The 103,092-nt window shown below is 44.7% G+C and overlaps 3 protein-coding genes, 2 non-coding genes and 1 pseudogene across 9 annotated transcripts; 1 reads left to right on the top strand and 5 right to left on the bottom strand.

Annotated features, from left to right (window-relative positions):
- Positions 1 to 24,623: 24,623 nt before the first annotated feature.
- RPSA (ribosomal protein SA) lies at positions 24,624 to 33,239 on the bottom strand. Its single transcript, XM_073333101.1, has 7 exons — positions 33,133 to 33,239; positions 30,199 to 30,367; positions 28,709 to 28,827; positions 26,853 to 27,098; positions 25,680 to 25,808; positions 25,280 to 25,472; positions 24,624 to 24,766 (listed from the first exon to the last, which is right to left on the bottom strand). The coding sequence occupies exons 2-7, from the start codon at positions 30,329 to 30,331 to the stop codon at positions 24,672 to 24,674; spliced, it is 915 nt and encodes a 304-aa protein (XP_073189202.1). The 5' UTR covers positions 30,332 to 30,367; positions 33,133 to 33,239; the 3' UTR covers positions 24,624 to 24,671.
- Positions 26,495 to 26,654, bottom strand: LOC140907989 (small nucleolar RNA SNORA62/SNORA6 family). Its single transcript, XR_012157700.1, has one exon. It is a non-coding gene; the product is annotated as a small nucleolar RNA SNORA62/SNORA6 family (small nucleolar RNA).
- Positions 28,906 to 29,065, bottom strand: LOC140907990 (small nucleolar RNA SNORA62/SNORA6 family). Its single transcript, XR_012157701.1, has one exon. It is a non-coding gene; the product is annotated as a small nucleolar RNA SNORA62/SNORA6 family (small nucleolar RNA).
- A 5,589-nt stretch (positions 33,240 to 38,828) lies between the features above and the next one.
- On the bottom strand, positions 38,829 to 53,479 carry SLC25A38 (solute carrier family 25 member 38). Of its 5 annotated transcripts, none has more exons than XM_073333096.1 (8): positions 53,232 to 53,479; positions 52,389 to 52,465; positions 49,130 to 49,251; positions 48,360 to 48,444; positions 47,562 to 47,741; positions 46,483 to 46,651; positions 45,541 to 45,707; positions 38,829 to 40,044 (listed from the first exon to the last, which is right to left on the bottom strand). In XM_073333096.1, the coding sequence occupies exons 2-8, from the start codon at positions 52,455 to 52,457 to the stop codon at positions 39,922 to 39,924; spliced, it is 915 nt and encodes a 304-aa protein (XP_073189197.1). In that variant the 5' UTR covers positions 52,458 to 52,465; positions 53,232 to 53,479; the 3' UTR covers positions 38,829 to 39,921. The 5 variants fall into 5 exon arrangements, with proteins under 5 accessions (XP_073189197.1, XP_073189196.1, XP_073189200.1 ...); XM_073333095.1 differs by having other exon boundaries at positions 53,086 to 53,476; XM_073333099.1 differs by lacking the exons at positions 52,389 to 52,465; positions 53,232 to 53,479 and adding an exon at positions 50,898 to 50,956.
- Positions 53,480 to 64,771: 11,292 nt separating this feature from the next.
- Positions 64,772 to 91,802, top strand: CASP14 (caspase 14). Its single transcript, XM_073333094.1, has 7 exons — positions 64,772 to 65,143; positions 67,761 to 67,858; positions 72,350 to 72,505; positions 77,872 to 78,100; positions 84,592 to 84,720; positions 88,661 to 88,770; positions 91,584 to 91,802. Exons 1-7 carry the CDS (start codon positions 64,900 to 64,902, stop codon positions 91,689 to 91,691), a joined length of 1,074 nt encoding a protein of 357 aa, XP_073189195.1. The 5' UTR covers positions 64,772 to 64,899; the 3' UTR covers positions 91,692 to 91,802.
- A 3,511-nt stretch (positions 91,803 to 95,313) lies between these two features.
- On the bottom strand, positions 95,314 to 97,134 carry LOC140906155 (C-C chemokine receptor type 8-like; annotated as a pseudogene).
- Positions 97,135 to 103,092: the final 5,958 nt, after the last annotated feature.

Genomic DNA, 103,092 nt, shown 5'->3' with positions numbered 1-103,092 from the left:
ACAGACAGGTGTCCCTTTGAAAATCAGCTTTGTCCTCATACCTTTCACACAGTTGTCCTTTTACTTCCTTGAAATGTGAGTGGCCACTCTAGTTCATCTGGGAAACAAGCATTTTCTGCAGTGCAACCCCCACCCCACCCCGAGGTTTGGTAGTTCAGCAGACTGATTAAAGGAAGGCTGGAGGCAGGGGACAAGGAGGAGAAAATATCAACAAATTCTGATGTTTGTTTTCCCAAAGTCCTTTCTGAATTCAGCATTGTGAGCTGTTGGCAAAAGTGAACACGCAAAACTCAAATGCTGAAGGTTTTCCTAATTGGTTGGAAAAGTGAGATGCACTGGGAGCTATCTGGTCACACACCACTGAGCATTTTTTCTGCTTAGAGTGAGCTTCAGGGGAGGCTTGGGATGGATTTGATTTTTCAACAAATACCAGGGCAGGGGGAGGAAATCAGTGCTGGATTCTTAGTCAAGCATTTATTGCCATTACTAAGAATATAAAAATGGGGACTAATCCAAACTCTGCAGAAGGATCTAATTATTTGTTGTTTAACCTCCAAGTGGCATTTGCATAAATGGCAAATAGATTTAAAAATAAATTTTTTGTTCAATAAACGTCGGTTATTTTTAAAAGGGGCTTTCCAAATGGCGAGATAAAATAAATGGCCCATCTTAGAATCAGATTACCAGACTGCTTGTGTTTGCTGCAATCATTGAACAGCTAATGCATCCAGTACAGCCTGAAGGCTCTGTGCTAGCTAAAGATATTGATCAATTAGTGATGGGCAAACCTCAAAAGATTAATTAGTTAATGTGAATCAGGTGCTTTGAAAATGATTAAAAGCTTTGTAACTGCTCTGTTTTTGTTAAAAGGGTTAGCGGCCTGACTCAGGTAAGCACTCAGACATTGGGATGGTTATTCAAACCTTAGCTGAAGTGCTCTAACCACTCAGGTCTGCAGAATTGGGCTGAACACTCAGGAGTTCAAGCATTCTCTTAATACTTCCTACTTCCAGCACTCGGAGAGAAGTGCTGGGGGAAGGAATTTGCCTGAACCTTAAGAAATGGGAGGCGGGGGAGAAGAGGGAGTCTTTCCATTTACTTCAGTGGGCTTTAAATCAAGTCCCTGGTGTCCATGCCACTTCCTTTCCTTATCAAGATTTCCCCGTGGTGAGCTAGCTGGCCACAAAAACTTTGAGCTTGAGACTAGCCTGGTTTAGCTGAATCTACACGGGGTTGAACATGCCATCATTCTATAAAGCAACATGCTGCTTTTCGGTGGGAGAGAGAGATGGGCTGCATTGCTGATTAAAAGAAAAGTGTATTTCTGCCTGGGTCAGAAACTGCCCCAATAAAAAGGAACTCGCTGCTGGCAGTGTAAGAGGAATATCAGAAGGAGAGGAGGAGTAAATAAATGTACGAGCGAGAGAGAGAATATATGAGGACATGCACAAGAGAGACTCCAATATTGCTGGCACAGTATTTGTTGGTTCCCGTGACTGATTTATTGACGACAATAAATCAAGTGGAGCCCCATGCTCTGCTACCATGATGCAGGTCAAACTTAGACCTTCACAGTCAACTTCACTGAATTTCTAGAGTATGTCCCTTCAGAGCAACTCTATTCCTTCTGAGCAGTGACTGGCATGAGAGAGTGGTCAATGGGTAGTTGAAATGGTGCTTGAAAGAGTGCTAGCATCCCTTCCTTTGATTCATGCTGCATTCCTCTGGCAGAGCATCCTGCAATGCTGGCTGGTCTCTGGACTGAAAGCTTAAGGGAATTCTCTCTAACTATGTCCACTTTTTTTGTCCCTTGTTTATATGCTGCAGGAGCTTGGCCTCTGGCAGGTGTTACCCCGTTTTCATCTATATGCCCTGACTCGTTATTCCACATTTGTCTATATTTAACATTCACTATTTCTTAGTCAAAAGGCAGAGCCCATGTGACTCAAGTCTTTCTAGATCACACTCTAACCTCTGCTATTCAGCCTTCTCCAATAATGTGGTCTGAAATATTTAATTTAAATTAAACAGATGTACTGTAAATAAAACATGTCAACCCAACCCTGTGCCCTATAATGCCCTGCTAATATCTGTAGGGTTTTGTTTTTTTTCCCAGATTTCCCACCCCCATCAGTTCTCAGTCGCGTGAACCACTTTCTTCCTACTCTTCTTTCTGCCAATTAGAAAAGATGAAATGATGGTGAAGGTTTCCTCTAAAATCTTGGAGCTGTCCAGTGTGTGAAGTCACATTATGTATCACATGTAGCCAAGATTCTCCATAAGATGATATGCCACATTTAGCCAAAAAAATGGATTGCATTAGGTCTCATGCAGAGAGGTTATTGTAGGTAGCATGATCCAACTCCACCAAAATAAGAGATTGGGTCCAGTATACGGAGTAAACTGCTTCTTTTGAGGAGCTGACCTAGCACCTGAACAATGATCTCACAAATTTCAGAAACTTCTGGAAATAATATTTTATGTGAGCAGACAAACACAAATTGGGTAAGTAAATGTTCAGTCAGAGAAGAAGAAAAAGGAAAAGAAAAGTTACTCTTCTTTCTTTAGCTCATTTAAACTCTCTCCCTCAATCCCTTCTTAGACTCAAATGTGTTTAATTTCATACACATGTAACCCTTCTGCCAGTCAGAGTTGGCAGCAACAAGGGCCAGGTTCAGTATCTAGGGGTTCCATTCCAATAACACAATACAAAACTGGCTCAAGCCCCCACCCAGTGACCTGGGACAAATATATACCACCCCCGCTGGGCGCCTCTAAGAGGCAATACTTCCCCTCTTGCAAGCACAGAGTCTGAGAGTAGCAAGTTCCCCCCCCATCATAACAAAAGGCCAAGTGCAGTTCCACTGTCCTTGATTCACATAATCAGGATAATAACAGTTTATTCTTCCTGCCCCAATAACAAAGAAACTGGGGCTCCTACAGCCCCTAAAGTGACCACCTAGGTGAGGTGGGTGTGCCTATGCAAATGAGATCAGCCCCTGAAGTTCTTTTCTACAACCCACCACAATTCATCACCAGATGTCAGGGTAGAGCTCATCCTGACTCTGCTTACACACACATCTAGATCTTTATTTATGAAAGTGTGAGTGTGAGTGTGAGCGACTGACTCTCTATGGATAGTGATTCCATGCTTGAATAATAAGAATATAGCTGTAAGACTATATTATCGGCCACCTGACCAGAATGTTGATAGTGACTATGAAATGCTCAGGGAGATTAGAGAGGCTATAAAAATAAAACACTCAGTAATAATGGGGGATTTCAACTATCCCTATACTGACTAGGTACATGTCACCTCAGGACAGGATGGAGAGATAACGTTTCTAGACACCATTAATGACCGCTTCTTGGAGCGGCTAGTCCTGGAACCCACAAGAGAGGCAATTCTTGATTTAGTGGAGCACAGGATCTGGTCCAAGAGTTGAATATAGCTGAACTGCTTGGTAATAGTGACCATAACATAATACAATTTAACATCCCTATGGGGGGTGGGAGGGGTAACAACACCACAGCAGCCCACCACAGTAGCATTTAACTTCAGAAGGGGGAACTACACAAAAAATGAGGAAGTTAGCTAAACAGAAATTAAAAGGTACAGTGCCAAAAGTGAAATCCCTGTGAGTATCCAATGGTTAAGGGACTGGATACCACAGGGGGAAGCCTTGGCAGTTGGAGCACGCCTCTCGCTAGCGTTGCCTGTGGCTGGGAGTGTCAGGGAGCCGACCCCTGGTAGGTACAGACAAGACTATCACACACTGAGCACAGGTGGTAGCTTGGTGCCTCACAACACTGGGAGGGGTCACAGAGGCCAAAAACAAACAAAGTTAGTGGACATTTCTATAAACTTTGACCTTAATCATCTTTTGCAGGGCTGTAACCAGAGCAAGGTGCACAGGGCAGAAAAAAAAAATGCCCCCCCTTTTCCTCCCCCCAATTTCTTCTGCCTTCCATTCAACACAGAAATTTTTAAACTATGTGGTGCACCTCACCTAGAGGGGCACAACCCACAGTTTGAAAACTGTGCCCTCCTACCAGGAGCCAGCAGATTGGAACCTGATGGGAGCTGCCCAGCCCTCTTGGGCCCCTGGCTCTCTGTACTGCGGGAGCTGAGGTGCTGGCTAGCTGCCCGGCAGCCCTCCCTGCCCTGCTTCCCGAACCAGGCCGCCTCTCCATGGTCAGGAGCTCCTCAGGCAGGGTGGGCGGCACAGCTCTGGACTGCGCCCCTGACGCGCTCTTGCCTCTTCCCTGAAGGAGCCCGTCACCAACTGGTGAGGCTCCCTGGAGCTGGCCCCTGCCTGCAGAGGCTGGCTGCCATGAAATACTCCCCAAGGCGCTCACTCTCCGCTGCCCTGGTGCTCATGGCTCTGCTGCTGCTCCACAAGTGCCTCAGGGAAAAGGCAAGAGCACGTCAGGGTCGCAGCTCAGAGCTGTGCCACCCACCCTGCCTCAGGGGTGCCCTGCTATGCAAAGGTGGCCTGGCTCAGGGAGCAAGGCAGGGAGGGAGGACAGTCGGGCAGCCAGCCAGCACCCCAGTTCCCACAGTGCAGAGAGTCAGGTGCCTGAGTGGGCCGAGCAGCACCCACCAGCTTTGGATCCCCTGGCTCCTGGCAAGAGGCAATTGTTTTCAAACTGTGGGGAGTGGCCTAAAGCGTCTGTGCTTAATGGAGACAGAAATCTCTTCATTACATTCAAGGGGCCCTAGAGAATTATTTTTCTGTTTTTATATAACAGTTTATAATTTTCTTGTATACAAGCTGTAACCCTAGATGCTTTACAGCGTTAAATACAAGCCAGTAGATGAGAGACCTCAGAAATTACGGAAAGTAGAGGTGTCATGATGACAAAAGCCTTAAGGCTGAGGGCCTGTGGGGAAATTAAAAAGGAACAGTTGAACGATGGTGTTAGCAAAGGGAAAACTGATTATGGATGACAGGAAGGCAAGAGATTTAGGTATTAAAAAACTACAGGTTAAAAAGGTAATCACTGAGAATGAAGAAACAGTCACTTTTCATCTAGTCAAGCAGCAGCAAATGTGACCTAGCTGCTTGCAAACTCTCTTCAGTATGTGTTTGTAAGGGTCTGGTACAATGAGACCTCAATCCCTGTTTGGGGTCTTATGCACTATTATAATATGAATTATTATTAAAAATGAAATACTTTCCCTGGGAAATGAGTGGTAAGCATAGCAAGCTGGAATTCAATGCATGGCTGAAAGTCAATTTTAGGGCTTGAGAGAGAGATTACTGGAAAGACTTGGACTGGGCCTGTCTTAGTTATATTTTTGGGGATGGGGATAGAGGGAGTTGGAAGCTTACTAGGAAATAGCTGCAGGATACAAGAGTTACAAACCAGGACAACTTTTGGAGGCTTGAAGCAGCCCCAGAAGGAGTAACGGCTAGAGCAGGTTTTTCAAAGGAGCTAGGTATCAACGGAACAGTGCTCAAAGAAGATGCCAATGCTAAATTAGATCTCTTCAGGCAGATAGCAGGGGTGGGTGGAAAGCAGCTGAGCTAAAAAGGAAAAGGATATAGATTTGGCTAGACAGCTCCACCATATGGCCTGTCTCTAGGTTGGTGAAAAATTACCAAGCACCAAAGATCAGGTATGCTGAAAGTGCAACAATGTAAGTGATAGTTAGACCTTAATTAAAATGCAGTAGGGCTGAGTAGGCTATTAGCACATTCTATTGGGGAATGACTGCTTCTGAAGCATCCTAAATAGGCATGTTTTCCCCACAAAGCAATGCTGTTTAGTAATACCTTTACACAAACACGTCATTGTTCTAATTAAGGAGCGCTTCACAGATATGATGTTATTTTTATGGTATGTGTAGTAAATAATTCACCAAGTAGATGTTTATGATCTTCAGTATATGAAGGGCTATATAACTGATTCATAAAGCATATACTAGGGGCCATAAACATCCAATCAGAGAGCAACTGCTTTTATAATAAAACATTTTATACAGTAAATGGAGCACATTGTGTATGAAGTTTGGGTATATCAATGTAAATGCTACCTGAATATAAAAGGGAAAGGAGATTGCACTAATACAGCAATACAGACACAGACATGGTGTAGCTCTTGGGATGTTGATATTAAGATATTGGACAGAAAAAAATACACTGATCATATTGCTCAAACATGTCTTTTTTGGGGGTGGGGGAGCAGAGTTCTCAAAAAGGAGAATGGAAATTTTACTTCTGAGGGCTACAAAAGAGGGTATTGCAGTAAAAGGTGCTACACCAAAACATGTTTGCATTTTTGCTAAATTGTATCTTTTATAGACAGTGCACCCTAAGATGATTCACGCAGTTAAATAATGCAGGTATGTAATAATAAATAAATACGTAGATCTTATATTTTGTTTTTCATTAATAAATCTCAAAGCACTTCACGATCTTTAATGTATTTATCCTTTAATGTATTAGTGTTGGTCAGGAAATGTATCGGTTTTCTGATGAAAGATAGCAGAAATTTTTCAACAACACTTAACACCCCCCCAAACCTGATTTCCTACCAGTTCTAATAAAATATATGGTCTTCCCACAATTAATGCATGTATGTACCACTGCCCTCTACTGGTCATGACATGTTAGAACTTCTCACCTATGGCAATCATGTTACCCTCATCAACAGCTGTTATACTCTAAGCCCTGGTCTACACTAGGACTTTAGGTCGAATTTAGCAGCGTTAAATCGATTTAAACCTGCACCCGTCCACACAGTGAAGCCCTTTATTTCGACTTAAAGGGCTCTTAAAATCGATTTCCTTACTCCACCCCTGACAAGTGGATTAGCGCTTAAATCGACGTTCCCAGCTCGAATTTGGGGTACTGTGGACACAATTCGATGTTATTGGCCTCCGGGAGCTATCCCAGAGTGCTCCATTCTGACCGCTCTGGACAGCACTCTCAACTCAGATGCACTGGCCAGGTAGACAGGAAAAGAACCGCGAACTTTTGAATCTCATTTCCTGTTTGGCCAGCGTGGCAAGCTGCAGGTGACCATGCAGAGCTCATCAGCACAGGTGACCATGATGGAGTCCCAGAATCGCAAAAGAGCTCCAGCATGGACCGAACGGGAGGTACGGGATCTGATCGCTGTTTGGGGAGAGGAATCCGTGCTATCAGAACTCCGTTCCAGTTTTCGAAATGCCAAAACCTTTGTGAAAATCTCCCAGGGCATGAAGGACAGAGGCCATAACAGGGACCCGAAGCAGTGCCGCGTGAAACTGAAGGAGCTGAGGCAAGCCTACCAGAAAACCAGAGAGGCGAACAGCCGCTCTGGGTCAGAGCCCCAAACATGCCGCTTCTATGATGAGCTGCATGCCATTTTAGGGGGTTCAGCCACCACTACCCCAGCCGTGTTGTTTGACTCCTTCAATGGAGATGGAGGCAATACGGAAGCAGGTTTTGGGGACGAAGAAGATGAGGAGGAGGAGGAGGTTGTAGATAGCTCACAGCAAGCAAGCGGAGAAACCGGTTTTCCCGACAGCCAGGAACTGTTTCTCACCCTAGACCTGGAGCCAGTACCCCCCGAACCCACCCAAGGCTGCCTCCTGGACCCAGCAGGCGGAGAAGGGACCTCTGGTGAGTGTACCTTTTAAAATGCTATACATGGTTTAAAAGCAAGCATGTGAAAGGATTACTTTGCCCTGGCATTTGCGGTTCTCCTAGATGTAGTCCTAAAGCCTTTGCAAAAGGTTTCTGGGGAGGGCAGCCTTATTTCGTCCTTCATGGTAGGACACTTTTATCACTCCAGGCCAGTAACACATACTCGGGAATCACTGTAGAACAAAGCATTGCAGTGTATGTTTGCTGGCATTCAACCAAAATCCGTTCTTTCTCTCTCTGTGTTATCCTCAGGAGAGTGAGATATAATTCATGGTCACCTGGTTGAAATAGGGTGCTTTTCTTCAGGGACACTCAGTATAGCCCATTCCTGCTGTGTTGTTTGCCTGTGGCTGAACAGAAATGTTCCCCGCTGTTAGCCACGGGGAGGAGGGAGGGTTGAGGGTGTAGTCACGCGGTGGGAGGAGGCAAAATGCGACCTTGTAACGAAAGCACATGTGCTATGTATGTAATGTTAACAGCAAGGTTCACCCTGAAAGAGTGTAGCGACTGTTTTATAAAATGTGTCTTTTTAAATACCGCTGTCCCTTTTTTTTTCTCCACCAACTGCATGTGTTTCAATGATCACAGGATCTTCTCCTTCCCAGAGGCTAGTGAAGCTTAGAAAGAAAAAAAAACGCACTCGAGATGAAATGTTCTCCGAGCTAATGCTGTCCTCCCACACTGACAGAGCACAGACGAATGCGTGGAGGCAAATAATGTCAGAGTGCAGGAAAGCACAAAATGACCGGGAGGAGAGGTGGAGGGCTGAAGAGAGTAAGTGGCGGGCTGAAGACAGGGCTGAAGCTCAAATGTGGCGGCAGCGTGATGAGAGGAGGCAGGATTCAATGCTGAGGCTGCTGCAGGACCAAACCAGAATGCTCCAGTGTATGGTTGAGCTGCAGCAAAGGCAGCTGGAGCACAGACTGCCACTGCTGCCCCTCTGTAACCAACCGCCCTCCTCCCCAAGTTCCATAGCCTCCACACCCAGACGCCCAAGAACGCGGTGGGGGGGCCTCCAGCCAACCAGCCACTCCACAACAGAGGATTGCCCAAAAAAAAGAAGGCTGTCATTCAATAAATTTTAAAGTTGTAAACTTTTAAAGTGCTGTGCTTAAAGTGCTGTGTGGCATTTTCCTTCCCTCCTCCACCACCCCTCCTGGGATACCTTGGTAGTCATCTCCCTATTTGTGTGATGAATGAATAACGAATGCATGACTGTGAAGCAGCAATGACTTTATTGCCTCTGCAAGCGGTGATTAAAGGGAGGAGGGGAGGGTGGTTAGCTTACAGGGAAGTAGAGTGAACCAAGGGGCGGGGGGTTTCATCAAGGAGAAACAAACAGAACTTTCACACTGTAGCCTGGCCAGTCATGAAACTGGTTTTCAAAGCTTCTCTGATGCGTACCGCGCCCTCCTGAGCTCTTCTAACCGCCCTGGTGTCTGGCTGCGCGTAACCAGCAGCCAGGCGATTTGCCTCAATCTCCCACCCCGCCATAAACGTCTCCCCCTTACTCTCACAGATATTGTGGAGCACACAGCAAGCAGTAATAACAGTGGGAATATTGGTTTCGCTGAGGTCTAAGCGAGTCAGTAAACTGCGCCAGCGCGCCTTTAAACGTCCAAATGCACATTCTACCACCATTCTGCACTTGCTCAGCCTGTAGTTGAACAGCTCCTGACCACTGTCCAGGCTGCCTGTGTACGGCTTCATGAGCCATGGCATTAAGGGGTAGGCTGGGTCCCCAAGGATACATATAGGCATTTCAACATCCCCAACAGTTATTTTCTGGTCTGGGAAGAAAGTTCCTTCCTGCAGCTTTTGAAACAGACCAGAGTTCCTGAAGATGCGAGCGTCATGCACCTTTCCCGGCCATCCCACGTTGATGTTGGTGAAACGTCCCTTGTGATCCACCAGAGCTTGCAGCACTATCGAAAAGTACCCCTTGCGGTTTATGTACTCGCCGGCTTGGTGCTCTGGTGCCAAGATAGGGATATGGGTTCCGTCTATAGCCCCACCACAGTTAGGGAATCCCATTGCAGCAAAGCCATCCACTATGACCTGCACATTTCCCAGGGTCACTACCCTTGATATCAGCAGATCTTTGATTGCGTGAGCTACTTGCATCACAGCAGCCCCCACAGTAGATTTGCCCACTCCAAATTGATTCCCAACTGACCGGTAGCTGTCTGGCGTTGCAAGCTTCCACAGGGCTATTGCCACTCGCTTCTCAACTGTGAGGGCTGCTCTCATCCTGGTATTCATGCGCTTCAGGGCAGGGGAAAGCAAGTCACAAAGTTCCATGAAAGTGCCCTTACGCATGCGAAAGTTTCGCAGCCACTGGGAATCGTCCCAGACCTGCAACACTATGCGGTCCCACCAGTCTGTGCTTGTTTCCCGAGCCCAGAATCGGCGTTCCACAGCATGAACCTGCCCCATTAGCACCATGATGCATGCATTGGCAGGGCCCATGCCTTGAGAGAAATCTGTGTCCATGTCCTGATCACTCACGGGACCGCGCTGACGTCGCCTCCTCGCACGGTATCGCGTTGCCATGTTCTGGTGCTGCATATACTGCTGGATAATGCGTGTGGTGGTTGATGTGCTCCTAATTGCCAAAATGAGCTCAGCGGCCTCCATGCTTGCCTTGGTATGGCGTCCGCACAGAAAGAAGGCGCGGAACGATTGTCTGCCGTTGCTCTGACGGAGGGAGGGGCGACTGACGACACGGCTTACAGGGTTGGCTTCAGGGAGCTAAAATCAACAAAGGGTGTGCCTGTACATCAAGGAGTATTTCAGGCAGGACTGCACGGAGGGTTCCAACAAGAAATGGTGCACCAAAGTTAACGTTGTTATTGGAACAAGGAGGTTAGCCTGGCCTCTGATTGATACATGGCTAGATTAACCTCGCTGCGCCTTCTCTGTGACTGACTGCAGTGTGATCTAGACAGGGGAGGAGGAAAATGAGTCCAAAACAAATCTGGTCTATTTCTTGTTCTGACCCACTCCATCGATCCTTTACATCTTTGGCTGGCAGCAGACAAAAAAGGCGCGAAATGATTGTCTGCCCTTGCTTTCACGGGGGGAGGGAGGGTGGGAACGGGGTCCTGACGATATGTACCCAGAACCACCCGCGACAATGTTTTAGCCCCATCAGGCATTGGGATATCAACCCAGAATTCCAATGGGCAGCGGAGACTGCGGGAACTGTGGGATAGCTACCCACAGTGCAACGCTCCAGAAGTCGACGCTTGCCTCGGTACTGTGGAAGCGCTCCGCCGAGTTAATGCACTTAATGCACTTAGAGCATTTTCTGTGGGGACACACACACTCGAATATATAAAACCGATTTCAAAAAACCCGACTTCTATAAATTCGACCTAATTTCGTAGTGTAGACATACCCTAATACTGCAGCACACAGTACCCTTGCAAAAAGAAAAAAGAAAAAAGAAAAAAGTTTAGGCCGGAGAGAGGAAATCTGAAAGTAAATGAGGGGCCGTGAAGGTACAGGAAAGCTGTACCTTCTGATGGCAAGATATGCATCTATAAATTAGGATACATCTTTTAATGCAGCCTTGAAATACTGTCGTGATTTTCTGAGAGGAACTGCAGGTGCTCAACACCTTGAAAAAATCATCCCACAAATCTAGTCACCAACCTTTTCTAGGATTGATAATAATAATGAAAAACCTAACATACCACTTACCCAAGGGGATGGGAGGGGGTGATATTTCTCACCTGGGCAGATAGACAAGTAGAATTTTTTCTAAACTGATTTAGCATTAGATCCTTTCTGCCAGTCACTAGTGGCCATATAGGTGGAAGATCAGGAGACAAGGGTAATTTTGTAAAAGAGAAGAAGACAAAATTCTATCTTTGGGGCATTAGCTGTCTCTTACTTCAAGTGCATATAAGGAGCCTAGCACAAGGGGTCTCTGATCTTGGCTGGAGCCTGTGGGTGCTACCATAATGCAAATAATCAAGAATAATAAATAAATAAATGAACCAAATTGTTTGAGGATGAATCTTACACAATATAACCCAAATACATTTCAGGACAAGAAATGAGCAGAATCCTGAAAACAAGAACAGTTTGAAGAAGAAGAAAAAATAGAAAGATCTCTCAGTAGTGTCTTGAGGGCACCAAGTCCAAGTCTCAGAACAACAAAGTGGAGTGTTTTTAATAAACCAGTGTGCACTATTGTGCTGATGCAGAGAGCATGGGATGAGAATGAGCTACTGGCATTTCACAATAGACTGAGGCTATTATAATCATTCTTTCTCCTCCTAGGATGATTAGCATTCAGAGATGGGACACACACATCATAGTATACAGCACTATGGAAGTTTGCTTCAACTGTTGAACATAAACAATGTATGTTAATGGTGTTTCACAACAGTACTTATCAGTGAAAGGTTAGCTGTTAGCCATGTCTTGACAATAGCACCATAGCACTGTTTGCAGTGCCTTATAGATTGCAGTTGACTTCTAGCTGGCAGGCAGATCTGAATAAAGCTCCAGATACTGAAGCTTTAGACCAGCATCTTGGCAGAATGCCAGTGTTTGGGACCACGTGTATTTGCCTTGGTGTTGTTCAAACCTCATAGATTATACATATAATTCAATCAAATGAGTTCAGAAGCACCGCCATTTCCATTGAACAATGCTCATGAGGAGGCTCATCTGACCGCTTATTTTAGGAAAATTTAGAAATGGTGCACAGGATTTCCAGGTGGACCATATACAGTACTACATGTTAAACGTGACAGTTTATCTGATAAAAAAATAATGCAAAGTAGTAAGAGCTGAAATTCAAGACCCATTGGGCCAAATCCCAGTCCTTACTCAAGCAAAATCCCTATTGATTTAATAAGACTCCATTTACAGATTGGGAAACAAAAGCAGAGGTTAAGCAGCTTTCCCAGGACCACCGAGCAAGCCTGACACAGAGCTTGGAATGATTTTGCAGCACTCCCATCACCAGCTCATACTTTAACCACTACTAGACAATTGTGTACTTACAATAGCCACACAAAGCATTTCAGTAAATCCCCCCCCCCCCAAGTTATGTTAATCAATGGATTTAACTGGTTACACCTTTACTAGTGGAAAGTCACAGGTACCCCAGTATCACCTCATGGGGGTAGAGTAATGGAGAAAGAATACAAAGCTTTGTTCAAATAAATGAATGATGGGAAGGCTGGGGGAGACCGTGCCCTTCTGAATAGATCGTATAAACCCTATTGCCATATTTTAGTGCTGGCTCAGTGCAGCTGCTTCTCCTCTTTGGAGAGAATGCTGTTATGCTTTTGGGAAGGAGTTAGAGATGAATTACAGGGAATCCTCCACAGAGTGCCGGAGAAAATGCTTTACCATAAGCAGGGGATCTTACAGGCTGCTTGGGAGCTGACTGCTAGTCTCCATTTCCTTCCACTGCATACTATATAAGGGCCTGATCCTGAAACACTTATATGGGTAGAACCAGTGGAGTCCATGGGATTGCCTGCATAAGTAAAGACTTGGAGGATCAGTGCCTGTAGCAGAGTGCAGTGATGGAAAGCTGTTAAAGGGCACTCATGCTCAGTGCTTCTGTGTGCTGCCTTAATCCTATTGAGATGCTGAGCATAGCAAAGAGGGCAAAACAAATGTTCCACTCCTTTCTGGGGAAGCCACACATTAACTAGGACTGGATTTAAAATATCAGAAATTTATATCTCCCCATGCCATTCACACCTTTTACAGTATTTACTAGTATCCAGAAAGACCTATTGAAGATTTTCTCTTCCATCACAGAACCAAAATTTAAAGGTAAGCCAAACAATGCCCCTTCTGGGGTGGAACACAGCAGTTGCATACCACCACGAAGTACCATTACAATGCACTTTAGACCAGAAAAAGAAAGCCACACCAAACTGGAACTGCAGGGGAATTTCAGGTAGGCAGAATAAAGTTACCCAAGCTCAAATTTTGCCTGGACAGAACTCACAACTCTAACAAAAAGTACCACAGCATCTTTAAAGCATACATAGGCCCTCCAATTTTACCTTTCTCCCTAAAAACACTCTTCTCCAGCATCGCACTATGCTGGGATGTTCACAGCAGGTACTCTTCCTTCTGAATCAGTGCAGAACTAAGCCACAAGCACAGCTTCCTACGGCAAATGGATATTGCTTCAATATCTAGCTTCCAAATATAGACCCAGCCTGACCCAGTGCTGCCTCTACTCCTCTTAGTCACGGCCCATTTACTAAATGTGTTCAGAATCAGTGTCTTCCATGGGTTAATTGTAGCTGGAATAGAGCCAGCCCTAAGACATCTGTCTTCACAAACCATCTACAGATAGCACAATAATACCTATTTCCAAAGGCATTTGGGCCTCACTCTTAGAACTGAAAATAAGATGTGTACAAATGCAGCCTTACATATTTAAAGTAATGAGTCCCGTCCCCCGTCCCGTCCCCACTACATTAAAGAGGCTGCCAAGGACAAGAAAGGGCTTATCCTGTATTTCTAATGAGAGCTGGCAGGCAGGGCTATTCACCAGCTACCTGAGTTATCAGCCTGAAGCTCAACACATCTCTAAGGAGACAGTTTACTGTACTCAGGAGGAACAAAAACTGTTTGCATGTTGCATGGCTCCCTTCTAGGCTGCAGGCAGGGCCACACAAAGGCTATGGAGGCACCCCCCCGCAAAAAAAATTATCACTGAAGGGAGGCCAAGCAAGGGGTGTGTGTTAGAAAGCAAGCTCTCCCCATGGTGGTAGCTCATGTCCTGGGAGGGTAAGGGGCTGTGGAGCTGGGCCTGGCTCCAGGAGTTGCAACCTGGAATGTGGGGGTCACAGCACCAATCACTCAAATCAATCAAATTTGGCCTGGCTGGTGACGGAGGGGCTACTGGGCCAAACCTGAGTAGAGTTGCAATCCTGCACACTGGATCCCCCTGCCACAAACTCATATTTGGCCTGGCTACCTGCAGTCACAATAAAGGAGTGTTCAGGCCAAACCAGGTGCTGCGACTCCTTTGTGCCATCTTATAACACCATTCAGTTTGGGGGCCCTCTCAAATGGCAGGTCTTGGACAAACTGCCCTTTTGCCACCATTCCATCTGTGTGGCCCTTGCCCCTTATGATCATTCCAGGTACTTCTGCTTAGCTAGAGATCTTGCTCAGATAGTCTGAGTTCACACACTGTAAGAACGTCCTCCAGGTGCTGAAATCAGGAGAGAGCTGGGCACATATATGGAGCTGTTGACAATTAGCACATAGGAGCTGTTGAGAGCAAAGAATCTGAGCCCATCCAGGGTCTGTAAAGAACCTGGGCGTAAGGAGAACTTTTTTAAAGCAACGTTTTAAAGCCCTGGATTCCTGACTTCTATGTTTGGGGGACCTCACTGGTGTGGTAGGTTTTCCTTCTCCTGTAGGAGCAGTGTCTGGCATACAGAATGAGTGAGGGCAAGTAAATCCGCTCCCTAGAGTCTGGAGCGCTGCAGCAGGAAGGCCTGCTGCAGGACCCTGTAGGAAGAGAAATAGAGAGAATAGAAGGAAACAAATGGAAAGGAGGAGAAAGAGTACCAGAGAATTGATTTTTTCAAAGAAGAATAGTCTTGGACCCATTCCTCAAATACACTCCCCTCGCAATACTGAAGAAAATATATAGCTCTTATATGGCTTTTCATCAGTAGATTTCAAAGGGTTTCACAAAGTCAGCCAGCATCATTATCCCTAATTTACAGATGGGTAAATTGAGGGACAGAAAGGTGAATGGCTTGCCCACAGCAGGCCCATAGAAGCTCTGGGAATAGAACCTAGGTCTCGCTAACTCCCAGTCCAGGGCTTGCCCTGCGAAGCCTCCACAGGTATGGCACTGTCTGCCAAACACAGCATTTCGGCCTTCACCTGGCAGTGGCAATTTAGAAAGCTTTGATGAAGGCTCTATGCTGAGCACCAGCTTTTACTGACAGGAGACCTTGTGTGAAAACTGACAAACAAACTTCTTTGTTTTACAATGTGCTTTCTGGCTGGTGACACATGGGCAACCTGATCCCCAAATCCTGCTGTGATGAAAAGACTTTTTGTCCCTTTAACGTTTTTTGTGAAAAGAGCTCCATACATCAAGGACTCCCTGCTTTTACCAGCTCCAGGGAACCCATGAGACTGATTTCAGAGGTAAATCAGATCACATTTACATTTTTAATGTGTCAGTTATAGGCAAGTACTTAAACATGGCACTTTTCCATCATGTCTCAGGAGTCACTAAGCCTTAACTAATGATGATAATAAAACAGTCTTCAGGAAGGTACCATACCCTTTAAAATCTGAATGGTTCCTAAGCAGAGGTATAGCATTGCAGAGAGTGGGGAGGGAATTGAGTATTAGGCTATATTAAGGAGACTACAATGCAGAAAATACATCATAAATCATTCTGCATCTTAAACACCAAGTTCATTTTTAATCACCATCTCTCAGAAAGACAGAGCAGGGTAGGAAAGGAGCAGAAAAGGGCAACAGAACCAATCTGAGATATTTGGGAGAGTAGGAGAGTCCAGATAAGGAGAGACTAACAGCCCATGGAATTAGTTGGTTTAGAAGAGAGCAAGAGGAGCTATAAGAGGCATTGTCATAGTCAGTTCCCTGCAATTACCACTACTGGTCTCTAGATTTTTCCCTGTGTCCCAGGGTGACTACAGTACCTTTAGGGAACAGGTGCCCTTCTGTCCAAAGCAGGGACTTCACCCTCCCCCTGGAGTCAGAGATTTGCTTTCCTTCGCTGTGGAACGACCCCCAATCATTAGCCCCAGAAACAATCCCTAAACCAAGGCTATCTTCAACAAAGTAGCATTCTTGTCCCAAACTAGCACTAGTTTATAGCGCTGTGTTACACATACACATGAAGAACCCTTCCTAATTTATCTGCAGTACCAGGATTTCTCCTGGATAGTATTCAGCCCTATTGAGGGAGATAAAAGTAAATGCTATAAAGAAGGCCAATCAACTATTCCTCAAATATAACAAGAAACACCTGAAATTTTAAAATAAATTATAAATTAAAATGAATACAAAGCCCTGCTACTTACCTATCACCGCTGTAGGAGTTGTGCTGTCTGCTACCACCAGATTCTAAGGTGCAACAGGTTTCAGAGTAGCAGCCGTGTTAGTCTGTATTCACAAAAAGAAAAGGAGGACTTGTGGCACCTTAGAGACTAACCAATTTATTTGAGCATAAGCTTTCACGAGCTACAGCTCACTTCATCCAAGTGAGCTGTAGCTCGTGAAAGCTTATGCTCAAATAAATTGGTTAGTCTCTAAGGTGCCACAAGTCCTCCTTTTCTTAAGGTGCAACAGTCATCCAGAGAGCTAACCCTCCCCACATATTGCAGCCTCACAGGGACTGAAGCCCAGTGCACCCACTTCATAGAACTGTAGCTCCGCTGCAAATTCTCACAATTATATTGTGAATTTCATTATATTTGATTTTTTTTCTTAAAGGCTCAGCTCAGGCTCATGTGATTAGGTAAGAAAAAAAGTGTGTAACCTTGATGGTTGCAGAGAAAAGCTTAACAATATGACTTGACCTGAAGGCTCAAAAAAAAAAAAAAATACCCACAAGACTAATAAACTGGATCCAAAATGGATTCTATTTTTAAAATATCTCATGATTTTTGAGGCCCTATTCCTGGTTTTTGAACACTTGGGATTGTCAATATTGGTTGCTGGAGATGCCAGACCCCCAAAATGAGCTGGTGCCGCATATTTGACTACCTACAATGTCCAAACAAGGAATCTTTAGCTCACCTAGTTTTGCTAACAAGCTAGAGAATCACCACTCCCTGTAGCTATATTAGGATAGCAAGCTAGTACATCTGTTCTGGGGCGACCAGAAGCCAAGTTAGATGGAGAAAAGGAGATTTCTGGAGCCAGAAAAACATTCCACTTCTAGCTGCCAGCTCTCTTCCAAATGGAGAGAAAAGCCACACCCAAGAGAGTGGCTGAAGAGCTACACCCTCAGTCTATAGCCCTTGGAGAGATGTAAATGGCTGTACCCAAACACACAGGGAGAAAAAAAGGCTTTAAAGGAGCCTGCAGGGAGGACTAACTGCACTGTGAATGAAGGCTGTTTACTTGTAGATGGTAGGGCCTAAATGAAAGCTTAACTGCAGACTGTGGTCACCTGAGTTTTGGGGGGGAAAACCAGAAAGCAGTAAACAAAAGAAGATTTGGGTAGCTGTGAGAAGGAAAAGATGCTGCTCCTTTATTCTGCCCCAATGAAGCCACCTCCCTCTTTCCCGTGAAATCCCCTCCCCTTCCAGAACAAAAAGTCAGGACCAGTTACAGCAATATGTGTCTATTCTTTTCTTCTCTTATTTCCCAAGTATTTCACTCCCTCCCTTCTCTTTCATTCACAATCAGTCGTTTTCCTCTCTCCTTTCCGTCCGTTACGGTGGAAAGGAGCCTAAAGGGCCTGTGTCCTGAGTGGACTGAGGCCTGACAAGCAGGCCAAAGAGGAGCCTACCATCATGACTAATGCTCTCCCTTAATTTACAAAGGGAACAATGATCTCCTTCCCCTCCGTTGATATAAAGCAGAGGAGTGACACCTCTGGGGGCAGTCAGCAGGATGAGATTTTTAACTATAAGGCTTGGTAAGTACTGCACTAGGTTAATAAGGTTTGTGGAATCCCCATGATTGGAGGTTTTTAAGAATAGGTTAGATAAATACCTGTCAGGGATGATCTAGGGCACTGGTTCTGAACCAGGGGTCCAGGGCCCCTTGAGGGGGCTGTGAGCAGCTTTCAGAGGGTCCATCAAGCAGGGCCAGCATCAGACTCACTGGGGCCCAGGGCAGAAAGCCAAAGCCCCAGTGCATGAGGCTGAAGCCTGAACAGCTTAGCTTCATGGGGCCTCAGGAAATTGCCCTGCTTGCTACCCCCTAACACTGGCCCTGGCTTTTATATGCAGAAAATCAGTCATTGTGACACAGGTAGGCAATGGAGGTTTTATAGCATCCTGGGAGGGTGGCTCAGAAAGAAAAAGGTTGAGAACTCCTGATCTAGGGGTCCTGTCTCAGCATTGGGGAATGGACTAGATCAGGGGTGGCCAACCTGAGCCTGAGAAGGAGCCAGAATTTACCAATGTACATTGCCAAAGACCCACAGTAATATGTCAGCAGCCCCCCACATCCGCTCCCCTGCCCCACTGATGATCACCTCCTGATCAGCTGTTTTGTGGCATGCAGGAGGCTCTGAGGGGGAAAAGTAAGGGCACTGCAGGCTCAGAGGAGGTGGCGGTGTGGGGGCAGGGCCTGTGGCAGAGCCAGGGGTTGAGCAGTGAGCACCCCCCAGCACATTGGAAAGTTGGCACCTGTAGCTCCAGCCCCGGAGTCGGTAGCTATACAAAGAGCCGCATATTAACTTCTGAAGAGCCGCATGTGACTCCAGAGCCACAGGTTGGCCACTCCTGGACTAGATGACTTCTCAAGCTCCCTCTCAGCCCTACATTTCTATGATTCAGTAAGAGCCACAGTCAACATCTAAAAACTCCTGTTTTTTTTGTAACACGAGCAGGGCAAGCTGAGGGAAGTATAAGCTTCTCAAGGAGGGAAGTTTTTCTGATCACCCAAGGCAAAAGAGAACAAAGGAGGGTAGACAGTAGGACTGGGAGAGGGAAAACCAAAAAAAAAAGAGCAGTGATTGTGCTGGGGAAGCTGGGACTAGGAAGTATAGGGAAGAAGCTACATAAAAGGGGAAAAAACCTGAGTCAACAAGAAAAAGTATTTGTTTTCAAATAGGCCCCAAAGCAACAATCTTCGAAGAACCAGAGTAGAGTAAACAACAGAGCCTGAAATGCAAGGCAGACAAATGGTGCCAATCAATCCAGGTAGCAAACCGCTGTGCTCAACCTGATGGAAATGGCACCAGAGACCTTCTGCTTCAAGCATTTTCCACCTCAGCTTGTGAGTACTATGGCTACAAGGAACCTGAGAACTGAATCTGGGAATACTTGAAACAAAGCTGCCATGCTAAAGATTTCCATGGAGAGGAACATTTATGAGTTTCTACCCAATTTTTATCATCAACCCTTTGTGGGTTCCACTTTCTCCCGAGATTAGAGAGAACCAACGGTGGCTTAAATTAGGAATGGAAGTGTCAAAGGCTCTCTTCAAATTATAAGGCCAATGACCACCCATGTGTCCTCTATAACGGAAATAAAACAATGTAAATTTTACAGCAGAACACTGAGAAAGTTTAATATTCAAAATGTGTCTAGCCAGAGTAACATCTGCAGTTAAATTACAGTATCACTGAGATGCCCCTTATCAGGATGAGGGTTCTACTGGGAGATGGTACCATTTAAATTTGATAAAGATGCAGAGCTGGATGTAATCTACTTACTGATGGCACTTTATGCCATATTCTCACCAGCTCTCCCAATGGTTTCAGAGATGTTAAGATGGGGAGAGGACTGAACCTTGTGAAGTGAGAGTGTTTGAGGTGGAGAAACTGTTGCCCAAAGCAACTCTCGATTTTCAGTGAAAGAAAAGACCTGAAATATTTCAGGGTGTTTCCTTTCAATCTCTTAGAGGTAAAATGGGATTATATGAAAGTCAATAGTATAAAATGTGACACAAATCCATTAGGATGATTACTGACTGATATACTCTAGCCTGCAGACAGGTCAGCTGCCAGATCAAGTGCTGTCTATACCATGTTCTAGCCCTGACTGAAAGAGACCAGAAGGCTGACAAGCTGGGACTGAAGCCTGTCTTTCCAGCTTCCCAAGTAACTTGCTTAGCTAGCAGTTATACGCTAGGTACTAATGATTGTTTCTTCAGTACTGCTTGGAGAATGGCAAGTTTTAGGATGGGTGATAGTCTCTTGGAGGATGGGAGTCTTATCAGGCCCTTATTGAACCCAGAGACGGATTTACCATGAAACAAACACTGTGGTGGCATGGAGCCCCCCAGTAACAGGGCCCCCCAAAATGCAGGACAAATCTCATCTGACAACCTGCCCCAAGTCCCACCTGGCTGCACAGCAAGGCTCAGGCAGGCAGGCAATGCCGGGTTTAAAATGGCTCCAGTGGCTCCATGGAGTCAGGCCCATGCTGAGAAGGGGCCCGGGCCTGCTCCGCTTGCACTGCTCCCCAAGACCCCCCTGCCCACCACTTGCTCCTCTTGGCCTGCCTGCCGGCTAGCCGAGGACCCCTCTCTGCACGCTGGCCTCACCCCCTGCTCCTCTCAGCCTCCTGGCTGGACCCCAGTGCACCTCCGGCTCCAGGCAGTATCTGCTTCCCACCATCTGTGAGGCCCTGCCTGTCTCCCTGGAGCTGAGCCACCTGGGACTGGTGCAGAAGCCTGGCCAGTCTCAGCCAGGTGTGAGGGGAGACAGTGCAGAGGGCTTAGCTGGGGCCCTCCAGGCAAGTGCATCTTGAGGGAGCCCAGCCAAGGCAGGCCCTGGCCTGGCTGATTGCACCATTCCTGAGGGGCTGGAGCGATTCCCAGCCCTGGGACCAGCCCTGGCTGCGCTGCTGGCTCAGCCCAGCAACAACAGTTGCCTCCCAGCAAGGCTGGTGAGTGTGGCCAAGTACCTCACTTTATTTTCCTTTGCTTCCTTTTACTTATAATATAGAAGGATGAAGGGGGAGAAAATGAAAAGCAGAGGGTGGGTGTCTCCACTGCTGCCTGCAAGCACCACCCCCACAGAGATAAGAGGATGTTCTTTTTCTTGGCTGGGTCCTGGGTCAAAAAGGAAGCTGCATACAGGGCCCCACTAACTCAATCTACCACTGACTGAACCAGTGGAATCCCACTCTCTTCCCCTCAGGTACTGCTTTGTCAAGCACTTGTTTTTCAGTGTTGCACTGCTAGACTCTGAAGCAGCCTAGATGCAACAGCACCACCTACTGGGCTTGCACAAATCAGGGGAAATTATCCAGCTCTGGGGTTCCCAAATTGTGGGTAGTCCACAGGCACAACTATGTTCTCCAGTCAAATCTAACTCCAACTGACTCATGTAATCCCAGTAAGCTATATAAGTAACTTTTGAGCTGTATATGGTGGAGTATAGATTTTTTTTTAAATGCAATGTCACATTTAATTCTCACAAGTACAATGGTGCATTTCACTTTGAATAACCTAGAGCAACACACTGTCCACCATTTACAACAGTATAAAATGACCAGCAGTATTTCAATCTGACATGGATATATTTATTTTTCAAAAAATAAAAGGAGGCACTGGTGGAGAAGATATTTATTGGATCAGATGAGTACCTGTTGCCTCAGGGTTATTTTTATTTACAATATTTGATTTTATAATTAGTAGAAAATAGTGGGGAGTCTTTACTTACATAGCCCACATTCAGATTTTACACTAAAAAATTGAAAAGTATTCAAACTTGAATGATTACTTTAAAATCAATGAATATTGATTAACATGGTGTTTATTTTATACATTGTACATTAATATATGGTGTGCTCCCTCTGAATACATTTTGCTCTCAACTTTAATTTAAGAAAAAGTAGTTTTAGCAGAACCATTTTGTTTCAAAGATCTTGAATTTCTTTGAGTGAATAGTGGTAGGGATTTCTATTACAACCATTTACATTAAAATGAAAAGGAAATGTACATTGTTTAGTTTATATGTAATATTTTTCCTGCAGTGAAGGGCCTCTGGCAAAGTAGTAAGAGTCCTGATCTAGCTGATGAGGGAAACAAAAACCCTCCCAAGCAGCGAAGATTTGAACATGCACCTTCCCCAATCAAGTTTAAGAGTTCAACTGTGTATACGTAAAACTTCAACAGAAGTTAAAAAACTACCTCATCCCTACCTTATATTAAGTGTTACATCCCAACATTATCAAAACTTTATCATCAGGTGAGGGATTTATAGCAGAGGACATGTGGCGAGCTTCACGGTCCACAGAGAAAGGGACAAATTCTCAGCGTCAACCCAGGTTTGATTTACCACAACGGCAATGGAGCCGTCTGAACTGGTTTCATACCAGACATTGTGCTGTAAAATGCCACCAATTCTGCTAGAGACAGTCCATTATGTCAATGTGGGGAGCCACAAACCATGATCATATTGTTGAGGACTGCAAAATGACAACTTCCTGGAGGTCTTCATACCTTGAACTTTGTTGATAACAACACTGGTGCTTGGCTTACAGAATTGCATACATCAAATCATGCACTGTAACCTCACAAGCCTGGTGGCTCTAGGGCATAAGCCACTCTAAACATCAAAGACTCATTGGTTTATCAGAGCACCTAAAATCATCAGCAGCACAGCTCCATATAAACAGTCTTATATCCACTAGACAAGGACTATGCATAGACTTGTCTGCGCTCACCCGTGTGTCTTATAAAATGGTTAAATTTGAAATTAAAAGGCTGGTAGGGTCACCTGCTTCATAGTTGATTTCTAGCCCCTTCAGATTCACTTATAGTACTTAAACATTCAAAACATCCCTCATTCCCACCACCCCCACTCCAACAAAATTAGGCTTAAGATAGGATACACAGCTTGGATCAATGCCCACACAAATATAATCTGAAATGGTGGGAAACAAGCAATCTGAATAATGGTAAAATGTGAGAAAACTGAATGCTACTTAAGTTAAAAACTGCACTTGTTTCAGAAGCATCTCTCACTGCTGGGCATGTAGATATATAACAAAGGGGCACAAGGTCTTCCCAGTTTTTGTGTTAGATACAATTTTCAGTTCTCCTTAGCATCAGGCCTTAAATATCTAACTCCCAGCACAATTTTAATATGCAATTGATGATATTCATGTATGCATTCAAGAAGTGGTCTGAGGTGGTAGTTTGTGCAGCATGCATGGACATATCCCCTTTACTGCTATCATCCATTATTTGAAATTTTTAAGGAGTTACACCTATATGATAGGAGACAAATGCACACTGGCTTCTTTTTATATTGCTTCAGTTTTCCATCTGTCTGGGTTTCAACAGCCCCCATCCTACCAGCCATGGAGTTTAGAATCTATGGCCAGTTAAATGTGAATATAGGCTTTTAGTACTGACAGTCAGTGAACTTCTGTCTTTACTCCTTCTTAGTCTGTTTCTAGATTATTTTTGACTCACTCAACCTAGTTTACTGCCACTATTAACTCCTGGCTCACCAGCCCTGTAAATTGCCTCTTGAAATTATTCAACTTGGCAGGAAATGGCTTCTCTATATTGCTTGTTTTACAGATCCAGTGTACAGATTGGTCACTTACACCAGCCTGAAGGAAAATCAAATCAATGCCCAAATGTACATTTACTTGTTGGCTAGTATTTTATCATAGCTGTAATGGAACCAAGCTAATTAAGGTGACTGAACTTCTCCTTTGTCCTTCTGAAGTATTCTGACTTCTCTATTTCCTTCCACAGTTGCATTTTTTGCCTATGTATAACAAGCTACCGGTTTTGAGACTTCCCATACTGTGGGTCTCTGCTTCATGATAGTCTAGACTCTAGAGAGAGATCAGAAAGGAAAACTTGAGCTGACAGTTGCTGGGGATCTTAACAAAGGGGCCTGGAAGCAAGTCTTTACTCTTCCCCAAACTGTTGTCTTGGAAGGTCTGAAGACCCTTAATATGACCTTAGGAGTGGATTGGGGCTACTGCTTTCTACGGAGTTCTTCTGTCCCTCTTTCCCTTTGGGAAAAAGTGGTCTCACGGGTTGGCTTCTCTTGCCATAAAGGATTTGGGAGTGCTTAAGGCCTCAAGATTTCTTTATACTACCTGGCTTTCCCTGGAGTGGCTCCTATTGTGCTCTGTGAAGCATTTGTGTCTGAAAAAGCACAAAAGACGACTTTACAAAGTGAAAATTATAGGTTATATCTTGGGCATCCCAAATCTTGGCAAGTGCCCCATCTCAAGTTTGCCTATGTCTAAAGAAACTAACTGGAAAGTAACAAATTGAGATTTCAGAAAACACCAACATAAATATACCAGAAAGGAGGACCAGAAATGCAAGGTGTAAGAAACAGATCTTTTATTTACTTCTTTCACTGTACTTGTACGGAAGTTAAGACCATTCAGTGGCAGTCCCAACCCACTCAGTGGCCTGTGCTGTGGGAGCTGCAGACCAGTCTTCAGTGGCAGGCTGGGCACTCCAATCCTCTGAAATAACAAAGTGACTATCAGGAACTTCTACAGCAATTGTACTCATTCTGTGCACCTATTATTAACAAGTTTCACATGCATATCTAATCATGCATTTGAATAGGCAAGAACACTTATGGAAACAAAAGTGTGGTTGACTGTTCATGTATCCCATTGGAAAACAATTGTGATCACTAAAAAGCACTGATCCAAAGGTTTAGGCTCTTAAGACAGGGAAATCTATACAAATTTCCCAGATGAATATATAAAATACTTCCCAATACTCAGCCATGCTAGCCAGAGGACATCTGCAGGAAATGTTTAGCAAATACTATGGAACTGCACCCAAACCTAATGAAAATCTGAGGAAATTCACTCAATGCATACGAACACTAGTCAGAGCTCTATGTACATCTCCAAAGTTTCATACAGTTGACTATCACCAACTCAGATCTTTAAAAAAAATCCCCCACATAAGAAATTCTATATCTGCCATCAACTCTTCCTTCAAATATTTCTCAAAAAACTCACCAGTTGGGAATGGTTGGATAGGCACAGATGGTACCTGCACCCCCTCAGACCAATCTGCAACCTCAGGCTGAGGAGCAGGAGCAGCAGCAGCAGCCGCAGCAGCGGTGAATTCAGGTGCTGGGGCTGTCCATTCACCCTGGAACTCCTCCTTGGTAACTGCCTTCTCAGCTGCAGCCTGCTCCTCCTTTTCAATCTACCAGACACAAGATTGTGAGAATCTCAGAGGGAGGGAGTACATTCCTATATTCGTTAACTTGCACTGATTGAAGACCATTTAAAATTGAGGTTTTAACTATTTTAGTGATTGTATTACAGATGAAACTGCCCTCAAGTGACCTGCAAGGTTGTTTCCATACCCTCCCCTACATGCACACTCCCAACCCAATCCAGAAGTTTTTACCTCCTCAGGATCTCTGTAGAAGTAGAGGTCAGGCATAACCTCCCATGGGTGTTCACGGGAGATGGTGCCACGCATACGCAGGACCTCACGGGCAAGCATCCACCACATCAGACCCACTGAATGGGCCCCCTGAAACACAAACTGGTGTCTAACCTTTGGTTCAAAACCAGTCCTTTAAAAAAAAAGATATACGTAGCTGAAATCTATAAAGGAAGAGCACAAAATGGACATACCAAGTCCAAACTGCTTAAAAGCACAAGCTCTTGGAACTGACGAATGCTTATTTTTCCCTCAAACCCTTCCTGAGGGTCCTTCACAAAGCAAGATAAAGGCAACTCTTTTGGGCACTGCTCACTTTTCAGATCAACAGTGAAAAGACCACATGAATGTAGAAACAAACAGTTGTACTATTTATGGCAGACATTAGTATGGATCAATCACTAACACCTGGGTAGACTGTACATGGCTCAGTGAGAGTCATCCTCTTGGCTTATGAGGGTCAGACCCCACAGACACCCCAAAAACATCAAGATTTTAAGAACAGACATGAGTAGTATGTTTATGGGGTAACTGAACTGACATAGCTAAGAAAGCCTGACCAAACAGACATAAGTTACAGCATATTCTGAATATGTTCAAGTTTTGACTTAGATATGAACAAATTTCAGAGGTAAGGGTCTAAACATCCTAGGCTCCTGCTCCCTTCAGTCTCACCATTGGGGTAGTTCCAGAGGGAGTGCAGATGTTTCCAGAGCAATTTCTTCATCAGCTGGAAGACTGATCTTGGTGCTTCACTTTTATCTCTCACATTTAAGAAATGTCGCAAGAATCACTATCAAACTCCACTCATTGGACTGCAAAGGCCCTTGTGGCGTTAGCGAAAAATCCTGCTGAGGTTACTGTAGCACACGTCCTACACTTGAGAGTTCATTGGCCAGAAACTGACCTCAGCTCCAAGCTCTAACAGTGTGCAGTTCAATCCCTCCTTCACACCATCTTCCCCACCCCGCCCCATGCCAAAGGCTTTAACTGGTTTTTTTCCAAATTAGATATGCCACTACTTTCTAGCCCTTCTCTGCAGATAGGGTTTTGAAAGAGTGCATACTAAGGTTTCCATACCATGGATCTAGAGTGAGTGCCAAAGGGAAAAGCACTGAATACTAGAGCAATTACCTTATTATTGCATGGGATAGCAATATCCACATAGCGCAGCGGGGAGTCTGTGTTGCAAAGAGCAATGGTTGGGATGTTAACGTAAGATGCCTCAGTCAATGGCTGATGATCAGCCCGGGGATCTGTAACCACCAAAAGGCGTGGCTCACGGAAGGCAGCCTGGATCTGATTTGTGAAGGTACCAGGGGTGAAACGTCCAGCAATTGGTGTAGAGCCAGTGGCAGCAGCAAACTTCAGAACAGCACGCTACCAGGGGAGTAAAAACAAAACCAGGATTACACAGCTGGATTGACAATCTCTGTCGTGGCACTGTGGCAACCAAAGAGGATATGTATTTTTGAATGACACTCTTTCGATCTTAATTTCCACTGTCTGAGTGAACTCCTCTGGCAACTCAGCTCTGGCATGAAACAGAATGGAATTGTATTCAGTTATTCCCAGTTCTGCAAGACTGAAATGAAGGAGTAAAACTTTATCTGTCAGTGAAATAAGCAGCCAGCTCAGGACTCTGGAAAACAAGGGACCACTTCCTAATCCTAACCATATGTGACTCCCCAGAGGTCTTTTCTCTTAAATGTCACTAAATCTAGCTTTACCATTTACCTTGCCTCTGTATTTACACTGATCCTCTTGTAACAAATACCAGGTGAGGGTGAAGGGTGTAAGGAAACAGAAGACAGACAAAGAGCAAGATATTTCTCCCCAAATTTCTATACAGTATTTCAACTTCCCATATCTGGCTGCAGCAAAACTTTAATCACAGGTTTAAAAACTCAGTTAAATTTACCTGTGACAATGTCTCAGGAATATATGACCAAGTCTAATTTACTGAAAAATTCTTTAAGCCTATCAGATTTCTCAACTAAACTGGCACATGGCAGGGATTGCCATCAAACTCCAGTCACGGAAAGACCGTGTTCTGGTGTTAGCAAAGATCCTGACATGCTGCTTCACTGCAGCACACTTTTGGCACTTGGTGCTGACTCTAGTTTCTTGCCAGTGACCTCTCAAGTTTTAACAGGATGCAGTTGAAGTATACAACAAAATCCATTCATAAGCACAAGAGCATCAGGTTATATCTGGTAGACCTATACAATACCTACTTATCATGGCACTATGAATTTGAACCCACTTTGGTCCATCTCTACCAATGCAGAGAGGCAAAAGCTAACAGTGGCTAGGCTAGACTTAATTTGAAGGGTAAATTCCCTGCTGTATCACATATGGCAGCATCTCTAGATTTGGAGAATGAAAGTAGGTCTTATAAAGAGTTTATTACTAAAATGAAATGTGACAGCACTGCAACGCAGGAAACCCAGAGATACCACCTCATTCAGCAACAACCCCTACCAACATGCAATGTTAACGGATTCCCAAGGGACTTTGGAAAAGTGACAGCAGCAATACTGGGCCTCCAAAAAGGATGTATAATGCAGGAGCTGGTTTTTCCCCAAGATTACAAGAAGTGAAGAAAGAAATGTGCATAATTAGAATGCATGAGAACCCATCTAAAACAAGTGATTTAGTCACTAATCTGTCATTACCTTAATTACTGTCACCTAGCCCTCACATCCAAGACACTTGCTCTAAAAGACCAGACCAACACACTATGAACTATTCAACTTGTATCTGCAAAATATACAGATTTGAAGCTTCTGTGTATGTGTGAAATTTGCTGGAAATGGACACTCACACATTCTTCCCAAGCCCCAAATGCTAAGAGTCTGTGTCCAAAATAAGCATTAGATTTCGGGTCGCCTGCTTCCCATTTACTGAGCCTCGCAGCCCTGCATGCAACATATGTTCCGTGAGCACAACTCTACAAAAGCAGGCCTTATGCCCTGTAAATAACATACCTGTCCAGTATTCCTGGAAGAGATGACGCTCACATCAGCTGGGTTTTCAATGGCAACGATGGCACGGGCTGCCAATAGGAGCTTCTCCCAAGTCCTCTTCAGATTGATGATGTAAATACCTAGTGTTAACATCAGCATCCACAATAACCAACAAGTATAAGCTCTCATTGGAGCTGCACTTTTGTGTAACTAGATTGGCATGTGGCAGCGATTACTATCAAACCCCAGTCACAGAGGGAACACCTCTCCTGGTGTTAGCGAATATCCTGCCATGCAACTCACTATAGCACACCTCCGACACTCAAGAGGTCATTGGTCAGAATCTGGCCTAATCTCTGAGCTTCAACAGCGTGCAGTTCAGACTTATAATGAGGAAAAACAAAACAATGGACCACCACATATGCACAAAACAATTTTGTTATTCAAACCCAGAGCTGTAGAAATTTTCTGAATTTCAGTTCGGTCATTGATTTAACATTTGACAAAAAGCATTTTTGGATCAATATTATAGCTGGGGGAAAAACTGACAATAAAAGCCTCAAAGTTTTGATTTTCAAAAACCAGTTACAAATTTAAAAATCCTGCACAACACTTTCCCCCCTATTTTTGGCCAGCTCTATTCAAGCCATTCCTGCTCGTTTGACACATCATTGTGTAGAGAGATAATACAGTAAGGAAAAAAGATACAAACCAATAGCATTTACTAAGTGATTTGAAAGACAAAAAACTACACTTGGGTCTTTATTTGCCCCTTTTTTGAGGTATAGGTGGAGGCCTGGAATTGAGACATCATACCTACCTAAATCGTGAAAGCTGAACTTAGAAGGGACATGATATGAAGTCAGACTGTTTTTGTTGGCATCTATTTAACTCCAGTATTAATGAGTATTTTGGCTAAAGGACACCTTTGTTGAACATCCCTAAGACCTTCCAGGTATCTTCCAGCATAATCCGGTTAGACTAGACTATTTCTAAGGTAAAACCATAAGCAGGAAATAAAGGTTTGTGAAAGTTTATGTGCATCATAAGCCAGAAAAGGTACAAACCCAAGTTTTAAAATATGCTTTCAGTCATATATACATATCAGTGAGGAGGCTGTAGGTCAGGGGTGCGCAAACTTTTTGGCCCAAGGGCCACATTGGGGTATGGAAATTGTATGGTGGGCCATGAATGCTCACAAAATTGGGGTGGGGTGGGGCCAGAAATGAGGAGTTCAGGGTGTGGGAGGGGGCTCCAGGCTGGGACCAATGGATTCAGGGGGGGATCAGGGATGGGGCAGGCCGGATGTGGCCGTAGTATGCCCACCCCTGCTCCAGGTACTCAATGTTGCACAAGAAGAAATAGAACCCAGCTGCTCTGCCGAGTTGATTCTTCAAGGATAAAACTTAGCTGTGAATGGGTGACATTCTTATGTAACCCTGTTAATCATCATTACCAGTTGCTGCTACTAAACATCCATTGTAAATCCTAAAGCACTGCCAAGTACATACCATCACTTTTCCTTTTGTAGATATACTGTTCCATCTGAAAGTCTAGATTGGTGCCTCCCAAGTGGGTTCCTGCAGCAAGGAATTTGAGGACATCCTCCTCCTTCATCTGCAGGACATCGAGACCTCCGGACATTGTGAAAGTTCCCCTTTTAAAGTAACGGCAGGGAACCTGGAACAACAAATCAGTTCACTCCACCACAAACTTACACAGAAGTAACAGAACATTGGGGAATCCTAGTCACCGGAGGTTTTTAAAGTTTGTACAAACAAGTAAAGGATGGTCTAGATCAGCATATCTCGCATGCAGCCATCATGGGCTTTTCTTGCAGCCACAGCCCCCACCCCCCGGGGAGGGTGTGCATGACAACAGCCCCTCCCCCAGGCCCACCACCAGGAGTTGGGCCCTGCCTCCCTGGAGCCAGCCAGAGTCCCCCACCTTCCCAAGTGCAATGGGGCTCAGCCCAGGGGTGTCAGGCAGCAAGCTCCAACCATGGGGTTGCAGGCTTTGGCTGCATCCCCCTGCCAAAGGGCTGTAGCACCAACCCCACGCCCACCTCCCCAGCCAAGGCTTAATTTGTTCCCCAGCTTACCAGGGCTGAGTAAGTCTGCTGTGAAAAGTGATCTGTATGTTTGTTAATCACTTCTCACTGCCTCCCACCTAGCTATCACCTCTGCTGCTAAGAAAAAATGATTTCACAGCAGTAGACTTACTAGCTAACAAGTCGAAAAAGTAGGGCTGTCGATTAATCGGACTGTTAAACAATAGAATACCAATTGAAATGTATTAAATATTTTGGATGTTATTCTACATTTTCATATATTGTATTCTGTGCTGTAAGTGTATATTTTTCATTAAACTTCAGAGCCTATAAGTCCACTGAGTCTTAATTCTTGTTCAGCCAATTGCTAAGACAAACTAGTTTGTTTACATTTACAGGAGATAATGCTGCCCGCTTATTTACAATGTCACCAGAAAGTGAGAACAGGCATTTGCAGCACACATTTGTAGCTGGCATTGCAAGGTATTTACCTGCCAGGTATGCTAAACATTCATATGCTCCTTCATGTTTAGACCACCATTCCAGGGGACATGCTCATTAATGCATTTTTAAAAAAAATTAAATGTGTGACTGAACGCTTTGGGGGAGAATTCTATGTCCTCTGCTGTTTTACCTGCATTCTATCATATATTTCATGTTCTAGCAGTCTCAGATGATGACCCAGCATATGCTGTTCATTTCAAGAACACTCACTGCAGATCTGACAAAATGCAAAGATACTTCCAAAGTAGCTACAGCACTCGACCTAAGGTTTAAGAATCTGAAGTGCCTTCCAAAATCTGAGAGGGAGCATGCTTTCAGAAGTCTGAAAAGAGCAACACTCCAATGTGGAAACGACAGAACCCAAACCACCAAAAAAACCCAACCTTCTACTGGTGGCACCTGACACAGATGATGAAAAAGAACATTCATCAGTCCACTATGCTTAAGATCCTTATCGAGCAGAACCTGTCATCAGCACGGACACATGTCCCCTAGAATGGTGGTTGAAGTATGAAGGGACATGTGAATCTTTAGTGCAGCTGGCATGTATATCTAGTGACACCGGCTACAAGAGCGCCATGCGAATTCCTGTTCTCACTTTCAGGTGACATTGTAAACAAGAAGCAGGCAGCATTATCTCCTGCAAATGTAAACGAACATGTTCATCTGAGCAATTGGGTGAACAAGAAGCAGGACTGAGTGGACTCTCAGGCTCTCAACTTTCACATTGTTTTATTTTTGAATGCAGTTTTTTTGTACATAATTTTACATTTGTAAGTTCAATTTTCATGATAAAGAGATTGCACTACAGTACTTGTATGAGATGAACTGAAAAATACTATTTCTTTTGTTTAGAGTGAAAATACATGGAATCAAAAATAAATATAAAGTGAGCACTGTACACTTTGTACTCTGTGTTGTAATATATTTGAAAATATAGAAACATGCAAAAACATTTAAATAAATGGTATTCTATTAACTCTGCAATAATTTTTTAATCGCTTGACAGCCCTACTAAAAAGAAAGCCACCATAAAAGCAAAAGAAACAAAAAAAATGAGAACACGCAAAGCACTTTATTTGTGTTTCTATTCTGTTTAGGCTCAAGACAGACGGACAATACCTTATTTTTATCGTGTTTGCAAAACACCCTACATAAATAAATTACTATGAACTGCACGTACGATGTATGGGCAGAATTAACTTTAGGAAAAACGGTGAGAGCAGCCACAAGCAAGAGTTGGCGTCCACATCCGGAAGCCACCCAGAAATTTGTCGAGAGAACCAGGGGGTCTAGCTTTGGTCCTGCCACAGTACGGGGCTCGACTCCTTGAGGCCCCTACATGCCCACGACAATCCCTAGCGTGGGGGGGGGGGGGTGTCACGTAAGGAAGGGGTGACTGAAAACCCACAGTTAAACGGCTACCCCAAAAAAAAAAAAAAAAAGCAACCGGCCCACTCCGCAACCCTGCCACTGGTTTGGCTTTTGCTTAAACCACAGGCAGTACGGCCGAGCTAACCCAAAAGGAGCGACCCCCCCCCCGCCCGCCCAGCACGGGGCACGCGGCGGCTCTGCGCACCATGCAACCGCCGCTCCCCGAAACAGCAGCAGCAGCGACGCCCAACCCCACCTCGCTAGTGGCGGGGGGGGGGGGGGCGGGGGAGAGACACGCGCTCACCGCTCGCTTGGCGGGAGCCGCTTTGCAGGCGGGGTTCACGAAAGGCCCTTGACTGCCTGAGCCGGGCCCAGGCGAGCTGGAGGGGGAGGGGGAGCATGCCGGAGCCCGCCCCGCCCCCGCACGGCCCGGTCCCGAAACTGCCCGATCCGTAGCCCGCGGTGCGGACGGTCCCCCAGGCCGGATCCCGCCCCACTGCTCCTCCACAAGCCTCACCCGGTGACAACGCCGTATGGGGGACCTCGCTAGGCTGAACGAGCGAAAGAGGGAGGCCGCAGCCAGTGACGTTCATTTATATAGTCCCGTCGGCCAATCAGCGGCAGCAACGTCAGCGGAAGTGAGGCAAAGGGGGTGAAGGTGGCCTGGTTCCTAAGGGAAGGGAAGGGAGGGAGGCCCGGGGGCTTAGTAGCAGTCACGTGGGCAGCGGCCGGCAGGTGGCAGCAGAGCGGCGAGTGTTGGGGACTCCCTGGCTAATGCGGCTGGGGCTGGGCTCGGAGGGGGCCTGCCCCTGGGCTTTGCTTGGGGCTGGGCTGGGAGCCAGGCGTGCACGGGGTGCGAAGCTATAGGAGGGCTCTGGGGGCAGGGAGAGGCAGTGCCTGGGGTGGGGCCCTAGAGTAAACACGTGGCCGTCACTCCTCTAGTACAGCGGTTCCCAAACTGGGGTTTGCCAAATGTGACAGGGGGTTCTCAGGAAAAAAATTCCCTAATGGTGGACAGAGCTGTCCCTAGGGACCCTGGGCAGCATGGGGCTGGAGCCCCTGGACTTCCAAGAGCTAAGGAGATCAAAGCATGCATATCTATCACACTGAAGAAAAGGAGGACTTGTGGCACCTTTGTCTCTAAGGTGGAAAGGGAGGAGGATATTTCTTGCTGTTTTTAAAATTAAATAGGCAGCTAGTATTGTTTTTAAAATTATTATGAAGAACAAGTTTAACCTTTGTTGTAACGGGCGTTGTTTGCCTGGACTTTTTGCTCAAGACCTGAATGCTTGTGTAGGAGGAACTCTTTGAGTTGGGTTCTTAAATAATGCTGTTTCACATCTGATACTCCTTGATGAAACATAGGAGCCTTGTCTTACAACTGGCTCATTCAAAGTGATACAAGTTACAAAAGTGAAATCTTGGAAGAGTGTTGCCATTTTCATAATGTAGTAAAAATACTGCAATGATAAATAATGTGCAATAAGCATGTCATAAAAACAAATTTTGTGTTTCTAAGATCACCACTTTTATAATTTATACTCAGATAAAGGAGAAAATCCCTGGAAATATTCATTTTTAGGAAGGGGTTCGTGAGTCTTGGCATTTAATTGAAAGGGGTTCATAGGTTGTTAAAGTTAGGGAACCACTGCTCTAATGTAAATCACCCCACCCCGCACACACACTGCTGCCAGCTCCCACCATTTTATCCCCAAGCCCAGGCCTGCTGGTATTTGGGTTCCAGTCCCAGCTGCTGGAGTCCTTTGTTCTGCCCAGACCCTCAGCTTTCACACCCCATACAAGTAAGGGTCCCAGCCCTCCTGGTTATGGAGAAGAGCTTGGAAACAGGAAGCAACTGCACCCTAACAGCTCAGAAACCACTAGTAGGCAAATTAAAATAACCCAACTGATGATTTGTGAATTATTTGCTATTAGCAGTCCTGCTGTCTGCATTGATCACTGCAGTGCTGAAGTGCTGCACATGAGTAACTCGTAGCTAGGGCCTACCAAATTCATGGTACATTTTCTGGCCAGAGGGTTTTAAAATTGGTCAGTTTCATGATTTCAGATGTTTACATATAATTGTGTGTAACCAGAGGTTATTCCATAGTAATTGATAAATCCTTTGATAATCTTCATAACAGTATTAACAATAATGTTCTGATCTTAAGGAGTTTGTAAAAGATATAGGCAAGGGTTGGGTGAAAATATATTACGGCAATTGGGGAAGAGTTTTAGATGTTACTGCCTTTCTCCCTGCTCCTATTCTGTGTTTTCTGTTTTAGATTGTGAACTCTTCAAGGCTGGGATCCATCTTACGAAGCTGATACTGACAAGCAGCCTTCAGGGCAGTATAGAAATAATGGCTTTATAATTCACATAGTGAGCACAGAGTATTATTGAAATCTGCAATAACCTTGCTTTTACTAAAAAGAAAAGGAGTACTTGTGGCACCTTAGAGACTAACCAATTTATTTGAGCATGAGCTTTCGTGAGCTACAGCTCACTTCATCGGATGCATACCGTGGAAACTGCAGCAGATATTATATACACCCAGAGATCATGAAACAATACCTCCTCCCACCCCACTGTCCTGCTGGTAATAGCTTATCTAAAGTGATCATCAAGTTGGGACATTTCCAGCACAAATCCAGGTTTTCTCACCCTCCACCCTCCTACACACAAGTGAGTTTGTGTGTAGGAGGGTGGAGGGTGAGAAAACCTGGATTTGTGCTGGAAATGTCCCAACTTGATGATCACTTTAGATAAGCTATTACCAGCAGGACAGTGGGGTGGGAGGAGGTATTGTTTCATGATCTCTGGGTGTATATAATATCTGCTGCAGTTTCCACGGTATGCATCCGATGAAGTGAGCTGTAGCTCACGAAAGCTCATGCTCAAATAAATTGGTTAGTCTCTAAGGTGCCACAAGTACTCCTTTTCTTTTTGCGAATACAGACTAACACGGCTGTTACTCTGAAACCTTGCTTTTACTGTGCCAGTTAGATGTTTTCCTTCTCCTTACCCCTTCTATCATAGGTCTTGGTTTTAGATGCACACAGCAGGAGGCAAGGGACATTAGAATAATCTTTCCATAGCCTGAAGGCAACTTTGTGCTTTGGAATTACCTTGACCTTCCATTTTCCCTCTGGTCTATTTCTACATTAGCTAAGGGTTTTGAACCTCATCAAGCAGCAGCTGTGCATAGCAGATAAGAGCCAAACGGTTGACTCCACCCCATCTTCCTTCTGATCCATGCCTGAGGCTGAGCCCTGCAAAAATCTCTTCGTTTTGGGACAGCACTAGCAGAGCTAGGCTGGTAGAACATGTTGTGTGGAGATGGGGAGGTAGGGCCTAACGTAGGCAGACTCTGTAGAATCAGTAGGGCCCTGTGTAGTACACATGGGAATTGAATCATGAAGAGCAGAAGGCTGCTGACTTTTATGCCATAGTAGCATATGTTCATGCTTTTAAGATCTACAGGTTTCTCCTGGTAATTCCACTTACAAAATATACAGCATTTGTAGTAGTCAGACTTGCACAAACCAATTTCACCTTAAGAAGGTTCCATTGTAATTTACACATATTGCCCCCCCCCCAAATAAATGGCAGACTATCATTCCTTCCCCCAAGAACTTTAATTCTACACCCCACAAAAAACAACAGCTGCGGAATTTTCAATCCATGAAGTTAGATTAGCTTTCAAAGGGTAAGCAGCCAGAATTGGGGTTTGTACAGTACATTTCAGACTCCAGTTCTCTTAGCGGGGTTGAAGAAGGGGAGTGATGGTGCAAACCTATACATTAGCTGTTATCAGCTTAGCAGCAGGTTACACACAGCTTGGGGTACCAGAACTTTTTTTTTTTTTAAACTGAGCTCAACATCCTGATTCCTACGCTGCTTTGTATCTTGTGCTCCAACTTAGGGGCAATAGATTGGACACACTTTGTGGCAGGGACTTTTTTGTTCTGGTTGTTCACCACCTAGCACTCTGGGGGTCTTGCACTTGTGTGGTCATTTCTATCTGTGCACAGTGAATATCCATCCTAAGGGGAGCATTTCCTCCTCCTTGGCATTGGTGTGAATGACTATGCAGGACCCCGAGCAGTAGAGAACAAGGCCCCAAACACTTTCACACATTTTCTTTGAAAAATGCCTGAGGATTGTTAATTTCCACATGGAAGCCTGGCAAAGGGGGTCTGCAGCTGGTTTCCTATGAAGGCCAATACCATTAACATAGCAGATATCAGAGTAGCAGCCGTGTTAGTCTGTATTCGCAAAAAGAAAAGGAGTACTTGTGGCACCTTAGAGACTAACCAATTTATCTGAGCATAAGCTTTCGTGAACTGCAGCTCACTTCATCGGATGCATTCAGTGGAAAATACAGTGGCGAGATTTATATACATAGAAAACATGAAACAATGGGTTTTACCATACACACTGTAACATCACTTAAGGTGAGCTATTACCAGAGGCGGGGGGATGAAGGACGGACCTTTTGTAGTGATAATCAAGGAACAGGGCAGGGGAATAAACATGGGGAAATAGTTCTACTTTGTATAATGATCCATCCACTCCCAGTCTCTATTCAAGCTTAAGTTAATTGTATCTAGTTTGCAAATTAATTCCAATTCAGCAGTCTCTCCTTGGAGTCTGTTTTTGAAGTTTTTTTCGTTGAAGAATTGCAACTTTTAGGTCTGTAATCGAGCGACCACACCCATTGTTTCATGTTCTCTATGTATATAAATCGCCCCACTGTATTTTCCACTGAATGCAATCAATGAAGTGAGCTGTAGCTCACGAAAGCACATGCTCAAATAAATTTGTAAGTCTCTAAGGTGCCACAAGTACTCCTGTTTATTAACAGAGCAGTTACCTTCCTCTCCTCCCATGACTGCCAAGTTAGGGATTCCATTTAGTGTTGCCTCTAAAGGCTAGAGGAACCTTCAGCAGCTTAAACATGAACATGCTTTATGTCTTGCCAGATGTGGAGCTCAGTGGCAGCCGAATCTGCAAGCTTGGTGGGGAGGCTGTGCACAATAGTAGTTCAAATTCTGTGCCCTGATTCCATGCCAGAGAAACCTGCTGACAATTAGGCCTCGCTGTCCAAAGAGGCACACGCAGATGCCATCGGAAAACAACTCCTGCTTCTATAGCTCTCCCTCCCCAATCCTGGAACATGAATGTCTTAGCAGATAAGGTGTCTGCAAAAGGGCCCAGCTATGTGCCTAGGAGACCAATGCCACAGGAGTGCCTGGCAGACATCAGCTGTAGCAGGTAGTTAATGTTTTTGGCAGCATCCCCTAAGCAGTAGGCTTCCTCCAGCAATAGAAGCTCCTGTTGTGTGTGCCCTTCAGTCAGTATGTAGGCTCTCTCCTCTCTACAAGGACAGTCAACTTAAATAATCAAGAGTTTTTCTTGCTATAAATTTTATTGGAGATAACACACAGTGCCACACGCTTAAACAAGTGCTCAAAGCTAGGGGCACTGAAGGGGAAATTCATTCCTCCCCATACACAGACGGGAAGCTCTTTGGGGCAGGAGCTGTGGTTTGGTTCTGTTTATACAACATCTGGCACAATGGGGTCCTGCTCCGTGAAATTCTCAACAACTCCTTTGAGAGCAATACTATGTGATTCTTCTGTGGTGCACCTGCTTAGGAAGAGATGGTCTGTCTACAGAGCAAAAAAACCAAACCAACAACAAAAACCTGCAGCACCAAGTCTCAGAGCTCAGGTCAACTGACTCAGGCTTATGCTATAGGGCTAAAAATAACCCAGGGAGCAGGGAGGGCCCAGGCTCCAGGAGACGAAGCCCAAATGCCTACACAGCTATTTTTAGCCCCAGAACACAAGCCTGCATCACTTCAACTGGGCTCAAATTCGCTGTGGTGGCTTGTTTTTTTGTTGTTGTTGTTTTGCCATGTAGACAACCTGACTGTGCCTCTCCTGCAGTCTCCCGCAAGGCTGTTTGCCCTCATTGCTTTAGTAGAACTGGTCCCCATGGAAGTCTATTGAGCTGTGTCTCACCTCATCCCCCACCCCACACACCAGGGAGTTTGTTTTCCATCTGTTTCTTAGGTGTCCTAGTGTTTTTAAAAAAAGAGAAAGGCACTGAAACTAAGACCAAAATATTCCCCTCCCTCCCTTGGAAAGAAAGAGAAAGGAGATGCTAGTCCATTTTGCAGCCACAAATGTAAATGACAGTGCAGAATACAACCTTCTTGCATATGTTTTATTATAGACACATTTACATCCATTGCAGTTAAACCTGGATAATAGTCCAAAGCTACAGTTCAATTTAAACAGTGCAAGAAAAACAGCTGATACAGAAAGGCTGCAAATGGAGTTTCAAAAAAGACTCCATTTCTCAAGTCCTTTTTCTGGCCTTCCATCTCTCTTAGCTAAGTCATATTTCAAGACAGTCAGTGCTTTTGCTCTGCCATGGTAGTCATGTGGGTAGGCATAACAAATGCCTATAGACAAAGAATAAAGCCAGTGGAAAATGTCTTCTTCCACGACATTGGGTCATGCTGTGGGAAATACAACCTAAAGCACAAGGGAAGAGACGTAAAGGCCTTTGCTGCAAGCCATAACGGAGATGTCAGTTAGGTTCCCAGCTATGTTATTCAACATCAAAGCTCCTGTGCAAGGTATGGTAAGACTGCATTTCCCAGCATTCCTTTCAGCCATACATTTCCCCCCTCTCTCACTCTAATACATGTATTAATACATTAAGCAAACTCTGAAACAAATGGTTACACTGTGCCCCTCATAGCATTCTCCTCCATACCTTCCCTCTGGGTGCAGAAGCAAACGACACTGACAGATAACAGGATGAGTGTCAGATGGCACATGGCCTGGGATCGTAGACTGGGTACACCACCAGGTTAGAAAGTTGCTGAGTTCTGTAGTCCAAGTCCAATCACTTCTTCTCCAGATGGCTTCTGTGCAAAGGCTTCTCAGGGCACACAGGACTATTCTGAAGGGATTTCTTTCAACAGCCTTTACCGTAACCACGTAGTTCGTAGGATACTGAAACTTTCCCATCTTCCAAGGAAGTTGAATGAAACGGTCCTTCTGGAATGCTTTACTCTGAAGATGCAAAGTCAAAACCTTCTCTCCCCTACTTGCATTTGTGTCAGAGAGGGCGTGTTTTGCAGCCTGGTCCCCTGGATCAGAAATCATTATCGCTTTACCACAGTGGAACAAAGATCCACCCCCGCAGAACTGGGAAATCTTCTGCTCACCTGGATGAGCTGGTGAGACATGAAGAGCTTAGGCTGGTCTCGTCCACTACAAGTCCTTCAGGATTTCAGCCCCATTTTTGCCATCATCTGCTCATATAAAGTCCATGCCATCGCTGCCATCAGAGTGCGCCGCAAGGCACGGGGGACACCGCCACGGAAAAAGCCAGCCAGTCCATAGTCCTGCAGGAGAAGACAAAACAAACACCATATGTCTCACTTCATTTAATTCCTAGACATCTACTGGATGGCATAATCTATGGCTGCACTGAAATACATTCTGTAGTAGTCTCTAGTGCCTGAGAAATCCATGCTCACACAGCACTCAGCCAGAGGGACAGCAGCAGGGAAGGGATCTCTAGCATCACTCAACTGCAGTGACTCCTGCTGATGAAGGAACAGCAGTTACTGGACAGCAGCTATACCATGAGGCACGGTACACAACAGTAAGAAGACGGAGGGGAACCACAGGGCATGCAGGGAAAGCCCCACGTCTGCCAGCAGAAAAAAGGAGAAAAAGACAAGAAACAGGGGGACTGAGTCATCTATCTGCCGCCCCGACCAGGAAATCTGAGAAGTCTGCTGCTTGCCAGGAATTAGGATTCACGATGTGACGGAGAGACTGCCGAGACTCATCAAGCCCTCGGATCGCTACCCCTTCCTGCTTCTCCATGTGGGCACCAATGATACTGCCAAGAATGACCTTGAGCGGATCACTGCGGACTACGTGGCTCTGGGAAGAAGGATAAAGGAGTCTGAGGTGCAAGTGGTGTTCTCATCCATCCTCCTCGTGGAAGGAAAAGGCCTGGGTAGAGACCGTCAAATCGTGGAAGTCAACGAATGGCTATGCAGGTGGTGTCGGAGAGAAGGCTTTGGATTCTTTGACCATGGGATGATGTTCCAAGGAGGAGGAGTGCTAGGCAGAGACGGGCTCCACCTAATGAAGAGAGGGAAGAGCATCTTCGCAAGCAGGCTAGCTAACCTAGTGAGGAGGGCTTTAAACTAGGTTCACCAGGCAAAGGAGAGCAAAGCCCTGAGGTAAGTGTGGATGTGGGATACCGGCAGGAAGCACGAGCAGGAGAATGCGAAAGGGGAGGGCTTCTGCCTCATACTAAGAAAGCAGGACAAACAGCAAGTTCTCAATCATAGAATCATAGAATATCAGAGTTGGAAGGGACCTCAGGAGGTCATCTAGTCCAACCCCCTGCTCAAAGCAGGACCAATCCCCAATTTTTGCCCCAGATCCCTAAATGGCCCCCTCAAAGGATTGAACTCACAACCCTGGGTTTAGCAGGCCAATGCTCAAACCACTGAGCTATCCCTCCCCCCAAGTGCCTATACACAAATGCAAGAAGCCTGGGAAACAAGCAGGGAGAACTGGAAGTCCTGGCACAGTCAAGGAATTATGATGCGATTGGAATAACAGAGACTTGGTGGGATAACTCACATGACTGGAGTACTGTCATGGATGGATATAAACTGTTCCGGAAGGACAGGCAGGGCAGAAAAGGTGGGAGAGTTGCTTTGTATGTAAGAGAGCAGTATGACTGCTCAGAGCTCTGGTATGAAACTGCAGAAAAACCTGAGTGTCTCTGGATTAAGTTTAGAAGCGTGAGCAACAAGGGTGATATTGTGGTGAGAGTCTGCTATAGACCACCAGATCAGGGGCATGAGGTGGATGAGGCTTTCTTCCAGCAACTAATGGAAGTTACTAGATCGCAGGCCCTGGTTCTCATGAGAGACTTCAATCACCCTGGTATCTGCTGGGAGAGCAATACAACGGTGCACAGACAATCCAGGAAGTTTTTGGAAAACGTAGGGGACAATTTCCTGGTTCAAGTGCTGGAGGAACCAACTAGGGGCAGAGCTCTTCTTGACCTGCTGCTCACAAACCGGGAAGAATTAGTACTGGAAGCAAAAGTGGATGGGAACCTGGGAGGTAGTGACCATGAGATGGTCGAGTTCAGGATCCTGACACAGGGAAGAAAGGAGAGCAGCAGAATACAGACCCTGGACTTCAGAAAAGCAGATTTTGACAACCTCAGGGAACTGATGGGCAGGATCCCCTGGGAGAATAACATGAGGGGGAAAGGAGTCCAGGAGAGCTGGCTGTATTTTAAAGAATCCTTATAGAGGTTACAGGGACAAACCATCCCGATGTGTAGAAAGAATAGTAAATATGGCAGGTGACCAGCTTGGCTTAACAGTGAAATCCTTGCGGATCCTAAACACAAAAAAGAAGCTTACAAGAAGTGGAAGATTGGACAAATGACCAGGGGGGAGTACAAAAATATTGCTCGTGCATGCAGGAGTGAAATCAGGAAGGCCAAATCACACATGGAGATGCAGCTAGCAAGAGATGTTAAGAGTAACAAGAAGGGTTTCTTCAGGTATGTTAGCAACAAGAAGAAAGTCAAGGAAAGTGTGGGCCCCTTACTGAATGAGGGAGGCAACCTAGTGACAGAGAATGTGGAAAAAGCTAATGTACTCTATGCTTTTTTTGCCTCTGTCTTCATGAACAAGGTCAGCTCCCAGACTGCTGCACTGGGCAGCACAGCATGGGGAGGAGGTGACCAGCCCTCTGTGGAGAAAGAAGTGGTTCGGGACTATTTAGAAAAGCTGGACGAGCACAAGTCCATGGGGCCGGATGCGCTGCATCCGAGAGTGCTAAAGGAGGTGACGGATGTGATTGCAGAGCCATTGGCCATTATCTTTGAAAACTCATGGCGATTGGGGGAGGTCCCGGATGACTGGAAAAAGGCTAATGTAGTGCTCATCTTTAAAAAAGGGAAGAAGGAGGATCCTGGGAACTACAGGCCAGTCAGCCTCACCTGAGTCCCTAGAAAAATCATGGAGCAGGTCCTCAAGGAATCAATTCTGAAGCACTTAGAGGAGAGGAAAGTGATCAGGAACAGTCAGCATGGATTCACCAAGGGCAAGTCAGGCCTGACTAATCTAATTGCCTTCTATGACAAGATAACTGGCTCTGTGGATGAAGGGAAAGCAATGGACGTGTTGTTACTTGACTTTAGCAAAGCTTTTGACACGGTCTCCCACAGTATTCTTGCCAGTAAGTTAAAGAAGTATGGGCTGGATGAATAGACTAAAAGGTGGATAGAAAGCTGGCTAGATTGTTGGGCTCAACGGGTAGTGATCAATGGCTCCATGTCTAGTTGGCAGCCGGTATCAAGTGGAGTGCCCCAAGGGTCGGTCCTCGGGCCGGTTTTGTTCAATATCTTCATAAATTATCTGGAGGATGGAGTGGATTGCACCCTCAGCAAGTTTGCAGATGACACTAAACTGGGAGAGGTAGATACGTTAGAGGGTAGGGATAGGATACAGAGGGCCCTAGACAAACTGGAGGATTGGGCGAAAAATAATCTGATGAGGTTCAACAAGGACAAGTGCAGAGTCCTGCACTTAGGACGGAAGAATCCCATGCACCGCTACAGACTAGGGACCGAATGGCTAGGCAGCAGTTCTGCGGAAAAGGACCTAGAGATTACAGTGGACGAGAAGCTGGATATTAGTCAACAGTGTGCCCTTGTTGCCAAGAAGGCCAATGGCATTTTGGGATGTATAAGTAGGGGCATTGCCAGCAGATCGAGGGACATGATCGTTCCCCTCTATTCGACATTGGTGAGGCCTCATCTGGAGTACTGTGACCAGTTTTGGGCCCCACACTACAAGAACGATGTGGAAAAATTGGAAAACGTCCAGCGGAGGGCAACAAAAATGATTAGGGGACTGAACACATGACTTATGAGGAGAAGCTGAGGGAACTGGGATTGTTTAGTCTGCAGAAGAGAAGAATGAGGGGGGATTTGATAACTGCTTTCAACTACCTGAAAGGGGGTTCCAAAGAGGATGAATCTAGACTGTTCTCAGTGGTAGCAGACGACAGAACAAGGAGTAGTGGTCTCAAGTTGCAGTGGGGGAGATTTAGGTTGGATATTAGGAAAAAACTTTTTCACTAGGAGGGTGGTGAAACACTGGAATGCGTTACCTAGGGAGGTGGTGGAATCTCCTTCCTTAGAAGTTTTTAAGGTCAGGCTTGACAAAGCCCTGGCTGGGATGATTTAGTTGGGGATTGGTCCTGCTTTGAGCAGAGGGTTGGACTAGATGACCTCCTGAGGTCCCGTCCAACCCTGATATTCTATGATTCTATGAACAAAACCACTTCAGGTCCCTTAATATAGTGAACAGCCTCACTTCAGAATTTTGTGTCAGTTAATATTTACAGAATTGCCCACGAGTGTTTTTAAAGCTCTGCCTAGGATTTACATTCACTGAGCAGAAAGAAAAGGAGTGGCACCTTAGAGACTAACCAATTTATTTGAGCATGAGCTTTCATGAGCTACAGCTCCCTTCATCGGATCAGAAAGAGAAATTCTGAATGGGAGCAAATATACTCTAAGCAGAGGCATGGCTGAAATCCAGATTCAAACAGACTCAAACTTTAAGGAGGAGGATTGATATGGACCTGAGCTGCAAAATTCAGCTCCAGAGCTTTCACTCTGAGTTTGCAGGTTCTCACTTGCAACAAAGAAACAGTCTAGCCAAGAGTCATCTTATCAGCAAGGTAACCCAATGTCAGGACAACTGTAACTCAACTCTGATTTTGTGTAAAATCACAGGAGTTGTGAATCACATACTGGGCTAGCATCCAACGGACATACATCTCTGGGGTCAAATACAGGTCGATGAGTACTCCACTGGGGTATCCATTCCCTGCATCCCCACCCAGTTCCTTGGATAACAGATCTGTACATTCATTTATTGCTAATGTTCAAAGGACAGATAATTGTTTTATAGCCCATTTATCCTTGACACTCATGTTTACAAAGGAGCATATTACAAAAATCCTCTTTCCTCAGTCTGGCAATCACAGGAGTACTACAGTGATAAGCCATGGGTGCCAGCAGCCCAGGACTGGGTACAACCAGATCCTGCAAGGTTATTTGCTAACACAATTGAAATCAGTAAGTACATTCTATTAACAACAGTCTAAGGGTAAAAGTGCTTTTTATAACGGAGTGAAGAAAGGTGAAGTGAAACCTGTAGTCATACGATGGCTCAGGAGACAAGTTAAGATTATGTGTGAGGGGTGAATGTAACATGCCCAAATGTGTATGACTGTCATTCCCTTTTTATTCACTCACTCCCCATGCTCAGCTAGAGAGAGAGTGTTTGTTTTTCCAAAGGATTTGTCCTATGTACATAGGTAAGGGATGATGGAGCACCAGGAATAACCAGGTGGTGGTGAAGTTAACTGTCTAGCACATTAATTTTCATACCGCTCAGAAGGAGCAAGAAACAAACAGTAGCATGTTGGGAGCTGTCTGCTCCCAAGGATGCGGATGTGAATATCTGCCCAATGGGGTGGATATCTGCCCAATGGGAACTGGACTCAGACTACCAACCAGTCATCAGATGGGAGTAACTTCCGTCACTGCTGACCCAGGCTGTATATGAACCAGTGACTAAGAGGTGACGAGTTCACTCTCCCATAGCATAACACAGAGGAAACATTTCAGAAGCTACATTGTGTTCACAGTACTATACCTAGTGATGACTCATTTGAAGATGCTTTAGAGATGAAGGCAAGAACCTTCTTTTCAAATCTCTGTTGAAGTGACCAGAACTGAGGTTACATTCACACAATCTTCTCAGCCTCACCTTGAAGATTGAGGCAATGGCCTGCCCTATCCAGTGGTATTTTTCAGATGTCAGCTGCATGTGGGTTTTGATTACATCAGCAGGCTGTGTCGCCAACGAAGCCAGGATTCCAGCAAAGATTCCGCAGCCGAAGTTCACTAAGGGGGTGAGCGCTGGATCAAACTGGTCTGGAATGGAAAAAGACGCAGCTTAGTCAGACATAATACAGTACAATTCTGTTCCGTAGATAGTGACTTTCTTATAAACCGTATCCCAGACTAAATAGTTACCAAATTATGAAGTAGATAACTGAGGAAGAGATATCACAGGCATAGAGAAGAGACTTTTCAAAGGAGATTAGAAAATAGACACACCAATGCTAATTTTAGCTAAACAAATCACTTCCACTGGGACAGAATTTGACAGACACACAGAGCTAAAGAAAGGCTGGTTTAGAGGGCAGAAGCTGCAGAGGAGAAGGCTCTCATACCAAAATCAGGCAAGTCTCAATTTAGCAGAGATTGCAGGAATGTTGGGGAATTATACAGTGGGCATGAAAATGAGCAACTGGCAATGTCAGATGTTGAGCAAGTTTTCCTTATACACAGTTCTGCCAAGTCCTCATCCCTAACCCACAGTACCCCGTTTGGTAACTGCATCCCTGAAGTATCTGTCTCATACTTTGCTCGTAGGCAAACTCAACAGATCACCATGAAGTGTGCAATCTAGACCGGAGTCCCCTGAGCACCAACGTGAGGCCCACATCATTTTCATTTGACACGCCTCCAGAACGTGAACATCCAGTTCTCTACAGGTGGAACACTAATACCCCACCTAAGCCCTACAAGGGATTGATTTAACCACCGAGAAAAAGGCCAAAGTAAAGCATGTGGACAGAAACGGAAGGATGCTTGGAGTGAGAACCACCACATTCTGTGTTATTACATCCACATTCAGCCTTACCCTGAGGCATAACTTTTTTGGTCTGGGTGTAGAACATCAGATAGATGCCAGAAAAGGGTGCATCACGCAGGAGTGTCGCAGTCAGCCCACAGAACAAGCCCCGGGCCCCTTCTGTCCGATATATATTCCTCAAGGCTCCATACACACTCTCATAGCCATACTTCCCACTCTGCAGAGGACACACAAAAATGGTTACCTACATGTCAGATATAGGGTCCCTTGTGCTGGGAGATCATTACTGAGCAAGCCTTGAAGTGAAATCACCTCTCTACACACAAAGGAGTAGACACTTACCTCCGACTCCTAAATGCTTCAGATACACCACCACATGGGCAACCAGTCAGATTTCTCCTTTCCCAAGGCCAATCATATATTGTAGTTACAGAATATTTCTAAGTATATACACGAGGCGAGATGACATAGGAACTATTCCAGCAACATCACAGCAGGCCCAGAGAGCAGCTGTCTTGCTACATTGTCAGCAACAGAGCTTCCCACATGTTTTATCACGGCTATTTTATCAGCTACTTCTGTAGCAATTTACTTCTCCCACTCCATCCACTTCCACTGGCTGGAAGATTTAATCCCAGTCTCCTCGCAGGGCTAAGCATGGTGCCTCCCCAGCAACCCCCACCAAGGATGCAAGAGATAAGGAAGGGAATTTGCACTTTATCTCCTGCATGGCAGATCTGTGAAATGGACCTAATACATATAAAATAAATATACACTATACAGACCAGCTTTGCAAGAGTGTTAACAGCCCAAGATACATCCACTCTCCCCCACTCCTGCCATCATGATGATGATAAAAATTTTATTTCTTGCTGAGCAAGTAAAATATAAAAGCTACTTGCCCCAGGTGTGTGAGCGTGGAGAATTTTTCAGCCCATCTAGGTTTCAAACCATACCCATCATTGCAGTATTTAAGCACCTTACGCAGTATAGAAGCAGCAGTCAGGGATCTCAGTTTCTCTATCCCTGATATCCAAGACAGAAGAATTTTTTGTGCTACAGGAGAAGGTATGATGATATCACAACACAACAGAAAGTTCTAGGAGTATGAAAATTGTGACACTCACCTCATACCGTGTCTTCACCACGGTTACGGGCAACATGCAAACACCTGCTACTGTGCGGGAGCTAATGCCCAGAAAGACGGACTCTAGGGCTGTGGGGGAGCGGTCTGAGAGAAAGTACTGTTTCATCTTGTACAAGGTGCTGAAGTAAATTCCGACCCCAGGGATGCATCTTGCGAAGGACTGCAGAAGAGTGAAAAATGGAGAGAAATTAGGAGGGAACAAGAACACACTACAGAACACTAATACAAGGGTGTGTTAAGCCAACTGGGAAGCTTCAGGCCCAGGGGATGGTCACTGAAAAGAAAGAGGTGGCATTCTGAAGAAAGGAGAAGAGGTGAAGAGCAAAATCATGACTCCACTGAAGTCAGAGTTTTGCTATTGACTTTAATGGGGCCAAGATTTCACCTAAAGACTCCATCCCCAAGTACATGCACATTCAGGAACTGAAAAAGGCTTAGGCCAGTGCACCAGTCATTAATAAATATCTATAAAAATCTTGGCCTATATATCTGTAGACATGGCTTCCTCTCAGCACTGCATGGCCTAAGTAACATAGACAGCTACCTCCCAGTTTCAAAAGTGACTTGGGCACTTAGGAACCTTAGACCCACTGCCCTTCAGTGAGAGAGACTTAGGCTCTTAAGTGCCTAAGTCACTTTTGAAAATAGGACAGCCGTCTAAGTCACTTTGGCCTTGCAACACTGAGTGGAGCAACATTTAAATACCTTTTAAAATTCTAAACCATACTTACTAACACATGCTAGGTAAGAAAAAGTCAGGGTTAAAATAGTCACTTACTGGTGAGACCCCTTTCCAGAGCCCTAGGAAGCTTTCAGTGCGAACAACCCTAATGAACAAAGCTACCATCCCAACATGACCTGACCTAGAAGGAAAACAAGAAAGGAATTACATAGATATATTGCAGCAATTAACCCATGGGACCAATCCTACAGCCCTGCCCTAGTCCTCCCTCACCCACCCAGAGCACTCCAGAGATATACCTGTGTACTAGCTATAACACCTTTAGAAGCTCTTTCTCTATTCAGCCTATTCTTCCTTGTTCAGTAAACCTGTCTCCATCCATGGTTTACTATGCCACAATCACTCCCACTGGGATAATCTATGGATTTTGACAGCATAGTTAGCATCAGCCTATGGAAGCAACTATGATATCACAGTTTACTATTTCTGACATCATAGTTCATCACCACCGGAGCAACTGTAGATTAACAATGGATGGGGTCATGGATGAATATATGAGGCAAGAGGAAGAGGTTGGTTAGATATTGACACACCAGTTCCCTATGGGGCAAAGGTATGTAGCAGTCATATGGGATTTTCCAGAGCACGGTGGGCATCAGTGAAACCACATGGGCCTACCTAGGACAGCTGCTTCAACAATGAATGCAGTGCTCTCAGCTATACGCTTCCCAATGCTATGACTGAATATCACTAGGGTAGAGCTCAGGAGAATAGGGTCTCACTACCATCTTTCACTTTGTAGGCTCCTTCAAAATACCTCCCCTCCCACACACATACCCCGAACAATAGAAACTTCAAGCACTTACCCATTGATGGAAGGCTGCAGGGTCTGCAGCCGGGTTTTAAGCAGATCTAGGGGCTGGAAGAGAAGGGTGGAGCAGGTCCCACTGATGGAACCGCACACAAAGGCCTTTAGCACTGGATGCATCTGAAAGAGAAGTCCTGGCTTTAAAAAAAAGTCTCATATAAAGACTTAACTGGAAAAAGCGCAGGAAGAGATGAGTATTCACTAGTTCTGTGGGTGATTTCTGAAGGCAGGGGGAGCATTTGGTGGATGAACACTGAGCAATAGCAGTTCAATGTGCAGGAATAGTTACCTAAAACCTTCTGAAGTGCACATGCACACACTCCGTGAAAGGTGTTACAAGTGCTTTTTAATTTATCTTCATGGATTTCCTCCTCACTGTTGTGCACTCATATACTACAGTGGAGGGTGCAGTATAAGGACCTGAACAGAACAGAACAGAACAGAACAAAAGCATGTATTGGCATAAGAACATAAGAGTGGCCGTACTGTGTCAGACCAAAGGTCCATCTAGCCCAGTGTCCTGTCCTCTGACAGTGGCCAATGCCAGGTGCCCCAGAGGGAATGAACAGAACAGGTAATCATCTAGTGATCCATTCCCTGTTGCCCATTTCCAGCCTCTGGCAAACAGAGGCTAGGGACAACACCCTGGCTAATAGCCATTGATGGATCTATCCTCCATGAACTTATCTAGTTCTTTTTTTGAATCTTGTTATAGTCTTGGCTGTCACAACATCCTCTGGCAAGGAGTTCCACAGACTGACTGTGCGTTGTGTGAAAAAATATTTCCTTTTGTTTGTTTTTAAACCTGCTGCCTATTAATTTTATTTGGTGACCCCTAGTTCTTCTGTTATGAGAAGGAGTAAATAACACTTCCTTATTTACTTTCTTCACACCAGTCATAATTTTATAGATCTCAATCATAGCATCTACAGAGGTGAAAGGGACAGCTGCAATGCAAAATATAGAATACACAGCAGGCTAGAGAAATCCAGAAATAATTCTTGCTCTACAGAGCAGATGATAAAAAGTGAGGAGTTACTTGGAGGGTGTTGGGATGTGCTCAAAGCAAAGTACAATGTCTTCTCAGCAGAAGATAAAGAGACTGTGGAAATGCAGAGTTCATTAATTTTCCTCTCTTTCTCCTCACCCCACTCCTTGAGCTCCAAATCTTGCTCCTGAGGCAGGTTCTTTCCCGATCCAAAGAGGACTTAAGCATAAGCCACAAAGCAAGCAGCAGGCTTACTGTAAATAAAACCACCTCACATGATTCCCAAGAGACAAAGAGCTTCTGTGCCCTCTACACAGAGCCACATCAGAGAACACATCCTCCTAACATAACGCCGCCCGGACACACCAGAGAACCTCAGACTAGCGTTCATGTTTTCAGCTTCGCTTGACGTGTGTTTAGCTGTAATAATAAGTCGTTTAGATCCCAAGTAGCTTCTAATGTTTACTTTAGTTAGAGCATCTTTCTCTCACTAATGGATATCACCGGACTCCCATGTGAGGCTCCTCAAGCATTATCATCATTAGAGTATTAAACAAGGTACAGGCCATAAACAATAAGCTTTCCCCCATTCTGTCTTGGCAGTGGCCTAGCTGAGGCATTATGATAATTATGAGCTCTTCTGTGGGGAAAGGAAAAAAGACTTAAAAGGCTACACACCCTGCACTTGAGGTCCCTTAAGGACCTGGTTTTCCTGTATACCCAGCACAAGGCACTAGAGAGCAGAGGGATTCTCCCCTCCAAGTACAGACCTACCCACCCCACTTAGCCAGGACAGGAACGTGCCCGGCTGGGCCAGACAGAAGATTACAGCAGGGGTCCCCCATCCACGTCCTGGCCCAGCCTAGCCCTGCTCAGCTTGGGAGGGGGGCTGGGATCGCAGGCACGGGGCAGCGGTATCTTCACAGGCTCCCCCCAGCCACACCAATCACTCTCCTCATCACCACTTGCGGGCCCGCCCGGGACGTTCACAGCAGCGGGAAAGGCAGTGATGTCAGATTTCAGAGTAGCAGCCGTGTTAGTCTGTATTCGCAAAAAGAAAAGGAGGACTTGTGGCACCTTAGAGACTAACAAATTTATTTGAGCATAAGCTTTCGTGAACTACAGCTCCCTTCATTGGAGGCATCTGATGATGTCAGAGGCACCCCTCCGGAGCCCGCCAATCCCAGTAGGTGAGCTCCAGCCAATCAGGAAAAGGGAAGGGCCCAGAGTTCTGTTAACTCTTTCCCCCACCCCGGGTCTGAGCAGGAGAGGCAGCTGCATGCCAGGCTCGCTCCGGGCCGGGCTGTGTTCGACCCTGCGGTTCAGAGCGCCCCGGGGCAACCTGTAGCCGCCTCGCACTCCGCCATACACACTGCGACAACCCTAAAATGCCCCGCACCCTCCTCTGCTCCTGCAGTACCACAATGTGCTGCCCCACCCCTGCACCCATCTGTGTGCAGTCCAGCAGTATGCTGTGTTACCCTCCAGCCAGTACCATGCACCCTCCCCTCTGATCTCCTAGTGCACTGTCCTGTGCATCACCACACAATCCTCCCCATACACCGACACTCAACTAACAGCACATCCTTCCTTTGCGCTACACTCCCATCCATGCTATGCCTTGCAATCCCCTATATATCAACTGTACTGCTCACCATGTGCCATGCAGCCTCTACAAGACATTTCATTGGACCTACCCCCATTATATACCATCTACTCCCCGTGATATTGTAACTCAGTGCTATACAACCTCCACTACTCTGCACTGCCCCGCTCTGTATGTCATGCAGTTCTCCTACTGCACCCCAGTACCAGGCACATCCACTGCACTGCACTCCACCATATGACACACGAGTTTTCTGGCTCCAGTCATCGTGCAGCCTTGCACATATCACACTGCATATTGCATATCCTCTACACACTGTGAGACACTCAGCACTGCTCCCCATTGTAAGCCACACAACCTGTAATACCGAACTGTAGCCCCCCACCATGCAACAACCCTAGCGTGATCTCTTCTGAACAGAAAAGACTGGATTTCTCTACATGAACTCGCTCAATTTCCAGTAAGAAAAATCCTGCAATGCCCAACACAGAAGACTTCAGAGAACACGAGCATGGAAAGGTGACTCTTAAAGGGACAAATATACACTGGGTTTTTCAGGATGATAGGACATCACTGTCATTCCTTCACTTCTCCAGATTTTCCATTCCAGGGATTGTGGCAAACAAACAAAACCACACTCATCACCCTTTTCCATTTCCTTACCATTAGTGTTTCCATCTTGTCTCCTACATCTTGAGCCTGGAGCAGCGGAGGCCTGGTTTTCTGGATCATTTAAGAAGCTGGACACATAAATGAGGGGATGATGTTTTATAACTAGTTAAACAGATTTCTCCCCACCCGCTCCTTCCTGGAGATAGGAAAGAATTGGGTCTGAACAGGGGCCAGCAAGCAATCAAAAGTCTGTGACAGTTTAAGTGATCATAATTCTGATTGGCTCCTCCCAGATGCGAAGAGGATTTCTTAATTCCAAACTCAAATCACATTTGGTGATTTTTTTTTTTTTAAGTAAAAAGCACATCCGCAATTCAAGAGCAACACAGGAAAACAAAACACTTCGTTTTTGCCAGAAAAATAGAGACTACCCTAAAAAATTGGAATTATTTTACCCTTTGTTAATATTCAAATATATACTCAGCACATGCACGCACACACACAAAGTTCCTTGATTTCTCTGCCTTTTCTGCTCTTTGCAGTTTCCTTCCCATCTGGTTATTTCCTCCCCCTCATTAAGCAGTTTCATCCCCATGAGGTGTCTGCCTTTTTAACAGTCTTTGTATTGACAATTCTTGTAAATCCCTCTTGCTTTTGAATACCTATCTCCCCAAGTGCTCCTTCCCAATCTTTACCAGGCCTTCCCGAGGTCAGATTTTACAACAAACCAAATGGCTTTTATATTCACCTTTAAACTCCAGGAATCCTCGTTTGTCGGATATTACATATGCATTTCCACAGCACCTAACACGGTGGTGGCTGGGCTTTCGTTAGTAGTCCGCACGCAGGCTGCTAGCCTTCAGACAATTTGCACTCCGCTTTCACTTCACTCACCAGATTGCTAGTCTTTTTCCACACTGTGCTTCCAGATTGCTCGCTCTTCTCTTCCTTGTATTGGTGGGTGTACACAGGAGAGTGGTGTTATTGCAGCTCTGTCATGTCAGCCTCCTCTGAATCAACGTAAGATCCTTGACCCAGAGCTGCGTATGGGCGGCCAGTCGGCTTCCGGCGTGATAAAGTCTGCTTCATGCTCCATGCCAGAGTCACTCCTACTGCAGCACGGGGATGACGCCAGCTGGTGAACGCTGGGTACTGCAGTCAGTTGTGACAAATACTCAATTTAACAAGAAAATGTTTTAATTTTGTTTCAAAACTTGCCATAACACTAACAAAATGTAATTGAACATTACATTTTCCTGAAAAAAAATCATTTTTAAGACAACCCCATGGTGGGATACATTTTCTGCTGAAAAATTTCTAAACAACCGCTTTTGCTAACTCTGTGCAGAAGCTAAAGAGGAAAAGGGGGATGAGGCATTGTAGAAACATGAGTATTTTACATTAGCTACCAAAGGAAGCTTCAGTCACATCTTTAACATAAGAAATCAGAATGATGGAACAAAATCAGGAATAACATCTTTTGGATAGTTTTGCTAGTGTCCACAGTTCTGTGTGTGTATATATATATATTATCACTAGTAATACTGTTATATATATATATATATATAAATTTCACATTACAGTATTACTAATGTAAAAACAAATCTATGTTAAACTCGCTCAACCCTCATGATTCAAGGCATAAATCAACCTCTTACCACTGAGCGCTAGGAAGAAATTTCTCCTTTACACAGGTTTCAGAGTAACAGCCGTGTTAGTCTGTATTCGCAAAAAGAAAAGGAGGACTTGTGGCACCTTAGAGACTAACCAATTTATTAGAGCATAAGCTTTCGTGAGCTACAGCTCACTTCTTCAGATGCATATCGTGGAAACTGCAGCAGGCTTTATATATACAATTATATATAAAGCCTGCTGCAGTTTCCACGATATGCATCTGAAGAAGTGAGCTGTAGCTCACGAAAGCTTATGCTCTAATAAATTGGTTAGTCTCTAAGGTGCCACAAGTCCTCCTTTTCTCCTTTACACAAGTTGTTCCAAGGCAGTAGAAAGGCAAGCAGGCTAAACTACAGATTTATTTGGGTTTTATATAGAGAAGTCTTAATTGGTATTTAAGAAGAAGCCTGTGCGTCTACAAACACAAGAAAGAAAAGGAGTACTTGTGGCACCTTAGAGACTAACCAATTTATTTGAGCGGTTTCAGAGTAACAGCCGTGTTAGTCTGTATTCGCAAAAAGAAAAGGAGTACTTGTGGCACCTTAGAGACTAACCAATTTATTAGAGCATAAGCTTTCATGAGCTACAGCTCACTTCATCGGATGCATATCGTGGAAACTGCAGCAGACTTTATATATACACAGAGAATATGAAACAATACCTCCTCCCACCCCACTGTCCTGCTGGTAATCGCTTATCTAAAGTGATCATCAGGTGGGCCATTTCCAGCACAAATCCAGGTTTTCTCACCCTCCACCCCCCACACAAATTCACTCTCCTGCTGGTGATAGCCCATCCAAAGTGACAACTCTTTACACAATGTGCATGACAATCAAGTTGGGCTATTTCCTGCACAAATCCAGGTTTTCTCACATCCCCCCCACCCCCATACACACACAAACTCAAGCTTTCGTGAGCTACAGCTCACTTCATCGGATGCATAGTGGAAAATACAGTGTTAGAATATAGATATTCAGGCCTGCCTGTAAAGGCCTGTACTTTAAGAATTTAGGTGTATTCTTATCACTTGGCTAGTTAGAGGTATAAAAGAAAGAATCAAAATCACTGTCTGCCAATGTAAGGTCCTTCTCTTACTGTGACAGTCTGGGGCCCTGTTCTTAGGCTAAGGCCTTTGGCTAAGCAGCAGAGGCAGCCATAAGCTGGGAAGCGAACGGTCACATCCTCACATTCCAAACTAGTCACATTGAAATAAGGTGCTATTGGGCTGTTAGGCACTATCAGGACAGGATTGTATGCCTATCAGCTCCAGAGAAAGGGAAGTGCCTAGAAAATGTAAAAGGAAACTTAGTTTGATAGCATCCTGTCTGGCAAGAACTCACTTATCAATACTGGGATGTGAAATCCTCACTTCTGTATTGTCTTGCCATTATAGTTCCCACTTTACTATTTGTCTTGATTGTCATGCACATTGTGTAAAGAGTTGTCACTTTGGATGGGCTATCACCAGCAGGAGAGTGAATTTGTGTGGGGAGGTGGAGGGTGAGAAAACCTGGATTTGTGCTGGAAATGGCCCACCTGATGATCACTTTAGATAAGCTATTACCAGCAGGACTGTGGGGTGGGAGGAGGTATTGGTTCATATTCTCTGTGTATATATAAAGTCTGCTGCAGTTTCCACGATATGCATCTGATGAAGTGAGCTGTAGCTCACGAAAGCTTATGCTCTAATAAATTGGTTAGTCTCTAAGGTGCCACAAGTACTCCTTTTCTTTTTGCGAATACAGACTAACACGGCTGTTACTCTGAAACCTGTCACTTTACTATTGTTTGTCTGTATAATCTCTGTCTGGTTCTGTGATTGTTCCTGTCTGCTATATAATTAATTTTGCTGGGTGTAAACTAATTAAGGTGGTGGGATATAATTGGTTACATAATCATGTTACAATATGTTAGGATTGGTTAGTTAAATTTTAGTAGAATGATTGGTTAAGGTATAGCTAAGAATATTACTATATAAATTAGGGGCAAACAGGAAGTAAGTTGGGATTTGGAAATAAGGAAAAGGAACTTGTATTTAAGCTTGCTGGAAGTTCACCCCAATAAACATCAAATTGTTTGCACCTTCGGACTTCAGGTATTGTTGCTCTCTGTTCATGTGAGAAGGACCAGGGAAGTGGGAGAGTGAAGGAATAAGCTCTCTAACATACAGAAGATGTTTTTATACACACAAACCATGAAAAAAATGGGTGTTTATCACTACAAAAGGTTTTCTCTCCCCCCACCCTACTCTCCTGCTGGTAATAGCTGATCTAAAGTGATCACTCTCCTTATAATGTGTGTGATAATCAAGGTGGGCCATTTCCAGCACAAATCCAGGTTTTCTCCCCACCCCACACAAACCCACTCTCCTGTTGGTAATAGCTTATCTAAAGTGATCACTCTCCTTACAATGTGTATGATAATCAAGGTGGGCCATTTCCAGCACAAATCCAGGGTTTAACAAGAATGTGGGGGGGGGGGGGTATAAACAAGGGGAAATAGGTTACTTTTTAAAAAGTAACCTATTTCCCCTTGTTTATTCCTTCCCCCCCTCCCCCTTCCTCAGACGTTCTTGTTAAACCCTGGATTTGTGCTGGAAATGGCCCACCTTGATTATCATACACATTGTAAGGAGAGTGATCACTTTAGATAAGCTATTACCAGCAGGAGAGTAGGGTGGAGGGAGAGAAAACCTTTTGTAGTGATAAACACCCATTTTTTCATGGTTTGTGTGTATAAAAACATCTTCTGTATTTTCCACAGTATGCATCCGATGAAGTGAGCTGTAGCTCACGAAAGCTTATGCTCAAATAAATTGGTTAGTCTCTAAGGTGCCACAAGTACTCCTTTTCTTTTTGCGAATACAGACTAGCACGGCTGTTACTCTGAAACACAAGAAAGAGAAGATGCCCTTTAAAAGGCTCGTAAAGAAACAAATGATGTCACAATCAGTTCTTGAAAAGTGTTGTTTGACTTTATTTATAAGTGAAGGAAAATATACAAATCTCAAAGAGCTGACTTTCTCTGATCTTGTAACAAAGTGCTTGATAAGAATACAGAAAATAAAATCAAAACATGATAGAAAATAGTTTCTAGAAGTATTATAATAAAGCAAACTAGTTAAAAGGAACATCCTAAAGAGACTATATATATCATTTGTAGAAGGTGACTTAATTGCTATTGAGTAGGAAATGAGGTTTTGTTTGTTTGTTTGTTTTTTGATCAGGCAGCTCAGGAGCATGGTATGGTATATAGCTTTTCTAGGTTGAAAGAGTCCCGCACGGAGATCAGAGTTAACAATCAGGTCACCCAATTGCTGGGTGTGAGAATGCAAGAGAGAGGAGAAATGATGGCAGTTTCTGCCAGCTATGGCTTTCCAGAGTACGTGACTAGTCACCCCAGCCCGGATCTTCTCTCCTTGAGGCTTGGGCTACACACAATTTTTGTACCAATTTAACTACTTCTGGTTTGTTTGTTTTAAAGTCACATCCCTAATCAAAAATAGTTAAATTGGTACAAAACCTGTTTAGCCCAGGCCTGATGTGCTGCATAGGTCTTATGTGGCCCTCTGCAGAGGGTGAATTTTACCCTTCAGAGTCTTCCAGTGGAGACAGTCTAAACTCCTAACGTAAAAAACAAGCTGAATAATAACCTATAAAAATTTTTCAGGCTGCACTTAAACATCATAAACAAGTTAAGTGCAGAAGCCCAAACAGTTTCCTTTGCAGGCTACCTCTGAAGTACTATCTACCCAGATAGGCTGCACATTGACATCAATAAATAAATCCCTAATATGCCACTCCATGCCATATCTGCGAAGACTTCCTTCATTGTTTGAATCATTAGAGAGTCTTCTGCTGGGTCACACAAAACAAAATCTTGTCTATCTCCTGGATAACAGCTCATCAGAGATTTCTTTCTGACTCCTACTAAGTGTTAATTGATAAAATTAAATTTGAGAATTTGTCAAAATATTTGTTAATTTCTTTAATTAACAGCCACTATCAAACAATGTTTTAGATGAGAAAATAATTTATTTATATGATAGTAGTGCCTTGAAGTCCCAGCTCCTTGTGTTATGCTGTGTACAAATACACACTGAGATAGTCCCTGTCCTGAATATTTTATAATCTGAACAGGAAAGACAGACCAAGTGTAAAATAAATGAAGTATTATCACACCCATATTACATATGGGGAACTGAAGCATGGATTAAGTTCTTGCTCAAGGTGATCTTGGGAGCCTGTGGTCAATCTCCAATTTGGTACCTTAATCACCAGACAATCCTTCCTAACCATGGTGACTGAGGACCACATTTTGCTGCCATTTACTTTCTTTCCATTTCAGCTGGGCTCCCTGAGTGCAACTCAGAACAGAGGACCTGATCTTTCAGGTTTGGGGACAGAATGTAGCACTGAAAGTATTATGGGGCTAGTTGGAAAAAAACACAAACAAATAAATCTGAATATCTGTTTGTTAGCTCAACCTAATAAGACTAATCCCCACCACCACCTCACACACACACACACACACCAGGGGAGACAGTGAAATGGTACCATGTAAAAGTTATTTAAAACAAAGGGTCAGCTGCCTCCTGAGTGCCCCCTTGTGACCAGAGGTCATTGTGTGGCACCTATCTCTGTTTTCCCTTCATAAGGGCCCCTTAAGAGCAGCACACCGGCTCTAATGTGGATAGCAGCTCCCCCTGTTGGGGCTAGTTTAGAAGCAGAAACAATTCTTTATTACCACCACCCTGGCTGAGACCAGTTTATTTTGGGACCCTGAGGACTGTTCAGAACTAGTTCTGTTATTAAAGTCCATCTCCACGTTACTTCGCTCTGGTGTCTTCCCATGTAGCCAGAGCTCTTCTGTCCTAGTCTGTTCTCAGCCTGTCCTCCCAGATCTTCCTAGCTGGAGCTCAGCCTTCTAACTTTGACTTTAGGCTTTATAAAAAGCTGTTTAATAAAAATATCAGTATTGCCAACCACAAGCATTCAATAACCATGAATCACACCCTCAAAAATCATGAGAGTGGTTTAAAAATAATGAGATTTTTAAAATATATACATTTTGGGGCTTTTGTTTTTTCTCCTGGTTTTTGAGCCTTCTGGGTTTACTCAGGGCACATTTTCAGGCTTTATTCCACAACTTTGAGGGCTACAAATTTTTTCTTTCAAAACGAAAGCTGAGATTCTCCTTCAGTCTTAATTCTAGCAGCTGGAGCTTTAATAAAAACATATCTGAGAGTTGGCAACACTGAAATAAAAATAACCTTAATGAAGTAATGTCAGAGGAAATTTGAGAAGAATCTATTTAATGTATTACATGTCTCTGGTTTCCTTCTCCAGACCTGAGGAAGAGCTCTGAGAAGCTCAAAAGCTTGTCCCTTCCACCAACAGAAGCTGGTCTAATAAAAGATATTACCTCACCCACCGTGCCTCTCTCTCTTATATCCTGGGACTAACATGGCTACAACAACACTCGACAATAGTGAAGTGAAACAGATCAAATCTATATCTTTAGAACTGTCTGAACCTCCCTAGGCCATTTATATGGCCTGTGAATCTCTTTTCTTCAAAATCTCTGGAGTGTGGTGAATGGCTCTCTTTTACCATGGAGATTCATGACAGATTTTTGGAAATGTATTATTTACAGCCAATTCTGCTCTCTTAATCAGTTTCCAAAAGGGACATAAAACAGAAGTTTTAAATGTTGGTTATGTGGCACTGACAAATTCCAAGTAAGCTACTGTACATCTGTCATATTCAAGGGTGTAATCTAGACCAGTGAGGGGTTGTGTCACTACCTGTCCTGCAACCCTGAGTGCCGCATAATGCTTTGATGTTGCAGCTCTCATAGGCACTGACTCTGTGGGTGCTCAAGGGCTGGAGCATCCATGGGGAAAACGGCAGCCCACTTATAAGCTCCCCGCTACCCTCCAGCACCTCCCACCCGTCAGCAAGCCCCATGGATCAGCGCCTCCCCCTCCCTCCCGCAAGCAGCTGTTTCATGGTGGTGTGCAGGGAGGCTGGGAGGGATGGAGTGGAGACAGGGCCTGGGACAGAGCCCAGGGTTGAGCACCCCCCGGCACCTGTGGTAGCTCCCAATCCAGGCCACTCACAAACAGACTTCAAGCATACAGGTCACAGTTTGAGTGTCTGTGTATAGCTGTAGCCCTGGTCCAGCAGACCCCATGAGCCTGTCAGCAACACACCAATCACACTCTGGATTCCACCAGCCTTGGTTACTAATTGCAGGGTGACTCCAACACAATCCCAGTCTTGAATTTTTCCAAAAACATGTTCTGCACTGTCCACCCCTCTCCGGTCCAGTTCAGATATCAAGGTTTCTTGCTCCTGACCAGTCAATATTCATCTGTTTCATACTTTAATTGGAGTCACCAAACAGTTTAAACACAACACTGGATGAGTTTAGATTAAAAAATAATACAAGTTTATTAATGAAAGAAGTTAGGATTTTAAGTTAATTCAAGAATGGTTACAAGCAAATAAAAGTGAAAACACATCGGAAAGTCTAAAACTTAAACTAGCAAGTTTTGGTTCAAGGCTTTGTTTAAGATGGTCTGTCTTACCCATAGTCTTCCAGCAAGATGGTGACTGTCCCTTTCCTTGGTCACGGTCTCTCCCAAAGACGGTGGTGCCTTTTCTTCTTAGGTGAAAGAGAGAGAGAGAGACCTGTTTAACAACTTTTGCCTAGGCAGGGCTGTGTGGTTTTGGATATGTGCTAACAACATCATAAGTTTACATATACTGTTGCTACATACAATTCACTATGATTTTACTGATCAGTTATTAGTTTTCAAACAATACCTCACAAGACATATTTTGTACAAAGATTACTACAATAGTGTGTAGGATGTGAATACGGGGTGCTTTTAGTCACAGCATCAATTGCCACAACTGTGATTTAGTTAATTTCTTTACATGCTCTGTCACATAAACCACTGAAATATCATTTCTTTTCCCATGACAGACACCAAGTTACATAGATAATATATCTGATTTGTCTAAAAATGCTTAAATAATAATAAAGGCCAACCCTAGGTCCCACTGAACTTAATGACAAATCTCCAACTGGCTACAATGGGAACAGGATTTAGCCATTACAGTCTGTGGGCCCTGCCCTGAGAGGTGCTAAGTGCCCACTGACGTCAATGAGAAGTGAGGACATTCAGTATCTCGCATGGTCAGGTCCTACGTGAGTTTAGGAACATCGGAAATGTCATGTTAAATAAGAGCAGTGGTCCGTCTAGTCCAGTGTTCTGTCTCTGCAATAACCAACACCAGATACTCCAGAGGAAGGTGCAGCAAACTTCACTGTAGGACAGACTGGTAGGAAGGACAGTAGGACCAGCAACAGCCCAACCATGTTATCAAGAATGTCCAAAACTGGAGACTGGAGATATTGCTGCACCTGTTAATGCTGTAAAGGCAGCTTGGGTCTCTGCCACTGCCTTATTAAAAACCAGTTCAGGAACTTGCTTGCTATGGATTTTTACCAGGTTGGGTGCCACTTTTGGGTCAGTATTATGTTCAGTGACTCCTGGAACTGAGCTGTGCTAGACACCTGGGATGAGGAGCAGTTCCTCCAAAACTTCCAAGTATAAAGACCCTTCTTTGCCTCCAGAGGGCTTGCCCCAAAGTTGGAGCTCTGTTCACTGTAGCCAACAAGTGATGGTTACTCAGCAGAAGCTGACAACCCCAGATACAATGTCAGTCACTGGGATGCGCATTCAGGATTGGGAAGCCCACACTGGAGGCTGATGAGTTGCTGGTGTAATGGCAATACATAAAGTTCTGCAGGGTATTAAATCTGTAGCTAGGTTTGCAGCTAGCACAGGAATCTGGCCACTATTGTGGGAGGTGCTGACAGCAAGCTAATTCAGGCAAGCGGGTGGGGCCTTACTGGAAGCTATACTGTAAATGCCCTTAAGACAAATTCAGCTACAAACAGCAGAAAAGTTAGCCAATTTCTCTGTCTTCTCTGATCTTTGCAAATAATGTGATGCAAGATTCTTTTGATCTGGACCTGTTTTGAACCGACTGCCCACGTCTATCCCCTGCAGCCAGCTCCAGGACCAACTGAGCTCCCCAACTCCTCCTCCCGTCTCATGATGGCACTGACCCTTCCCCCTTCTCTGTCCCTAACTAGCCCCGAGGGACAAACTGACCAAGCCCTACCTCTTGCCTCCAGCCAGCCCCAGGGACTGATAGAGCCCCTGCGCTAGGGACCAACTGATCCCCTATCCATTCCCACCCACTGACAGGTTGTTGGGACCTGCCAACAGAGTCCCCAATGAGCTTCCCTCCTCCAGAAGACCCAGGGTGCCTTTCCCCTTCCACTATTGTTCAGCAACTGTGCCCTGGATGCTACTGTGATGTTGCACTCCATATGTTTTATGGAAATATGCTGATGAGTGTGAATATAATGTAACTGTAACATACTTTATGCAAAAGGTCTCTTGTATGGTACCATTACAAAGCTTATAATCTACTGAGTGTGTTCATCCTATTTGTATTAATGTATCATTCTTGTATCTGAAACTAGGTGTATGAAGTATAACTCTGGGGTCCAACTGTAATTATGCAAAGCATGGGCTATTAATGGTGGTTTGGAATCTGGATGGCTCCCATTAACTAGGACAATTGCTTGTAAATGGCTCTGTTTACTTGCAAACCTTTCTGGGTGCGTGCAGGTCAGCCCTGGAATAATGGAGGGTGGAGTCTCACAGGACATCTGACCATGTCACCGGGTAATTAAATCCATTTTAAATCTGGTACTTTTCCATTTAGAAAGAGGGATGGGGACCCAGAAAAACAAAAGATTCCCACCTTGGCCCAAAGCTATAAAAGGGGATGGAACAGAACAAAGGGGCTGCCAGTCATGAGAAAACCCCTAGTTACCACTGAGATGAAACTAACAAGGACTGTACCAGGGAAAGGATTAGACCCAGACTAGAAAGGAATCTAGTCTGTGAGAGAAGCTTATTGGAACATCTCTGAGGGTGAGATATTACCTTTATCAGTTTCTTAATATATTAGGCTTAGACTTGCATGTTTTTGCTTTATTTTGCTTGGTGACTTTGTTCTGTCTGTTATTACTTGAAACCACTTAAATCCTACTTTGTATATTTAATAAAATCACTTTTGTTTATTCATTAACCCAGAGTAAGTGATTAATACCTGGGGGAGCAAACAGCTGTGCATCTTTCTCTATCAGTGTTACAGAGAGCGGACAATTTATGAGTTACCCTGTATAAGCTTTATACAGAGTAAAACAGATTTATTTGGGGTTTGGATCCCATTGGGAACTGGGTATCTGGGTGCTGGAGATAGGTGACTTGCTGAGCAGTTTTTTGTTAAAATCTGCAGCTTTGCGGGGGGGAGGTGTGGACCAGACCTGGGTCTCTGTTACAGCAGGCTGGCGTGTCTGGGTCAACAAGGCAGGGTTCTGGAAGTCCCAAGCTGGCTGGGAAAACTGGCTCAGAGGTAATTCCAGCACATTAGGAGACAGTCTCAAGTGGGTCTCTGTGACCGAACCCATCACAGCTCCCTCCAACCCGTCTATCAAGTATTGGCCAAGGCCGCCGCTTCACCCTCCAACATGTGCACCGTAGCAGGCTTTGCTACTAGATTGGTATAGTGAAAGTTATCTAAAAACATTAAAATGGCCATAATAAGTCAGATCAACAGTCAATCTAGCTTAGTACCCTGTCTTATGCCAGATGCATCAGAAGGAATGACCAGAACAGGTTATTATCCAGAGATCCATCCCCTGTCATCCAAACCCAGCTTCCGGCAGCCAGAGGCAGGGATGCTGAAACATGTGAGGCCAAGGGGTCATGACCCTCCATTTTTGAAAGTGGACAGTCCTGTCCCGTCCCTTTTTGCCAAGGGCCCAGCCCCCTGCCCCTCCTCTTCACTCCTAAGGTCCTATACCCCGGCCAAGCCAGAAGCTGGAGCCCAGCCTGGATAAGAGTGGCCCAGGGAGCCACAGACCCTCTGTCTGCCCAGGGTGGGTGTGGGCCTGAGAGCAGCCCCTGGCCTGTGTCCCCAACCCCTTGCCCAGGGCAGATGGAAGGTCCCCGGGTCCCCACAGCTGTCTGTGCAGCTCTTTCCATGGCCCGGCTGCAGCTCTTTGGTCTCCAAGGCCCCATTCCCAGCCAGAAGCTGGAGTCAGGTTGGGGTAAGAGCCATGCAGGCAACCGTGGGGAGCCACAGACCCTCCACCTGCCCTGGGCAGGGGACCTGGGGCTGCTTTCAGGCCACTCCCCACCCTGGCGGGGTGGAGGGGTCCAGGTTCCCCAGTCCAGCTCTGCCAGGGGGTAGGGCCTTGGGGAAAGAGGAGGGCCAGCGCCCGGGGTGGGGGAGGACTCAGAGCCCCTTACTTTTAGGAAGGATCGGTGGCCTTTGGTCAGAGATTTAAGGACACTCAGGGCATGCGGTTGCATCCCTGACCATCTTGGCTAATAGCCACCGAGGGACCTATCCTCCAGGGACGGCTCTCCTTTTTTGAGCCTAGTTCGGCTTCTGGCCTTCCCAAAACTTACACCAAAGGCTTGGCTGCATGAGCATCTCACGCGGTACCCACAGCTCCCGTTGATTTCCCGGGAACTTCTAAGCCCACGGAGAAGGCAGGCTCAGCCTCGCACCGAAAAGGGGCCACTGGAAACCAGCGAGGAAGCCGCCAGGCCGGAAGGGAGAGGCGCGCACGGCGTGCCTGGAAAGAGCTGGAGTCAGGGTTTCGCTGGGGTGCGGCTGGGGCGCGGCTGCCGCTGGCTTCCCCGTGCCCACAGATCCCGGCTTTTCAGGCTCCGCCGTGCGGCCGCTGCTTGCCAGAGAGGCGCGGGTCCCGGACCCAGCCGGGGATGGAGCGCCTGGTCCACGCCGCCTTGGCGCAGCTGAGCGAGGAGGAGCTGGCGCGCTGCGCCCTCTACCTGCGGAGCCCGGAGCCGGCGGGCGCTGGCGCAGGTGGGAGCCCGGCGCAGCTGGCGCGGCGCTACGCGGGCCGGGCGGCCGAGGTGCTGCGAGAGGCGCTCCGCGACATGGGCCGCCGCGACGGGAGCGAGGCGCTGGCCGGGCAGGAAAAGGCGGGAGCCGCGGCAGCGCCAGGTAAAGGCAGCTGGCGGGGGCGGGAAGGGAAGGGAAGGGGGTCGGGCTGTAACCTGAGCAGCGCCGCCGGGGGGCGAGGCGCTGAACCGGGCTAGGGGGCACCCGCTACAGCCCCCTCGCCGGCGCACCGGCCGCGAGCTCCGTTCCGCGCCGCGGCGAGGCGAGGGGCCTCTCGCAGCTAGAACGGAGCGGGGACTCCGACCGCCTGCCCAGACAGCCCCCACCCCCGGGCTAGTGCGGGGGGCTGACGGGTGCCTCGCCCCCGCCCCTGTGGACGGGATTTATTGCGGGCTGGAGCCTGCCGATTTCCTCCCCTGCCCGCCTGCAGCATTCCGGCCCCTTGCCGATCAGCTCCGTGAGCAGTGACCCCACCCCCCGCCCCTTTCAGTCCGTGTGTGTGTGTCTGTCTGTCTGTCTGTCTATGGGGTTAATATTAAAAACCGAATAACAGCTTTCAGCCCCCACTGCCCAGCCACGAAACAGGGGTCTGTGTTTAAAGAGCCAGGGGAGCCCTCCAGCTCCGCCTGCCCTGTCTGGTGGAGTTGGCAGCGCTCTGGTTTTGCTGAAGAATTAGACTAGGCAGAGGAAAGCACGGCCCTGCGTTTGAAAGCATGAGAGAGGTGAGTGAAAACGCACGAGATTTGTTAAAATAGGAAATCCGGGGGGGTGTGCGTAGGTACTGACAGTGCTGGAGATAAAGCTCCCATAGTACGTGGTCCTATTCTCAGAGCCGCTACAGAATTATATTGCTCTGTCAAACTAGCCCTCCTGAACTCTCATTTGTTTCCTGTAGGCACAGCCCCTGTGCATTATCTCTGGATCACAGTTTCAAAGCCAGTGCCGTACCCGCAGGCACTATCAACTATGCTCACTGAAAACTAGGACATCTAACCTCGTGAATTGTGCAATCCACAGGTGGAACCTGCTGCCAGTGAAAATGATGGCAAAACTCCCACTGACTTCAATGGGAGGAGGATTTCACATCACACCTGCAAAACTAAGCCAGGCTCATGAACAGACATTTGTTAATAAGAAATATAAGAGACTGTGCCCAGGCTGGATATTTACATTGCCAATCCTAGTATTATAGCTTTCCTTTTGTATTTGAGAAACTAAACTGAAAACTTAAACAAAAAGAGGGTCACAGAAATAGACTGTAAAGATGTACTTCATGTGACTAAGACAGTAATTTAGAGAGACAGGGTGGGTGAGATAATATTTTTTATTGGACCAATTTCTGTTGGTGAGAAAATCAAGCTTACACAGAGCTCTTCTTCAGGATATTACCTCCCCTATCTTGTCTCTCTAATATCCTGGGACCAACACAGCTACAACACCACTGCATAAGACAGCAATGACAAAAAATAGTAGACACCAACCCAGGAGCTGGAATCAAAAGGTTTTTCCAGTTTTGTTTATATAATCAAGGTTAATATACTATAACTTGGCAGGTTAAGAGTTGATAGCCAATACAAAATAATGTAAACAGGACATAAACCTGCTATCCTCAATTTTTATATAGGTCTGACCTAAACAAAATCACTGTTTCCTTCAATGAGAATGTTACATAAGGAAAGCTCATAATTCAGGCAGGCAAAGTTTTAAGTGTAGAACAATAAATCTGTTAATGTATTAAGGGTTCTGAAGAGATTGTGGTCAGAACAACAGTTTGATACCAATTAAGTAGTACTACTATTTTGTTTAAAATGAGTTTTTCCAAGTTTTGAGATAACAGACTGTTCACTCCTGTAGTTCATTGTATAAAATAGTAGAATGTAGGTGATGCTAAAAAAGGTGAGATGGAATTAAAAGATGATTGAAACTCAATTTACAGACAGCGCAGTACAATACAGACAGGGTTTGAACGTTAAACATTTAAAAAGAGGAACACTCCTCTGCAGTCCTCTTCCTAGTTTTAACAACTTATTTTAAGGGAAGGGAACAGTCTTCCTTTCCAAATCACTCCCTGAACATAAGACACTTAAATGCAGAATAATAAACCACCAGATAAAGATTTGGAAGTTCGTTTCCAGTTGAGGTAAAGTTCACCACAGCAAGTTCCCAATGTATGGGCCAGGGTGAGGCTCTGTTTTGGGCTTCTCTCCCCTAGGCCTTTTTGGCCAGTGATTTTGTTTTGGTGCTGCCACTGTTTCAGTTTACATAGCAACAGTAGAAGAACTAGTGTAGATAAGGCAACTGGCAGTATTTTAACCATGGTGTCAAATAAACTTTATCTGAGTAGGCTTAGATAACACTGTGCTTAATATACTGGCAACTGCCTTAAGTCCTAGTCACTGTTGTCACGAATGGTGGAGTTGGCTCAACAGTGAGAAACTTGACAGAAAAAGCCTAGTTCAGACACAGGCTTATCTCACTTGGTCAAACTGAAGAGCAGGAGAAGCATATTCCTAGGCCTGCAGTGATGTGTGCGTTTAGCATCGGGGGAGGGGTGGATTCTGAATCTGGTTTGTCTCAAAAGCAGTTTGCACTGTCTAATGTGTCAACTGAGACTTACAAAAAATGAGGAAAGGAAGATATTAAAAAAGTCATACAAAAACAGCTTTACCCGTCATTTGAGCTACACTTGTAAATTACTTGTTTTTAAATATCCACACAGCTGCTGTACTGAGAACTGGTGAACAACAAACCACGAATCAGACAAGTGATACAAGTTTTAAAGGAAGATGGACTGAGCAAAGTGACTATGAGGCATTGGTAATTGTATTTATTTTTCAGAAGAGTTCAATGCCCGTGAAGCCCCTGGGCCAAGTTCTCCCAGTTTTATGGGTGCAACTTCCCTGGACTTCAGTGGGAGCTGCCCTTGTGTGACAGAGAGCAGAATCGGCCTGATATTTGTAAATAATTGAATTTTCCTGAATCATGCAGTTTTCTCAGGTTGATAAAGATGACATTAAATAGTTTGCTTAACCCTGCTATACAGTGGGCTGGAGCCTGAGTATAGCCAGGTTAAGTGGAATTTCCAAAAGGGGATCTCCCTTGGTATGCAGGTCATGGCCCATTCCATAAACACGACCAGTTGTAGGGTTTGCTACCATGTAACCCCATCAAAATTAATAGGATTATTCATGGCAGTAATCCATATGTGAAGATATGTTTGCAGAATTAGGCCGTTAGCTGTTTCATGGCTGTAACTATAGCCCCTGGACGATAGTAGTGATTGCTTCCCCTATGCTCTGTCTACAAGAGGGATTATGGCTAGTGAATCTGCATGATTATGGATCCACTGGCCACTCTCCTCTCCCTCAACACAGGATCAGGCATTGTCATGGAGAGAGTTGGCATGGAGAACTGCTCCTGGAGCAGGATAATATCGTGAGAGAATTTTGAAAAACAGGAAAAGCTTGGAAGCAAATCAGTGTCACATGCAAAATTAAAGGAAGCTATCCTTACGCCTAAGATATGAATGCTGGAAATATGCCTGTCAAATTTATTAAATTCCAAAATAAAAATAATGAGAGATGATACAATCCTGGAGCTCACAGGCTCTGCTCCATAAAGGTATTTAGGCTTCTAACCTCCATTGACTTCAATGGAAGTTAGAAGCCTAAATAGATCTTTGTGGAACTGGGCCTTAGAGCTCAGGTATTGCAACAGCACAGAGTAACTTCAGAAAATTACTAGTAATTTTACTGATAACCACATTTCTATATATTGTAGAAAACTAGCATTTGTAGATATGGAATTATTCTATAATATATGCAGTTGGGTTGAAATCCTGGCCCTGTTGAAGTCAGTGGCAAATTTTGCCATTGTCTTCTGTGAGGTATGCTTTTCACTCCACTTCACTTGAGACATTATGTCAAATTGTGTCAGATTGTGCCTGGCTTCAATGGGGTTGCACAGGTATAGCTGAGAGCAGAGTTTTTTCATGACTAGAACCATCTGATATTTATCTCCTCTTCATGTATCAACCTAAAGTCTAAGAATTATTTGTTAAACTGAAAGAACGAGGAGTACTTGTGGCCTTATGCTCAAATAAATTTGTTAGTCTCTAAGGTGCCACAAGTACTCCTTGTTCTTTTTGCTGATACAGACTAACACGGCTATCACTCTGAAACTTTTGAAACTGAGGAATGAAAAACATCCATCTTTTTTTCCCTCTCCTGAATCAGGCCTATAATGTCAGCATTCTCCTGTGACTAATTTTTATATTGCAACTATCCCCGAAGTGTTGAATGTTCAAGGATAATATTAACTAGCTTATTTTGTTTATTGCTTGAAATACAGAAATAATTTGAACCCAAATCCTTAAATACAGATTTTTTTAACCTACTATTGATCATTTTAGATATTTTCTAACTGAAAAATTTGGGCCAAATTCTCCTCAGTTGTGATTTTAAAAAATCACGATTAATTGCAGTTTTAACTGCACTGTTAATAGAATACCAATTGAAATTTATTAAATACTTTGGATGATTTTTTACATTTACATATATCGTGTATTCTGTGTTGTAATTGAAATCAAAGTGAATATTTTTTACAACTATTTGCACTGTAAAAATGATAAAATAAATGTTTTTTCAATTCACCTCATACAAGTACTGTAGTGCAATCTCTTTGTTGTGAACGTGCAACTTACAAATGTAGATTTTTTTTTGTTACATGACTGCACTCAAACAAAACAATGTAAAACTTTAGAGCCTGCAAGTCCACTCAGTCCTACTTCTTGTTCAGCCAAGTGCTAAAACAAACAAGTTTGTTTACATTTAAAGGGAGAAAATGATGCTCTCTTCTTATTTACAATGTCACCAGAAAGTGAAAATAGGCATTTGCATGGCACTTTTGTAGCCGGCATTGCAAGGTATTTACGTACCAGATACGCCAAACATTCGTATGCCCCTTCATGCTTTGGCCACCATTCCAGAGGACATGCTTCCATGCTGATGATGCTCATTAATAAAAATAAAGTGTCTATTAAATTTTTGACGGAACGCCTTGGGGGAGAATTATATGTCCCCTGCTCTGTTTTACCCGCATTTTGCCATATATTTCCTGTTATAGCAGTCTCAGATGCTGGCCCAGCACATGTTGTTAATTTTAAGAACACTTTCACTGCAGATTTCACAAAACGCAAAGAAGGTACCAATGTGTGATTTCTAAAAATAGCTACAGCACTCAACCCAAGGTTTAAGAATCTGAAATGCCTTCCAAAATCTGAGAGGGACAAAGTGTGGAGCTGGCTTTCGGAAGTCTTAAAAGAGCAACACTTTGATGTGGAAACTACAGAACCAAAACCACCAAAAAAGAAAATCAACCTTCTGCTGTTGGCATCTGACTCAGATGATGAAAATGAACATTCATTGGTCCGCACCGCTTTGGATTGTTATCGAGCAGAACCCCACAGTCATAAATATAAAGGGAAGGGTAACCACCTTTCTGTATACAGTGCTATAAAATCCTTCCTGGACAGAGGCAAAGTCCTTTTACCTGTAAAGGGTTAAGAGGCTCAGGTAACCTGGCTGGCACCTGACCCAAAATGTCCCCAACAAGGGGACAAGATACTTTCAAATTTGGAGGGGGGGGAAAAAGGCTTTTGTCTGTTTATGTGATACCTTTGCCGGGAACCAATCAAGGATGCAAGCCCTCCAACTCCTGTAAAGTTAGTAAGTAATCTAGCTAGAAAATGCATTAGGTTTTCTTTGTTTTGGCTTGTGAAATTCGCTGTGCTGGAGGAAATGCGTATTCCTGCTTTTGTGTCTTTTTGTAACTTAAGGTTTTGCCTAGAGGGAGTCTCTGTTTTGAATCTGACTGCCTGTAAGATTATATTCCATTCTGATCTTACAGAGTTGTTCTCTTATCTTTTTTGTTCTTCTAATAAAGTTTTGTTTTTTAAGAATCTGATTGGTTTTTTTTGGTCTTAAAAATCCAAGGCTGATTTGTGCTCATCTAGTTTATTCTCAAGCCTCCCCAGGAAAGGGGGTGTAAGGGTTTGGGGGGATATTTTGGGGAAATAGGAACTCTAAGTGGTCCTTTCCCTGAATGTTTGTTAAATCACTTGGTGGTGGCAGCGTTTACCTAATCCAAGGGCAAAGACTTTGTGCCTGGGGGAAGTTTAACCTAAGCAGGTAGAAATAAGCTTAGGGGTCTTTCATGCGGGTCCCCACATCTGTACCCTACAGTGTTAGAGTGGGGAAGGACACTCCTGACACCCATCATCAGCATGGACGCATGTCCCCTGGAATGGTGGTTGAAGCATGAAGGGACATGTGAATCTTTAGCGCATCTGGCACCTAAATACTTTGTAATGCCAGCTACAACAGTGCCATGAGAACACCTGTTCTCACTTTCAGGTGACATTGTAAACAAGAAGCGGGCAGCATTATCTCCTGCAAATGTAAACAGACTTGTTTGTCTGAGTGATTAGCTGAACAAGAATTAGGACTGAGTGGACTTGTAGGCTCTAAAATTTTACATTTATTTTTGAATGCAAGGTTTTTTTTGTACATAATTCTACATTTGTAAGCTCAACTTTCATGACAAAGAGATTGCACTACAGTACTTGTGTGAGGTGAATTGAAAAATACTATTTCGTCTTTTTTACAGTGCAAATATTTGTAAACAAAAAATATTAAGGGAGCACTGTACACTTTGAATTCTGTGTTGTAACTGAAATCAGTATATTTGAAAATGTAGAAAACATCCAAAAATATTTAAATAAATGGTATTCTATTATTGTTTAACAATGCAATTAATCGCGATTAATTTTTTTAATCGCTTGACAGCCCTATTAGCAACACATCAGTTTGATGTTCTAGACCAGTAGTTTCCAAAGTGGGGTGCGTGCAAGACAATCCCTGGGGGTGCGCGGCAGGAGCAGCGCCGGTGGCACACCTGCGGCGGCTCTTCTACATAGCAGCTCTTCCCTTTTTTTTCCTGGCGGCGGCACACCTGCGGCAGCTCTTCCCCTTCTTTTCTCTGGCGGCATGCCTGCGGCAATTTTTTTTTTCCTCTTGGGGGTGCGCAATCAAAAAAAGTTTGGGGACCACTGTTCTAGACAAGGCTATAGAAACCCAATCCTAGAGGTGCTCCCACAGTCAGTGGGAGTTCTCTTAGCAGAGTAGTTGCAGGATTGGGCCCTCAGTCGTTTGTTTCATGTGGAAAAAACATACTGTGTTAGAATGTTGTTGTTCAATTAAGCTACAGCCCATTTGTCAAACATTTTAATTTAACATTTTGAATTAACAGGATATGTATGACATGAGCAAAACCCGTGTAGCTTTTATGATGTGTGTGACAACACACAGGCGCGGTGCAGAAAAGGATATTGAAATAATGAATAAGTGGTTTGACAAGTATCAGTTTGAAACGCCTTCTGGACAGTGCATAGATCCTAATGGGCAGGTAAGTCTTAAAAATTATACCATACCAAGCAGATAGCTTCAAATGGAATGCCTTCCACACCCCCAATAAGGGCTCACTTGGTGCTATTTGAAGCTGTACTGAAGCAGAAGTCAGTACTGTAAAATGTTTAGAAAATATTTGCCCACCAGAGGTATTGATTATCTTTTGTAGATAGGGCTTGGGTTAACTGAAGTCCCTGAAGCTTTGGATGTGGATCCCTTGCAGGCTGATCTTCCCAGGGAAAGGGACAGCCTAATACAGAAATGTTTAAAACTTCAGCTCCCTGGGTGGCAATAGAAATTCTCCAAATGAGCTCCCCTCCTCCAATACCCCACAAATCCAAATGCTTGGGACACAGTTTCCTTATCTGCAGCTGTGTGGCTATAGGCTGGCTGGAGTAACCTCTCTGAATGATTGATTCCAGGGTTGACTTGAGACTAGCTGAGACACAAAAGAAAAAGTTAGTTATTTAGAAGGATATAGGGGAGTGGTTTTTTTCTTCCTTCCCCTTTCACCCCTTTATTGCCAATCTGTTGTATATTATTACACTATGGGGCTTCCCCCCTACTTTTGATTGCCCTTTTGTGGAAGGGCTAATCTTTAGGCCTCATGATCTTGGTAAGGGACTGAGGCATAGGCAGTGTGGCCTAGCAATCACAGCTAGGCTGGTATCCACCGGACAAGGATGGCCAAGAGGTGATAATCAGTGAGCAGGGATCAGAGTGATTGCCAGAGTGAAGATCAATGAGGAAGAGTTAGAATCAGGCCAGGGATAGAGTCCACGGAGTCCCTGTTAGCCAAGGAGAGAGGGATAGAGTCCCTGTTAGCCAAGGAGATCTTGATAATGCTGTCATTACAGCATTGCTGAAACTGGCCCCTTTTCTTCCATAAATTCCTTCGTGTATTTCCCAAGATTATAAAATCAAGTACAATATTTGGGTCAGATTCTACCTTTGCTTACACTTGTGCAACACTATTGATTTTAATGGCAGTTGTATCCGTGTAATGGAGAGCAGAATTTGGCCCAACAATGTTATTTCTCTGCGCCTGAGGTAACAAGAATAATTTCTAAAATATTGTTGCACCAACTTCCTGCAAAGTTTTTGTACCATATCATGCTGAAAACCTATGAATTTAAGAAAACGTAAATGTATTTGAATTTTAAAGGTGCCAATATAGACTGCATTGAACACCTAAAATGTAGTATATAAAGTAAAGTGCTTGACAGCTTTCATATTTGCATTTACATTCTAAAGTTATAATTTCTCAGCTCGGTTTCCTTACTGCTCAGATTCAGTGGCACAGCACCACAAAATCTGCATATGCAAAAGGAAATGCTTGCATTTTAGAATTCAGGCTCATTCCTGGTATTAAAATGCAAGGCTGCAAAAGCTAATCTGTATCCCTATTTACAAATGAGCCCACCCAATCTTGCTCCCATTTAAGTCAATTGGAATTTTGCCATTGATTTCAGGGGGAATAGGATAAGACCTTAGGGATTTCAGTGGGAATTCTGGGGGCACAGCTGCAGAACTGACTTTTAAATACTCTCATGACTCTTCTTTTAAGGAGTTGAGTAAAATTAGATTAGTGGCAGGTAAATGTCAAATGGTTAGGAAGTTCTGTAAACTTGTAATTATAAAGCAAACTTTTTAGAATCTCTTTATTTGGGGGCAAAAGGGCTCATGGACTTTCCATCGCCCCATCCCCATTCTGGAGCATTTTTAAATTAAACAAAGTACACATTTTGAGGACTCAATTTATTTCAAATGAAGAAGTGATGGGAGCAATGGCAAAGGAAGAGTTTTGAAGGGTAATTAACTGGGACTTGAGCATATTTACCAGGAAAAAAAATACACATGCCAAGATCTTTGTCTGCCTTCTATCAAGCCTGTAATTACTTGATATATTTTTGTAGCACAGCAGGCACTCACTGCCATGGTGCCTCCTGCTGGTCATCCAGGAATTAGCTCTGTTCCAGTCTTAGAGTGCCTCCCGCTGGCCAGTGTCTTCCTACTGGTGCCTGCTTCCTCCTGATTTCCACCACTTATAGCACTTCAGGCCCCATGTTCCTCCCAGACCCCGGTGCCCCTTACCTTGGGGTGCTGCCCCGCAGCTGTGCCCCCACACTCTGGGTCTTCCCTCCCCAGGGAACCCCAATTCCTTAATCCCACCTCACCTCAGTGACCCACTGTCAGTCCTCATCTAGCCCCTTCCCTCAGGGGCAAACTGCAGTTTGAAGTAGCCACTCATCATTGGCAAGAGGGTTTGGACCTGTTGCCTTTCCAGTCCCAGCTGCCTCCCTGCAGCCCTAGTACCTCCCCTGGCCTTTAGCAAGGCCTAAACCTGGGGACTCACCAGGCCAGAGCGCCTCCGCTCTGCCTCAGGTACCCTGCTTGCTCTCCCAGACAGCCTGTTCCTCTCTGGAGCAAGAGTGTTCTCTCATTCCCTCAGCATGCCCTTTTATCAGGGTCAGCTGGACCCTAATTGGGTGTGTCCACACCTGTAGTTGTTTACCCAACCAGCCTCCCTCGGCTGCTCTTAACCGGAGTGGGGTGACTGCACCGCTACAATTTTAGATGAATAATACCAAGTGTATTGCTCAACTACAGCAGTTTAGACTCACAAATCCTTACAGGTCTGATTATGATCTCACTTTGCAAGCATAAATGGGGATCAATTTTTATGAATTTGCTGAGGTGCCAATTAGATTTTAAAGATGAAATCTAACAAACTAAATTTGTCAATTTGATAAGTTTTATAGCTAATATAGGAATGGAATCTAGTTAGGATAACTCCTTTTTATTGAGTCCAGGGAGCATAACTTACTAATTTTAATGCAAGATTCTATTCACGCCAGCTTTTACTTTTGATTTGAGAAATACTGGTTCCAGATATGTGATGCTCTTAATCAATCAAGATTTTGATAATTCACCCAGAACCACATATGTGTACAATCAACCGTTCATCAATCAAGCATAGACATAGCCAATGTTCTACGTGTGTACTGAACAGAAAAATAAAGCCTTGCAAGCAACTGTCATAGACTAAGGTTGAGATTTTGCAGTTATCTCATATACCAGTACAAATCACCAACATTCCTAATTACACTTACTTATGATCATCTGTTGTCAATTCTTTAGTACTTCCAACACATTTACCGCTCTTCCCATATTTCTCCAAGTAGTAAGGATGCACTTGTCTTAAAGATACTTTTAAGAATCCCTGTTGTTTGAATGGGGTGACATGGAAGGGACAAATTTAAATTTTAAAAACAATTGTATAAATTATGGTTTTAAATCTTTTAGGCCAGTTTGCATGGGCTTACAAAGACGAGCATGCTTATAGCAATAGTTAGTTAATATGCAACATATCTTGAAGTCTCACTAAAGAGTGTAGACTCAAGGTAACTTTCAGTTATTTATATTCAAGATCAGAAAGAGAAATACAGGCTGAGGTGAAATCTCACCATTTCTTTGTCCTGTAACCCAAGAGGAAGTGAGAGCTGTTCACCAAGCTGGTCAGTGTCCAATAGCACATTTGGGTTCTGCAGCTAATCTGTAAGCTCTTCTTCCTGTAACCCTGGATGAAGGGAGAGGCTGTTTGAAGGGGATAAGCTAAACTCTGGGGTCCCATAAGATGACCCAGTTTATGTATCCTGTTTCAGGGTCTGTTGGAGAAGGGCAATCCTCTGATTTTCTATCTGATATTGTCTAACTGAGGGCTTAGATTTCAGCTGTTTCTCTTTTGTTTCCATTGGTATCCAGTAGATGGCATGAGCATATAACAAATTTCTTCAATCCTTTTCTTATCGGAAGCTTTTTATGTTGGATTAATTTCAAGGATTTTTATTTCAATCCTCCACAGACTAGCCTGTTTGCCCTAAAGCATGGGGTCACAGCGCTACTCAGGTTTGGCAGAGCCACTGGTTTCATGACAGAGGGGTGGTCGGACAAAATTTGAGTGAGTAGCATTTTGACCTGGTGCACAGGGTCACAACACCACTCAAATTTGGCCCGTCCCCTGTTTTTCATGATGGAAGGATGGCCAGACCAAATCTGCCATCCCAGGCTGCTGCCCAGAAATCTACCACCCTAGTCAGCTGCCTAGTTTCCCTGTAGCTAGTGCAGTCTCTGATGATGGGAATGTATTGATTCTCATTATCTTTAGCTCCAAGAGGAAGCTAAAGGTTTGGAATATGCATAAGGGCAATTGGTTGCAGTCTTAAGGCTATGTCTACACTGCGCATCTTACAGCGGCAGACCTGTGCCACTGCAGCAGTGCTGTTGTAAGATATGCAGTGTAGCCACTCTTTGTCGGCAGGAGAGAGCTATCCTGCTGACAAAATAAAACCACCCCCAGGTAGCTTTGTCGGCAGGAGAACATCTCCCACCAACAAAGTGCTGTCCGGCGCAGGGCAAAGGAGTGGTTTTTTTCACACCCCTGACTGACAAAAGTTTTCCCGACAAAAGTGCAGTGTAAACATAGCCTTGGTTGCTGCAGACAGAAGGACAGAGTGAGAACTGTAGCTGTTAACAATGTTTTTCAGGGCATGTTTGATACTTCTGGCTTCTTGCAACTTACAGTAGCTTTATATTAATATAACTCTAATGACCTTAGTGGGGTTACTCCTCATTTACAATCATGTGAGTGGTATCTGAAGCAGGCTCTAAGGCCCCAATTCAGCAAGGTACTGCCTGGGACCTCACTGTCTACTTATTGGTAGGTTAGCACAACCAGGCAGAGGCACACAGAACATCTTTTTATTAGTGGATGAGGGCACAGAGGCAGCTCCCCTCCTGCCAATGATGCTGCTGACCAAACACAGTTTTGTTTTCTTCCTACAGCAGGAAGCACATTCACTCCTGAACTATCTCTCAGAGTTACTTCCTGCATCAGGGGCCTTTCCCTGCTGGGAAGAACCACTCACTTAGGAGCTATCTGTTGATGTGCTCAGAAACACCCACTCATACAGTACAATGTTTAAGAAGAAAGTGACAGACTTTATGCATGTGATTAGTACCACTGATTTCAATAAGACTTGTTCACATGCCTTGCTGGCTTGGGCTCTAGATCAAGAAGGGAAGAAATCTAAATCACAAGGCTGTGGGGGAAGAGCTGCCATAATACAGCTTTTTGTTAGCTATTATTATTTATTTGTATTATAGTAGCATCTAGGAGCCCGAGTCATGGACCCACTGTGTACAGTTAATGACACTGCAAGGTGTAGTAGTGGCTTTAAAAATACTTTTTATGGCTAATTCAATTGGTCCTTTAGCCTTATTGTTATTTCATTTGTTAATAAATAATCTCTTTTGAGAATTAATTATTTTGATCAGCGTATCTAACACAGCTGTTTGTGACAGGAAATATTGCCAGCATTGGAAGAGTTCCGGGATCAAATCAATCAATCTGAGGATGAAATTAGCTGCTGCCTCATTGCTCTTATGAGTCATGGGAGGAGTCACGGCATCATTCAGGGGAAAGATGGTGACACAGTTGATCTTGATGATATATTTGCATTGTTCAACAATGTACAATGCCCAAAGCTCCAAGAAAAACCTAAAATCTTTATCATTCAGGCATGCAGAGGAGGTGAGTAGGACATTAAATAGTGTTTGCAGGATTTCAGAATTTCAGCTTCTTTCTATGAAGGTTTCATTTCAAGTCTCTATAAAGGGCCTAGAGTATGTATAATTAAATCTAGTCCAGTGACCTCAGCAGTTCTCTGTACTCTGGTGTTGGTGCTGGACAGCTGGATTCAGTCCCAGTTCTGATCTCTCAGTCTCGAAGCAGCCAGCATTGAAAATAACACAGAGAACATGCGTTCCACCCAGAGGGGTGGCAGTGCCTTGCGTTACTGCACAGTGACATCCTGGCCTTTTAAGGACACCCCGTTACAAAATGCCAAAATGTATCTAACCTATCCTCCTAACACAGCAGAACGGTGGAGGTGACAGGGGCCTCAAAGTTAGAAGTGGAAAATGGGGTAGTCCTCAGGGCTCTGACTGGGAAACTGAAGACAAACCCCTTCCTTACAAGAAAAGGTGTATAAGGCCTGACTTCAACTAGTGCCTGCTCTTATTGGGCAACCTTCTGGCTTAACAGTTTGCAAATTATCCACAAGGGTATGGAGTACAAATATCTATCTTCTTAGAAAGGCCAGCTTTGCCAAGCGACAGACTTTTTTAAGTCCATTGAATAGTCCCATAAAACCAGTTTCACTGATGAAATGCTTGTGGGGATTTGCTATATATAAGGGTATGTCTACACTATGATATTAGGTCGAATTTATAAAGTTGGTTTTGTAGAAAGCGTTTTTATGCAGTTGATTGTGTGTGTCCCCACACAAATGCTCTAAGTGCATGTTGTCAGCAGAGTGTGTCCACAGTACAGAGGCAATCATCAACTTCCAGAGCGTTGCACTGTGGGTGGCTATCCCACAGTTCCCGCAGTCTCCGCTGCCCATTTGAATTCTGGGTAGAAATCCCAGTGCCAGATGGGGCTAAAACATTGTTGCAGGTGGTTCTGGGTACATATCGTCAGGTCCCCGTTCCCTCCCTCTGTGAAAGCAAGGTCAGACAATTGTTTTGTGCCTTTTCTCTTGAGTTACCTTTGCAGACGCAATACCACGGCAAGCATGGAGCCCGCTCAGCTAACCATCACCGTATGTCTCCTGGGTGCTGGCAGACGTGGTACTGCATTGCTACACAGCAGCAGTTTATTGCCTTTTGGCAGCAGACAGTGCAGTATGCCTAGTAGCCATCATCGACGTAGTCCTGGGTGCTCTTTTGACCGGGCGCCTGGGCAAACGTGGGAGTGACTCAGCCAGGTCATTTCCCTTGTTTCGTCTCGTGGCGATTGAGTCCTACCGGCAGTGCACTGTCTTTTAACCTCCAGCTAGCAGAAGATGATGACTAGTCGTCATACTGCACCGTCTTCTGCCGAGCACCCAGGAGATGATGATGGCTAGTCGTCATACTGCACAGTCTGCTGCCAGCAAGACGTATAAAGATAGATGAAGTGGCTCAAAACAAGAAATAGACCAGATTTGTTTTGTATTCATTTTCTCCTCCCTCCTTCCCTCCCTCTGTGAAATCAATGGCCTGCTAAACCCAGTTTTGAGTTCTATCCTTGAGGTTTTGAGTTCTATCCTTGAGGGGGCCATTCAGTTTCTCGCAAAGCCACCCCCTTTGTTGATTTTAATTCCCTGTAAGCCAACCCTGTAAGCCATGTCGTCAGTCGCCCCTCCCTCCGTCAGGGCAACGGCAGACAATCGTTCCGCGCCTTTTTTCTGTGCAGACACCATATCACGGCAAGCATGGAGCCCGCTCAGATCACTTTGGCAATTAGGAGCACATTAAACACCACACGCATTATCCAGCAGTATATGCAGCACCATAACCTGGCAAAGCGATACTGGGTGAGTAGGCGATGTCAGCGTGGTGACGTGAGTGATGAGGACATGGACACAGACTTCTCTCAAAGCACAGGCCCTGGCAATGTGGGCATCATGGTGCTAATGGGGCAGGTTCATGCGGTGGAACACCGATTCTGGGCTCGGGAAACAAGCACAGACTGGTGGGACCGCATAGTGTTGCAGGTCTGGGACAATTCCCAGTGGTTGCGAAACTTTCACATGCGTAAGGGCACTTTCATGGAACTTTGTGACTTGCTTTCCCCTACCCTGAGGCGCAAGAATACCAAGATGAGAGCAGCCCTCACAGTTGAGAAGCGAGTGGCAATAGCCCTGTGGAAGCTTGCAATGCCAGACAGCTACCGGTCAGTCGGGAATCAATTTGGAGTGGGCAAATCTACTGTGGGAGCTGCTGTGATGCAAGTAGCCAACGCAATCAAAGATCTGCTGATATCAAAGGTTGTGACCCTGGGAAATGTGCAGGTCATAGTGGATGGCTTTGCTGCAATGGGATTCCCTAACTGTAGTGGGGCCATAGACGGAACCCATATCCCTATCTTGGCACCGGAGCACCAAGCCGGCGAGTACATAAACCGCAAGGGGTACTTTTCAATAGTGCTGCAAGCACTGGTGGATCACAAGGGACATTTCACCAACATCAACGTGGGATGGCCGGGAAAGGTACATGACGCTCGCATCTTCAGGAACTCTGGTCTGTTTCAAAAGCTGCAGGAAGGGACTTTATTCCCAGACCAGAAAATAACCGTTGGGGATGTTGAAATGCCTATAGTTACCCTTGGGGACCCAGCCTACCCCTTAATGCCATGGCTCATGAAGCCGTACACAGGCAGCCTGGACAGTAGTCAGGAGCTGTTCAACTACAGGCTGAGCAAGTGCAGAATGGTGGTAGAATGTGCATTTGGACGTTTAAAAGCGTGTTGGCGCAGTTTACTGACTCGGTTAGACCTCAGCGAAACCAGTATTCCCACTGTTATTACTGCTTCCTGTGCGCTCCACAATATCTGTGAGAGTAAGGGGGAGACGTTTATGGCAGGGTGGGAGGTTGAGGCAAATCGCCTGGCTGCTGGTTTTGCACAGCCAGACACCAGGGCAGTTAGAAGAGCACAGGAGGGCATGGTGCGCATCAGAGAAGCTTTGAAAACCAGTTTCATGACTGGCCAGGCTACGGTGTGAAAGTTCTGTTTGTTTCTCCTTGATGAAACCCCCCGCCCCTTGGTTCACTCTACTTCCTTGTAAGCTAACCACCCTCCCCTTCTCCCTTCGATCACCGCTTGCAGAGGCAATAAAGTCATTGTTGCTTCACATTCATGCATTCTTTATTCATTCATCACACAAATAGGGGGATGACTACCAAGGTAGCCCAGGAGGGGTAGTGGAGGAGAGAAGCACCAGGAGGGGTGGTGGAGGAGGGAAGGACAAGGCCACACAGCACTTTAAAAGTTTACAACTTTAAAACTTATTGTATGCCAGCCTTCTGTTGCTTGGGCAATCCTCTGGGATGGAGTGGCCAGGTGGCCGGAGGCCCCCCCACTGCATTCTTGGGCGTCTGGGTGAGGAGGCTATGGAACTTGGGGAGGAGGGCGGTTGGTTACACGGGCTGTAGCGGCGGTCTGTGCTGCCTTTCCTGCAGCTCAACCATACGCTGGAGCATATTGGTTTGATCCTCCAGCAGCCTCAGCATTGAATCCTGCCTCCCCTCATCACGCTGCTGCCACCTCTCTTCAGCCCGCCACTTACTCTCTTCAGCTCGCCACCTCTCTTCCCAGTCATTTTGTGCTTTCCTGCACTCTGACATTGTCTGCCTCCACGCATTTGTCTGTGCTCTGTCAGTGTGGGAGGACAGCATGAGCTCAGAGAACATTTCATCACGAGTACTTTTTTTTCGCCTTCTAATCTTCACTAGCCTCTGGGAAGGAGAAGATCCTGTGATCCTTGAAACACATGCTGCTGGTGGAGAAAAAAAAAGACAGTGATATTTAAAAAGACACATTTTCTAGAACAATGGCTACACTCTTTCATGGTAAACCTTGCTGTTAACATTATATACACAGCACATGTGCTTTCATTCCAAGGTCGCATTTTGGCTCTCCCCACCACGTGGCTAGCCCCTCACCCCTCCCCGTGGCTAACAGCGGGGAACATTTCTGTTCAGCCATAGGCAAACAGCCCAGCAGGAACGGGCACCTCTGAATGTCCCCTTAAGAAAAGCACCCTACTTCAACCAGGTGACCATGAATGTTATCACTCTCCTGAAGATAACACAGAGAGATAAAGAACGGATGTTGTTTGAACGCCAGCAAACATACACTGCAATGCTTTGTTCTACAATGATTCTCGAGTACGTGCTACTGGCCTGGTGTAGTAAAGTGTCCTACCATGGTGGACGGAATAAGGCTGCCCTCCCCAGAAACCTTTTGCAAAGGCTTTAGGAGTACATCCAGGAGAGCCGTGAATGCCAGGGCAAATTAATCCTTTCACATGCTTGCTTTTAAACCATATATAGTATTTTAAAAGGTACACTCACCAGAGGTCCCTTCTCTGCCTGGCAGGTCCGGGAGGCTGCCTTGGGTGGGTTCGGGGGGTACTGGCTCCAGGTCCAGGGTGAGAAACAGTTCCTGGCTGTCGGGAAAACCGGTTTCTCCGCTTGCTTGCTGTGAGCTAGCTACAACTTCATCATCATCATCTTCCTCATCCCCAAAACCTGCTTCTGTGTCGCCTCCATCTCCATTGAAGGAGTCAAACAACATGGCTGGGGTAGTGGTGGCTGAACCCCCTAAAATGGCATGCAGCAGCCATTTTATAGAAGCAGCATGTTTGGGGCTCAGACCCGGAGCGGCCGTTTGCCTCTCTGGTTTTCTGGTAGGCTTGCCTCAGCTCCTTAATAACGTGGCATTGCTTCGGGTCCCTGTTATGGCCTCTGTCCTTTGTGCCCTGGGAGATTTTGACAAATGTTTTGGCATTTTGAAAACTGGAACGGAGTTCTGATAGCATGGATTCCTCTCCCCATACAGCGATCAGATCCCGTACCTTCCGTTCAGTCCATGCTGGAGCTCTTTTGCGATTCTGGGACTCCATCATGGTCACCTCTGCTGATGAGCTCTGCATGGTCACCTCTGCTGATGAGCTCTGGCCAGCGTGGCAAGCTGTAGGTGACCATGCAAACAGGAAATTGAAATTCAAAAGTTTGCGGGCCTTTTCCTGTCTACCTGGCCAGTGCATCTGAGTTGAGAGTGCTGTCCAGAGCGGTAACAATAGAGCACTCTGGGATAGCTCCCAGAGGCCAATACCGTCGAATTGTGTCCACAGTACCCCAAATTCGACCCGGCAAGGCCGATTTAAGCGCTAATCCCCTTGTCGGGGGTGGAGTAAGGAAATCGATTTCAAGAGCCCTTTAAGTCGAAAAAAAGGGCTTCATCATGTGGACGGGTGCAGGGTTAAATCAATTTAACGCTGCTAAATTCGACCTCAACTCCTAGTGTAGACCAAGGCTAAGATACAATATTTCACAAGTACAATTTTATCAAAATTGACACAGAATCAGAATTAATACACTGCCATTTTTTACCAGGAGACTGTGTTCCCTAATTATTAAAAGAAAGAGCTGGGAGCCAAAGAGGAATCAGGGTTCCAACAGGCAGACAGGCTCATAGAGTCCTAGTAGGTTCAGAGAGGCACCTAAAAGTTTGGATACCTACATGAATCTTATTCTAATCATCTGAACCTCATAGATCTCCAAAATGGAGATAGAAAGCTTCCAAGAACAGGCTCTTTCATGATATTTTGTGGGGCTCTGAGAAAGATGTAACCAAAACCTGAACCCACCCCAGTTCAGAGCAGACTTTAGGTTTTAATGCAAGTCAAACATCAACCAAGATCCATGGTTGTTTGCAGACTTGAGCTGTTGCTATTTGCACAACTTTAGACATTATTGTCCCCTATAAGCCACTGCCCCCACAGCCAGGCCACACCTTCCTCCCAGACATTGAGACTGTCTGGTAGAGTTGGTTGATAAAATTATTTTATTTATTTATCATTACAATATTTGAAATTAAATTGTTGTTTTAATTCTTCAGGTTACTGAGATACATAATTTTTGTTTTCAAAATCTTTAGTGAAATTTTCATCAATTTTTGGTTTCAAAATGTTTGTTTTCAGTATTTTTTATTTTTGATTTTTTTGTTTTTTCTTTTACCCCTTTTTCTTCTTCTTTTCCATTTTTTTCCAGTTTGCAGGGAGGGGCAATGAAAAAAGAAAAGGGGGGGAGGAAAAATGACAAACCAGAAAACTGAAATAAAATGAAGAAAAATGCTGTTATTCATTTTCTAATTTTGAGTTTAAGAAGTAAGAATTTCTGATTTTGATAAAATAATATATTTAAACAAAATGTACTTTACTCAAGAAGTTTCCTCAACTCTGCTATCTAATAATCCATCTAGCTAGATTACCACCATATCTCAGTCCCTGCATTCCTTCAGTAGCTATAGGTGGGAGTGCCAGGATGGGAAAATATTCTGATACCTTGTAGCTTTTGTATAAGAGGAACAAGTGTATAAACAGCAGCCCATACATGCAAGTCACTTGGAAATCATTTGACACCAGGCAGTCATTTTACAGTGTGTTTAAACATATTTCCTTGTCATAAAAACAGGAAAAGAAGACCATGGAGTTGAAGAAATAGAGCATGAATTCAAGGAAGCTGATTGTACTTATAACTTGATAGCTATCAGGAGGTTGCCAACAGCTAGTGATTACTATGTCGTGTATTCCACTCAAAAGGGTAAGAGAGATGAGGCCAAGTTAGGCCCCAATTACATGAATTGTGGTTGATTCCAGTCAGGGTTTGTGTGCATGAGAGTAGAATTTGACCCTTTATAAATGCAATTTCTGACTGGTTTTTTTGGGGGGAGGGGGGTCCAGTTCCACTTTAGTATAGTAGTTGTTATCCCCATTCTACAGAGAGGTTAAATGACTTGCCCAAGGTCACACAGGAAAGCTTGTGGCAGAGCTAGAATCTCTTAACTCTAAGCCCTGTTCTTTAAATACAAAAGCATTTCTGACATAGGCTTTGGGGTCTTTCAATAACTTGTATTTCATAGTATGGGGAAAAGGGTAAGAGATTTATACTGAGGAAAATACAATTTTCCTCTATTGGGGCCAATATCCAAACAGGATACAGAAGGAGAATGTGAATTCACATCAGTAGTCGTTGTATGGGGAACAGACTTTTCAATTCCCCAAATGGTGAAACTGCGCCTAAGTGGAAATGCTGATGTAACCTCACCCTGATATGATAATGAACTCTAACAGCTGGGAGGTGGCCTGGAACAATGGCCTGATGAGCAGGCCCTAGTCGGATAGAGAGACTTTTGAGACCCAGTAGGGAGAGGCAGTCTCAGGTTGTCCTGACAGAAAGGGGGTCAGTAAATGGACACTGATTTCAAAAGATGTAAAATTTTTATTTTATTTTCTCTACATTTAAAGGCTCTTTTATATAGGAAAATTATACTAATCTAGGGCCTGAATTTAAACCAATATAGGACTGCTGGTGTAATACCCCATGTGGACACTCTTATTCTACTGTGAGTGCCTTTTTCAGTTTAGCGTATGTCACTTGGAAAAACTAAAGCAAAGAAAGATTTTCTTTACTAGACTGTGTGTATCCACTCAGGAGGGAGGGTGTGTATGTCGTGCTGGTAGAGCTATACTGGGAGTTAGGTGCCTAGGCGCTTTTGACAAATCCCACTAGGTTCCTATCTGCTTCTTAGGAATCTAAATATCTTTTAAAATCTTGCCCATAGTTAGGAAACCAGGTAAGTGACTGTTTTTTGGCAGATGCAGCTGCTCAGCATCTCTGAAAGAAATTAGCTGCTGCTGAAGTCAAAACTGACATGGCTATTAATAGCAGCGTTCACCACTCAGAAAACGGAAGCCTATCACACCTCCAGTTTACTGAAACCCCAGGCAAAAGAATTGTCAAACACAGCTTCTGATGGAGAATTTTACTTTACATGAATAACAAGATGGGGAAAAATCCACTAAAATTTGGTGTCACATGGGTAGACTAAGGCACTTGTGCTATATCATGATGGAATGAAAAACAATGCGTCAAATTCTTCATTGGATTTTGAGCTGGCATTGTTCAGTTTCATCTGTGACTAGTGAGTGGGTGGCGGGGGGGGAGAAGGGATCAATAATGTGTGTTTGCATTTCTTTGTCCTGATTACGGTAATGATAATTGCATTGATTTTAATGAATTGCGTATTTTTTTAAAGAAATATGATAGTGGGAACTGGAGGTGTGTGAGGGAAAACAGGCCTTGAACTGGGGCTTCCTTTCTCTGGAGCCTTTCTTGTTGTTCTCCTCTCTTTTCCAAATTAGCTCTCCCTGCCCTTCCCCACAGAAAGACTATATTGTTCAACATGTATAAAAACAATAGAGATTTGAACAGGGCTTTCTTTTGTGGGAAGGGTTAGAGGTGGCCTATCTGCGGAGTTCGGTAGAGAACATTCCTTGCAGTTGCAGGTACAAAAGTCCCTTACATCGCAAAGAAGCATTTACACTAATGCAGTCAAACTGACATAAGTCTCAGGTGTTGTTTGACCTTTGCAATTCTGTACTAACTTGAAACCACAAAAACCAAAGCATTCAGAAAAAAAGCCACACAACTACATACATCCCTTCACACTCATCTACATCCACTCTCGAATAAACATAATCCCTAACAACCGAGCAAATCAACCACAGTCATCAAGGCAGTTGCAGATTTAGAGTTAGTGGGGTCCTGGGTGCAGTTTCATTTTCGGGGGCCCCCTCTCAGGACCTAGCCAAGAAAAGGAACGTTCTCTCTTATCTCCCCCACCCCCATTTTTCATTTTTTTTCTTCATTCTCCTCCTATATTATAAGTAATAGGAAGTAAATGAAAATAAAGTGGGGTACGTTGATTGGGGCAGGGGGTTGGGGTGCAGGAGGGTGTGTGGGGGTCAGGCTCAGGGACGGAGTTTGGGTGCGGGCTCCGGGCTGGGACAGGGGGATGGGGTTGGGTGGGGTGGGGGGAGGGGTGCAGGCTCTGGGAGGAAGTTTGGGTGTGGGCTCTGGGCTGGGGCAGGGGGTTGGGGTGAGGGAGGGGTCAGGGGGGCATCACTTACCTTGGATAGCATGGCTCCCAATGCGACTGGCACACCCCTCTGGCATCAGCTCCTAGGCAGGAGGGGCCGGGGGCCTCTGTGCACCACTCCCACAGCTCCCATTGGCTGCAGTTCCCGGCCAAAGGAAGCTGTGGAGTTGGCACACGGGGTCGGGGGCGACATGTGGAGACACCCCCCAGGGGCCGCAGGGACATGCTGGCCGCTTCCGGGAGCAGCACGGAGGGAGGGAGGCAGTGCAGGCAGGGAGCCATCTTAGCCCTGCTGCTGGCACGTGTCTGTGTGCCCCTTGCGGGGAGGAGGGCAGCGAGTCTCCGTGCGCTGCCCCTGCCAGCACACAGAGCTGCCTCTCAGGCAGCCTGAGCCCTGCTGCGCTGCCAGCCGGGACTCGGGGGCAGGTTGTGAGATGAGATTTGTCCTGCATTATTGGGGGCCCAGTTCCACCACACTGTTTGTTTCATGATAAATCTGCCTCTGCATCAAGGGATGCTCGACAGCTTTCACTGTGCCCGTGGCATGACAGAATTTCTGGGGGTGAGAATTTATTAGTTTTTATTTGTATTGCAGACCTCCCAACAGTCCTGGGTTTTGTGGGACTGTCCTGCTTTCACCCACAAAATCCCCTGTCCCTGTTGAAGCAGCTCCTGTCCTGCACAACTGGCTGGGCTTGTCTCCCCACTCGGGGCTTTTCAACCTGGCCCTGGCAAGAGGGGTTGCAGTGCCACACAGGTTTGGCCTGGCCACCCTAATGGGGTGGGTGAGCCACATTTGACTGAGTGGCATTGCAATTCTGGTTGTATTTGGGGGCCAGGCCAAACCTGAGAAGCACTGCGACCCTGTGCACTGGGAGCCAAGTCATGATGCCTGGAGCAGAGTCAAGCCCAGCCAGCCCTGCAGGACAGGAGGTGCAGGAGCTGCTGCTGCTGTGGGGTGAGCTAGCTCTTCCACTTTCTTCTCCCTCCCTTCCCCACTCCCCCCAGATGCCCTTTCCTGGTTCTCCATCCCCAAGGGCAAGACCTGTCCTGTTTTAGCTACTGGAAATGTTGGGAGATATGGTATTGGCTTTATGAGCTATAATACCTTGCTATTTGTGAGCAGCATTCAGTTGTTGGGCGGTTTGTAAAGTAAGCGTTACAGTTTGTTCGGTCAGGAAGAGCCCCATTAAACTGGTGGTGTTGTCTGGCTTGCCACAAGTGTGTGCAGCCTACTTCCTCCTTCACCTCCACCCACCTCTGTTAATCAAGGCATTAGGAGGTGGGATAGCACCACGGTTCTGCCAGCTCCCTGCCCCTTTTCTGCTCGCTTGCTCATGGTGGTGAGCAGTGGCAATGCAGGGACTGCACTCCACAGGAGACTCAGAACCACAATCGATTCTAGCTGATCCTAACATGGCTGCTCAGGAAGGAAGGGAAAAGAACCATTATGTCTCCCTTTTCCTCTAGGTGCCCATGTTAGTGCTAATGATCACCTGGTGTTAATACGTCTTTAAAAGTTCTTAAGTTGAATTTTGACAATCAACTTTTATTAGGAAAAATCTAAACTGATGAGCTGTTCCTGCTTTTTTCCACCTGTAGGTTATGTTTCTTTGCGTAACAGGGAAAAAGGCTCTAGAATGATTGAAGCAATGGATGAGGTCTTTTCAGAGCAAGGCATGAAGTGGCATATCGGGGATTTATTTACTAAAGTAAGTATGCAACAAAACAGGATAAAGACCTGCAAAGGAAAACTAATTGGGTATCTGCTCTTTATTGCTTCTTTGCCATGTATGAAAATAGGCTATAGGGTAGATAGGTATTTGGGGTGTTTTAAAGTTTTTCTCCTTTTTCACTTCAGCAATTTGGACTTTGTTTACACTAAAAGATTCTGAAGGGCAAAATTCACTCTTGTTCTGAGGACCAGCATAAGGTCTGTGCAGTACTCACATCTTTAAAATAGCACTCCAGTGGTATTTAAGTGATACATAGACCTTGTGCTGTCATTCTGTACAGGGATGAATTTCACCCATATGCAGCTGGTAAAATAGTGGAATTGTAATATTTCAAGAAACAAGAGATTGACAACTAATAAGCAATTGGAGAGGAGAGGGAATTTTTAATCTGATTGTTTTAAAGCTCTTTGAGTAACAGCTTATTTACCATCAACCCCCTCAGACATACTTGGAAGAAAGGATGGTATGGTTAGAGTCACCACAACTGCTCAGTTTAAGAAAGCTCCCAATATGTGCCTGATACTTCCAGCAAAATCAGGGAAGACTAAACTTAGCATTCCTGATATTAACAAGGCAAAAAAAACCCCAAATGTTAAAAAATAATACCCGCTCAGGTTTTCTTTATATAAATAAGCAACTGTAACAACAACAAAAAGGAACAACCTTAGTATTTTAAATTTCCTTTAGTGGTCACCCTTAATTACTGTGTATGTTGGGCCAGATCCTCAGAGCTACAGCAATTTACAAGAGCTGAAGATTTGGTCCATTAAATACATCTAAAGTAGTAAAGTTAATAGAGACCGTATATTTTACATGCACATGTGATACTATTGCTGAGTTGACGCAAGTGGCTTTCAATTTTCATTAACAATAAATAACATCAATTTCACTGTACACACACAAATCAATGAAAAAATATTTCCATTGATGATGATCAAAATTTAGAGGTAGGCAAAGTAAGAAAAATGCTCCTTGAGAAGTCAGAATTCCAGTGATTTAGACTTTTGAATTTGGCTTGTTACAAATGGACTAGCGAATAGTAAAAACAGGTCTGATTTGTTGATCTAAGGATATTTACTATATGATGTTGACAATTTGTGTTTTTAACTGTATATAAAATTTAACTTTTTGAATTTCAACCTCTGTTTTCATTAAATAATTATCTGATCGCTCCCCATAATTTCACACCACTGAAAATTTAAATTGATAAAATCTTTTAAAAATAAACATTTGATATTAGCCATTGAAATGATAAAAAAAATAAAAATTGAATTCTGGCAAGGCTAGCAATAAGATACTAAGAAAAGGTCAGCAAAATAAAAATCAACAAAATAATGTACGTGACTGAAAACAAGCTGATTAAAATCATAGGATGCAGGATGGGAGTGGAATACATGGGGGTGGGGGATGCCCAGTCAAAGGCTGGGGTGAGTTGATTTTCACACAGACTCGCTAGAGAAGTAGTTGACATTAGGTCAGAGCCCAGTACTTTTCACTGTGGAGGCTTATGTTCAGTTAGCTTCTGCCCACTTGTCACCTTTCTGTAGTTAAAAACCTACAGCTAGAAGGACTCAGTGAAGTCTGCAGAGTTCATCTCAAATAGGGTGACCAGATGACAAGAACAAAATATCGGGACACATGGGGGGGCAGCCACAGGCTTACCCCCCGCACCAGGGTCGGCTCTAGGGTTTTTGCCGCCCCAAGTGGGGGGGGGGGGGAAGCCGGAGTGCTGCCGAAGCAAAATATTGGGACAAATGGCGTCCCGACCGGCAGGACAAACAATTAAATATTGGGACAGTCCCGATTTTATCGGGACATCTGGTCACCCTAACCTCAGAGTTTCTGTTTAATACTCCCTTAAGGAGGAAGGGATTAGATGAGTCTCAGGCAGAAGAAACAGCTTCTAACCCAGGCATGGGCGAACTTTTTGGCCCAAGGGCCACATCTGGGGATGGAAATTGTATGGCGGACCATGAATGCTCACAAAATTGGGGGTTGGGATGTGTGTGGGGGGGTGAGGGCTCCAGCTGGGGGTCCAGGCTCTGGGGTGGGGCTGGGGAAGGGTGCTCTGGGCTGAGACAGGGGTTCAGAGGGCGGAAGGAGGATCAGGGCTGGGGCAGGGGGTCGGGTCCCAGGAGAGGGGGAAGGGGTGCAGGCTCTGGGCGGCGCTTACCTCAAGTGGCTCACAGAAACAGTGGCATGTCCCCCTCTGGCTCCTACGTGGAGGCTCAGCCAGGTGGCTCTGCACGCTGCCCTGTCCACAGGCACTGCCCCTGCACGCACGGAGCGGGTCAAGCCCCAGACCCTGCTCCCTGCCTGGAGCTCAAGGGCCGGATTAAAACGTCTGAGGGGCTGGATGTGGCCCCCAGACCGTAGTTTGCCCACCCCTGTTCTAACCCCTCACCAATCCAAAGGGAAAGGAACCTTTAAACCTGTGGAGCGGCCTCGCTGTGGTGTTGTTGAGTTTTGCCAACTCGCTAGACAGGAAGGAGCCACACTGTCATTGGCTGCTCCTTCCATGCAGTTCCCCCTCCCCCAGATGGGAGTGCAGAACAGATGCTTTGCCTCAAGTAGAGCTTTTGTTTCTTGTTCATTTGTAGATGCAGATTTAGACAAGACACAAATGCTCCAGGACCCAAAGATGCATGGTCTTCCTTAGGGCTCAGCCTACATTCCTTCCCCCACCCCCACTCAGCCCTGTAACAGATTCTGTGTGTAGTAGCATCACTCACCAGTGAAGGTTTGGATAATGTTTTTATTTATTTTTTGATTAAGGTTTTATTTTTCAGATCAATAACAACCTGATGCACGAAACTTTTAGTATCCACGGATGCCCTGTGAAAGAGACAATAGTCGTGGAATCAACTCTGACCAAAGCTGTGTACCTTGCACCTTAACTGGTTGATCAGTGGAAGACTCACTGCCTTTTGAATTGCTCAAAATACAGACAGTGAATAAAAATAAAATAAATACAGATAATAAAGTTTAAATAGTCATCTTTTTCCAAATTATAGCAAAATTCTTTAGGATGTTCCTTTTAACTAACTAGCTTTATTACTGCATTTTAACAGCTATTTTCAACAACAGCATTTTTTTTCAACTAATAGTCCCATTTTTAGAAAGCACTTTTTTACAGGATCTTTGAAAAAACCCAGTTTAGGATCTTATATTTGTCTTCATTTATAAATAAAGTCAACCAGTACAAACAGTTTTATGTTGAGAGATCACTGGCTCCTTTTCCAGTTCTGCAGAGGGCATTTTCTCATTCCCTGTATGACTACTTAAAATTCCACCATAAAAACTTAAACAATAAGTTTATGGAGGAGATGGTCTGATGGGATAACATGGTTTTGGTAATTAAATATTCATGGTAAATAGGCCCAATGGCCTGTGATGGGATATTAGATGGGGTGGGATCCGAGTTATCCAGGAAAGAATTTTCTGTAGTATCTGGCTGATGAATCTTGCCCATATGCTCAGGGTTTAGCTGATCGCCATATTCGGGGTCGGGGAGGAATTTTCCTCCAAGGCAGATTGGAAGAGGCCCTGGAGGTTTTTCGCCTTCCTCTGTAGCATGGGGCACGGGTCACTTGCTGGAGGATTCTCTGCTCCTTGAAGTCTTTAAACTACGATTTGAGGACTTCAATAGCACAGATATAGGTGTGAGGTTTTTTGCAGGAGTGGTGGGTGAAATTATGTGGCCTGCGTTGTGCAGGAGGTCAGACTAGATGATCATAATGGTCCCTTCTGACCTAAATATCTATGAATCTACATAGATAACATCCAACATCCAATCTAACATCCAACAAATCTTTTACAACAGCTTAGTCCTAAGTATTAGCCTGGGTAGTCTGTTCTAGCAGCAGTGCGACAGAGTTGTTTGAATGTTACCAATAATGTGTCCAGTAATGTCAAGTGTGTGGTGATGCTCGTCATGTATCTGAAGAGAATAATGGGCCCAACCACTCTATTTCCAAGGCAAAATAAGCCTGCTCTTCAAGTCCATGGGAGTCTTTCCATTGGTTTCGTTGGATTTTGGATGAAGTGCTAAAAGGGGGGTGCTGTTCATAACATTGGAAGGGAGGGGGAAGATTCTTCCTATGTTGCATAGAATTCACTGTATTGGCTCAGATCAGGTACCCACTTATTCTACAGATTATTTGTTAATATGCATTGCTTTATCTTTACCCAGTTTAAATTTAATCTGTTCCCACAGCACCCAGGCCCACAACGTGTTTGGTTATCCTGAATTTTGCACTGTCAGTAAGTTTTATACTGTAATATATTAGTATTAAGAAGTTGAGATAATGATAAAGCTGTTATGTTATATAATGACATATTCTCATCATAAGGAAATGTGTTCAAATTTGGTCACAAACTATTTTAAAAAGGGGAGGCATAGCAGTAGTATGTTATCATATTGAACTTGACTTTTTAAACTTTATTATCTGTATTTATTTTATTTTTATTCTCCGTTTGCATTTTGTGCAATTCACATAAAAATTGTGAAGGAAATAGATAACCTGATGCTGAAGAAAACACCCAAATTTTAAAATGTTTGCGTCTCTCCCCGAGGCTGACCATTCCAATGATCTTATATGTATATGGTTTCCTCTTTGCGTCCCTTCTCCGTTTTCCTCTGTCACAAGGGAAGAAATGCAAGCATATTTTAAAATTAAAAATATGGCTTCTAATTTTGAATTATTAAACCAAATTAATTCTTATGTAGCACTGGGGAGGGGGGGTTATTTTGGAGACAAATTTGATTCATGTTTTGTTTTCTCTGTAAGGTATCGCTGATTTTAGTAAACCAAAGAGCCACCAATATATGCTCTACCAACCTGAGGAGCCTGGTACCTTGTGATCTATGGGGCTTGAGGAGCAAAAAATGAGGAAAAAATAGAAAGGCATTAAAAGTACCCAGTCTATTTTTTTTAATCAACTGGGAAAGGAAAGAGACTAGAAAGACAGTAGAGGAGATGACAGAGATGAACCAGAACAGAAACATAAATAAAGTGGCCCTACCTTTTTTAAAGATTTAGTACCACTGATATACAGAGTGTATTGAATGTTCAGTATTCCATTGAAATGCTGATTCTACCAGCCATAAGTACCATCTTTAAGGCTTTAGAGCCTTAGGATATGTCCACCCCGCAATAGAAACTTGCGACTGGCCCACGCTATCCAACTCAGGTTCACAGAGCTAGGGCGACTGTTTTATTGCTGTGTAGACTTCCAGGCTCGGGCTGGAGCCTGGGCTCTAGGATCCTGCTGAGGGGGGCGGGGGAGAAGGGCCCCACAGCTTGGGCTCTAGCCCAAGTCCAGAAATCTATACAGCCCCATAGCCTGAGCCTTGCAAGCCCTAGTCAACTAGGATGAGCCAGCCATGGATTTTTTTCATTGCTGTGTAGACATACCCTTAGATATACTCCTTCTTGTCATCTTATTTAGAGCAATTTCTTGGAAACCTTTACTTATATGAGTTGCCTCAATGATGTAAATTAAACTATTAACAAGTAAAAATTATTCCTAGGAGCAGGCATACTTGCATTACCCTAGTGTTTGTAGCAGGTATATAATATCAAATACACGTTTAAGAAGAGGGGCTATTTAACTCAACTGGAAAAAAGCAGATACTTCAGGACACTTTTTTCTTTTTTTTTTTTAAACCATCAATGACTACATACATTAGTGTTAAATACCATGGCTTGGGGAACATCTGAAACTTCTGACTAACCAGGTGTACGGATTAATGGAAGTGCTATTCTGCAGTGCAGTGTCACTGATACAGAAATTGAGGGAACAGAGGGAGTAATGCTGATGTTAGCTTAATACTTTGTATTCTATTAAAAAGAGTTAAAAAAAACTTTGAGACCTGCTTTACAAATACAAAGCTGTTGATTAGTGCTTACAGGTGCAAAGAGGCAAATTGAGAAGTTAAGTGTGTGATGAACTAACGTAAGAGCACAGGATGGACACACTGTAGATTAGGATAGTTAGGATTTTTGGAAAAAAGGAATTTGGATAACTGGAATTCTACTGTATTATAAAACCTAGATAATAAATTCAGTTGATAGTTACGTGTCTTATACATGTCCATACGTCCCTGAGGACTTCAGTGAGCTGTAGGATTAAAAATAATAATGTTAACAACAGCCTTCCTTTTAAGGAAGCATATTATACATATGAAGCTCAAATTAATAAATTTAAGGACACTGAAATTATAATATTGTCTAAGCTTTTATACGAGTCACTACTATGATGAGTGAGAATTTTAATTGAAAGCTAAGTCCTCCCACCTACAATGTGAAATAATCTATTTACTAAGCTGCCTGAAGTATTTTCTTTCAAAGTCACTGATACTATATCGCATCAACTGCATCCCTGAATGGTTGTATTTGGCCCATTGTATTTTACAGGACAGGGTCAACAACAGAAGAATGTGAGGACTGGGGTGCACATGGAAGAGGTGCTATAGTGACTCTAAAAGACATTGTGGTCTTTGCAAGTCAATAAGAATCATGTATGTATTTGGAATATTTCATGAAGGTATTTCTTGAACTTTTCACCCACAAAAGCGTAGATCACTGGGTTCAGGTAGCAGTGGATGAAGGAGATGGTTTGTCACCTGCAGGGCCAGGTCTAGGCTTTTGCTCATCTCGCAGTCATCTATGATGTGCAGGCTTTGCAAGGAAACCAGAAAAATCACAATGTTGAAGGGCGTCCAGAAGAGGAAAGACACAACTACAACAATGAAAACCAGCTTTAAGCTTGTTTCAGTTCATGCATCTCTGCAGGTTTTACAAGATGTGGGAGTAACAGATAATGAGAGTGTCAAAGGGGATCAGGAAGCCCAATATATTGACTTCAAAATTGATTAAAAGTTTCCAATAGTCCTATTATACTGGTAATAAGAAGCACATTTCATAATGCCATCTTCATTAAATTCTTGGATGAATAAAATATTTGGTACTGAAGCTAAAGTGGCCACTGACCAAACAGCGAGGCTTATAACAATGCTGAGCATAGTTCGAACTTTCCGAGCATACACAGCCTGGACGATGGCTAAATACCTGTCTGTGCTCATTAGGATTATGAAGAATATGCTGCTGTAGAAGCCAATGTAGTAAATTCCATGTATTATTTTACACGTTGGATTTCCAAAAGTCCATTGGCCTGAAGCATAATGAGCCAGAAAGGGCGGGGAGAAAACATAAAGCAGGCCAGAGACGGCGAGGTTCTGCAAATAGACATCACTCAGCTGGTCAGTTTCTTGCAAACTACCAGAACACAGATGACCAAGCTGTTTCCCACCGAGCGGAACATGAACACCACACAGTAAAAGACTGGAAAAAATACTGATTCAAAGATCTCAATGTTCTCTGTCCTGCAGGTGGAGCCCCACTTGGAATAGTAATCATAAAAAGTAGACGACTTGTCTCAGTTGAATAATTCATCATGAGGTGACCTGTTCAAGAGCACAGAATTTAATACAACCCAACAATCCTATTGTTTAGTTAGTAATCTAAGCACAATTCTGCCCTGACACCTCACGCAAGTCAACAGGATTGCACAGGCTGTAAAGGGATAGAATTTGGCCCATGAGGACAGGCTAGCCTGTTCAGTTAAAAGAACATTTCACCCTCAAGCCTCACACAACACCTGAACCAAATCAAAGCTTTTTTTGACGTTTGAAAATATTTGGGTAACTTTTGGGTTTCATTAGATTTATTTTTTGTGAGCATCTCCACTTTCAGTTATTATTGTCAAAATCCCATGAGAAAGGTTGTTCCACAGTGTTTAATTTGTGCCAAGGCTTGTCAGGGCTGAGCTTCGTCACTTCAGGGCTTGGCAGTTTGTAGCCTCAGCACTTCTGGGCTTCCTCTTTCAGTTATGAAAATAAAAAAAATTGCTTGCACCCTAGCACCTAATTGCTTGAGCCTCAGCACCTCTTTCATTGCATATTAAGCACTGTTGTTCCCAAACCATTTCCATGAAAATGAAAAGAGGAAATACTGGGAAGCCCATGAGATAACTTCTCGCAGGGTTTCCTACTCAGTTTTACAAGCGATGCAGAGATGGCGATAGGCTAGCATTGGGGAGACACTGGATTTGTGACTTTCCTGGCTGGTGTGTCAGGGATGTGATGTGTTTCCATGAAAAGGGGAACACCAAGTAGTATGTTAGTGAGCAGAAGAATTTTGAGAGCCTGGTTACCTAGAAAATTGCAATGAGGCCTAAATCCTGTCGCCAGCGCTCAGCCTGAAAGAATGGTACTCATGGGGATTCCCATTCACTGTGCATCCTGTTGAGCAGGTTAAGGAACCAGACTGACTTCATGGTGCATAATTAAAGCACCAATAAAACTGAGGTAGTGAACATGCTGAGCACCCTATTGTTTATCATTTCCTTGTTTCTAAATGATATTCTAAACTATGCCCTCCCACTTTTTACCGGTTGTAAGGCGAGCAACAGGGGGCAGGAGGTGGAGAGGAACAAGTGAGGGATGTGGCCTCCAGGGAAGAGGTGGCGTGAGTTCAGGGCCACAGTTTGGGCACCTGTGGCCCCCCCACTTTTAGGGAGCTTCTGTCACTCCTGAGTCTGGCTTACCTGTGTGTTAGTATAGTTGAAAGAGATATTAGAGTTATATCAATGTGCTTAGTGTTTCGACTTTATAGAACGCTTGTAGGATGCTGCGTATATTAATCCTACTTACAATATCTTGTTGTGTATCTGAAGTTAACAACAATTCGAGATTGTTGAATAACAGGCTCAAAGATTATCAATCAGAGATTAGTACAGCACTACACAGAATTCAGAAAGAATGGAAATATTACCACCCTTTGATGTGATGGATGATTGATGATGAAGAGCTGGCTATGTGTCTCTCCTTCTGCGTAACTGGAGGGACTTGCAGTTTCATTCCCTAACTAAGTTCCAACACCACTGTTATTATATAAGTTTTTAAACAAAGAAATCTCTTTGTCGGAAGAAACATATGTTCTGATGTCATTTCTATACATGCTCAGTTTACCTGATTTATGTTATGTGTGAAGGCATAATTATTTACAGCTGAAAGGACTAACAATTCTATAAGATAATAATAGCTTTCAGTGGCTCTTTCTTCCCCCATAATCATTCTTCCCTATTGATTCCCCAATAGGAAACATCAGCTGTAACAATCATCCCTCATCATATTTCCCAGTTTTATATATGCTTATGTACTCATTATATATATGTGTAAGGGAATGGTTTCCAAGAACATCTGGAGTTCTATAGGTCAAAGAGATTATTAGATACAGTCTAATGCATAGAATTCCTGAAGAGTTATTTATTGGTCAAGGACAGTGGCACAGGAGCCAGCAAACAGAGCTGTAAACAGGGGAGTTTGAGTGGGAGTTTGAAAGGGGAGTTTGCATTGTGGTGCTTGTTTGGAGTTTGTTTTTGCTGTGGGTGGTGGTGTTTTGGTGTGGTTTGTTTCCCAGATTAACAGGATTTAGGTGGGAAGGCTATGACAGATACAGAGGCAGCAGTGGGAGTGACTCATGTAGTGGAAGACACGATGAAGATGACTGGATGTGGAAGCTGCGATATGTACATGATCCTGGAGGGGGTACCTGGTAAGAGTTTTGTCTGCATGAAATGCCATCTGATGGAGCTGATGGAGGAAAAAATCCGAGGTTTGGAGATGCAGGTGGAAAGTCTGGTTGAGTTTAGAAAGGGGTTCAAGCAGATTATGGAGCAAAGACATGATGTATCTGAAGGGAAAACCTCAGACTTGCAGATGGAAGCAGGACTGAGGAATTCTGAGGGGAGACTGGGTGAGGAAAGTGGTCAGTGGAAGCATGTGACTAAAAGAACCAGGCAGAGGAAAAGACGGCCTAGTGAAGGAGAAATAGAGCTCAAGAACAGGTTTGCAGAGTTGGAAAACGAAGAAGGGGCTCAGCAGGTAGTCACTGAAGGTGGAAGGGCAAGGAAGAAGAGAAGAGCGGCTAGTCCTATAGGAAAAGGGGAAGAGTCAATGGAGACTACACCAAATATGAGCCCCAGGAGGATACAGGATGGGTTGAAGAGGATTACAAGGGAGAATAGGAATGGAAAGAACTTGCAGCCAGAGGGAACAGGATAGACTGGAGAATAGCACCGTCACCAGGAAAAGGCAGGTCTATGTGATCGGGGACTCTTTACTGAGAAGAATAGACAGGCCTGTAACCAGAGCTGATCCAGAGACTAGAAGGGTATGCTGTCTTCCAGGTGCTAAGATACGGGATGTAGACCTGAAGTTAAAAAGGATCCTAAAGGGAGCAGGAAAGAATCCCCTAATTATCCTTCATGTGGGAACAAATGATACAGCTAGATTCTCGCTGGAAAGTATTAAGGGAGACTATGCTAGGCTGGGGAAGACGCTTAAGGAAATCGAGGCTCAGGTGATCTTCAGTGGGATTCTGCCTGTTCCTAGAGAAGTGCAACAAAGGTGTGACAAGATTATGACTATCAACAGATGGCTTAGGCAGTGGTGCTATAAGGAGGGCTTTGGGATGTATGGCCACTGAGAGGCATTCATGGACAGAGGACAGTTCTCTCAAGATGGACTCCATCTGAGTAGGGAAGGAAATAGACTTCTAGGATGGAGGCTGGCACAACTGATTAAGAGAGCTTTAAACTAGGAATTTGGGGGAGATGGTTGGGAGATGTCCAGGTAATCTCCACGCCAGATTTTAGCATTCAGAGGGAAAAAAACAAAGTAAGAAAGGATACAGCCGTGGGTAGAAGAATGTATATAAGGAGAAAGAGCAGTGTGGATACCAGTCTAATAGGTTATACTGGCTGTAGAATGACCATGCCTAATAGGGTACAGAATGTGAGCGAGGCCAAACAGCAAAAATTAAGATGTTTGTACACCAATGCGAGGAGCCTAGGTAACAAAATGGAGTAACTAGAGCTACTGGTGCAGGAAGTGAAATCAGATATTATAGGGATAACAGAAACATGGTGGAATAGTCGTCATGACTGGACTACAGGTATTGAAGGGTATGTGCTGTTTAAGAAAGACCGAAATAAAGGTAAAGGTGGTGGAGTAGCATTGTATATCAATGATGAGGTAGAATGCAAAGAAATAAGAAGCGATGGAATGGATAAGACAGAGTCCATCTGGGCAAAAATTACATTGGGGAAGAAAACTATTAGAGCCTCCCCTGGGATAGTGCTTGGGATGTGCTATAGACCGCCGGGATCTAATTTGGAATGGATAGAGCCCTCTTTAATGTTTTTAATGAAGTAAATACTAATGGAAACTGCGTGATCATGGGAGACTTTAACTTCCCAGATATAGACTGGAGGACAAGTGCTAGTAATAATAGGGCTCAGATTTTCCTAGATGCGATAGCTGATGGATTCCTTCAACAAGTAGTTGCTGAACCAACGAGAGGGGATGCCATTTTAGATTTGGTTTTGGTGAGTAGTGAGGACCTCATAGAAGAAATCGTTGTAGGGGATAATCTTGGTTCAAGTGATCATGAGCTGATTCAGTTCAAACTGAACAGAAGGATTAACAAAAATAAATCTGCAACTAGGGGTTTCGATTTCAAAAGGGCTGACTTTCAAAAATTAAGGAAATTAGTTAGGGAAGTGGATTGGACTGAAGAACTTATGGATCTAAAGGCAGAGGAGGCCTGGGATTACTTTAAATCAAAGCTGCAGAAGCTATCGGAAGCCTGCATCCCAAGAAAGGGGAAAAAATTCATACGCAGGAGTTGTAGACCAAGCTGGATGAGCAAGCATCTCAGAGAGGCGACTAAGAAAAAGCAGAAAGCATACAGGGAGTGAAAGATGGGAGGGATCAGCAAGGAAAGCTACCTTATTGAGGTCAGAACATGTAGGGATAAAGTGAGACAGGCTAAAAGTCAAGTAGAGTTGGACCTTGCAAAGGGAATTAAAACCAATAGTAAAAGGTTCTACAGCCATATAAATAAGAAGAAAACAAAGAAAGAAGAAGTGGGACCGCTAAACACTGAGGATGGAGTGGAGGTCAAGGATAATCTAGGCATGGCCCAATATCTAAACAAATACTTTGGCTCAGTCTTTAATAAGGCTAAAGAGGATCTGAGGGATAATGGTAGCATGACAAATGGGAATGAGGATATGGAGGTAGATATTACCATATCTGAGGTAGAAGCGAAACTCGAACAGCTTAATGGGACTAAATGGGGGGGCCCAGATAATCTTCATCCAAGAATATTAAAGGAATTGGCACACGAAATTGCAAGCCCATTAACAAAAATTTTTAATGAATCTGTAAACTCAGGGGTTGTACCGTATGATTGGAGAATTGCTAACATAGTTCCTATTTTTAAGAAAGGAAAAAAAAGTGATCCAGGTAACTACAGGCCTGTTAGTTTGACATCTGTAGTATGCAAGGTCTTGGACAAATTTTGAAGGAGAAAGTAGTTAAGGACATTGAAGTCAATGGTAAATGGGACAAAATACAACATGGTTTTACAAAAGGTAGATTGTGCCAAACCAACCTGATCTCCTTCTTTGAGAAAGTAACAGATTTTTTAGACAAAGGAAACGCAGTGGATCTAATTTACCTAGATTTCAGTAAGGCATTTGATACCGTGCCACATGGGGAATTATTAGTTAAATTGGAAAAGATGGAGATCAAAATGAAAATTGAAAGGTGGATAAGGAATTGGTTAACAGGGAGACTACAGCGGGTCCTACTGAAAGGTGAACTGTCAGGCTGGAGGGAGGTTACTAGTGGAGTTCCTCAGGGATTAGTTTTGGGACCAATCTTATTTAATCTTTTTAATACTGACCTTGGCACAAAAAGTGGGAGTGTGCTAATAAAGTTTGTGGATGATACAAAGCTGGGAGGTATTGCCAATTTAGAGAAGGACTGGGATATCATACAGGAGGATCTGGATGACCATGCAAACTGGAGTAATAGTAATAGTATGAAATTTAATAGTGAGAAGTGTAAGGTTATGCATTTAGGGATTAATAACAAGAATTTTAGTTATAAGCTGTGGACACATCAATTAGAAGTAATGGAGGAGGAGAAGGACCTTGGAATATTGGTTGATCATAGGATGACTATGAGCTGCCAATGTGATATGGCCATGAAAAAAGCTAATGCAGTCTTGGGATGCATCAGGTGAGGTATTTCCAGTAGAGATAAGGAGGTTTTAGTACCGTTATACAAGGCACTGGTGAGACCTCACCTGGAATACTGTGTGCAGTTCTGGTCTCTCATGTTTAAGAAGGATGAATTCAAGCTGGAACAGGTACAGAGAAGGGCTACTAGGATGATCTGAGGAATGGAAAGCTTGTCTTATGAAAGATGGAAGGTGACCATAAAAGCACATTTTGCCTTCCCATCTTCCCCACTATCTGAAACTACAAATTTTCAGTCCAAATTGGGGAACTTTCTTAGTCAGGAAGGAAAGACCATGGCTGAATTAAGGACTTTTTTGGGATGTCATTCAGTGCCTCCTCTCACTTTCACTGGGTTGGGGTGGAGGAGGGGGGAGAGCGCTGGGGGTGCAGGCTCTGGGGTGGGGCTGGAGTTGAGGAGTTCGGGGTGCGGGAGAGGCCTCCAGTCTGGGGCAGGGGGTTAGGGTGCGGGGGGCTCTGGGCTAGGGGTGAGAGCTCCGGGTGGGGCCAGAAATGAAGGGTTCAGAGTGCGGGAGAGGGTTCCAGGCTGGGGCAGGGGGTTGGAGTGCGGGGAGGGGTAGACTCTGGCTGGGGGTGCAGGCTCTGGGGTGGGGCCAGGGATGAGGGGCTTGGGGCGTTTGAGGGGGCTCCAGGCTGGAGCTGGGGGCTTCGGAGTATGGGAGGGGGTGTGGGATCCAGCTGGGGGTGTGGGTTCTGGGGTGGGGCCGGGGATGAGGGGTTTGGGGTGAAGGAGAGGGCTCAGGGCTGGGGAAGGGGCAGGGCTGTCCTTACCCATACGCAAATTACGCAGCTGCGTAGGGCCCTATGCAGCTGTGTGCTGCTCCAGTGGCCAGCCCAGTCCCCTGGCTGGCTGAGCTGGCCAGGAAACCTCTGCCTCTTCTCATCCCTGCTCTGCCCCAACCCTGCTGCCTCTCCACCCCTTCCCCAAGGCCCCTACCTCGTTCCGCCCCAGCCCTGCCCCCACTCCACCACTTCCCCTGAGCTACATCCCAGGGGACTGCAGCTGGGGTCAGGCGCGCCCTGCACTCACCGGGCAGTGGGAAGTGGAGCAACCTGGCCCCAGCCCACTGTGCTCTGCCGGCTGCACTGATGTGTACTTGCTCCAATTTACTGCTATGCATT

This window comes from Lepidochelys kempii, chromosome 2 (genome assembly GCF_965140265.1).
Source record: "Lepidochelys kempii isolate rLepKem1 chromosome 2, rLepKem1.hap2, whole genome shotgun sequence".
Classification (NCBI taxonomy): domain Eukaryota; kingdom Metazoa; phylum Chordata; order Testudines; family Cheloniidae; genus Lepidochelys; species Lepidochelys kempii.
The sequence above is the reverse complement of the archived record's forward strand: the minus strand, read 5'-3'. Positions and strand labels throughout refer to the sequence as shown.

Excerpts from the sequence above, each read along its gene's own strand:
- CASP14 (XM_073333094.1), top strand. The coding sequence starts at position 64,900 with ATGGAGCGCCTGGTCCACGCCGCCTTGGCGCAGCTGAGCGAGGAGGAG. Across the intron at positions 65,144-67,760 it reads GGGAGCCGCGGCAGCGCCAG|CTGCTGTACTGAGAACTGGT; the intron begins GTAAAGGCAGCT and ends ATATCCACACAG. Across the intron at positions 84,721-88,660 it reads CGTGTATTCCACTCAAAAGG|GTTATGTTTCTTTGCGTAAC; the intron begins GTAAGAGAGATG and ends TTCCACCTGTAG.
- RPSA (XM_073333101.1), bottom strand. The coding sequence starts at position 30,331 with ATGTCCGGAGGTCTCGATGTCCTGCAGATGAAGGAGGAGGATGTCCTC. Across the intron at positions 27,099-28,708 it reads CTTCCAGGAATACTGGACAG|CGTGCTGTTCTGAAGTTTGC; the intron begins GTATGTTATTTA and ends CTCCCCTGGTAG. Across the intron at positions 24,767-25,279 it reads TATCCAACCATTCCCAACTG|AGGATTGGAGTGCCCAGCCT; the intron begins GTGAGTTTTTTG and ends TTGTTATTTCAG.
- SLC25A38 (XM_073333096.1), bottom strand. The coding sequence starts at position 52,457 with ATGATCCAGAAAACCAGGCCTCCGCTGCTCCAGGCTCAAGATGTAGGA. Across the intron at positions 49,252-52,388 it reads ACAAGATGGAAACACTAATG|ATGCATCCAGTGCTAAAGGC; the intron begins GTAAGGAAATGG and ends CTTCTCTTTCAG. Across the intron at positions 45,708-46,482 it reads CAAAAAAGTTATGCCTCAGG|ACCAGTTTGATCCAGCGCTC; the intron begins GTAAGGCTGAAT and ends TTTCCATTCCAG.